Genomic DNA, 121896 nt, shown 5'->3' with positions numbered 1-121896 from the left:
GTCACTTGAGGACCTGCTGCCCCTTCAAACTATCCACTGGAGCGGACTGAGAATCTTCATCTTCTCTTGCACTCATTGCGAAGGCTTATCTTCTTCGACGCTGCAACTCATCCCTTCATCTGGGCTCCCAACTTGTCGCGGCATCGAACCACTTCCTCTTGTCCGCTCAGGTCTTCCTCCTCCATCAGACCTCCAACTTCCTCCTCTCGGACGTCCAATCACTTCCTCATTCAGAATCTTTCCTTCCCGCCTTCGTTTATAAGTTTTCAGCAATCTCTCGAGCGACCCTCCTGTACACCTCTCGACCTTCACCCTTTCTACAACTCTCCTAAATCCTACGTTTATCTTTCGCGTACCGCTCAGTCACACTCTTACACATGTTCAGAACAATCTATTCGCGTTTCTTCAGCCTTTGTCCTCAATCTACCTGTTACTGTCCACGGTTGTCTTTCCGAGAGACTGCCGTTCCATAGCCTTACTCCAGTCTGTCTTCATTAATCATCTACCGAAGCTTGGAAGTCCTCCGATTTTTCTGCAGACACATCACACACTCTCATCTTACTTACTTCTTGCACGAAGCTCCCAAGCCTTCTAAGTTATCAAGAATTGGAAGTCCTCATCTTCTACAGCACATATATCACACACTCTCAACTCGTTCACTTCTTGCACGAAGCTTCCAGGCGTTCTACGTCTACCAAGACTTGTAAGTACTCGAAACCTTCTTCCACCTAGATATCTCACTTCCACATTACGTCTCATCATCATTGCTGCACCTCCTGCCAACGCCTTCTCTGTTTTTCAGAACATTTCACGGGTGCACGCATTTCAAACTCACCTGAACCATCACCGGTTTTCGTGCCATCCGCTTGCTGCAACTTTGCTGCTGCTTCGACAATTGCTCGCTTCCCAGTTTCATCGCCTTTCTACTCTCACTTTGCTTTGCATACATCGACCTTACCCTTGTCAACTCTTCTAGGCACGACTTCATATTAAATCAATTCACGATTCGATCTTAGAGCATTGTACTGCTTTGCCTGAGCTCACTTGTCTTGGTATGTGTATCTCACTTCTGAGCACGACTACCACTCTATCACCCTATTCAATGTCTTCTCCGCTAACTCTGCTCTACAGTCGTCCAACCTTTGATCCACCATGGCCTCTGAAAATGGCGACCCATTTGATGGGGCTTCTCCAAACGTATTTCACCTGCAAGAAGCTGACAGTTACGATGATCTGCTCGGTGTCCAAGTTCACATTGAAGATCTCGATCTACCAATGCCGGAATCCCAGGAAGAACTCGTCCAATCTACACCAGGACTTGACAACGAAGCCATGTCAGATATTTTTATGGAAAATTCCAAGATAGAACCACTAGTCCAGAGCAAAGATACTGACGCGGACATTCTGCCTGGTTTAACGCCACAGCCATGCAAGGTCTTTGCCTCAGAGCCCCGTGACGTGGTGACTGTCAAGCCTGGAGTCAAAGAGAAGGATACGGCGGAGCCAGAGAAGTCGAAGCGCAGCAGTGTGCTAGTCAAGTGCGAGAAGGGCACACCAAACCCTATGCTCGCACAGCATGTATCTGCGAAGAAAATCCCCCCGAACGAACTTTCGTCGCCGAACGGCTTCATCTGCAATCGCGTCCTTGAGCTCTCTGATACGGGTGATGAAACCCTCATCAAAAAGGAGGACAACGAAGATCCTTTAACTTGGACCAGCATGCCAGATGATATCATCTCCATCTCCGATAGTGATGAGGATCACGACACTCTGATGCTGCATTCAGATGGAAGCTCAGTGCCCATCAAAAATGAGGACAACGAAGATCCTTTAACTTGGACCAGCATACCAGATGATATCATCTCCATCTCCGATAGTGATGAGGATCACGACACTCTGATGCTGCATTCAGATGGAAGTTCAGTCCCCATCAAGAAGGAGGACGATGAGGTCGAGTTTCTTTGGGCGAATATGGGTGATCGTGTGATTGAGCTTGATTCCGACAGTGAGCCAAGTGCTACTTCGAAGCTTAATCTAGGGAAGTCATTCCTGAAAGGAATAAACCCGAAAGGCAGGCGTCCACCCATCGACCTTTTAGGAGCCAGGCGAGCACAGGAAGCCTATCTCCGGGCTCATCGCCGTAACCATGATATCCCGGAACCCTCGGCGTATCAAGGAGTGCTTAATGGACTTGGGCTTCAAGGATTGAAGCGGTCAGATCTTTCTGTTGACGATAACGGGTCCGCCTGGATGAACACTGAATATATCTCGGACGAAGACACTGGCAGAAACTTTCGAGCTCTCAGAAAGAGCTACAATTCCAAAGTCCGAAAGAACATCAATACACTGGATGATGACATCGAATTTGTAAAAGCCGAAAAGGCGGAGAATCTCCGACTCGCGAGGCTCAAGGCTGAATATGAAGATGCTCGCGGCTACAGCGACGACGACAATTCTGACGACGGTCTCTTTGTATCCCCTTCATCAGCGAGAACTTCTCGTCCGAAGAGACGCGCAGCTGACGAGCCCAATGCGGAAAATGAGATCTCGGATTCTCGGACCCCAAAGCACCGCAAGCCAAACAACAGCCGTAAAGGAACTCAGCACGAACTAGATCAGGAGCAAGAATTCAACATGATGGCGGGAATTGAAGGCGTTATCCGTAAGATCGAAGAAGAAAAAGCTGAAAAGTCGGGAAAGAAAGGCAAGCACAAATCTGGTAGAAATGCCAAAGCTGGCAAGAAGGAAGGTTCGAAGAGAATGAAACGCACGCCCAACGATCGTGGATACCTGAATGATTCGAACAGTCTTCTGACCAGTAATGTCTACGAAGACGCAGATGCGAACCTCAATCGAGAAGCACTGCCTGTTTCTGGGCACACCCACAAGAAGAAAGCACTCGCCGCGCTTGTTGCCAGTGTCCCTCTTGGAACGACCAAAAAAGATGCCGTGGCCGAGAAGAACCATATTTTGAAATCGACTGTGACCCTTGGTAGAAATATTAAAGGGACTTGCAAGGCAGATGGCGCAAACGGCTGGAAACTTACGGGCATGAAGTCATCGCTCCGCCATCATCAAGTACAAGGAGCAGCTTTTATGAAGAATCGAGAGACCGGCGGCGAGAAGCCATTGGGTGGCATATTAGTAAGTCTACTGCCTCTTGATTATCTCAAGAAAGATACACTGACTCTGAGACTCCGAAGGCGGACGCCATGGGGATGGGTAAGACTATTATTACGATTGCCAGTTTAATAGGTAATAAATATCCCTCGTTGCTATCATTTGGATATTTCTCCTCGTCCCCTACTAGTTCCGCCTGCGGGGAGCGTTAACTAATACCTCTTCAACGATACTAGCCAACCCGCCACCTCGCGGCGAGAAACACAGAGCTACTTTGATAGCATGCCCTCCAGCGTTGTTGGTACAGTGTAAGTTCTAGTTCGAACTTTTTCCAGTTGATAGTTGTCTTACTTGAGGTAGGGGAGCGAGAGTTAGAGACGCACACTGAAGAAGGTCATTTGGACTTTGTGTTGAAGCATTACTCAGCGACCAGAGTTTGCGGCAAGGGTGCAGTTCGTGTCATGCAGGAACAAGAAGTCATGTAAGTGTCTGCCCGGGATGTATGAAATTGCTAACCTATCTAGTCTTACGACGTACCAAGAGGTAGAGCCGTGATTTCTGTTTATTCGATGAGCAAGCTGACTTTTTCAAAGGTCTTGAAATCATACCCAAAACTTGATGTACCTGAAGACATCCGCGACGAGGAAGAGTTGAAAGCCTGGTGGGAGAAGCAATGGAACAAAGAGAGAGATGTACTCCACCAAGTCCAGTTTCACAGAGTTGGTAAGCTTCTCCAATATCGCTCTTGCATCTCGGGTTGACGAAGCTGATTTCATCAATAGTACTCGATGGTCAGTATCGCGTTCCAAGATCAACTTCACATATTAATAAAAATGACTAGAATCTCAAGCTATCAAGAATCACGAGACCCAGACCTCAATTGCATGCAGAGCCTTGATGGCAAGGCATCGCTGGGCTCTAAGTGCGACCCCAATCATGAACAGAGTAGATGAGCTCTATCCGTACTTCAAGTTCTTGCGCGTCCCATACACCGGCTCTTTCGGCGACTTTCAGGAAAACTACTGTAAGCCGGGCAGCGATGATTGCAACTCGCGATTGCATTGTCTTCTGGATCAGATTATGTGCAGAAGGACACTCAAAGACACCATACTCGGAGCGCCAATTGTGAAGTTGCCAAAGCACAATCAGAGAACGATCAACATCGAGTTCAGCCCAGTGGAGAAAGCCATCTATCGACGCGTCTTCAAAAAATTCGTCCGTGTCTTGAACAAGTAAGCACTCCTTATCTCCTATTGATGATCCGCCATCTAACAACAATAGGGCCTCTTCAGACGGAAAGCTCGAGAAGCATCCAGGCCTTGGTTTGGTATGATTTCAAAACCTTGCTGTTGATTCTCTGATATTGATAACTTGCCAGGTTGCTTTCCTCCGATTACGACAACTGTGTGCTCACACGTTCCTCGTCCAGGAGGTTTTAGAAGAGATTTTGGACCTTGAAAGCATCGATAACATGGAACAAGCACTCATTTGCGGCGCGACTATAGAGAACAAGAACGATCGAAACTTGCTAGAAGCCCTGAGACGTATGATCAAGGCCAAGGCGGAAGTGGTAGAACAGCCCGAAGAGTCTGAACAAGAGCACCCTGGCAAGCTTGCAGCCAAGTTCGGCAGCTACCTCAAGACTTTGAGAGCGAACTCCAATTGGGTTGAACTTAGGATTCGTACTCAATGCCATTCGTGTGGGGAACCACCTGAGAGCGCCATTGTTACAAGCTGCCTGCACGTCTATTGCAAAGAATGTCTTCAGGGCATAGCCAACACAGCATCCACGAAAGACGAAGATGAGACGGCTTGTCTGGAGTGCGGTGTGGTCTTCACTGGAGCCGAACCTTGCGCCGGCCTGAAAGAATTGGAATGGGACGACCTTTGGCTGCTCAATGAAATGGCTGGCTGCAAGAGAAGACCTAAGAAAGTCAACATGGAGTGGGTTACCTATGAGAACAAGCTTGTGATGTCTGCTAAAATCACCGCCGTGCGAACGCAAGTCGAGAAGTGGTTGGAAGAAGAGCCGGATAAAAAGATTATAATCTTCAGTCAGTTCCACATGATCATGCAGATCCTGGAGAAAGTCTGTCAGAAAAAGAAGTGGAAATACTGCACCTACCATGGAAAGATGTCACACAAAGCCCGCGACAAGGTGATCACGGAATTCGCAAACGACGATGATATGAAGATCATGATTGCCTCTCTTAAGTGCGGTGGCATTGGCTTGAACTTGACGATGGCTTCGAAGGTTGTCTGCATTGATCTTTGGTTCAACAGCTGCATGGAGCAGCAAGCCTTCTGTCGCGTGTTCCGCATCGGCCAAGAGTCAGAGACCTTCATCTCGAGAATAGTCGTCGGCGGTTCAGCGGACGACAAGCTCATGGAGATGCAGTTGAAGAAGAGCGCACTGATAGGTCAGGCAATGGACGACAAGTCTGTCATGTCAAAGCTCACCACCTACGATATTCTGCGCTTGTTCGGGGAGGTCAAGCTCGATAAGAACCAGAGGCCGTTCATTCATCTGGATGATGACGAAAAGCTCGACAGCCTCTTTGAGAAACGTGGCGAGACTTGATGGCGTGCCCCTTATTCTTGGGACCTGGCGAGGATTTTGACGGCCGGCGAGATGGGCGAATCTGTTTTCTTTCGAGCTTCTTACCACAACATAGCATGCTTTTCCGGCGCCTTCTCCCCCAGCGTTCGCACTTTCTGCCGCGCTTTCGCGGCACCATCCCCCATTCCGTCGCGTTCGCCGCACCGACTCAACGACATTGCAAGCTTTGTTGCGGCCCTCGTGGCCAAACACTCAGCTTCATGGCGGTAGTCAACCGTGGCGACGCCTGCCTTGCTCCGCACTTTCATCTGCCGCTACGACACTTACGACCTTGAGCTTTCCATAACGTCGATAGAATTCATTCGGCGAAATCGGTCCAATGCATATGTGACTTGTTACGAGTGTGAATTAAATAGCTAACGTTGCGAAGATTCTCCGCTGACATGATCTTACGGCTCTTCAGGTCACCGAGCGATAGTACCAAGGGGGGCAGAGATCAGAGACTAATTTGGATGTTGGAAGCGCGCTGCTTGGACTGTTTCTGCACATCGAATGCCTGATTTTTACGAAAGGTCTTAGCTGAGAAAGCAGTATGTGAGGTCAACGTCCCCTCGGTCATCTCGAATACTAGAAGTGTAAATGCCATTCATCGTCGTATCATGCAAACATGCTCAGTTATACAAAAACTTATACACCCTCCCAATCTTCTTGCACACATGCGTCTTGTTCACCCAAGCACTGAAAGCATGCTCCAGATGACACCCCGTGTAGAGCGTTTCCGCCCAAACTTGCTTTTCCACGTCCCGTCCGAACTTCCCGATCATCCCTTTCGTTCCGCCCCACATCCTCTGGCTCCTGATTTCGCTATTGAATATCTCGTGCATTTCCGACGCATCCAGTCTGTATGTGTTGGCGTGCAAGAATGACGGCCTGACCTCTTTGATTTCCTTGTTGTGGAGGATGTTTTTGCTGTAGTCGTCTTCGGGATTATGCTGGACCATTCCGGCACCCTTGAATCGATTGTCGTGGACTTGCGTGTATCCCAGTGTTTCGATGTTTGTAGTGACAGTGTGGAAAGACGCATTTAGACTCATGGCTGCTGCTAGATATGTCTCCTTGTCTGTTTCTCTGTCTCGTTCGCCGGCTGGGCTTTGGGAGAGGAGCTTGTAGTAGTGATTGGGTCCGTAGTAGTTGTAGTAGAGTATCAGGAGTAAGAGCGATGCGTGCTTGCCTTTTGATAGGAGCAGCTGACCCGCTTCGGAAGCTGCCCGTTCCGAGGTTGGAGGTACGGGCTGCATGGAGATCTCGTAGAATTTGGGGGAGGCGGTGTTGGCCCACTTGAACATGGTCAGCTTGGGAAGAATATACTGGGTAGGCCACGTATACGTACGTAGTCAGGCCAGCTGACGAAGCCTTTCGACAAGTAGGGCTCGGAGTTCAGAAGATTCTCGGGCTGCTCAACGGGCAGGTTGTCGGCATCGAGCAAGAGCACGTCGTCAAATGAAGAAAAACCCAGCGCCAAAGCCTTCAATTGGTATCTCGACATCTTGAGCCTGTGGGGCACAGCTTCCAGAATCTCAGAAAAGATCATGCACGTTGCGTTCATGGGTGGTAGCACTATCTCGCAGATCTCCTTCTCATAATTGTTCTTCGACTCCATGAAGACCTCAACGGGCAAGGTTGATCCTGTACGCCGCAGCATTTTCAAAGATACCAGAAACACCGGCAGCAGAGCGCCGGACGCGGCAACGACAATACCTTGTGTGCCCGTTGCGTATGGTAGCTTTTGCGCAAGCTCCGGGATTTGAGCCACGAAGCGCGCATGGGCGTCTCGCATTTTGTCGACATCTTGTTGCGATATCTTCAGCAGGTCCGGGCGAAAGTCGAAACCTTTCTTGAGGCTGGCGAATTCGTTGAGAGGTGCTTCGATTGGGTCAGTTGGAAGGGAGCAGTCGGGCTTCGCTTCGACTAGGGCGCGGGAGGTGGTGTCCCAGAATTCGATGAGACCTGACTGGAAGGGCGAGGGAGGGACTTCATCAGCCGATGTGCCGTTGATAGCTGTCGTGAAAGGGTGGTGTAGCCATCTGAGATGGCCTCTGAAGACGAGCCATATCAGGCTAAAGAGTAGGATCGGGAGCACGATTGTCCTGCTCCTGCGAATGCTGATCATGCTGCCTTGGAGTTGAAATGTTCATGATGGTAGTCTAGAAGGTTGATAGCATGCCCTGAGAGTCCAATGCCGTGGAGGCATGGAGTTCTGTAGTAGTACTATAATCGGGCTCATTCCTTTCTCCAGAAGCGCCAAGACCAGATAAGTCTTTCAGCCTTATACAGGTAGAGGCTTATGATCTTGAGCACGCTAGTCCGAGAAAGGAGAACCACTTTAGATACGCGTGAGCGCGTTAGAATCGCGCCCTGTTCACTTTTCCCCTCCAAATTGTAAAAAACACCGTCAAACCCTACCATTTCCCAGCACTGCAACCCTCGCAAATATGTCTTCAATTGTCGACGGTCTTCTAACTTCTGACAATCCAGATCTCGACCTCGCAGCAGGCTCCCGTAAGAATGGTGCCCCAAAAGTGTCCAACGGTCGAAGCCGAAGCGCCCAGCGGTCGTCAATACCACCATCAGAGAGCAATGGAGCGCTCAGCGATGTCGAAGGTTTCCCAGACGATGAGATTGTCGGTGTGCGAGGCACGGATCGGAATAGGCCTCGAGATCCTATGGCACGAGCTGTGCCCAAGGTAGTGGACAGAGTGGGCGAGAAAGTCGCTGAGGAATTTGAGAGCTTCCTTGACCAGTACGCCTCGACAGCTAGATAGACATAGCACAGCTAATACTTCCAGGTTCATCGAGGATATCACATTATCCGGCGCTCCACCATCAAGCGCGGTCACAAGCGATAAATACTACGTTGCCCAAATTCACGGTCTCCGAATCTACAACCTTTCCACCCTCTACGTTGATTTCCAACACCTCCTGTCATTGCAGAATCAGACCCTGGCAAACGCCATCGCAAACGACTACTACCGATACCTTCCCTTTCTCACGCGGGCTTTGCACAATCTGATCGCGAAGTACGAGTCACGGTATTTCAAGGAACACAGACAGCCTACAAGCGCTTCGTCGCAGACTGGAACTTCCGTTGCCGGCAATGGGGTCAGTCAGGCCGAGACGCAAGGTTCAAGGACCACGAATCAGCAGACGGATAAGCTGTTTACATTGGCGTTCTACAATCTACCTCTGATCTCAAGGATACGGCAGCTACGAACTGCCTCCGTCGGCAAGCTGCTATCCATCTCGGGCACCGTGACAAGGACCTCAGAAGTACGGCCGGAGCTTTACCTTGCCACTTTCATCTGTGAGGGGTGCAGAACAGTGATCTCCAACGTCGAGCAGACTTTCAGATACACCGAGCCCACACAATGCCCCAACTTGACATGTGGCAACCGCCAAGGATGGCGTCTAGACATTCGACAAAGCACATTCGTGGATTGGCAGAAGGTCAGAATACAAGAAAACAGTTCGGAAATACCCACAGGAAGCATGCCTCGAACGATGGATGTCATTTTACGAGGAGAGATCGTGGACAGAGCGAAAGCGGGAGAAAAGTGCGTCTTTACTGGGACGCTGATCGTGGTGCCTGATGTGAGCCAGCTTGGACTTCCCGGTGTTCGGCCAGAGGCCACAAGAGACAACCGAAACGCACCGAGGGGAGGCGACGCAGGGGGGAGTGGAGTCACAGGTCTCAAAGCCCTGGGAGTCCGCGATCTAACGTATAGAATGGCATTCCTATCATGCATGGTAACACCAGATACTTCGACACCTGGACAGGCAGCCAACCAACAACTCAACGGGCAAGCTGGGAACATTCTAGCCTCCTTGAACCAAACCGCCAGCATCGACCCTCAGGACTCGGGCGATCACGCCCAGGATGCGTATCTCCAATCATTGACATCCTCCGAAATCGAGGATCTGAAGCAGATGGTGCATAGCGATCACATATACTCGAGGCTGGTAAACTCCCTGGCGCCGATGGTCTACGGTCATGAGATAGTCAAGAAAGGTCTGCTACTTCAGCTCATGGGCGGTGTCAGCAAAGTCACTCCTGAGGGCATGCAATTGAGAGGAGACTTGAACATCTGTATTGTTGGAGACCCTAGTACTAGCAAGAGTCAATTCCTCAAGTAAGTCCTGCGAACAATCCTGGATCCCTGAAGCTTGAGGCTAATAAGGGCCCTAGATACATCTGCTCTTTCCTGCCTCGCGCAGTTTACACCTCTGGTAAGGCCTCCTCCGCAGCTGGTCTCACAGCAGCGGTGGTCAAGGATGAGGAGACTGGCGAGTTCACCATTGAAGCTGGTGCTCTCATGCTTGCGGACAACGGCATTTGTGCTATCGATGAATTTGACAAGATGGACATCGGCGACCAAGTAGCTATCCACGAAGCTATGGAACAACAGACGATCTCGATTGCCAAAGCTGGCATCCAAGCGACCTTGAACGCGAGGACGAGTATTCTTGCTGCTGCAAATCCAGTGGGAGGACGGTACAATCGGAAGACCACGCTGAGGGCGAACATCAACATGAGCGCACCAATCATGAGTCGTTTCGACTTATTCTTCGTGATCCTAGACGAGTGCAACGAGAGCGTCGATCGGCATCTTGCAGAACACATCGTTAATATTCACATGCTGCGAGATGACGCCGTGCAGCCCGAATTCACTACCGAGCAACTGCAGCGCTACATCCGCTTCGCGAGGACGTTCAAGCCAGAGTTTACTCCTGAAGCCAAATCGCTGCTGGTGGAAAAGTATAAAGAGCTTCGAGCTGATGACGCCCAAGGCGGTATCGGAAGGAACAGCTACCGCATCACTGTGAGGCAATTAGAGAGTATGATTCGTCTGAGCGAAGCCATTGCAAAAGCCAATTGCGTGGATGATGTGTCGCCCAACTTTGTCAGAGAGGCTTTCAACCTCCTCCGCCAGAGCATCATCAGCGTTGAGAAGGATGATGTAGAGGTTGAGGATGACGAAGTCGAAGTTCTCAACAATGGCACCGCCAACGGGCATGCCGACGGCCCTGACCGAGACGGCGACTCTCCAATGGCAGACGGCGACGAGGACGACCAAGACGGTGACGACCGGCCGGACGGCGCAGCTGGGCGAGCATCACAGACGCCTGCCCCGCAAAGCCGAAGAACGAGAATCACCTATGACAAGTACATGGCCATACTCAACATGCTGGTGCGGAGGGTGAACGAGGATGAAATGACGACCGGCGAGGGTGTAGAGCACGAAGAGCTTGTGACCTGGTATCTCGAGCAGAAAGAAGAAGAGCTCAACAGCGTGGAGGAGGCAGAAGAGGAGAAAGAGTTGGCACGAAAAGTCATCAAGCGGATGGTGAAGGTATGTCCATCGACTTCTGATAATCCCAAGGAGTCCAATGCTGATCAACAAAACAGGACAACATCTTCATGCAGATACGGGGAGAGGGTCTCGACGGTGATGAAGGAAGCTCAAGGGATGCAGAGAAGATAGTCTATGTCCTGCATCCTAATTGCGCGGTCGAGGAAATGTAACGGACTTGTGGCATATGTTGGCGTTTGGAGGGTCAACGCTCGGTGTCCCCCGGGGATCAGGAGCATACAGGCATCTGAAATCCAGCATTTGAACGGGATAATGCGTCGATACCAGGCGAGACCATGGACTCTGTTCTTTCTAGTACTGTAAACTATGTTGCTTGGGCGATAAACCTCGGCCTCCGTGCTCATATCGTCCAGGCTTCAAAGGGATCTCCACCATTACAACTCGGCAGCGTGCCTACCCGACCGCGGTCTTTAGCGAACCAACCTCCCCCTCCCTTCTCTCTTCCGGGATGATTTCCCCCTCCCCTCTGCCCCGAGATCTGTGGCCCGGGTTGTGCCTTTCCGAACAAGAATCCTAGTGGCGCGACCACTCAGGACAACCAGCGACCGTGTTGATCCCCCAGGATCTGCGCCAATGTCGATACGATGGCGCAGCCATTCATTCCGATGATGCCATCCGACCCGAGGCTCATCGAGGACGGCCGGACTCACTTTTGCCCAAATCCCTTGTCCCCAGGATTGAGTTCGACGATGGACTGTTGTGCCCCTTGCAACGTGCCGTTCGTAGGATTGGGCGCGGTGTCCATCTCGGTCCCATCGCACTCTTCGTTGGGGTGAGTTTCCGGGCTCCGGATTGTGAACGCTGTAGATGTGTTTACTTTAGGTGGGCGGGCGCCGTGGTCGCGGAAGCTTTCGACGGAATCGACCCGGGTACAGGGGAATGCCTTCTCTCTGCTGCGCGTCTCAACGGTGGCGGGGGTGCATTGTTTCTCATCTTCTTGAGTTCCGTCCCAGCGTACGCTCTCAAAGGAGCAACCTTTAGTGTTGGAATATTGATGACGGCTTGTTGTTTTTCTATGGAGGAGTACTAGTACTGCTACTTATAGTCCATGCCAAGCATAACAGGGCTGAGTTGCTGAATTCCAACATTTAGGCTTGATGCAAGTTGCGCATTGAAGGTATCAGGCATTCCAGCGCTAGCCTGGTGGATGCGGTCCACAATCTCCCGCTGTGAGTTTTTTCCTGAAGGCGCGGCAAATGGCTGCATCGTTCCAACACAGATCCGTAACGACTTGTCTCGAAACGATTGATGAAGTCCTGTACGGATCCGTTGCTCCTCATTCGGATACGTTCCATCTTGAGACCTGCGTCGAGGCCAACGTTGCCTACAGGGTTAGTTTCGAGCAGCCAGGCTTGTAATCTGTCCCGATCCGCAAAGATGACCCGGCTCCCCTGGAGCCTCGTCGACTGCGCTCGAGTCTTGATCTTTGAACCTAGGTGAGTGCAGGCCGTAAATGCTTGCGTATCGGAGCCATCAATAGGTTGTAGGTTGAATAAGACGCACGTCCGTGGCGAAATACAAAGGGAGTTGGTCGATCTCTGTTGTTGCCTCTTGGGGCATCAACACTGTCAACTTCGCCTGCTCCCATCTGGCGCCAGGCACGAGCGAAGTTGTCGTTGGCTATCACATTAATCTGGGGGTATTCCGTGATGGAGCTGGTGCTACAGGTATCTGTTTCCAGATTATAGAGCTTTGAACGGCAGCTTCCTCGAGGCTCTCTTCTCTATCTTTTCTATTTTCTTCAAGAAAGACAGCAGAACTGAGAGCGTTAACATCAGCTTCATCCACAATACCCTGAGTGTCTTCGTCCAGCAGGCGGGGACCGATCTCTAACGAAGCCAAAAGATCGCGCATCTCCAGTTCCTTCACACACTCATATTTTTCTATGTTTTCATATACTATTTTTCTTCGAACTTGTAATAGCAGGACACGTATGCAGGGAAACAAATAGATGAGACATCACTGCGTCGACCATGACCTGCTCACGGCACAGATGAAGGCAAGTGATAAGGACAAATATCTTAAGAACCGATGTAAGTATTGAGAGCTTGAGCGGCTGATGAAATAATGGATTGATTAATTCTGGCTGCTCATGGATTAAATCCGGTGAACCAAGAATCCTGCTGACGTTAAGGCTGCTGAAAAAGAAACAAAACAAGGTGGTATCAAGTGCTGTCCGCTGTTCGTGTATCTCACATTCCAACCGCACGAACTGCTCAATAACCAACGAAAGGGTATCATGCTCAAATGAGCGTGCCAGTGTCAGGATCCTCGAAGCACAAAACAATCTTCAGTAGTAAACCTTCTCCTGATAGATGGGAGGTCTTGCAGTCTCATGATCCCACACCATCTTGCCCTTCTCGTCGAAGCCAGCGCCATCGTCAGTCATGGGAATGACCTTGCTTGAATGGCGACATTCCTGCCGACTAACGCCCATCTCATCTCTTGGAATCCATAGGACAGGTGTTGGGCTCGAGATAGCAGGATGATAGAAAGCATCGCGCTCGACCTCGGGAGCATATTCGATTTCCGCAAAACCTCGAGGTACAAGACGGCGTAGAGTATGATAGTCCGTGTATATGTGGGGGGAAAGGAACTTGGTGATGAGGTTGGGCTTCTTGTGGGGTGCAGCCGGGAGTTCTTTGTCGTCGGTATCGGTACTGTTACCAGCCTGTCTGTCGTTGGTAGTAGCTGAGAGGCCTTTCTTATCGGTCATAGCACCGCCGTTGGTGTTGCCGTTTTCGAGGGAGAGAAGAGACTCTTCCTCCACCTGGAGTGATTTTGGCAGATACATGAGTAGCGGGTCAATGGCCGAGTTTAGGGAGAAATGGAACAGGGCGATGAAAATAAGGTAAATGATCATCAAGATAAGGGGGCCGATGGCGGTTTTGATAGCGAACAGTCCGATCAGACAAACGATGGAGAGGTATACTCCAGTTGTTGTCTGTTGCAGAGCGCGTGGGTAGACGAGACCTTGAGTGTCGATGGTGGCATTAAAAACATACAACAGGTTGTAACGATAAGCCAAGTAGATCAGATAAAGACCGAGGGTAGCAAATCCCAAGACCAATGGTGCAATTATCGAGTAGGTGATTGCTGTCACGGCGTTAGCTGTGAACACGTGTGATGATGATGTCGTGACTCACCAATAACAGTCAGGAGCGTATAAAGCGGGAAGACAGTGCCCCAACCAAGTCCAGAGAGAGTAGAAAATCTCTTGTACATCTTCCTTGGCGTGCTATCGAGGAACATGCCCAAGACCTTGTACAAAATCACCCCAACCAACTGCAGCACAGCACCCGAACTGATGAACAGACCCTGGAGAATGAAGTAGGAGATGTAGAAGTTGGAGGCGGTGGGAAGGTCTTGACCGAGGAGACTGGTGGCCGAAGAAGGGTCTTCGATGATGGAGGTGACTGCGGCCGAAGCGGACGAGCTTATAGTTGTCACCAAAAACACTTGAATAACCTGGAACACGAAATAAGTGTTTTGCACACGGAGCTCGACGCTCGAAAGCGATGGTTTTCCCGCCAATTTCGCCATCTTTCTTAGGATGATGGGCAATAAAGCCATCAATACCGCAAGGAGGATAGAAGGAAGAAGACCCTGAACGACTCCAAGAATGACAGATGGAATCTTGTTAATGAAGCTGAGCCATGGAAGCAACGCCGGTTTGCCTGGCGTGCCTTGCGAGAGAGCTGAAATGTTGGAAAGAGCACCCACGAAAGCCACGGGGATTGCCCAAAATATGATGAGCGCGAATACGAAAGCGGAGGTAGCGATATTCCTGACCACTCTCGACGCCCAATTGATCGGTAGGCTGCTCCAGATGACTTCCTCCGGGTTGATGCCAATAAAGCGTGGTGACATGTGTAGAGGCTGGTGATGGGCAAGGCTCTGATACGCTGCTTGTGCCTCAGTCTGGGTATAAAATTCGACGAAAACAGCGCAGATGAATGTGCCTTCCCCTGCACGGTAAGACGCCTGCTTGGCATCAATCATGGGAATCAAGCGCTCGAGTTCGGATCTGCACCAGTTGATCGTGTCGACCTTTTTGCCGACCAGAAACTTGAGGCGGTGAGTAGGTCGCTTTTTCGGCTGGACCCACCGAGCCGCTACGGAGCCAGATTCACCATCAACCCCGTTGTTAGTGAGTTCAACCCCATCGTCATGGTGGCTACCCTTCTTGGCCTCCTCCAGACGAGCCTTGTTTGACATGGTGACAAGCTTGGTTTCAGCAGCTTCGAGCTTCATGGCGACTTTGTCGCGTTGGGTGACTAGATCTTCAATCTCTTCGCAGTCGTTGGCAATCCAGAGGTTCTTTACTTGCTTCCCAAACATACGGCGTAGCTTTCCCTCATCAAGGTAATCTTTAGGCACCGAGGTGAACAGGACCGTCCTGGCAGACATGCGGTTTGCGTATAGCGGCGAGAGAAGGTAGGCTTGACGCAGATTGATGTAATAAATGCTCTCGCGCATGACGACGTAGAATACGAAGGTGAAAAAGATCCAGGCGACGAAGGTGTGAGCGTAGAAACGATTCTTGGTGTTGGTGACATTGCTGAAACTGATGACATTCAACTGCTTCTGGCCTCCGCCGCCTGTCGCATTGACCGGGAAGAGGATTGGCCAAGTCATGAGACAGCCGACGAAGCAGATGGCCACAGAAATCTTGAGGTACCGCAGCAGGAGGAAACCATCGAGAGTGTGGTGATTGAGGACATAGCTGTCTGGGATCTTGTTGAAAGTGCTAATCCAGTTGAACATGCCGTTGGGAAGATCTGGAGACCGCTCCCTGTAAAAGTGAGTGTCAAGCTCATGCATTTCGGGGTGGGAGACAAGGATGGTTATGGCTTACTGTGGACGAAGTGAGCCAACATGGCTTCTGGGCGAGTAGTTGCGCTTGAGCCTGGGTCGCAGACAGAAGAATATCGAGGTGTAGATGACGGCGACAAGCAAGACCGGTACGAGGGTGGCAAGCAGTTGAGAGAGGGAGGCAGCGTTCTTCTTGCTATCAGATGAGGATCCTGCCTAGAATTGTGGGTCAGCAGTGAGTCAGGGATTGATTGTAGGATGCTGGTCATGTGTATTTGACTTACGCTCGCTCGTGGCAGGATGGCATGGTGAAGGGGACTGGCTTGGTCCATTGTTGACGGACTCTCTCCAGGAGAGAGAGGACAAAAGGTAGGTCGCAATTGGGGGTTGGAGGGGAAGAAGAAAAGGATTGGCAATGAGATCGGAGTGAAGTGTGCAAGAGGCAATGAATGGTAGACTGGTGAATGGGGTATATAATTGATGAAAGGGTGGAGAGGAAGATAGTTGTTGATTTTGCAGAGGAATTGAGTGACGAGATTGACGATCCGGTTGGCAAGGAAGATGGGCGGGAATGTTAAGTATTAGTGGGGTCTTTCCCTGTTTTGGATTGGCTATTCTTGGCGCATGCAGCAGCAAATGCCAGCAATCTCTTTTTTCAATTCTTTTTTCTTTCGTTATTGATTATCATCCAATGGAATTGATTCGAGTGGGGCGGAATGCTACTTTCAACCGGGGAAGGGAATAACAATAACAGATTTGAGATTGGGTTGATTCGATGCGAACTTTCTTTCCTTCCTTCTTTCTTTTATTCTCATCTCGCACACGAGCAGCGCTCCCCTTTTATTATCCTTTCACTAACTATCGGAAGGATTGAGGCCCCGCAATCGAGCACATGCACGATGATGATGTTGTTTGTTGTTCTTAAGACCCTTCAGCCACAGCTCGACGACTCCTTACGTCTTACATGTAGCTTGGCGGGAGAAACAGCCAAAGCATCCTTGGCCCCAAAGTCTGGATCGGACAAGTTCGCTTGTTCACGAGGTCTGAGAGACTGAGAGCGAGAAAAGAAGAGCGCGCGCGTCGGGAAGTTGCATGGCAGCATGGATAAAGCTAGGTGCTTAAAGCCTCATATGGTACTTTACTTGAGCAGGTTTCAACACTTCTAATTATGCCGACCCTTGCAAAGCTGATGAAAAAGCCGAATACCTCACATGAGCCTCTACTTTCATTTGACACCCTTAGTCTGGAACACTTCCATCCCCTTAACCTCAGCGGTCCAGACTCTTCCCGCTCGAGAGTAAAGTGGCACTGTGGCTGTACTGCTGTGGCTGTATTGCTTGGACCCTTGGACCCTTGGAACCCTTGGTCCCTTGGACCCTTGGACCCTTGGTCCCTTAGTCGGTCTCTTGTTCCGCTGCCCGCACTTGGCCTCTGTGGCACTCTGCGCAACATACCCTAATCTTTATTCTGCCCTTCTCCTTTTCTCTTTGTCTCCTTGTCTCTTGTTTCCTTTTTAATCCCATGAATACTTTATGAACTGTGATCCGATTTGATACCCGTGCCTCTCCAGTCTGGTCTATCTTTCTCTGGATACTGACTTGGTAGCTGCGCCGGCATTAGATGTGCAGAATACTCGCGCGCCACACGCATGAAGTAAACGGGCACACCGTTGCGCAGCTTGCGCTTCTTCTTTGATCCTTTGACCGAGGGAGCAAATGTTGGAAAAGTCAATTCCGAATGCTGACTGCCTTGCCACAACTACCTACGTCTCCGTACATGTACCTATATGTACATACATGATCATGCGAGCTGTCTCTGCAGCTCTTACAGTATCTCACTCTTCTGTAAATTTTAACTTTTCCCCTTTCTGCAAACACACCTTTCCACATTCACACTCGCCTTCTTCCAACTTTCCCTCAGCCGCGCTTTTGATTCTGATTGCACTCCCGCTGTAAGGTGTAACAACAGTAACATGCACGCACGCACCTACCCTCCGTTCGGGGAATTAGCCATGCCAGCGCTATGAGCCTATGACCTCCCCGGCCCGCCCACCGACCAAACTTCGTACAGAATTACGTCTCCGGGCATGCCTCCACTCGTAGAGACGGCATGTTGATGGCAGAGCATGCGCTGACTGTGAACTCTCTGATTTCCGACTCTCGCGAGATCTTGATGCTGATTTGCAGAAATGTGAGATATCGGCTCCTCGCTGCTTCCGATAGGGTCGTCCTTTTGCTCTATCACTTGCCTATAATTTCGAGGCCTCCCCTTCTGCCTTAGCTTGCTCTTTTAACGTTCGCCTCAATGAAAGTGTTTTGAAGACATTGTTTTCAGTGCAAACCTCCATGCCTCTGTCTTGAATGACTCCGCACTGAGTTCAGTGGTTGCAGTTGCCAGCTGAGAACGTCCTTAGACGACAAAAAATTCCCTCCTTCAATCGGAGATCCGATAACGATGTATGAGCTAGATGGATGACCTTTTCCTCCGTGGTCATCATCGAACCTGGCAGCGCCGCCGAAACTGCGACTCGAGAAGTCCCACCCAATCCTACGGAGCCACTCCCAGAGTGCGATGGAGAATGAAGGATTCATCCGTTGGCTGCTCGTTAGATTGGCCATTTCCGCCCGCGGTGGAGTTTCGTCTTCTTTTGGATTGACTTCTTTCATTCTCACTTCCTTTCTGCGAGGCGAGTACGATTCTCAGAAAGCATCCTGTCCCAATATCCGTACAACAATATCTTGTTGAGGCCCGAAATCTTCTCATGCGGAAATTTCAGTTAGGACCTGTGACATTGTGGAAGTAACCATTCATGAGCCTAGCGTGATGATTCGGCGCGGTCATCAAAACATTTCAGTCCAATAATGAGTTTTGCGTAGACGACAGATTGTTTCGCACTTCTCGATGCTGCTCTATTGCGAAACCGTTTATGTGATCCACGGTTCATGGCTCACGGAGTCGATGACATCATGAGCAATCGTCATGACTTGACACGTCTTCTCGACCGCTTACCTTGCGATCTTGCAATGCATCATTTGTTGAAGAGACAAATTTACACCACCGTTCAGCTCTCTCATCTCCACCTCTCATCAAATCAATCGAAAGACACAAAATGGCGCACCTAATCACCGGAAACAAATTCGAGCCTAACAAGGACATTCCAGACCTCAGTGGGAAAGTAAGTCAACTGGTTAAAGCGACGTTTCGTTACAATAGCCAAAGGACAGCGCTGACTGCCTTGACACTCAGGTCTACATCGTTACCGGTGGCACAGCAGGAATTGGGTTTGGTATTACCGCCCATTTACTCCAGCACAATGCCTCCAAGATCCTGCTGCTATCGCAAAAAGAGGAGCACGCCGATGAAGCAATAGAAGAGCTTAAGAAGTACGGTGATGCTAGCAAGGTGCATTGGGTCCAGTGTGATTTGAAGGACCTGAAGAAGACGGATGAAGTTGCAAAAAAGTTGACGAGCGAGAAGCAGATTGATGCTGTAAGGCAATCGCCCTGCACCTATCATCACAAAGCGTTGACACGCGACTTAGCTCATCTGCAATGCTGGCCAAGGTGTCGGAAAGTACAACGAAACAGTCGATGGAATAGGTGCGAGCTCCCCCCAGTGGTCCGGGCAACTTACCAGCCAATACTTACCTCTCGTCATCGAACGCAGACTCCCACTTCCAAGTCAATCACCTTTCGCAAATGCTTCTCGCTCTCACTCTCCTTCCCAATCTTCAGTCGACGCCAAACTCCCGCCTTGTCCTCCAATCCTCCGACCTTCACCGTTCTCCTCTCTCCTCCACCAAATTTGCAACCCTCGACGAGATCAACACCGATCTGGGACCAAACTCGCTGTACTCACGCACCAAACTCGCCCAGATACTGTTCGTACGCGCCCTCGTACGGCGCATGCTCAACAACGAGCCTGGGTTCCAGAGCCCGAAGTATAATGGGCCGTGGATAAATGCCACACATCCAGGTGGGGTCGCGACGGATCAGCTAGGGCAGGCCGTGGACGCGTACGGAACGATGGGGAAGATTGGGGTGAAGGCCATCAAACCGATCATGAAGGATCCCGTGGATGAAGGGTGCAGACCAGCGTTGTTTGCAGCAACGAGCGAGGACATCACGAAGGAGGGAATCCAAGGGCAATACGTAAGTCTCTCTACATGAGCTCCTTTCTCAGGACCGCCGGACTGACTTTTGAATCCCTCAAGATCGTACCCGACCGCAAAGTCACCGAGCCGTCGAAACAAGCACGAGATGAGGAATTGGGCGAGAATCTATGGCGTCTGAGCGAGCAGATTTTGCAGGAGAAGCTGGGGAGTATCCCATACAAGCAGGATCTATAAAGCCAAGAGGAAGGAAATCTAGCATGCAACAGCAATGTATGATAATAAGCATAAGTACTCTCACGAAAGATCTTTCGCGCTTCAGCCCCTTACAATCCAGTTGAAAGAGCGCCATGCGGGCCTTTTCGCCTCTCTCAAGTTCTGCACGCCAGACACCGCGCACATGCTCCGAGCACTGGCAAGAGTCGACGTCAAGAATGGACAGTCTGGCAAAAAGATCGGATTTTTCTCCATCGTTCCCTGCGTACTTTGCAATTTGAGGGGGGAAAAGACCTTTGGCGCTGCTAGAACTTACAACGGCAAGACCTAGGCTGGGACGCCCACAGGGTTGATGTCACATTGAAAATCGTATCCTTGTAGATTGTCACAACACGGTTTTTCTATATTGACCCAGTTCGAGCTATGCAAGCTAAATCCTGGAGCCTCCGTCAATCCACCGCCACACTCCCTGCCGACGGGTCAGTCCAAGGGGGAATCCCCTCGTCATCCCAGGTACCTTCATCGGATGCGTGCCAGAACAAGTCGTCAGGAAATGGGTATAGAACCCATGCGTCGTTGAACAACTCATGGCCTCGGTCCCCTTCTCGATCACTGAAATGTCTGTCTGGCGTGATCGGGCTTGCGAAGGCCCACGGCCTGAAAAGAAGGGTTTCCCGAAGCGAAGGTAGACCAGTTTTCATGTTGACAGAGGAGTGGTCTGACACTTCAGGAAGAACTATGCGGCGTCTGAACGATCGGGCAAGGTGCCATCTGCACGCTGATCTGTCGGTACGAATCCTTGTGGTGCCACCAGTGCCCATCATACCATCCGTGGCCGAGACTTGGTTGAACCAGTGGAAAAGCGACCACATCAGCTCGGCTATCTCGTCTAAAACTCGATGTTGCTGCGCCCACATGCTCTCGTTGGTAATGACCCAATACCTGAGATTCCCACTCTCAGAGGCAGTTTCCTGCAAAGATGGAAGGATCGCGGTAGATGGATCGTATTTGGAGGCGTCGTGGACGGGTATGAGTGGCTTGAAGTCGGTAAAATGTAGGGGAATATCCCCATACTGTTGTGGCAATGTCGAGAGGAGATAGTCTTCCAGTGCCCAAGGCACCATGACTGGAATCGTAATTTGCTTCTCCTGAACGGTTGCGAGATCGCGAGAGCAAACTTGACGCCGGATCCGCCGAGTAGAATAACCACGATCTGCTCGCTAACAGTAAGCATTGAAGACTATGGTTCTGGCTCCGAGCCGCATTGACTGAATGATCACAGGCTTGAAACCCGTTCTGATGCCTTGGGCCGCGCCCGGATCTTTCCAGCTACCACTGTGTGGGGGCTGTCCACCTTCAAACAAGGATGCAGCCAACCGTAACTCGTTATGAGTGTATTGGAGATTTCGCCCCAATGAATGCAGGAAATTCAAAAAACTACGATCACGTGTAGCGTGTACTCTACTGTGAAAAGCTCGGGTACTCTGCCGTGATATGACAGATCTGAAGAAAAATGAGACTCACATCCATTTCTTCTAGTGGGAATACCCAGCTTTCCGCAAATGGCCGTCTGGACATTAGCCCAAAGAGAGTCATTATAGGACTCAATCGTGTTCTCAAAGTCGTCAATCCTGAAAGTCTCATCCCACACATAAGAGGGAATATCATCGTACGTTTCCGGATCATATGCCATACTGGTTTGAGAATTTCGGGCATCTAGAGTAGCCTCCCCACGAACATGCAATCTCCAGGCCTCACAGTGTCTCATAAAGATCTCGAGGTTCCCAAGCCCTCTTCGGCCGTCCGGTAATCCTCGATGCATTTCCTGTGTGTCAAGATCGATTAGTCTTATAAGAGGCCCCTCCGACCGCTCGCCGAGTGCCTTTCGACGGTCATTGGCCTCTCTAACGACCCGATTATCAAGATCGGTCTGATTGAACGCCTCAAGCCACTCGTCTTCTCTGTCTTGGTTGATGACATGCTCAGCGCCTGCCTTGTTTGGATCACCTAAATCCCTCTGTCTATCATAGCGTTCCTGGGAGATGGCAAGAGGTGTTGCTCCAAAGTAGAACCGATGAACGAAATCTTGTCCCAAATATGCGATTCGCTTCAAGGTTTTCAATCCAGGTTCGGAACGTCCATGAGGTTTTCGATCCCGTTGAGACCAATGCCATGTCCCTTGAGTCCATGCTTCATCGTCTTCATCATCAATCTTTTTGTGGGCAGAGGCTGGCGCCCGACATTTCTTGAAGACGGCAGCCTCTAGATTGTCCTCCTCTATTGATCGAGCATAGGAAGGCAATATTCGCAGTCCAAATCCACGATCAGCGTACTTGAAGATACGACTGTCCTGTGACGCCCTGCGATGGCTAAGGTGGTGTCCCCAGACAAGGTCCATAGTGAACACCGAGTAGCCGGTTTCAATCGCTCGTGCACACCGTGGCAGCATCAAGACACGGGATCCATCGAACCCGACGGCGCAGGCATCCAAGTCAAAGTTTAGAAGGACATCTGTAAGAGAATGTAGTAGTTTCAAAACGATTTGGATACGGCGATGGGGATAGCTCGATAGGAGATTGATGGTTCTAGCGTTCTTCACGACGAGCCTCGCCTGCGCAGTTGCCGGAAGGCTGCGGACCCATGTGCCGTGGATCTCTCCAATCTTTCGATTGGCATCTTCAGGACCGAGCCCGTAGATATAAAGATCTATATCAGGATCTCTTACTGCTCTGTCATCATCCTTGGTTGGATCGGTGTGCAGCAAAGTTGTAAGGGCCATGCCACCTGCAACAAGAACATTGCTCCAATCAAGTCCACGTAAGATACCATGAGTAATTCGCTCAAACACCTTGCAGAAAGATGCGCTGCTGGGTTGAATGGTCAACTCTCTCTTACGCAGCTCGTCCAAGATTTCTAGGCCACCTTTGGGAGGATCTTTGCGTGCGAATGAAAGAGGACGACTGTTCTGAGAGTCTTTGGAGAGTATTTTACAAAGATCTTCCAGAGAGACAAGATACCTGCCATCTTCATTGTTGTCTCGAGACCTCATGTAATGCTCGTTTCGAAAGACAGCTTCATCAACATCCATAAATCGTCGATCTTTTGCTGCCAGTGTCTGAGCCAAAGTGAGAAAGGTTCTCAGTAACTGGTAGGGAGTCCTAGGGTCATTGAGCAGCTGGCGTAAAGTGGTTGAGCTCAAGCTCTCCGCAATGGTCTTCACATCGGTTGCAAGATCACCGGAGTTCTCGAGGGCCTCTAGTACCTTTGCCACGGCAATAGATGCCAGGGATGGAGCGGAGACGCTTCGATCTGGATTGGCAAAGCGCTTGTCAAGCTGGAAGGTCATGAAGGTCTCGGCCAGCGACGAGGTGGTGAATTCCTTGAGTTGTTCAGCGGCCTTGGCTCGTCCTTCTTCTCCATGTTGGAGACGCCAGCCATTGAGGATGAACGGAGGAAGAGATGCCATATGGTCTGCTGTATGTCGAGTAACGAAGCCGAAACAAGATTGAATGCATTAACGGCGCCAATTATAAGGTAATGTTGGGGAATGTTAAAGTACTCATTAGTCGCAAGCTAGACGCAATGGGAACAATATGAACGTTAACACGAAAGGGTCGGCTGTGAGCCTCACAAATGCTTAAGACAAACTGCTTCCAGGTAGAAAGAAAGTATTGGAAGCAAGAAAGATATCTGCCCATTCGTGAGAGTATATTACAAGAGTAGTGATGTTGCTTGAATCGGATCGTTGCGCAGGCAGTTGCTAGCGCGTTAAAAGGCAGGCAGCCGTGCCGCTAGCAAGACCTTTTGGCGTGGCTCATGCCTCAACCTTACCAGCAATCTTCATTTTTACGCGCACGACGAGCTGCAGCAATCTCAATGATTTGGCAATGCTTTGGCATGTCTGCTCCTTTGGTGGCAATCGGTTCTGGGGTTGAAGTCCCTTACTAGAGCCACGAACACGGTTTCATGGCCACAATTCCTCGGTCTTCCACTCGCCCTTCCCCTCTGCTCCTTGGCCCTTCTCCACCACGAATGTATACTTCCATCTCCTAGCCGTAGCCGGATCACTGATGTCCAATTGCTCCACCTCTTCCGGCTTGATTACCACCACCCTGAAGTTCTCCCTCGCGATGGGATCATGTAGATCCTCCACTTTCTGTCCAAGTTGATGGTCCTTGTCCGGCTCCTGCCCATTCGTAGGTCTGCCAGGTGGCGGGTTCTTCCAGGATCCTATATAATCAGTCAGCCCCTCAAGTCCTTTCGTGTGCCTTCCGTCCCTAGAACGTAGAGCATACCTCTCATCCCTGGCGAGCAATTTCCAAAGTGTGCCGTAAGCTCCTTCGCCCAGCTCCAATCTCCTTCAATGCCCTCTGCCTCGGTTCTCCTCATCCGCCTTCCAACCTCACTCTTTACAGTCCTCACTCCACTGCCCTCCCCTTCATCAATGTCTCCCCCCACGACGAATGCCTCGCCTTTCATCCTCCACTGCGTCCCCGTCTCCTTGACCCACCATACTGCCTCGACTGGTCCACCTCCCCCGCTCCCTTGCACCTGATCATCCGAGGATGCATGGCCGGATGAAGACGCGAAGAACTGCCCGACCTTCTGCATACGTACATCAGTGGTGAATGTCGGCATATCTGACGTATAGGTTGGAGCATTGCGAGGTGCGTCATTGTGCTTGTTCTCGGGCAACGAGCCCCACATGCCACGGTAGATGCAGTATCTCAGTCGGGGCAAGTATGGGACTGGAGAGCCTTTTGGGGCGGGTTGGAGAGAGGTGAGGACGAATTCGGGGGAGGGAAGCTTAGAGAGATGAGATTCAAATGTAGGGGTCCAGGGCGCCGCGGGCGTCGTGAGGTGCTGGGTTGTGGTAGACATCGTGCGGAGGAGGGTGCGAAGGCGAAGAACTGGTGGAGAAGCTATGATGAGTTTGTTGGCTATTCAACGCGGAGAATTGAGTAGACGAAGTTCGAGCAAGGTTTATGCGAGTATTGTAGTTTTCGTTGCAACGAAGAGAGTCAAAACTGGAGGTAGGAGTAAGTGACGAGACATCGTCGAGTAAAGAGTACTCCGAAGCAGCCACGAGCATGATGACGTTGAGACTCTCAAGGAAGCCAAGGCTCCAAAGTCATAAAAATGCCAATCTGACTTCTTGAATATCATCTGTCCACAAATGCAATCCTGACCAATCTAATTGTACAACTGGGCTGATATGTAGAGCTGATACTGCTGAAAGGGTAGCCACGCTCTCTCAAATCAAACCCATTCATCCCGTAATCTGAGATCGAACACCATTATTGTACGTACAACCACGAAATCCACGCAATTCAAGCGTATCGCTCGGGGAAGACAGAGTTGTCTAGCGAACGAGCATTCTATTACGTGCTTCTTTCATCGGAAGACATGGTTCTAACGGCTCTTCTATTGGACGCTCAGGAAACGCAATGTAATGCTTCTTGAGCCTCTACAACGGGGAGTGTCAAATTCCACATTCATCTCTTAGAAGACTTCTCAACTTCCAGTGCCTCCTTCTCATCTTTCGCTGCAGCAAGGATACCTAGCACCCAACGCTCGTTGATCTTTCAAGTCCCGCAACCCACAGAAGATCTTGTACGACGCAAAACTCGAGCACAATGCAGGACTGTTCGGGCGTTTGAGTCTGAGACTGAGACCAAAAATGAGCTACAAGCCTCGAAACTGACTGCAGTCTTGGGATTAAATCTTTCAGAACCCATTTGCCCCCGAGCTTGACCCCCCAAAATTGTGGGTCTATAGGAAGGCGGCTCTTTTCCAAGCTAGGCTCCTGATAGTTGGATGTGTACCATGAGCAAGTTGGGTGGGAAGATGAGATGCTTCGGCTAGGTGCGATGGCATAATTGGTTCAGGCAGTTTGGGGGGCGTCAGAAGGTTGTAAGGTTATGGCATAGCGTCGCAGGACATTAGAAGCAGGTCTAAAGTAAAACAATACATCACCAGACTCTGGACACGTTTTTTAGATAATCAACACGGTCACAAACAAGCCCACAGCCTCTCGGGAGCAACCGTCTATTCGACACACTCAACCACCAGCTCTACATCCGAGCAACCCGTCGGCGTGTTGATGACCTTCGGCTTGTAAAAGAGCTGCACCGCTGGTCCATATTCAAGCGTGTTGTTGCAAGCTAGAACGGTCAGCCTATACCCTCTACTTCCTACGCAGGGGGTGTCTACTTACCATAGAACCCCCCAGAGATGGGATTGTGGTACTTGATGATACCCTGATCGATGAAGATGCCTGTGGTCCCATTCCCGGCATTGATCAGGATAGGATTGTACGTAGCATTGACCGAATCAATAATGAATCCGTAGGGGGCAGGATTGCCATTGAACAATAAATCCGTGTTTTCGTCTGCAAAATCTGCGGCGGTGCCGTTCAGGTGGCCGATGACGCCAGGATCAGTAGCGCTTTTGGGCGAAAGGACAGCGTAATTGGCGCCTGGGTAGATGTGATAGGGTTCGAGGTAGAGGTTGTTGAAGGATGAATTGGGAGGGGAGAGGACAAGAGATTTGAGCTTGAAGGTCTTTGAAGTCTTGTCGGGCAAAATTGGGGAGGCGATAGCGCAGGTGAGGACAGCAAGAAGGCAGAGAAGGAGCTTCATCTTTGGTGGGTTTGAATTTGAAAGGAAGCGAAGACACTCTGTGTGGAGCTAGGAATTGTCCTTGTACGCGAAGATGAGGAATGGTGCTGAGAACATGATTGGGGATTTGGGAGACGTATTTATGACTTCAAAAATTCAAAAATGTACAGTATACTGCGCTATTCTGGGAATTCTGAAACCCATTTTTTATACGAGTGAAGCCAGGGGCATGATGGGTTTTAGGAAGAGATACGAGTCTTGGCATAAGACGACGATGGCGAATACATGTAAGGTAAAGAAATACATGTAAGGTAAAGACTGCATGAAATCGGTCAAACATCATTAGGGAGGAAATGGCGGCTGATTCAAAGTATCCTATGACCAGTATTTGCTACTTTAGCGTCCTTACCATGGCTTGGCTCGGGTCTGCCATTCTCGCCGCCCTCGCCTATCTGCTGCACCTTCCTACTATGTCATTTAGATCTTTCTTCCGCAGCGCCTACTTTATACAAAATGGAAATGAGCCTCTCACCTGAACGACGCCTCATCGCTTCCCCGTAAAGTAGGCATTGACGAAGCGATGTAGAGGAAATCGAAAAGAACAGGAAAGAGAAAGGAAATAAGCAACAACTCCTCATACTTGAGTCTCATCGCTGCTCTGATTTGAGCTCCAGCTCTATATTCTAATCGTAATCGCATGGTAGAGTGACGGTTGGATAATGGACGGATACAGTTAAAGAAAACAGGATTCGGTTAACGTGGCTGCTCATTAGGCACCAACCAATTCTCATGCCAGGTTTTGCACGTTGCCGTAATCCAATTTCAAAAGCAAGCGATCAACGTCGCCGCCAGTCCATGGGACAAATCCATCATGTTGCATAAGCCCCTGGTCGCCACGGTAGTTCCGTTCGGCACTTCTTGCGACATCGATGGCCCGCAACGCCTCTATCAAAGCCTGTACGCCGCTAGCGACCTTAGCACGAGAAGCCTTCAAGTCAAGCACTAGTCTCTCTTCTTCCGCGGCGAAGTAGTTCGTCGCAATCGAGACTTCGTTCTGCGTGTCTGAGTCCAAGTTCCGTTGGATGGTATCGAGACGCTGCATCAAGGCCGACATATGATCTATGGATGTCATGAATCTACGCAACGCCGTGGTAAAGGTTGGGTCATGGAGTAGGAGTGCCTTCTCAAGGGATGCTAGATAGCGTTTGTGTGCTTGCGTCAGAGTCTCGGGATCCTGGAAGGACCTCGCTGCTGGTTCTGGACCCGGTTGTGAGGAAGTTGGCCTCGGGCTACGGGACCGTCCACTCGTGCCAATTGAGAACATGAAACTGTCATTTACAGATCGCAGGTCGTAAGGCAAAGTTGGCATCAGCCATCGATGGAATGTTGACCAAGAACTCCTCACAACTTCTCCTTGAAAGAATTCTCCGAGTTCTGCAAGGAAAAGGGCTGCGGAGGCAATTGTGGCCCAGATAGGGCGCAGAATCCTCCCACGGTAACCTGCTCGGGTTCTCATCCGGGCCATTACGTCAAAAGCATGGTGGTGTTCCAGAGATTCTGGCGCCTTCGGACATGGATGGTCTCTCCGAAGGACCGACAGCAAGAATAGCTTACTGAGGCGAAGATGGGCTCTTCGGATCGATAAGAGATAGGCATGAATGTGAGAATAAGTATCGACATCAGATGCAGATAGGAAAAGGTCTAATGGAGACGGCACACGAAGGGTTAGTATTGTTGGTGCAGGCAGCAAAAGATCATTGAAAGAAGCCAACGAAGGCTTAGAAGTATGGTCTGCATCCACTGTTCTGATAGACAGGCGGATGAGTTCCCGAGCCTGATCAAGCTCCTCATCCACGTCTTCGTCGTCAAGACTCTGGTACGACGCTAAAGCGGTCCAAGTTCGAGCCAGCACAGCAGATACTTCTCCCTCCTTGATGGTCATGCTGGCCAGCTCATTGACTAGGTTCTGCTTAGATCTTACGGCTTGATTTCTAGATGTAAGACGCTCGTCGGCGGCAGTGAGGAGGGCCACGGCGAATTCCCCCCGTTCAAGAAGGAAGAATTCTTTCAGTATTTGTAGCATCTCCAAAACCTTAGTCAATGGTAGTAATTTTTGCAGTGCGTTTTGGGACAGTGAAAGCCGAATTGCTCCAATGGCGGTCGAAAAGCTGGAAGAACTGAGGGGAAATTCCAGTGACGAGAGATGCGCGAGGTGGTTGGAAAGCAGCGCGAGCTCTGGAGCAGCCGCCTTAGAGGAGCCATCTGAGAAGGATGACTGTCGTTCTCGAATATGATTCAGAGACCTGCCGATGAAGAGGATTGAGTGCGCTGTGTGTGGAGTGACGAAGCAAGGGACCAGGCTGTCTTGAACGCAATACTCCCATGGTAATTCAGTCTGGCTCATGCTAGCTGCATGACGAGTAATGAAGAAGTCCCCAGCCCCGTAGGCTGGATGTCGACCGTAGAGAACCCATGCAGAAGTTTGCTTGAGCCACGCAGTCTCTGCCACTCTCACTAGATCAAGAGAGATCGCCTCGATGTCAGGGTATCCGGTGTGTGTAGATTCTCTGAGATGGCCAATGAGCTCAGCCGCCGTGCGGCTTTCATGCTTCGATCGCGTATGCTGTGCTTCTCCTGGCGCAGGTGCCTGGATGTATTGTACGAGCTTCCAGAGCCATTCAAGCTTTCGACTCCATCCATCGAATGCCCCAACAATGGCGGACAGTGGTACAATATTGTGGGCACCGACGATGCGTGCATCTTCTCTCAGTATTTCTTGTTCCACCTCCAAGATTTTTTGTTGAAAATTCGCAAGGTATATGGAGACGATAGCTGTCGATACGGCGCGGCAGACTGTCGATGGGTGAATTGAGGATATGGCAGAGGCATTGTCCCGGATATTCCTATTCCTGTCACCAAGATTGTGAGCTAAGGACTGCAGCAAGGCCTGCTCTGCAGGAGAGAGGAAGCTCTGCAGGAGCCCGTGACCCGCGCCAGCCTTGTGAGACTGGGGATATAAAAGCGGTGATGGACTACCCGAACCCAACGCCAAGAGGATTTCGTGGAGCATTTCGTGGAGGCGTCATGCTGGTGTTGCAATGAGACCAAGACGTATCAGGAGCACAAACATCAAAGACGCGCCAAGAAATAACACGTGACATGTAGAGCAGCATGTACACCGGATGGTCGAAACTATGATGGACCAGGCTGAACGGCTATTGAAACATTGGGATATCGCGTTTCAGCAAGGTAAGGCTTCAGCGACGTTCAGAAGCCAATGACGAGCGTACTTCCATGCTATGAGGTTACGGAATACATACATTTCACTTGCATCGATAGGAAAGATTGAGTGCAGACTAGAATGTACCTATGTGGAGTCTGACACTACTAGTGACATTGTTTCGCAAGTCGACTGTCCTCATCCCCAACATACACCACGAGTACTGACGCCAAATGATTACGTTCTACCTGAAGACCATGGACTACAAGAGATGCTTGGATACTCATTTGATGAAAAGCGACCCATTCTGTCTGGTTGATGAGACTCCACAACCTTAGAAGAAAAGACCAGAATGACCGACGAAATCTTCAAACAATTCCATGCATCCTCAATCCCTCCATGACCAATCCCTGATCCAGACCTTCGTATTTGCCATGATCATCTGTACGTAGGACAACAGCGAACCCTCACCCCTCCGTAACCAATCTTTGATCAAGCCAAACCATATGTTTGCCAAGATCATCTATCGGTTTCGCCCAGATCATATGTACGTGGGACGGTAGCGATCTCCGTAAACGTGACCACTAAAGGGTTTTCGCTCCGCATGCGGCTTGTGGCGATGTCCGAACACACGACGTACAGACTGGCCAGCAGAGGCAGGATAGAGCTGATGAGGTAGATCTGAGCGTCTACGCTCGGCCAGGTTCGTATTTTGCTGGCGGTAGTCGGGTTTTCGTGATACCTGATGTTCCTGAATACGAGAAGTGATAGGTCTCGGCTTTGTATCTGAAGCTCGGCCTCTGGGGACAGGGTCGGAATTGCCCAATGGCGGAGCCACAGGTGGACGGGGACCTCGCATCTTAGCAGGCTCTTGGGGAACATTCTCCCAATTCTCATCGAAACGGCGCTTCTTGCCTCCAGACCCTTGCTCTGCTATTGCTATAGTCTCCTCAAGGGTAGCTCTCAACTCATCCAGCATCTTTCCTCCGGGTCGGGTCTGCTTCGCCGCGATGTATGCGAGGCAATTTTCCGTTGTGTCGCGCAAGAATTTGGCTGACTTTGTGCGCTCTAGGGTCTTCGCTGGCGTGGCATCGTAATCTTTCCTTGCTTTATGGTACACGATGAACAGCCTTTTGAGCTTCTCGTCCCCATAGTTCTCGTCTTGCTCGCCAGCGATATGAGGCATTTCAGAGATTCGGGACTCTTCGCTACCGTCGGAGATGAACCATGCCTCATTGACTGGCTTGTCGTCACTCAATGCTGAATGGCTACATGATGGCAGAGCGCAACTTCCTGCTTTAGGTAACTGATTAGGCTTGCTGCCGTAGGCTTCTATTGTTGATGAGCATTAGCGGCAGGGCTCACTGGTCAACCAGGTGGGGCCTATGAACATACGGCTCAGGATAGAGTGCCTTGTCTGAATCATTGTGTCCAAAGTTGTAGCTCTGTCGGATTCTGACACGAACTTGAGACCTAGGATCTCATCCACGTAGAGTTCGACTGCAGGGATGAGATCTTCTTTCTTCTCCATGAGGACACCGAAGGCTTTTTGGATAACCGTGATTTCACCATGGGCAAGTACTTGGGAGCGCTGGCAAATCACATGTAGGTCTTGGTTCAAGCTACTCAAAAAGAACTGCTTGAATTCAGAGGACCCGCACAACTCAGATACAACCGGGTGGAGTCTATTGACAGAGCGGCAATTGTTGACAATGGCGCGCATCTTTGTGTCAAGGTTCAAGTACGACGCAGACATAGCGAAGTTTTTCCCTGTAGTAGTCTTGATTGCGATTGAACGCGTTCGGCCTGGATTGTTGCAACGCTTTGGAAGTATCTGGGTATTCGTCGAAAGGTCAAGCAAAAGCTAGAGAGTTGAGCTGTAGCTGAGATGTTCGCAGCGAATTTAAGATTGCCAAGAGTCGAAAGATCGTGACGCTCAGCTTGGTCGAGCTCGCTAGCTGCTGTGTTGACGAAATATAGCGTGTCGCTAGGTCGCGACAGGTCTTCATCGCGCCGTGATAGCAAGCAACTCTGCCATGCTCCACTTCGGAGCTCACAACCCAGCCTCTTGATCCAACAGTTGACATCTGACGCAACTTTTGTGTGGAAAGCAGCTATTCTGAATAGCACCATGGTCGCTCCTGTGGCCAACCTCTATAACACTCAATGGAAGCACAGCAGGGCACTCAAATATGACGACCGATCTATTCCCACGTCATCCGGCTCAGGTTTGGACTCAAGTTGCCCACTTCTGGCCTCAAAGACTCTATGCTTGACTTCCATAGACATAAACCACGCACTCGTCTAGCCCAAAAACATCTACATCCATCACCCGCATACAACATGGCGTGGCTTCCTTGACTTGCGAGGCGCCAAGTCGCCTTATACTGGGGACTTTAGGATGACAGCAGGAGTGACGATGGCTGCGCTCACAGGAGATCTTAAACCAACGGCCATAAAGCCATACAGTAAACATATGGTGTAAGGACCAACGGCCAACCCAGGGATAAAAAGGGGCCATTTGGCTATGATTCTCAATGTTTGAAGAGCTTGGGATCAGGCAAAAGGGGAGAAAAGCTGGGTGAGAAGCCGAAGCCCATATGACGACGGGCTGCTAAACATCTAAGGGGTAATGACAATCAGACTTGCAAAGTCTCATTGCAACCATTCACGAATATCCAATCTTCTAAGTGGCTCAGGTCGTCATGGTCTAAATGACAGCGGGTGGGTACGTCAATATTGAGAAAGCGAGGAGAGCGCGCAGAAAACGATGCCCAGCCAGTCACTCTGATGATCACAGGGCAAACAGAGACATGGAGCGGCGAGACAGACTCAAATGCTGAGAGCATGGCTCTTCTCAATCTCCATTGAATGTTCTAGCCTTGTCCGAAGCGCCGAAAGAGCGATATTACTCAGCGCCGACGCTCACTGGTATTTGCAGGCAATATTCGAAGACTCTTCCAAATTGTTTCTCCACATTGGAGCATCCCAGGAAAAGGCGGTGGTCCAGTAAATGGAAGTTGAAGGATGACATGTAGTTCGCTCTTTAAAGGATATTAGGTAAGCGCGCTTGACTCTCTATCCGCAGATCCTTCGGTCCACCACTCTTTAACCATCATTGAGCAACAGACCCAGATACGACGATGGAGTGATTCATTGGCATACGCACTCATGCGACCCTTTCACTGTGGATGATGCACCCTTCTAGATTCTCACTCGTCCACACATTTGTTTCCTGACACGCCACCAACAAATGACCGATCATCAATCCACTGCCTTCATTTCGACAATTCAGTCGAAAGGCCAAGGAGCTCTGGGATATCTGACGTTTACCAGAGATGGATATATACAGGCCCGTTGTACACCAAAAAGGAGATTGACTGCCCGCTACAGGAGTGAGGCGTGTAGATGTCTTCTCCAGCAAGCTACACGGTTCGTGGGAGGCTTTATCGATGCAGGGAAGGGAATGAGGGACACAATCGGTCGAGTAAAGGAAGGACAGAAGTGCATCGAATTCTTGAATCAAGTGTTGCGGTCTTGTGGCATTGCTCTCTCATCACCGGGGTGACTCGTCTCTTCGGTAAGCTACGCCCAACATTGTGGCTCGAGTGGGGAGATCTATCTGTATAGACCGTCTTCTCAAGATCAATGCTGAGATACTAAAGTTGCACGATCTTAGTGTACGTGACGTAGACTTGGTTTGAGACTCTTACTGCATTCAGGGCGTCGCGAAAAAACATGAAATCGAATACCTGACGTTAAAAGTATTCGGTCCGAGTACGAGACTCAAAGTTGAAGTAGAAGGAGCATTCGCGTTGTTCATGGAGATATGCAAATTAGAGTTGTTGGCCGCCTGGTCAACGAAATATGGTCATGACGACTTCCGTTCAACACTTCCCATCCACCTTCTTCTTCACATCCAATCTACATCCCACCTCTCAAATCAATCATTTTTGAGAGCGTATACACTCTTTCACCGTCTGTTACCCCTTGGGCAATCACAAAAGTCTCTGCTACACATTCATCGCTGCCCGTCATGGTGAGGTTCACGTCGGCCGTGCTGGCTGTTTTCTTATACTTGATACCTGCAGCTCTTGGAGTCCATCTTCACGGAAGAGACATCAATGAGCCACTCCTTGAGTCTTATGATTACATCGTTGTTGGCTGTGGCATCAGCGGGCTTGTAGTCAGTAATCGACTCTCGGAAATTTCATCTCGGACTGTTCTTTGCATCGAAGCCGGTGACGCGTGAGTACTATCCTCCTTGAGTCAAGTGCTATTGCTTACATTAACAGGGATCATTATGAGGCCATTATTCAGGACCCAGTCTATGTAGGAGCAGACATTGGTGGTATCTACGACTGGGACCTTGAAACTGTACCACAGACTCAACTCGACGGCAACACTCGGCCAATGCCGCAGGGCAAAGTCCTCGGTGGCGGCAGCATCTTGAATGCTATGTGCTGGAATCGAGGTGGATCCGATGACTTTGATGCCTGGGAAGCCTTTGGCAATCCTGGATGGGGCTGGGCTAGCATCCTACCGTACTTCATGAAGGCAAGTTACTCCTATGGCTCACTGCATTGGTATCTGACATATACCCTAGAGTGAGACATATACCCCTGTATATTCCGACGAGATTGCAGACGAATATTCGATCCACTACAACCCTGCTGTTCATGGAACATCTGGTCCTGTGCAGGTCAGCTATCCCAAGTATTTCTATCCTCAATCCAGTACGTACTCCTTCCGGTCTGCCATGGGGTCACGTTACATCTAATTGCACTAGTCAATCTCTTCGCTGGGATGAATCTCCTTGGTCTACCGACGCAATTTGACCCCAACGATGGTACTTCTGCAGGACCTGCTTTCGTGCCCACAGACCTTGACCCAAACAACCAAACACGTTCCGATGCTCGTCGGACCTACTTCGATCCCTACGTCACCAGAAGCAATTTCCATGTCATCACTGGACAGCATGTGACACGAGTGCTGATCGAAGGTACTGGTGGCAATGGCGAAGTGGACAACCCAACCTCTGGTGGCAACGACAATGGCAACGGGCCTGCCTCAGGCAACAATGACGGCTTTGGATTTGGTCCAGGTGGAAGCACTCCTCCTCTATCAGGGCAAATGCCTCCTCGCTTTGTCCGTAGACAGGACCCTGGCAATTCTAACTTAAGAGTTTCAGGAGTTGAAGTAGGTGACCGTCCTTCCCTTTGATGCACTCAGCTAAATATTTCAAGTTCGCACCCAATGCTTCTGCTCCACGTCAAACAGTCTACGCTACTAGGGAAGTCATAGTTGCTGCTGGTGCATTGCACTCCGCCCAGCTTCTACAATTATCTGGCATTGGACCAGAGTTATTGCTCAATCAGTACAACATAACTGTAGCGCTCAGTCTGCCAGGTGTAGGCAATAACCTTCAAGATCACCCTCTCGTCGGAACTTTCTATCCTTGTATGTTTTTGCTGATCCATAAATCCCCGTTGCTGGACGCTGACCATAGGGGTAGATAATAACGCCAGCTATCCCTCGCCAACTGAGCTAACGACCAACGCTACCTATAATCTGGAAGCTGAACAAGAATATGACACAGACAAGACTGGTAAGCAAATGTCTATGCTTCTAACTTTGGATTGTGGCTGAAGGCTTAGGTCCTTGGACGGCTGGATCCCCAAATGCATTGGCGTTTAATCCTCTGCCATTGATCAGCAACAATTCAGCCAGCATTCTTAGCAACGCTAGCAGCCAGAACCCAACGGACTATCTGGTTGCTGGGCTAGATCCCACGATTATCGCTGGTTATACTGCTCAGAAACAATCTTTGGTGACACGATTGGCGCAAAACACCGTAGCTGCATATGAGATCATCAACAACAATGCTGGAAGCTTGACAGTATCTGTCATGCATCCTTTCTCTCGCGGTACCTGCTACATTCAGTCTGCTGACCCGTTCCAGCCACCTGCTATCGATCCTCGATGGCTCACCAACCCTGTGGATAGACAAGTCCTGATTGAGGCACTGTTATTCAACCGACAGATCCTTGCCACTCCTCCTATGGTCGAGTTGCAAGCGGCACAATTTGTACCGCCTGTTGACGCTGATGAAGACGCAATTAATCAAGTGATCAACAACGGAATACGCACCGAGTTCCACCCTAGTGGCACATTGGCAATGCTCCCACTTGAGCAGGGCGGTGTTGTGGATTCGCACTTACGGGTTTGGGGTATGTTTCGCAGTGTATTCTTCCTTGTTGTTACCGAACTGGGTTGGAAGACATATTTCAGGGAATACAATGCTCTTTTTTGTTCCCTTTAGCCATCTCAAGACTCCATCCCCTGCCTTATAGAAGCTCTGCTGACTCCGCAATTTGTGTAGGTACGCAGAACTTGAGAGTGGTCGACGCGGGGATCTTCCCGGTAATCCCAGCTGCACATTTGCAGGCCGTAGTATACGGAGTAGCAGAGAAGGTATGAAAACCTGATTCTACTTTCGATGAGTACGGATCTAATGTTCTTGCAAAGGCTGCCGACATCATCAAGGCGGACAATCTCTCTTCGAGCGCAGTGCCAGCACCGTCTTCAATGGCTACAGCCTTGTCGACAGCCCTAGCCACGTCTTCGGAGGTTGCTGTCCCAACGAGCGCTGTCCCGACATCATCCCCAACGATTGCAACCTTGTCAACAATGGCAGACTCTACAATTCTGGCCACCTCCTCAGTGCCAGTCATACCGTCCACGACCCCAACAGTGCAATCTGTGGCTACTTCAACCCCGGATTCTTCTACGACTTCTTCAGCAATCCCGACAATGCACTCTACTGCTTCCTCAACTATGAATACATCTGCAACCTATTTAGCTAACTCAGCTGTTTTCTCTGTCGCCACGTCAATGACTCTGTTCTCTGCAAGCGCTTCACCAACTTCAACATTACAACCTGTGTTGTCATCGACAACGACTTTGCCTGCAAGATTGTCTGCGTCTTCACTGGCAAGCATCCCACAAAGTTCAGCCGAATTGAGTAGTCACTCGTCCCAGTCGATCTTCTCATTTTCCTCGACGAGCATTTTGTCGGCAAGCTTCTCTGCATTTTCGTCGTCAACCGTGCAACATAGTCCAGCGGAATCAAGCAGTCTCAACTCGCAACCGAGCTCCTCGCAGACTTCTTCGGTAGTCGCGTTGACCGCGGAGATCAGCTCTATCCACATCACGACATCTTCTAGCGCAACCAGTGAGCCTTCATTCTCGAGCTTAGCCATGACATCTGCGACGCAAGTAAGCTCAAGTAGTGGTACTACTTCATCCGGGACTTTCATGAGTCTATCTCTTTCTAGTCCAGCACAGTTATCCACGTCCTCGACGCTGCCAAATTCTCACGAATCAGTCCAGGAGTTCACCACAACGCTAGTCTCGAGCCTAACAAACTCCATATCCTCGCCTTCTATCACCAGAACGATAACATCTCCATCTACGACAGATCATTCTACACCGGCCTTTTCACCTACTACCTTGCCAGGACCTGAGGAGCTTAGTTCATCCATCATTGGTGTGTTGACCTCTGCAGGCGTCCCGTCATCTGTTGCGTCTTCATTGGCACCCATCATCGTAGGAAGTCCTCCTGAGACCACAGGCGTTCCATCGGCTTCCTCGACAGCAACGGAGACGGAACAGCAGCAAGAAAAGGCAGCTCTTGTTGCATTCATCCAGTGGTTTCTCAGCTTTTTCCACTTGGACTGAGGAGGTCCGAGGGAGGTGTTGAGTGTTGGAGGAGTGTTTCTTCTTTCGATCTCCGCTCGATCTCGCGTAATGCCTTAGCTACAGCTCTGCTTTGGGTCGCGGAGAAATTGCTTGGGTCATTGTCAAACTTGCTTACTTTCTTGTAACGCTGTAGATTAGGTTGTTAGGTTGCTAGATTACGATAGGTGCTAATATAATAATATGATGTCATGCTATCGGCGATACCAACCGGGTGATGAAAGACTGTGCCTATTTACTGCAATTTCCGGGTATGCAATAGTGGTTTCAGTTCTACGGATGGTCGCGCTACAGATGAAGCACTATATATTGAAACCGTCATGACGAACAGGATCACAGAACCTCCATATGCCGGCATTCTCAGCAGCCCTGCGGACGCTCGAAATCTCCTGTCCTGTAACAGTCCGATTGATCTCGCTATACCGTGCAGACGTAATCGACGAAGGTCCACCACCAGGCTCACTTGTTGGAAGCTCTTCCGATGATCCGACACTCGAAGGAGCTGGCGAGGACCTCGAGGACTTACCAACATGAGCATCAGGATGATACTGTTCCATGATATTGACGAAAATGTCTCTTGAAACGTTATCACCAAGCCATCGCATGATCTCTTGTCCTTCCTCTTCTTTCCCTGGCATGACAAGATGTCTCAATAGGAGTCCCTTTTTGGCAATTCCGTCGGTGGTAAAGCATAGATCGCCGACTTGAGCGTGCATAGCTTTAATACTCTCCATCGCTGCACTTGCGTAATCTTCTGCCTTGAGCAACCGCTTCGACGAGGCTTTTGTCCAGACCTTGAAGTCCGGCAGGTATATATCTACCAAACCATCAAGCAATTCCAGTGACTCCGGCGAATCAAACGCAGATGTATTGTAGACTATCGGCAAGCGCAGCCCCAAGTCCTTGGCGCGCAGTATGGACAGCACGACTTGCGGAACCACATGCTCCGGCGTGATCAGGTTGATATTGTGCACCTTTCCCACATTTTGCAGTTTCATATACCATTCAGCCAGCTCTTCCGGTGTGGCGTCAAAGCCATTGCGTTGGTGCGCGATGTCGTGGTTCTGGCAGAAGACGCAGCGGAGGTTGCACCCGGAGAAGAAGACGGAGCCTGAGCCGTTGTGGCCTTGTATACATGGCTCTTCGCCGAAATGGGGAGCTATGACATTGACTTTGGCGGTCTCGGCGCCGATGAGGCAGACGCCTGTTTTTTCCCAGCGATTTATTCCGCAACGTCTCGGGCAGAGGTTGCAGTCCTTGAGGTGGGCATAGGCCCCCGACCTCTTCTTTGATGCTTCGACCGACGATAGAAGCTGATATCGGGGGATGTAGTCATCGAGGAGGAAAGGAGGTGCGAGGTGGAGACGTCTCCGCAATGGCGGTGTGCACCTGAACAACGGTCTGGATGTCGCCCAGGCTTTGTTCGCCAACCAAGGCATCGAAGGAGAAAACACACATCCTCTACCTATCTGCCTTTCCCTAGGAAGAAATAGCTCGAGGTTAACGCTGTGTGACAGAAAGTGATATCTCGCGTACACAACAACCTCGAGCTCTCAGCCCTACAGTATGACGCAGGTGGCAGAGAAAAACCTGTATGAAATTTAGTGCGCTTATTAAGTCAATTCTTTCTTTACTTATCCCAAGTGCCCCTGGTCTGTCCCCGCTTACAGCTGCTATTATTACGATCATTGAGGAAGTATGTTTGGAATAATGAGCCATCCAAGCCCAGAGCTTTCGCGGTCCACTCGATGCAAGGACTTCAATTCAAATTGATTTTTCAGCACGACTGTCTCGCCACGTCTGAGCTGAGGGAAGCGAGCTTTCACCATTATTATTATTATTATATGTTGAATTTCCCTTTTTTTCCTATTTTCTTTTCCCGTAGTTGCTCCTTCGCTCATTCCTATAAGTACGGGGGGTGCAAAGGCAGTTGTTGGTTGCATATGTATGCGACTCCTGAGGTGCAACCCAACCCCCTCACTCTGCAGGCGTTGGCACTGACTTGGCAATCCTTCGCTGAAGCGCACCGCTCTTTTGCCGTCATGCAACATAATCATATGCAAGGCGAAATCGATAGGGTCCTATCTGCGGTACGAGCAAGTGCGACAAGCGTAGCTAGCGCGCAACATTGTGATTGGTGTTATCAATTCATAGTTCCTAGCGAAGATGGACTGGAATCGAAAACCTACTTTACTTCATTCGCATATGATGGTACTACTTGAGAGCAAGTGAAGTCGCTTTGATAAGTGATGGCTACTTCAGTATGTTGTTCAATCGTTAGTATTCCATTTCCTTGACCTGGTCACCTCGTGGCAGGTCAAAGCGGCACAGGGAAAATCAGAAGCCTCAAGCCTTTCCCGTCCGCCTCGCGGGCCGGGTTGGTTTGGAGCGTGGCATGAATTTGATGAGTGATGACGCTGAGTCGGTGACGTTGCAACTTTTTGACTTTTGGAGCAAGTAAAGGAGTGATGAAGAAAAAGAATCGCTTTGCTACGTTGAGGTGCATGATAGTGAAAGATGAAAAGAAAAGTGAAGCATTCAATAACAACATGGCCAAGTACCTAGCAGCTACTCATAATCTTTGATCCTTGGTGAAGTGGCATCATTGCTTGTTATGCACGTATTAGCAATCACTATAAATTGGCTACGGCAAGAGAATTGGCAGTTTAGCACCGGCATTCCCTCACTCCTCACTCCCTGCAGTTGCTCCGCACAGCTGCTCCCACCCAGTTCCCAAGTCATCTCGTTTCGAGTATTTCTTTCATTGAAATCATCATAATCATGCATACATACATACATACATACATACATACATTTCCCTGTAGACAACGGTGAATGGGATGTAGTATCCTGTCTCATCTCTGCTCTGCTCTGCTCCGCTCCACCCTTTTCCACGTATTGGATGACATAGCATGCATGTGAATGTCTCTGTAGAGTCGGGAAGAAGGTTTTCCTTAGCTGATTCCGACTTCGGTATGATGATGGCAAGGGTAGAGGCAAGACACGTGGAAGATCAGCCGGCTAAGCTGTCACTAAGGTATATTCTACTCTAGGTACATTAGGCATTGGTGGCATTATAAAAAAGGGATCAAATATTTACTTTATTACTTTATTGTGATCGGCAGAAGGCCAGCGAACAAACGAGGAACAATGTAGGAAAAAGATGCCACTTAACTACTTCGGGAACGCCTCTGTCGATCCATCGATCCTGCCCGTCCACTGTCCACTCTCCTCTGTCCACCCACCTCCGCTTCCACAGTCTTGTCTGCAACACCCAGTCCCTAAAGTACTTTCTGCTCGGCCTCTCCTCTCCTATCTCCCTATCCTCATCATCCCTCTCTTCGCATACAACTGAATCCTTCATTCCATTCAATTGGCACAGAAGAACGCTGCAAACAAATACATTCCTTCCTCCTCTAACCCGTCCGCCTAAGACATCCACCTGCATCCTCTCGCTTCCCCCGCTTACCGACACTTGGCTTCCCTCCGAAAGAAACGATTTCCCACGACAGCAACGGTGATGATGAGAAACGAATTTGCAATCATGAAATAACGATATGTGACGACGAATGGCATGACAACATTTCCTCTCCTCTAGCGCAATCCTTTTGTACTCCAATCGTACCCAGATGGCTTCAACAATGGATGCGCTACAAAGCTTCGTCCTTCTCAACGACAATGTGCCCTCATGGCTCGCAAAGCTTGATGACCTCACTGTCAGTGTTGCGGCGCACAATGCTCGCTTCTTAGAAATGGCCCGTTACGGCAGCAGACTGCTGAAGAAAAAGAACCTTTCCACCGAATCCCTCCGCGAAGGTCCAGTCCATTGCTACACCATTGAAGGAGAGACTGCCGCCAAAGCTACAGACATCTACGTGCCGCCAAATCCTTCACACCAATGCCTCTCCCATGCATCTCGTGCCAGAAATGTCCCCAACAATAGCGTCCTCGTGCGAAAGCGGAAAGGTTCCAACGCATCAGTCCTTTCAGGCCAACCCCGATACCGCACGAAAAGCATGGTGGTCGTTTATTATGACTCTGCCGTTCAAGAATCCTTCGAATTCCTCTTCCGCAGCATTGCCGGCGCGCGCAACAACCTTCGCAAAGGCAAGACGTCTGCCAGCTTTAAAGCACGCATGGCGTCACTAGTCACGGAGAGTGCATACCCTGCCGCTGGAGAATTTTACAGGCCAAGTCCCAAGATGATGAAAGCCGGCCTCGGACGTAGGACCCTTGGCCCAGACTTCGGTGCCGACGACAAGCTGTCAACCTTTGACGAAGCAGACAAAGATCTCGAGATCACTCAAAGTTTGTGTGAAGTGGCTGCGCATCAGTTTCTACGGGACGGAGATTGTCGACTCGAGATTGAGGGCATGAGGAAGAAGTTCGAGAACTGTCGAGCAATAGCGGAAAAAGAAGTGGAGAGGTTGAAAGAGGAGGAAGCACGAGAACAAGAAGAGAAGGAGGGTGTGGCCGAGCTAATCCAGGAAGAGCAGCTGCCAGTGGTGAAATATGTCGAGGCCAAAGTGAACCCTCCACCACCGCTGAAGGGGATCACCTTCACAGGGACAGGTGTGATTGAAATCGATGATGGATCCGATGCGGAGTCTGTGCACATCGATTTATCCGCTTTCAGGACGCGGACAAGAAGGCTATAATATCTCCAGCTTTTCAGCTTCTGCGACTTGATGTTGCGTTCCAACTTTTGTGGCTCGGTATCTGGAATATCTGGACACTTTTAATTTGCTTCGTATTCTTTGAGCGATGACGACCATGGTATCTTCCGGCGAGCGTATCTGCAGCGGTCAATATGTATGGCTTGCCATTTAGCGTTGGCGTTTGCGCTGCTCCTCATGGGCAACCGTTTATTAATGACACAAGCACAGTCTCCATTATAGGCAGTACAGCATTGTGAACTTGAGCCTCGGTCCACCCGTGACGTGAAGTCTTTGTTGATGAATGAGCCTGCCACCATTTTTTCGTGACGGACCTCTAGATAGAGACTTTGTCCGGATCAACTGCCGCTTTCCAAAGTATCCAGGTCTTGCCAGCTCTAGCTCTACGATTCAGCACTACGTGAGATTTCGGTAGCTACGTGTCCCGTGGACGTGCATGTTTGATGTGAGGTCCTGAATCGCTAGCGAATCTTGGCAAAGGGAACTTCACTCTCGAGACGGCAAGATGGTCCCACGACCTCACAGTCTCTCCCTCCCTCTCATCCAATTTACATTTCTCCATCCCATCTCCGACCGAATGTTAATATGACACTCTCATGGTCCTCCATAATGTTCGTTATGCTCCTAGACATTCAATGGCTTTGACTTCAAGGTGACAAAAATCTCGGTCTGAGTTAAGATTACTTTGGCGTTTGAGGGGTTTACAACCTCAGAACGACGCAAAGGTTGGTGCAGGACGTCGTTCCCATGTTTAGAGGCATTGATCAACACCTCCCCGGCGCGGAGTGTCGATAGGTTTTAAAGTGTACTTGCTGACAGAAGATTGTTCACAGCTCCAGCAGTTTGCACAGCTTGAAGAAAACAGCAGCAGCCATCACGATGAGGCGTCCAGGAAATGTCAGAGGCCATGTAGCGAACTCCCGTACACCGTGCTGGAGATGTATACTAACTGCTGACTACTTGTGCTTTACAGAACAGACGCGTTGTCCTTTCAGAGTCGGAGTCTGAGTCTGATCTCGATAATGACTCCGATAAGTCCATTGATAACGCCAATGCCACTAAGCGGAGCTCAAGTTATTTATGCTTAAACACCAAGTCCAGCATTGATGATGCCTCTAAGAATTCCCTTGATGATGATCCAGATAATGCCACCAAGAACTTCAATAGCGACGACGTCAAGAAGGGACGTCTAAGAAATGTCAGTGGCTATATGATGAAGTCTCGTTAATTATGCATGATATATTTACTGGCCGCTGACTACTTGTGCTTTATAGAATAGATGCGTTGTTCTTTTAGAGTCTGAACCTGATCTCGATGATGACTCTGATAAGTTCACTGATAACGCCAATGTCACTAAGCGGAGCCCAAGTCATTTACGCTCAAATACTAAGCCTAACATTGATCATACCTCCAAGAAGTCCATTGATGACGACGCCTGTGATGCCTCTAAGAACTCCAGTGACGACGACCTCGGTGATGCCTCTGGCAAGTCTGATGATGCCACACCCAGCGCCACCTCCATCAAGAGAGACCCAAGCCATCGCAATACAACCATTTGGACAGACAATGATACATCAAGTCCGATAGGAGGGTCGAAGACGGTCAAACGAAAGGCAGACACGGTGGGCATTGACCTTTACAATATAATATCTTCTTCGCCTCGAGCGTCTAACGAGTCGGATGCGTTACAATATGACGATGAGCGCCCGGGAAAACGCCATCGACTCACGCGTGGACATGGACGAAGTACCGTGAGCTACGATATGAAGCACCATCCAATGGATGATGTCCTCCGACCCAAATATTCAGCAGAGAGGCGAGCGAAAGCGAGACAAGTTCCCGAAGAGTCCAGTGACAGTGGCTCTGAGATCGACGAAGCACCAAGCCGGAATACTACCTCTTTAGATCCTCATCGCCGCCGGTCCTCTCGCAATACTCATCGAGGTGAGAAACCAATGTACAGCGCAAAATGGCATCCCTTAGATCAAATGCTGAAAGGCAATGCTTCCGCAATGAGTGTCCCAAACCCCAATGGCCGTAGCGGAAAGAGTCCCCAAAAGTCCAACGACTCCTCTTCTACGCTTAAGGACGGAGAAGACCCTATAATCGTAAGTTCTGATCTTCATCCCTATCAACCTACCGGCAGAGCTTCCGAATTAGGGGGTGGGACCGCACCAATCAGTTCAGATCGACGTCGATCCGCACGAGTATTGTCTTCCAAAGATACACCGCCGAACTACGACATGAAGTATGGTGGCCTGACCCAATTCGTAAAAAGTCCGCATTAAGGCTAATTAGCCCTTCCAGATATCATGTAATGGATTCTACCCTTCGTCCAAACGCTGCTGCAAAGCGATTGAAGTCCAAATTACATTCAGCCACTCCAAGCGATTCCCTCCGCGAGTCAGCATCCTCTGCAAAGGCTCACACGGAACAGCCTGCAAAAGCTTCACCAAAGTCCTTCACAAGGCGTTCGGTGAGCTCCGAGTCCGAGCTGGACAGCCCCAACGTCTCACCTGCCTCGTCTGAATTGCAGAATCCATATCTGAATCGAACCTCACTAGAGTGGGCTGAAGTTCAAGATATGGATCGATGCGTTTATCTGCTTCAGAGAGGTGCGCCTCTTTGTGGTAACACTTTACCCCAGGACTGGACCCATGATGTCGTCAAGAAAGTGCTTTCTGATAAGGGCGTAATCACTTTTGATGAGCTCAGCAGCCAGGGAGCTACCGAACTATTGAAAAGTCGCTATGAGAGCGTTCGACTTGGTCTTCAAAATTTCTTTGGCAGCGGGCCCGAGCCGGTCAACAAGAAAGATTGGACGTTATCAAAAGCCGAAGGGTTCGATGTTTACGATATGAAGCGGGGCTTAAAATACTGGAAACATCTAAAGGACAGTGTTGTCGGTGGCACCAAGACCAGCAGCAGTTCCAACAGCCTGGGGTTTGCAGCCAAAAAGGCAAAATCTATGCCAGGAAATGATGACCAGGAAGCGACAGACAGTGTTTTGGAAGAACGAGATAGGAACGAAGCAATAATGGCTACAAGGATGCAACATATCAAGAATGAAGGAACAAATCCCAACAAGTCCTGTTTGAAATGGCCACCAATTTCGGAAGTCGACACCGAGCGAACTATGATCGTCGACCTCGAGGATGATGGCGAGCTAGGTGTGATTATCGAGACTGAGGACACTCTGGTAGAGAGCATGCGAGGTGGAAACATCCCTTCGTCGATCATGAGCGATGCAGCACTCGAGGAGCTGTTATTTCCCATCGAGCAGCACTTGAGGGAGGAATGTAACCAGGAAATCACGGCTGATCCAGTCTCGAGCAATTCGAGAAGTTCTGAACCTGCTGGACTAGTCCTCGACCATCCGGACAAGACTCTCGGTGAACTCAACTCCGTTGCTTCCGAAGCTGAGGCAGCGGATCTGAATACCTCATCTAATCGTGGACTGACCGGACCTGTCCCACTCGGCAAGGACGAAAGGACGTCGAGTGTTAATGTCGGCCCTCGCGATGGATCTGGTAAATCACAGACTGCTAAGGCGGAGGTCAAGACGAAAAAGCGCAAGTCGAAGGTAGACGTTGCCATCGCTGTACACGAAGATCTCCCCGGCAGGACTCCGCTAGTCAAGAAGATTGTCAGCATGAATCCTGCCTCTCCTGGCACAGACATACCAAAGGAGAACCTCGAAGACGATGGCTCGGTGGAACATTCAAGCCAGGTCGAGATACGAACGCCTCGGATTCGCCGACACCACGAAGCTATCGGCACGCCTAGCATTAGAAGAGTCAGTCGTCTCGGAAGTGCAACAACCACGACACCAGCTTTTCGCTCTCTCTTTGGTGGACCCCATGGCTCTTCATCTCCAGGCAGCTCGCCGACGACACGATAAATAAAATGGCCCACTTTGAGCTGTTGTTCACTGAGTGTCTGGTCAAAATGCACGCAGTGTGCTTTAGTTTTCAATTTTACGATTCCACATGTTTCTGCTTGCAGTGTCGATCACGCTCTGGAGGAAACAGGATTGGGGTGTGGAAGGAGTGCAAATGGCGAAGCACAGGAGGGGGACTAAAAGCGGAATTATGAGGCTACGTTTGCTCTGGAGAAGCTTTGCTTGCTTGGCACGAAACTGCTGGCTTTCCTTCCTGGTACTTGCTGCAGCCGAGACTTGACATGAGAGCATCTTGCATTCCGAAGCCGGCAATAGATCCAGACATCATGTCCAGCCGCCGTAGCTACGTCAGCTTTTAGAAACATAGAAGCATCACCATCAAAATATTCTAAAGAGACTGATTGCTTGTGAGTAAAGTGCTGCACGTGCAACAACAGGACAACGGCCAGCAAAAGCCATCGCGTTCCCCTAGGACTGCAAAGAGATCAACATTGAAGGCAAGACTTCTGGTACGCCTGTCTGGGTATCAAATAACGTTCTTTTAAACATTGGAGATGTCAGCTTTCACTAAAAGATCTTGGTGTGTTTGTCGATTCTCACCCATGCTGCTTACACGAACACACCGCGACTGATAGACCCACACAGTGAAACCACAGCCCAGTGGAAAGGAAGGAAAGGATACCATCGGCGGAATTGGTGCATGAGGAGCTGGACGCGGAGAAGGAGAAGTGGGAGAATATGCAGCGGGTTTTTGAGGCTTCTGGGTTGGAGCAATCCCTTGGGTCTGAGAATGAGCTTGATCAAGGTTCGGTTTAGAACGTTCCGACAGCAGGGGAGCAGGTCAAAGGATGTCCGCAGAGATAAGCTGTATGCCGTTTATTCTACCTAGTTCAAGCATCCTCCGCAGTGATCGGAGCATCCCAGATCGCTGCAGTTCCCACCAAATCCGCTTTCTCGTCCGCTATGTTGCAATAACAGCCAAAAGGAAGCGGGCCAGTATTCGGTGCACCATGGTACATGATATCGAAGAATCCTGTGCAGAGACAGTTCAACAACCAGATAGAAGGGCATAGGGAAAGCTCTCACCCTTTAGCGCATCGTTCATCATCCCGTAAGTAAGATGAGGTATCCCTTCCACCGGAGGCAGAGGCGAACTCTTCGCTATGAAGTAGAAACCTTCCACACACCGATAAGCCATGAGATTGTATTGAGCAGTCCAGAAGACGAACCGGGCCAATCTCGTCTATAAGGGTCGTCTTCGGGCAAAAGCCAGCCATCCCCTGATGCTCTGATATGCGCTTGAACCTGGTCTTGCATGATGAGGAGATAGCCCCCAAGAGACTTCCTGTGGAGCGGCCTATCCTGGCGGAAGCTAATATGGAGCGTCGTCTGCGTCCCAGGCACGTGGTACTCGACGTCTTCGATCTCTCCTACGGTTGTGTTTCTGCAGTAGACATCAGCATGACGGATGGGACTAAGATGATTTTGATGGTGACTGCGTGCCTTGGCGGACTGAGGACAGAGACATGGGGAGGAGGAATGCTGTGTGCACCTGCCAGGGATAGTGCCTGAGCTGATGCTTCCCTCAGAGCAGTGGAATTGAGAGGAGAAGCGCCAATATTGACACTGCTCGCGACCAAAGTAGGATTGATTGTTTCAAGCAAAGGAGGGGCAGCTAATGCTGCCAACATTTGGACTGGGAGGAGAAGAAGAGGTGTGGAAAACATGACGATAGAATGTTTGTCATATTCCTAGGGTTAAGAAGAGGAAGAAGAAAGACGTTTGATTCGCATATTTTCCATGGGACTAGGTACTTATGCTCTCTCACCTTAAGCGCATAGACGATAGTGTTCCAAGCTGGAAGCGACTCATGGAACACGGGAGCTTCTACGGAAACCCACTGATCAGTACTGGCTTCTTTTGAAGAAGAGACCCGACAGGTGGTTTGGATTTTGGTGAGAATCGCCGTTGCCATTCTCTCTTTCGCGACGCCACCACGCCTTGGTCCTTACCATCCATACATGCGCAGGGCGAGAAAGCGAAAAACATGCTGTCACAAGTGAATTGCAACATTAGCTAAGCTTGCTTCTCTTCAACTCAATGGACGATATAGCGGTGCGGCCAAGACCACTTTGACCTCAATGATACACACTGAACCATGGGTGGGCGAGAAAATTAGTAAGACACTAATCTCCTTAAATACCTACCGTAGGTAGGCAACCTGGCAACCACCACCACCACCACGACCAAGGCTATTATTAGCGTTCGTGGCCCCAGCTTTTCCCCGCAAACATATCCCTCGACCATCCTTCAGAATAGTATCAATGCTGAGCATCACCAGAATAGCAATTGTATGTCAGCTTCGAATTAACAAAGCTCCAGCTCCTTCGAAGCTTCTCAAGTACCCGGAAAGTGCCTTGGAATTCGCATTCGTCACCACTTGAATGAATCATTTCTCCTTCTTTCCCTGCGGCGAGCAAGGCATCATATCGTGTATATCTTCTCTTATCCCTCGACAGCCTCTGTGAAGTCGCAAATCTCCTTTCTCTTTTCTGTTCAAAGCCGAGCAGTGTCTCCCTCAGTGTCTCCCTAGCATCTCCTTTCCCTCAGCCCGTCCGCCTCGAAGACACCAAGAAGCTCCCAGCAGTGGGCAGAGTGCAACGAATCACAGCAGGTCTCATACCTACTACAGGAGTGGGCAAAGCAGCCGCAGTATTATCGACAATGGGCGATGTACCCCAACCCTCCAGCTTGCTCCAACCCGACTTCAAACGTGATGACTCCACATCCACCAAACCCAAGCCTCTGGCCCCAAACACCTTCACCGGCATGGTCGACACTAGCGACGCCGCCGTCGAACGCCGCTATAAAGGGACCTTCAACGCGCTCGGAGGCACAGCCTTATACAATCGCCGCCTCGAAGCCAACCTCGCGCTCAACAGAGAGAAAAGCGGTGGATACGCCGAGTGGAATCGCAGGCGTCAGGATGCTATTGATAGGGGCGAGGATCCGAATGCGGATTTGATTGCCAAAATGGACGCGAGACGGCCGGATAGCTATCTTGAAAGGGCGTGGAGAAAGCTGAGTGGGAAGAAGAAGACGAAGGCGGAAGAGAAAGAGGCCAAGGAGGCGAAGGAAAAGAAGGTGGTGGAGGCGAAGGCCAGGGCTGGGAACGAAGGAGACTTGGGGACAGTGGATGTATATCAGGGTTTGGCTGGTGGAAGGGAAGATGATGGGATCATCAGATGAGGAGATGAGGAAAGGACTGCTTGCACTCCAACGGGCGAAATACAATTACATATACGACGTGAAGACACAGGAGTCCTGAGAGCTTTGGGCAGCTTTATGGGTATTTGTAACGTTTGATGGCTTTATGACTCTATCGCACCACCGCTCCTTTCAAGCTCTTCACAGTACACCGCCCTCCACTCTTCGTCACCAACCGCTTTACTCCCTTCCCCTTATCCCCATCTGTATCCTTCAAGGCTTCCACTCCACTCGCCTCGAAACCCACTTCTAGGCCCTCAGTCGTAGTAAACCCGGGTTGCAAGCTCTCCCAGACTTTCTTTTTTGGATTCAGTACCCCTTCTGGCTCCCCTTCCCACCCGTCAAAGCACACCCTCTCGCCAGCAGCCGCTCCTTCCGGGGGGGTGACCAGTTCCACTGGACCTTTGTGATTGTCCTCTTCGCCTTCCTTTGACCTCGGTGACGCGGCTAGAACCATAGCAGCAGACTTCACACCTCTCATCGTCACAGGCTTGAGATTGCAAACAGCTATGATCTTCCTCCCCTGCATTTCCTCCAGCGGTACCAGCCCGTTGAGTCCAGAGCATACAGTACGTACGACCTTGCCTTCATGTTCCGAGGTGTTTTCAGTACCGGGAGGGTCTCCGCAGGCGATGGTAGAGACGTAGAGAGAATCGGCGTTGGGGTGCGGGATGGCTTTGAGAATGTGGCCGACGCGGAGATCAATGAGGTGTGGGGAGAGGGGCGTCTCTTTCGGCGGTTGCTTGGCTGGTTTAGGAGCTTTTTCTTTCTTTTCCTTCTTGCTGGGTTGGGGCGTGGCGCCATCAGCTATTGCTGTTTTGGATTGCGATTCTGGATCTTGTGCCTTGCCCTTGCCCTCCTTGCCTCTGCCAACCACTAATGGCGCCTGCCCGTCTGCAGCTGCGGCTAGAGCTTTCTCTTTCTTCTTGCGCTCTTTCTCCTCCTTGGGATCTAGAGGCTTGTGTACAAATTTGAGGTCGCTAGCATCGATGTTGACCTTGTCGTCTGCTGAGAGTGACAGCCCAAATAACGGGGCATTTTGCACAAAATCGATGTATCGTACGATGTGATGGTAGCCATGTTCGCCGGTCCGTTCCTCGGCACTCCATGATTTCACTGCTGGGGCTAATCTGTGAAACATGGCTGCGTCTGCTATTGAAGGCTTGCTGCCGAGTAGAGTTGTGCGAGTAGAGAGGTGGATGTTGAGTGAGCCCAGACGTTCGGCATGTTTTGCCTCGTCCTCATCAGAGGCAGCAAGATGAGATGATGCAGTCAGCCATTGTGATGTTTCGACCTTCTCGTTGTCCGTGTAGACAGTGTCAGGGTAAAGCTGGTGGGAGGTGTTGCTAGATAGATCTGCTACCGAGGTAGTGATTGGTACTGCAGAATGGAAGGAGGAATGTAGAAAGGTGACGAGGTCTTTTGGGGAGGATGTTGAGGTCGACATGGAGTAGGAAATGGATGAGAACGCTGGTTTCCGGGGGCGAATTGACCAGGACTGGAAGACTCGTGGAGTCCAGCATCGATTCTGGCGTGGGAAAAGCCTCAGCAGTGCCAGCTTCGTATTTTCTGGAAAATTACGTGCGGCTACTGCTCCTGCGGATTAATGGAAGAAAAGGTTGACGGAGATTGAGTCATGAAGCATTGAGAGTCAACATCATTCCTAAGCGATCCTTGGTGCATGTCATTGAATTCTATGATCTACGGACAGGTACATGCATGAATTCTACCAAGCGAACACATCTCAGCTGGAAATGACAGTGATTGTCCAGGTACCAATGTGTCCATCCATCCGTTCCTTCAAGATCTAGGTAGTACGTTGTACCGTTCTATTGCCACGGGACCCGCAATAGAAAGAGACCATCTAAGGCGCCTCGAACTTCACCAAAGAGAATAGTGTAGTTGCTCGATGCTGAAAGATGAATGTCCAACCGATACAATCCGCAATCCTTGATGATAGTGAGGGAGCTCTTCCCAAAATTTGCTCTGCCAGCCGAGGACGCGGACAGGTATTTTCTCCTAATCCATCAATCGCCAGAACAAATTTTCATACCTCTGTGTGATCTTTAAGCTCCGAAAACTGCATGACACATTCATGTAATTTGGACTCTCCATCTTCATCCGCTGAATTATCAGAAAAATGCTTTTCGCAATCATCGAATGGGTCGGCGGACGAGCTATGAGGACGGTCTGCTCCAATATCGGACGATACAGGGCCCCTGTTTCCCGTCACGATTGGACTGACACTACGCCATTGGAATTGGGCTTGAAGAATGCATAGAAGCCATGGGTAAACTCCTCGACCGCGAGGTCTGTCGGATGGAAGTTCTTCTTCTATGTATCCTAAGTGGTTAGGATTAGGTCCCAGAAGATGCTCATTGTCTGAATACGAACCGCATTCATAAAGTACTTGCAGCTTTGGTAGCCTGGACTGGACGGCATCTATGACGGCGCTCCAGGATCCATATTGATCGCTTGAGCTGTCTTTCGTTTGCAGCGTGGACATGAATTGGCGGGACCAGAGTCCAGGAACTATCCATTGTATGGGCTTGGTAAGAGATCTTTGCGTTTTTTCGATCAAGGAGGTCACTCGACGGAGGTCACCGGAAAAGAAGGAAGCAAATTCCAGCTCACACTCACTACGTAGCCTATGTCCTGGTCAAAAGGCGTGTAAAATCCTGGGTTTCTTGGCATTCACTTATGGGTTCTACACACGGCCAGGATATTGGATCTTCCCGGACCTCCAGAGCCCATTTCAAGTTGTTGTACCTAGGTCTAACATAGCTAGCATCGGACTTTGCAAGATCGAACCAATGTAAACGGTATCCTTGTCTTGGGTTCCGAGGTCTAACGTAGCAATGTACACAACCTGCGTTTGAGGCTGTATCACTTGCATGCAGACTGCAGTTCTTTTCATTGAAAGATTAAAATCTCTCCCGCAACGATCTAATCTGATCGCAAAGGAGACAAACAGGATATGGATATTTCCATCATCTTTTGTTCAACATCGCTAGCTGAGACCTGAACTAACAAGCTTTGGTGGGTATGTACGATGCATTTCGACGGATCTATATACTTCGCGACCAAGCCATTGTTTGTACCACCGTCTGGTGTCAACAGCAGACGAATTCGAAGGCAACAAGAGCGGCAAGACTAATACCCTGACTCTGTGGGCGTACTTTTGCCATGAGATATGGACATGTAAGGTTCCTGATCCATTTATTGTCAGCCAACCACATACGAGGCAAAAGCCGGTGGTAGTGCTACAGATTACTGACCAAAACCTTTTTGGCGTTGCAGACTCGCCACGACAGATTGCGGACGTTGCCGTCGGCTTGGACGACCTCAGGTGCAAATTCTATCCCGAACCTGTATGTTCATCAGTATTTGGCTTGCAGCATTTATCGAGGGCCAAGAGCGACTTACATCTGGTGCACCGCAAAGACCACTCTCTTTGCAAACTTCCCGTCCCTCTCTACCTGACCGCCGAAGGTCTCGTCCACAGTAGAAGGTGCAATATCTGGATCTCTATCAAGACAGTTTCTTATCAGCTGCAACAAAGCGTCCTCCACAGCACCGCGAATCGATCCATTTGCATCGACTTCGACGTCGTCCTCATCAAATTTGTTGATCCTAGTCTCGAATGGTAGTGAGATGGCCATAACGTTGTGCTTTCCGTTGTGATGATATCTGAACTCGAAGACCCCTGTTGTCCACCACAGCTTGTCCCCTGAAAATTCCATCTCGCCCGAAAGATAATCTTTGGTCTCCCCATCTTTACGTCCGGCCCCCGATACTCGGATATCGCTTACGAGGATGCCGCGATCTGAGATAATGGAACCGTACTGATCTTGATTGGTTGCCACCCATCGGCCTTGGGAAGAGACCCGAGTAGCATCCCGCGAAGCGTGATCTGCAACCATGTACAGGCCTACCCAGTCCTTCTTGCTGTGATTCAAGGGCGCCGTCCATCGCACTTTGATTGGTGCACCATATTCAAAGCTCAAAGTCTTGAACGACGAGCGCTGTTCGGGTCTTGCCTGATTTTGTTTCCCGCTTGTGTACGTCGCACAGGATGTTGAGGGCGTGCCTTCGACCTCCAATGAGTATTCATTTGGGTCATAACCAGCGAGATCTGGCGCTACTCTGGTGATGCTGATGCGTGTGGGATGTTTGAGTAAAGCTGTTGAGTCCTTCACGAAAAGGCTCACGCCTGCTGCAATCTTGGGACGAGCAGCATCGATAAAGTCTTCGAATGAATCGATTGTTCCTTCCAGGAGTTTGTCGACACTGCCTCGCCACTGAAACAGATGTGGGGGGAGCGATCGCTTCAGGCTCTTGACCAGACCAGATTCCCGCCGCAGGCTCTGACCGTACAGCTTTTGCATGTGTGGCCGCTCGACAAGCTGGATGAATGCAAGGGTTAAGACATGGCTGAGCAACGCGAGAAAGAAGATTGCGCTGCTCCTGGTAATTAGCGCTGCACCCCAGACACCGGCTAGTCCTATCACTCGTTCTGGATTGTTGAGGAAGCGGTATATGCCACTGTATGTCAACTTCGGAGAATGATCGAAAAAGAAATCTCCGAAGAACCAGCCGAACTCGCCCAGTGAATCGTAGATACTGACTGCCGTCCAAATTTGTAACGCCACCAAGCTAATACCCACCACATGCTTCAGAAGGACCAGCCCATGCTCCCAATCTTGCGGGAGTGAGTACATCTTCCACGATGCCGCTACGAAGCTTGCATAGGACAATGTCATGGAGAGATGATATATTCCCTTCCATTGGCGCCAGGCTTCTTCGGTACTCTCACCATATTTGAGGAAATGACGTGTCCATCGTTTCTTGGATGACTGTCGGTTGAGTAGATATCCCACACCCATCGAATACCACAGACGCCACAGTGCTGCATTGATGACAAATAATCCTTGGTAGAACGGAGTTGACGGTGTCAAGACCACCAAGACGAAGATGTATATCTGTAGGAGAATGACTGAGGTATCGGTCACTCGGTGTAGGTCAATGTTCTTGAGCCCGATGAGATTGTGCACCGGTGAGGGCTGGTTCGTAGAGGCTAGCCGTGGCGCATTATAGCCGCGATCAACGTCCGTAGATTGACTATCGTCATGCTCAACCTCCGACTGAGATTCAGATTGGAGTCTCCTGGAAGGGGGAGAATTGTACGTCTTCTCAATATGAGGGTTTTCTATCCATACTAGGAATGCGAACTGAGCAGCATGGGCAACGATGGATATGAAGAGGACCTTGTAGCTGGCCGCGATGAGTGAAATACCGTAGTAACCAGCGTATCCGACTGAGTACATGGGATGAGGAGCCATCTCGAAGACACCATCAAATGTCAATTCCTGATCAATCAGATAGAAAAAGTCTCCCCAGTACCAGGCATAGTCTTTGACGACTCGATGAGCATCAAGCTTAACCCAAAGATTGAAGCCAAATAACCCCCAGCCGGTAGCCCAGCGTAGGAAAGTAAGTGCCATACCTTCGTCAGCAGGTCGGCCACCACATGCAATGGCAAATAGGACATAAGATACGAAGTCGCACATTAGAATGAGGTCGACCACACGCCGAAAGACAAGCCAGGTATTATATTCGATGGGCGCATCCTCGAACTTGTAATCCTGGGGTATCTTGGTTTCCATCTCCCGCTTCAGAATACGGTACAGCATTGGATGTGGATTCCCCCCAGTCTTGGGATCGACAAATATCTTCGATCTCTTTGCCCAGGCCACCAGCCTCAAGTGGCGCGATTGAATATGTAGCAGATAGCCTATGCCGACATTGTAGCATGCTCGCCAAAAGAGGAAGACGACCGCAAAAACTGGTATTCGAAGAGAGTCCGGTAGGACAAAAAGAGTTGCAATGTGTACGCCTAAGACAGCAAGGACTATGAGGTCTGAGACGTTTTTCGGTTGGCTGGGCGAGAGGAGCTGGGATACCATATCATGAGTCTGAGGGACCGTGAATACTATTGCAATTTGATGTCAGCCATTGTGAAGCTTGTTCTCAAAGGAACACAAGTTCTGGACTCAGGCCAAGGGCCCCATGCTCTGGCTCGTCTTTCCTGTAACAAAGCGATGGACAAGCTTGACATGCCTGCGATTAAATGACTATATGATTGACTCACCCGTTCCATCTGGAGTTCTGCCACACGTTTTCTCACTCTTTCCTTCTTCCCAGTTTGGCTGTATGCTATCGTTGTGATCCTCCTTGGGCTCCTTTGGCCTTCGTTCTCGCAGGCCATTTCGGTCCATTTTCCTACCAACTCGACCCCACGCGCTCCTGAATACCCTTGAATATTATAGACAAGCGAGGTTGAGGTAGACCGTTGTGATTTTCTGGAAAGGTAGTATTTCGAATAATCTTCAGACGGGGCTTTCCATGCCCAAAGCTTGAAAGAAAGAAAAGAAAAGAAAAGGACTTGGTCAGGGGGACTAAGGATGATCACGAGAGCAATGCCCACATATGTTGAGATGTAAGCGAAGAGGGTGATGATTGGCATGCAATTGGCGTGTTGAAGCCATCTGCACGTTGAATAATTCGAAAATGCTGCAGGTTTTCGGCGGAAATGGCGGGGGGATTGTTAGAGGCATGACGTTCGCTTTCTTTCATTGGGCTACACGAACACGCAACAATATTGTGAGAGCCTACTCGTAGAGGATGTGGGGGCTCGAGCACAATCTCATAGAGGAGTAAGAGTAAAAAAGTTGGCACTGCTATGAGAGAGAGTAGTCACGAGAAGAGTCGACGTACTCGATTGCACATCGTTTCTTATCACATATCTTTTGCCATACCGTAAGAAGAGTGCCAGTTACTGTAATCCCGACAGCAGAATGAATTCTGATAAGGGAGTCCGCCGCCCGGCACCGTACTGATTGCATTTTCCGTCTCTGCAGCCTTACAAATCACTACTGGCCCTCCATCATAAATTTTTGAGACTTTTTTTTTTGTTGCTATGCATCTTGACACAATACTCCGCCGTCGAACCCTCGTTCATACACTCGGTGAATCATGTCTTCCACCAGGACAACCACATTGGAAGAGCCTATCCAGGTCGATCTCTCCGCCCCGCTGAAGAACCACCCCTCCCTCGTTGCCCCTGAACCAGAACATTGCCCAGGCCCAGAGTCCAAACTCGCAGGCAAAGGTGATGCCTGCGCCGGCTGTCCTAACCAAAGCATCTGCGCTTCTACTCCAAAAGGTCCTGACCCTGACATCCCTCTCATCACCTCCCGTCTCTCCGGCATCAAACACAAAATCTTGGTCCTCAGTGGCAAAGGCGGTGTGGGAAAATCCACATTCACGACAATGCTAGCACACGCTTTCGCTGCAGATGAAAGCAATATGGTCGGTATAATGGATACGGATATCTGTGGACCCAGTATACCGAAAATGATGGGGGTAGAAGCTGAGACGATTCATGTCAGTAATGCTGGGTGGAGTCCTGTGTGGGTCGCGGACAACTTGGGAGTGATGAGCATACAGTTCATGCTGCCATCCAGAGATGATGCCGTGATATGGCGAGGCCCAAAGAAGAATGGACTGATTAAGCAATTCTTGAAAGATGTCGAATGGGGCGAAATGGACTACCTGCTCGTGGACACTCCACCCGGAACGAGTGACGAGCATCTAAGTGTCAATTCTTATTTGAAAGAATCCGGAGTCGATGGCGCAGTTGTGGTGACAACGCCGCAAGAGGTTAGTCTGTTGGATGTACGAAAAGAGATCGACTTCTGTAGGAAGGCTGGTATTAAAGTACTAGGTATCGTTGAGAACATGTCGGGCTTCGTGTGTCCGAGCTGCAAACATCAGAATCAGATCTTCAAGGCTACGACTGGTGGGGCACGGAAGCTGGCTAAAGAGACAGGCATTCCCTTCCTTGGGGCAGTCCCTTTAGATCCAAGGATTGGTATGGCATGTGATTATGGGGAGAGCTTTTTTGACAACTTCCCCGTCAGTCCAGCTTGTGCGGCTCTACAAGGGGTGGTGAAAAGGGTCCAAGAGGAGGCCGGCATTAGTACAGTGCCATGAAAACAGAATTGGGATTTGACAGTTGCATACGACGGCCTCGGATTGTTTGGCATTTAAACGGAGCGGGCATTTGCATGTACGGCGTTCCCATCAGCTCAATAAGGATCTTAATTTGCTATATCAATAACTTGATAGTTCAGAAACCGCTTTTTACCAGAAGGAAGTCCACGTCTACCAGATCCTGTTACCTCCCTTACCTCTAAAAGGCATTGCTTTTACGAAGTAACATCTGGGTCCATTGCAAGAGGAAGAAGACTTGCAACAGCTCCTGTTTGATTGCTTATGAGGAGACTCCAGTTGCCGCTGTTGCTGTTTACGAGCGAGCCATGGTGGCCAATGCAACCATCAGTGCTGTTATCAGGTTTGGTAGATGCATCACATAGAGGTGCTGGTGGGAAGGATGGTGGGAGGGGACGGGCTTTGGATATCTCGATTTCGAATGTCGGTGGCAGGGGCGGCCCCACTCCGAGTTTCGTGATGTTTTGGTATTCAATAGCTGCATTCCGGGTTTTAGAATTATTAGTATATTTAGAGGCGATGCACTGACATTGTCTCCCGAGCAAGGTCGTAGGATCATTCGCGTCAAATGGTCGCGCTGAAGCTACCCCACCAAGGCCAATCGCTTGAGGGCCATCCAGACAGGTACCCAACAGTACATCGATCGTAGCTCGAAGAACGTCCAATGTGCATGCTGGATTGTAATTCCGGCGTCAGTATTGCTATTCGAGGGGTTGCATTGAGCCTTGGAACATGTCTACAGAGTAGAACCTCCCAAGACATGTCTCAAGACTCAAGGCTTGGTCCAAAGGGGGAAAGATGGACTCCGAAAACACCTACCATGGCGCTGCTTACTGCTGACTTCAATCTTACAGTTACCTGTTCAGATTAGATTTCGGCAGGAGCAGCAGTATGTCGTTGGTTTTCATACCAACTTGCTTGATGAGCGGTTCCTTAGGGCCTACTATTACATTTCCTTCTCCCATGAATGTGAAAGAGGCATCTTCACAGTCGCGGGGCCTCGGCGACCCTTCACTTCCATAACAGTTGTAATCTACCTGTTTGGAGATCAACTCTGCCCGTTCCCGCAATTTGAGAAGCGTGAAATTTCTAGATAGTACTCACGTTCTCAGGTATAGAGTTAGTGATGTTCCTACTATCCCACCAGGCTTGAGTTCCTCCGATCCTCATGCGCTTGTAAATTTCTTTGAGTGCGTTGACTATCACGAATATTTTGGCACGGTTCACCTTGAACACAATCGGTGGTATTGATTCAAGCAAGCCATTTTGTACCGCTTCGTTGACTCGAGGGTCTGTGTCGCCAGGTCTCCCTCTGCCTTGCCTCGGGGAAACCTGCACGGTCAAGAAAAGAGGGGTATTGTAGCCAGCAGGTACTTTCTTATACTTCGAAACCCCCTCGATGGTGTTTTCGAGTTTATATGTGATAAATCCACCCCGTCCAAAATTGTCGATGATGCAGCTCGCGTTCACTTGACCCACCAATTCCCTCAAGGTACTGTGGTTCTTTCAGTATCGAAGGACCAGGACATGCTTCGGAAAATAGTTTACCTCTTCCTAATATAGACATTATTGTCGGTGCTGGATCGACCTGCCAGGTCTACCGTAATCACGCATGAAGCCTCGAATGGGTGTGCTTCAGGATCGTGTCGTTAGTCTCTCGGGAACGACTTTTCGCTCAACGACGGTCACTGCCTGACGGAATCGAAGTCTGGACGGTCCAAAGACTTACTATTATTATCGTAGTAGTAGACCGGAGTTATGAGGGCCTCCTGGCCATGATATCTCTTACGCGACACGAATTGCGAAAATCGACGGCCATCTGGCATGGTCTGTAAAGCCTTATAGCAAGCGTGTTTGTCAAGATTCTCTCCATACTCTGGCGCACATTCTACAACATCAGGCAGCTTGGGATATGGACCGGCTGTGACCGATGCAATAGCTGTGATCTCTAATGTAGAGCCTGACATGCACGACAAACCAACGAAAAAGCCAGCAAGGCGCAAAGTGTATAACAGGAAACGCATTTTAGACTGTGATAGTAGCAAATCCTGAGGATTGATTGCCCCGGGATAGAGATCGTCTTTGTTTGCGGAGAGAAAAGAGAATCGCGCCAGATGCAATACGCCGTTGCTTCACGCTCCGAATCATAATTTGCGCCTAATGAGGGCGCTTTCTTTCTCTTCTCCAAGATTGGACATGGTAGAGACCAGAGCGCTTCAGTGTCGACCAGACCCGCTCATACGTCTGGCGGCTGCGGAAAGCCAGGCGCATAATCCGTACCAAGAACACTCTGCCATTATGTTGTAAGCGACTCTGTTCTTTGAGAGAAAGCACGCTTATTCCAAGGCTAGAAACATCTTCCAAGAATCTTACCCATGGATACACTGGGCCTGGAAAAACGCATCCAGTTTTCGCGGTCTCGCGACATCCTTCTTTCCTACTTCAGCGGCAGCCCGAAGAGTCCTCCAAACAGTCCGCCTCCCTTCCCTCCACTTTCTCCTCTTATGGCCTCATCCTCAATCCACAGACGCAGAAAGTCTTTGTCTTTCATTTCCTCGACATTGGTGAGCCTCGTTTGTAGCTGCGCTTCCTGTCTACTGAAGGCCAACAGGGTTGGAATACTCGTAATCTATATATACCCATTAACGCCTTTGTCCTCTGTCAAGTACCTTTGTTGAGGTCTCCAAGCGATTACGCACCGTGTATCTATTTCTCGATCAGTACATACAAAGACTGCGGCCTTGATCTGGAGAAAAGGGTTCAAGTCAGTACCGGCCTGCAACGTCTCCCAGAGTAGGGGAATCGAATTCAATCTCTGCATAGCCCACGCCTCCTCTTTCCTCGCCCGCTCCTTCTTCCTCTATCAGTTGCCGTATGAGAGGCGCCACCATACGGCATGAGGGGCACCAGGAAGCAGTCCAAAGAGTGATCAATGCAGTGCGATTTGATGCAGAGAGAAGAATCAAAGTGTCAAAGTCCGAGGGTGAGCGAATCCTATGATGTCGATATCAGCTTTGAGTAGTTGTCCGGAAGTCCATGAGGGGAGATAGCGACACATTGACGGGCGACATACTTACGGATCGTATATGCGATTCTTAGTCAGGTTTGGAGGTGTCGTACTTAATGGTCGAGCTCTGGTGGTGCTTTTTATCTGGGACCTCGATGTGAGGTATTGCCTGGCCAGGCTGCGGTATGTTGAGGACAGTGACTTCATACTAAGTGAATTACTCTGTGCGGTAGTCTCAGAATTCAGACTCTACATATTAGGGGGGGCCGGAACATTATATTGCCGAGCCGATTCCGTCATGCGGAGTAGAGTGAGAGCTGGTCGAAGCCGTCATTCAGCCCTATCTACCAATTGTGACTCAAATCAGGGCTAGCCTCAATTGCTAATATACCTTATTGGAAAGCTTGCTTTCTCATTACTTAAGACTGAAATCACAAAATGTTCGACAACTATAAATTTAAGGTTAGTTAATCAGATCCTCAGATATCGTAATTTTGACGCTAAAACTTATCTTATTTCTTTATTTTCAATCTAAACGCGGGTACGTCTAAAAGAGGAAGCACTATAAGGCTGAATCTCGAACATCAACTTTATCAATTTATTCTATTTAATTCTTTTAACGTTACGTAAGAAATGATAATAAAATAAATTTATAGAGTTATAGAGTTAATTATACGCTTTCAAATAAAGTAGCGAAGACGAAATTTGATAAAGTATTCGTAAAGATATACTAAAAACTAAGATTTTTATTCAGATTATCGAGCTTGCGAGAAGAGCCCCTCCGGTAAAAGCCCTCGGAGAGCTCTCGGAGGGTTAAGGGGGTTTCAGAGGGTCTCCCTCTGAGTATATCTATCTCTCTCGATTCTTAAAGTTAGATCTTTTAAAAACCCTTAAACCCTTCGGAGCTGTCATGAGATGCCTCAGGGACACTCATAGGGCCACTAGCGTAGGCTTGGCACCGCACACATATGTGCCTGCAGACCACATAGATTAATCAACATCCTTTACACCACACACATATATGATTCAAACCATAATGATTCCTTAACAATTGGTAGCAACACCTTAAGATCTAATTCCACTTGATCCTACGATGTAGTAGACGTCTCTACGAGTTACGTCTACACCACACGTTTACGCAAAGCCCACATCAACACCTAATAGTGTGACGCTCCAAGCCGGCCCTCCAATACACTCGCGTCATCGAGTACCTTTTGACAAAAACCCGTCTAAATCGATCCTTTTGATAGGCCTGTCGATATCACAATGCAAGAATTCCTGCAGATCCTACATGAGCAGTACCGCACCGAGTACTACGGTCCCTGGCATACAAGAGAATGCTACCCATGGGAGTACGACGTCAAGGCTCAAGAGTGTATCCAATTGGCTAGCAAATCAGACCCTCAATTCTTCCTACCGCAAGCCAAAATCCTTCAAGACCGAGCGGCCTACATACGTCAAGAATGGGCTAGACTTGAGGCCTTACAAGCCATTCAGCCAGTCACTCAGCCAGTCACTCAGCCAGCCACTCAGCCAGCCACTCAGCCAGTCACTCAGCCAGTCACTCAGCCAGCCACTCAGCAAGTCACTCAGCCAATCACTCAGCAAGAGGAGGAACCACTACAGGCAATTGCGGAGAACACTGCGGAGAACACTGCGGAGAACACTGCGGAGAAACCAAGCGACAACAAGGCCACCACCATCAAGAACACGGCTCAGCTCTCCAAGATCCCACGCGCAGGCCTACTCTCCACGATCCCACGTCAGATCGCCACTCAGCAAGCGGAGAATGACACTACAATTTGGCCTGCTATCTCTGCGTGCCTCGGCGATATCGTATGGATGTGGTATATCATTGAGTTGACGATACAAGAGAAGGATCTACTGCGACGGTCACAACCAAGTCACTATGGCCCACTATCATTGAGGAGGAAGATCGGACGATGCATATTTGGACGAATTGAAACCGTCCGATGTCTTGCTCCGTCAGTCATTTCATTATTCAAAAGTTTTCATTCCAGCAGGAGATTTCGTGGGATGCACACCACTAATTAGCCCGGTGTCTCCATTCCTTTCCGGTGTTCGAAAAACACACATGCATGCGTACTTCTTGCCATGAGGACATGGCATTTCTCTGTTTTTTGTGGGCAATTGTCATGAGATGCCTCAGGGACACTCATAGGGCCACTAGCGTAGGCTTGGCACCGCACACATATGTGCCTGCAGACCACATAGATTAATCAACATCTTTTACACCACACACATATATGATTCAAACCATAATGATTCCTTAACAGGAGCTCTTTAAGGGCTCTCCGAGAGTTTATATCGGAGGGGCTATTAAAGCAAGCTCGAAATTAATCAAATATTACTAAAATAATCAAATTTCGAGCTTGCTTTGACAGCCCCTCCGATATAAACTCTCGAAGAGCCCTTAAAGAGCCCCCGAAGGGTCCGAAGGGTTTTAGGGGGTCTCCCTGAGAATTAAATATAGTCAAAAACCAGTTGTCAAGGAAATGGATGACTGGGTCATGAATTCATGTGTGGTGTAAAAGATGTTCATTATTCTATGTGCCTGCAGGGCAGATATGTGCGGTGCCAAGCCACGCTAGGCCCAATTGGGTGGTGGCTCTGGAGGAGGCCTTGGCGTACCGTGACACCAGTACTCGGCAAGCTTTTCACCACTGGGAAGCCCGCGCCCCAGCACATATTTTCTGGTGTTCTCCCGCCAAGAATCTAGGTATTTTAGACAATGCTCAGAGGCATGGAGACTTCAAAGATCCAAATGAAACGAGACTTGTGACATTTTGAATACAAGGACTACTCTACAACAAGAAGCTGATCCTTTTGGTGACCATTTCAAAGCTTGGAACCCCAAGCACCCTACGCACGACTTCTTTCGTCTTTTCCCATTACGGCACCAGGCGCCTCTGATACTAATTCCTTCCTGTTACCGAGTTTTTAATACAACGTTAGCTTTTGCATCACCAGCGTAGATTCCATCCACGCGTCTCTCCCTCTTGGTCCATGCATCCTCGATCTTGTCTTTCCTACACGGAGAAAAAGTTCCGTGTGTTTCGATCATCTGGAATGCACGAAAACTCTGGCAAATCCTTGTACCGGCTAAGGATCTGAACATGTGACGATTTCTTCCAGCCAGCAGCGACTGATAGATGGAGGACACTTATGGCTGTCGAGGATATTGCGTGACAGGGAGATTTGAGAGCTTGGGGATGCCTGAACTTGGACAGAGCAAGAAGGCAGCAGACCGCCGGACAAGCATCTGGGGTTTACTCAGCGTAGATGTGGAAGACTGCGGCCACACCATTGGCTTCGAGAAGCTCCATAGGTTCTGAGGCTTTGGTCCCAATAACACTCCGTTTTCGAAAGCTGTCTATGAGAAAGGGTTGCAACCGTGGAGTGGTTGAGGATCGACTCTTGATTATTTAAGAGACTTGCTCGGCAGCGACGTAACGTGCTACCGATATAATTTGCATTATTTCTTTCGCAAAACAGGAATGTAGCGTTCAGCTAGCAGCGTTCTTCGGATGGCCAAACTGGCTTGTTTGGACCTTGACTTCCGTAGACTCTTTGATGGCCTCTATTAGCACCAAGCGAGCAGCCACAGCTGCCTCCACGGCTTGGTCTACAAGAGGCTCAAATTCCATAGTATTGGCCCTGTTGTCATCTGTTGATGCCATGATGCTTCTTTTGGTCCATAACTCTGTTATTTCATCCCGAGTCTGTAGATAGCCTATCACGCAAGCTGCAAAGATTTCCTCATGGTCCGAAGGGCAAGGATCCAGGAACACTTGTGGAGGAGCAGTAGGTTGGCGAACAACGGCAGCCACACCGCCAGTGACAAGGTCAATACAATCGATTCCTGCATCAATGATGGCAGCAGAGGCCACAGTGATGCAGCCAGACAGAATAGACATCATCCCCCAGCCGCCTGTTCGCCCACTTTCACCCGATTGACCTTTGTTCCACGAATTATCTTCTTCGCCTTCCAAGACTGTGATAACGACGTCAATCCCGCTCTTTGGCCATCTCTCGCCGATTAGGACTCCTCGAAGCGCAGTCTCAAGGTGAGCGGCAAGATCTCGTTCGCCAACGTTAGGAATGTAACCTCTCCGTTGTCGGGCCGCGAAAGGTGCAAACTTGATACGTGTGGAGAGTAGGAGTTGGGGCGAAAAGGGTGCAGATCGGGGAAGAGGTCGAGGGCCGTGCACAGTGCATGTGAGTTTGAGGGCAGGTGCTTTACTTGCGAGGCATTCGCTCGCTGCAGTCGGTGTGGATGGTTCGAGTTCGAAATATGCGGAACCGGACGCTGATGGTGTCAAGCCGGTCTTAAGAACTGAATTCCACGCAAGCGTCAGTACAAGATATTGACCAAATCACAGCTCGTTGTGAATAGGAATCGTCGTGCAGAACCCACAGATTTTCCTGAGCTCATCGGGTGCCCTTGTACGCTTCGCAGGAGAAGTAGTCTTGCTAGTCAGAGAGGAAACAAAGACTGGGGGCGCGGTACCACCTAGGGGACCATTGATGCGACGTCTGTCCGTCATGCTACCAGCACTCTTGGCTTCACGTCAAAACCTGGGTATCCAAATATCCGCGACTCGTGCCTGGATTTATACGCTAGCCGCGGGCTTATCCCCGCATATTTATCTCCATGCAAAAGGCAGAAAGCTGAAACTTGTTGGAAGGTTTTAGTAGTGCTTACGACCCCGTCTTCGTTATGTATTTCGAACATTTCTATACTTCTATTGTCAGGGCTTTTTTCATCACCCCAACTCTGACGGAAAGCTCTGCGTTGCATTGCCGTCTTGATCTCTTTCTGCACTGTATCTCGGTCGTGTGACTATGAACAGCAGCAAATCCTGCATCTCTACGAGTCCAAGAGTGGCTTGCAATGTCATATGCCATGCTGCACCATGACAACCGATCCCGACATGCCGTCGGTAAATTTGAAGGAACCTACTCACCTCCAATGGGTTCCAATTCGGGTTTGGAGGTCGGTCCAGCCATAAATACGAATAAGCAAGGAGATCTAGAAGGAAATTTCGAACTGAAAGACTTGACTGGCAGTCATAACGGTTCCAGATGTTCGAGTTCGACGTTTGATCCTGAGTTTGAAGAAGCTCACAGCGATGAGGAAGAGAAAAGCCCAAGCTTTCTGAGGTCTCGTAGAGCCAGCGCCTCGACACTGCAGAGCTCCATGCTTTACACCCCAGATGAAGAGAAATCCGTCATCAGGAAGTTCGACCGTCGATTGGTCTTGTTTGTGGCTTTTTTGTACATGCTCTCCTTCCTCGACCGATCCAGTACGTTCTTACGACCCATTGACTGTTCTGTGCTCACCAGCGGTCAGATATTGGAAATGCGAGGATTGCCGGTTTGTCAGAGGATTTACATCTAAGCTCATTGCAATATGAATGGCTACTACGTGCTTTCTATATTACTTACATTCTTTTCGAATGGATGACTCTGTTGTGGAAAGTGTTTCCCCCCCATATCTACCGTGCGTATGTTCATTCCCTATGCTACCGTTTAATTACGCTTCTTAGTTGGAGTTGACAATTCGCACAGTCTCTGTATGTGTAGCATCATGGGGTCTCATTGCCTCAATGCAATCTGTGGCTTTCTCGTTCATATCCTTATTCATTCTACGGGCAGCCCTTGGGATAGGAGAGGCAGCATTTGTTGGTATTCCATTCTTCATGTCGTTCTTCTACCAATCAGATGAATTGGCCTTCAGGACTGGCCTGTTCATCTCCGCGGCACCACTGGCCACATCATTCGCCAGCAGCTTGGCCTGGGTGATCACCAAAATAGGGAACCATGTTCCTATCGCCGACTGGCGCTTATTATTTCTAGTGGAAGGCTTTCCTAGTGTTTTCGTCGCAGTTTTCGTGTTCCTGTACATACCGGACAACCCTGAGACAGCTAGATACTTGACTCGAAGGGAGCAGAAGGTGGCTAAATTACGACTTCGTAAGGAGACCGCAGGGAGAGAAGCTGGGAAAGGGGGTCTGAAGTGGAGCGAAATCCGGGAGACCCTCATTGATCCCAAGAGTTTTCTTACAGCTGTATGGTCTCAAAATTTAAACATCTGGCGTGTGCTGATTGATGACGGCAGGCAATGTTTTTCTGCTCCAACGTAGCTTTCAGTTCCTTGCCGGTCTTTCTGCCAACCATCATCAAGGAGTATGTCAAACCCTTCCTCTCCTAACGCTACGTTCTAATAGATTAGGATGGGCTACTCGGCTCTCACCTCACAAGCTCTTTCCGCGCCACCCTACCTCGCTGCTTTCTTCACCGTCCTATCGACAGCATACTACTCTGACCGCTACCGCACACGCAGCGCCTTCGTCATCTTCCACGCTCTTCTCGCTTCCTTCGGCTACGCAATGATGGCAATCGCGGGTTCCGTAGAGGCCAGCGCCAAATGGCGCTATATAGGCGTCTACCCCGCAGCTATGGGTTTCTTCTCGGTTGTTACGATCGTTATCACCTGGACCATAAATAACCAAGATTCGGATTCCAAGAAAGCCACCGGTGTCGCCATGCTAAATTACATCGGGCAACTAGGACCTTTGGTTGGAGTGCATTTGTATCCAGATAGCGATCAGCCGTATTATGTGAAGGGCATGGCCATCTGTGCGTGCTTCATGGCGACTGTTGCGGTTCTAGCATTAGCGCTCAGGAGGATACTAGACATTAAGAATCGGAGGATGGCCGCTAAAGACTCAAAGGCCGATGGAGAAGACGAGGGTCTTGTTGTACAAAATCGGACAGATCGAGGGAGACGACAATTCATGTTCATGTTGTGAGCACAAGGCTCGCAGCTAGCAGTTAAAGAGGCGCCTGCACGAAGCCTAACATCATCAACAACAGGAGTTCCTTTACTCATCAATGCGAAGTAAACGACACAAAGCTGAAGAGATCACAGCGAAAACTCATACTCGATTTTTGCAAGAATCGTATTTTTCAGGTTAAAATCATGCACAAAGCCATGCCTGTCTTGTCCTCTAGCCCCGTCTTGTCGCTAGCAACGCGAAGTGCTTCCAGGAAACCTGGTAGAATGCTCCGGATTTCGTACCCAATGCTTGCAGAGTAAATGTTGCCCCGGTGGTTTCTGGCACAGATTTCCAGGCGGACTTCCCTGACAAAGGCTGCAATCGCTGGCTCGTTGCCTCCGGATACGCCTTCGGAAATAGCTTGCTTCCTTTTCAGGTCCAGCTGGGACCACGTTCTTGCCGTGCTGATGTGCAAAGTATTGTGGAATGATGTGGGAGCCTTTGGAGCTTGCGTGGGGTCCGGAAGGCCAGTCTGGGAATTGAAAGTGCTACCGATTCCGTATACCTCGCTGAAGTGGTTCGCACGACGCGCACGGATCGCAAGGGCATTAATGGGCTCTGATTGAAGGTCTGCCTCAGTGTAAAACTTGGCAGGGCAGCCCAGCTACCCACAGTGTAGGACGCTAGGACCGAAAGGACTGACGAAGGGAGGCATCACTGTTCCGTCACCAAGGTGGGCCTCGTACCCAGCCTGCGGGTTGGCAAAAACTTGAAGTCAGTCTATCGAAGATAGGTCCTTCTGCAATGAATTCTTCTGGGTTCAGCACTGCTGGTGCCAGCGACTCTCTTAACTTCACGTTTACAAAGAAAGTTTTTGGTGTGGTATGACACTTCTGTGTAAACAGTGCCCAGAACGTGATGGCTTGTAGACGAGGTGCGACGTCTCGACGACTGGCATGGTAGAACCCTGCTAGGAAACGCTTCACCTCCTGCCAGTGACCCAATGCGTCTTCCAGTTTCGGCCAGAACCTGTCTGCCGAAACAATGGATGTTGGACCACCCAAATCTCGTGGGACCTGCACATTCCGGAGTCAGTAAAGCACGAATTTTTTTGACGCAGAAAATTTAATAAAACAAGGTTGGGGAGCGTCATGAATATTTAAGTCCCAAATCAGTGCCTGGGACTCAAACATGGTGTCGAATTTGGGGCGGGGGGGGGGGTTTGCTGCAAAAAGTGCACTCACGTTTGGTGCGTTGAAGCCTTGGTATACAAGTTGCAAGAATGGGTGCGTCCATGATTTATCTCCGTCCTTCTCGCGAAAGAGCCCGTTCATGATGTTGGTGATGACAAGGTTAATGATCTTCGCCTTCTGCATTGCCTCCATCCTCCCGGGGACAATAGGCAAATTGAGCAACTCGTACCATCTCAACATTTGATTGAAGCCAGCTAGAGGGTATTGGATGATCCAGCTGTCAAGATGTGCTTGATTGTAATCCGAGACGGCCCATAAAAGAGCCTGAGAATAGGCAACCCATTGTCCAGTCTCACTGAAATTTTCTCGTGATTCGCACCTCTGGAGAAGGTTTCGAAGAGTCCAGTCCAAAAGCTGTCGACGAGAGTAGATCTCTGCATCTTCACTATCTTTAGCGCACCAGTTCTTGGTCTCCAGAGTCCGTTCGATTATCGTCATGAAAAGCTGTAATACCCCGGATGCGCTGGTAGCAAGTCCAGCTGTGATAGCAAGAGTGAGCTGGTGGTTGATGTACTTCTTGTTTGGGCCTCGGTAGCAGACCGTAGGAATGGTAGCCACGATGTTCTCTTGGTAGATGGACCTTGGGCAGGGAAGAGCACACTGGAAACATATACTTTGACTGCATATCATGTTCGCGTTCCGCTTCGCTTGCCCGGCAGCCTGTCACCCCAAGAGAAGTTAGCGAAGAAGTTCTCCGTCTTCGCATGGAGGGGAATGTAGTCAGACTCACTAGGGGAAAGTTCAGAGCGAATTCTGTAGTGTTCTCTTCAACGGTATCAAGTTTCTTGAGGACCACGGACATGATCTGCTCTTCACCGCAGCAGATTGGACATATGCCGCGAAAAGCTTCGATATCATCGGCCAGATCCAGCGCTTGTAGATGAATCTCAGAGTCCTCAGCTGACGATACCTCTGAACGCATGGCCCTGTTACTTTTGCGGTTGAGGATATCGGCTGTATAAGAGGACTTCTCGAAACCTGAAATTATGGAAAGTCCTCGGTTGATGAGCCTGTTGATTTCGGTAGCAAACCGATTTTCCTCGCTCGGAGAATTCTGCAAGTCCAGATAAGTCGCCCGATTGGCGGCATGAGCACCACGAAGCTGATCCATGAGCAAAAGTCTATCCTCATGTCCCGATACTGTCTGGATTCTCTCCATTATCATTCTTGCCCCATGGCGATCCTCTAACCGTACGATGACTTGCTGTTGCTTGTGGCGAAGGAGTAGATCCCGTAGCTGCCCAAGCTGGCCGCGAGTCTTGCATATGAGTCCCAGTTGATAGATGGCTTCTTCCCCAAGTAACTTGCGTAGGTCTTGAAACCTGATTTGTTGCTGGACGAGCAATGCAGGAACATTGACTAGGGCATTGGTAGCTGCATCCCACTCAGGTCCCAGTGAAGCTGCTCTAGTGGGAGACCTTCGCCCTTCATGTTGTGTCAGATTAATGGCCAATTTCCCACAACGCTTGACAAAAGTAGCTTCGTTTGGGTATTCTGGAAGTGATTCCCAGCTTGATAGATCGAATGAACCTTGGAAACCTTCGTTCGTGAGTGGAGAAAACCCTCCTTTAGCCCCATCAAGTATAGACGCCCCGTCGAATAGTTCTTAAACAGGATCAATGCCGCTCGAGCGGCCGCGAAGAACGGTATTCCAACGGAGATATTGGTGTTGCCGGGAAATGCGTACTTTCCGCCAAAAATTAGTAGAACCGCGGGAACATGGATTACTTCCATGACGTCGGCCAACCGAGCGAGCTCTGCGACATTTTGTTCGGCTATTTCCCCGTCCGTAATCAAAACCCAGAGGTCGGAATCCCGTATGGACTCTATTGCAGCCGGTTGTCGGAGTATAGTATCTGGCGAAGTACTACCTGAGCCGGAGCAATAATTGGCAGGTACTAGTACAGTGTCTAGAATCTGTGGCATTTCACATTCATGGTCCCACTTTGTCACGTTATCGCCGCGATTTCCGTGGAAAGCTGCCACAGCTTTGGCTTGTGCTCGCATATAGCTCCCATGGTACTGCCAAACGAATCCACAGCGAAGAACTTTTTGGCATCAAAGAAGGAGGTTTGGGTGGGAGGATTCACATCGATACTGAGGGGCTCTGCCACACTCTCTTGCCAGACAGGTAGAGCCATTGTCCAGTGACAGTCGAGCACAAGGGCGTATGTCCTCGCTACTGGCTAAATACGCTGAGGTATCAATAGGGTGTATCAGTACTGTTGCTGGAAGTGAACCGGAAAAAGAGTCAAACCAAATGGCTCGAGAATCATAGAAGACGAGAACATCTGAAATGAGTGGACCTATATATACAGCATAAATTCCGAAACATGAGTCAGAGTAGTCGAAAATAGTGAGTCAATACGGCAGAAAGAAAAGGGCGGGGTTGAGTCATGAATCAGCGTCATGGTCTATGGACTAGTTATGCCTGTCTGTATCAATGTGAAAGGAATCGGATCTTGCGGAAGGAGAAAATCTACATAGACCAGACGTCTGAGATAGAGCCTAAAACACATGATTGGCATCTAAAAATCACCCACATCTTTCGTGTGAGGGAAGGGTGCTGGCTTTGCTTCGCGGTGACCTGAACCAATTGCGCTGAGTGGAACAGTCCCCTCCATCCCTCTCCTTTATTTCATTCAGACACCGCTTATTGTCATTACCTTATAGACAAGAAAGCTGCATACTAAGGCGATCGACCTTAGGGTTTCCCGTCGTGCAAATTCGCATTTTCCCCAAAATGAAGGATACACTTCAAGAGTATACACATCGAAAACACCCCCGATCGGGGCATATACCGCCAGAGGCCTTAATCCGCAATTAGATTGAGAATAAGGTAACAATACTTGAAGCTCTATTGCCTTGGACTCCGCATACGTTTTAGTTTAGATAAGCATCGGGCGCATTGTGGGAGAGGCTTTACAACTGAAGCGCCAGGGTGCTTGCCGGTCGCTACCCTAATGAACTCATTAGCGATATGAGACTTGAATGGCGCTCACGAGGCTAAAAGAAGATCATGGGTGCTCAGTCAAAAGCCGGTTTAGTCAGGCGTCGCCTACCGGCTCCAGAAATATGAAGATTAAGACAATCAACATAGGTCTGGGACTCTGAAACGTAGGCCTCCACAACCGATCATCCCAGATCGTAAGACCTGGTCCGGTATGGGAGGTTGGCTTGGCGGGAGACGCACTCATAGAATGGATTGACTTTTCTCATCGTTGCACTTAAAGACCATGCTGGGGTAGACTCACATCAACGTTGATACAGGGCCGCGGTACATCTCAAGCAGGCGAATCCTGATTTATACGTCAGCCGTAGAAATGTACAAGCTTCGGCATTTGCGGGCAAAAATAGTAATGTGCAACAGCATCAGAGAATATGGTAAGTTTGGTGATTTTTTGTCATCAAGATCAATCAGAAGCAGAACTGATGTATTTGTTTCTCATCATTTGTAGGGTTTATGTTGGATAAAGCTTAGGCAAGTGCACTGAGCAAACACGTACCTATCACTTGATTTCTTCTTCGACCCCACTATCATAACCGAACTATGCATAGTCAGCAGAGATCATAACGAGCTGTGGCCGAGATATCAAGAAATTCAGGGATAAAGATATTCAGATGGTAGTGCATGTAGTTCAATGGCTCACGGAAGAATGGCCGGAACTTGTGTGATGGGTTTCCTCATAATGCAGGCCTCCGGCACAAATACAACGACAAGGGCAACTTACCTTGTTGGTCGGAGATCAAAGATGCGTCAAAGCTCGGTTGGCTTGAGATCAGAAAGCGGGGAGACCAGGATATGATTGATAGGCCAGATGTCTGCGTAGTGGTCAATTAACCCTTGGGGCCAATACTTGGATGTGAGCTCCCCATCCCTCGTACTTGCACGAGTTGCTGTGACGTCCGGCTTCGTCTTTTCCAAGGGTCCATACGTTAGGACTTTCAAGGTATAAAGAAGCAGTTAGGAGAACGTTTTGTGTCTTTGGTTGGGAGTGTGAAAACGAGAAGATTGTTCTAGGTGAAATTTCCACACGAGTGCGGGAACCGCCAAGCCTCGGCGAATCGAAAGCCAAGGGTACAGGACAGGGGTTCTTGACAAGCCAGATATATTGCAATTCTCTCCGTGTTCGAACACCAGCACCTCAATCATTACTTCTCCAGTGTTTGGTGACTCCTATGCTCGGCAGATACTGTGTGAGCTACACTTGTTGAATCTGCGGACCGTATGGCACAGTACCTTCGGAAAGCTCTCACTGTTGTCAAACGTGGTCAGAGCGGTTCGCTAGAAGATACGGCCACCGTGCTACGCATCTTCTGTCCTTGGTGGCTTGCGACTCAGAATTAAACATCACAATCGCTCTTTATTAATCCTCTCAAGGCCTGCTGAGATACAGCGGTACGGTCGATACGATGAACAGGCATAATGCCTATGTCAATGGGCAGAAAGGATACTCGTCTAGAGAGAGTGGTAATCTGTCGATATCCCCTCACAGGTAAGAGAGAGCTATTTTCTCGGCCACGTCCCGGCGGCGCGCATGGAATATCTGAACCTGATGCTGACATAGGCTTCTTTACTCCTAGATTTCAGCCGCGGTCCCAGCCAGCTCTACGACGAAGGAGGCAGCTTCTAATACGGTTGGGCATTGCTGGATGCTCTTCCCTGCTTCTCATGCTGATATTCTTCCCTTCAATACGATCCACTTTCTTGACGGTTCTGACTCTTGGCCTTATGTCAAGCTCCGACGTAGAGCAGCTACAGTTGGAGACTGTTCGGTACTACGACCTATCAGAATCTGGGGGTACCGCCAGGGGATGGGAGCACGAGGAAAGAGTCCTCATGTGCGCACCTCTACGAGACGCCGAATCTCATCTTCCAATGTTCTTCTCGCATCTACATAATTTCACTTATCCACATCATCTCGTCGATTTGGCATTCCTGGTGTCCGATTCGAAAGACAATACCCTACAACTCCTGTCTCAAATGCTAACCGATTTACAAAATGACCCTGATCCGAAACAACCTTTTGGAGAGATATCGGTAATAGAAAAGGATTTTGGGCAGAAAGTCAATCAGGATGTTGAGAGCCGACATGGTTTCGCAGCCCAAGCTAGCAGAAGGAAGTTGATGGCTCAGGCAAGGAATTGGCTGCTGAGTGCCGCACTCCGGCCAACCCACAGCTGGGTCTACTGGAGGGACGCAGATGTGGAGACTGCTCCATTCACGATCTTGGAAGACCTCATGCGGCACAACAAGGACGTCATCGTACCAAGTGAGTGATCGTCTTCATCTTCGCCAATGGTTCTTCGACTGATGACTATAGATGTGTGGCGGCCACTGCCTGATTGGCTCGGTGGTGAGCAGCCGTACGACTTGAATTCTTGGCAGGAGTCGGAAACAGCTCTAGCGTTGGCCGATACACTTGACGAGGATGCTGTCATTGTCGAAGGTTATGCAGAGTATGCGACCTGGAGGCCACATTTGGCATATCTAAGAGACCCATACGGCGACCCGGACATGGAGATGGAGATTGATGGTGTTGGAGGCGTTAGCATTTTGGCAAAGGCGAAGGTCTTCAGATCTGGGGTTCATTTCCCAGCCTTCAGCTTTGAGAAGCATGCAGAAACAGAAGGGTTTGGCAAGGTAGGCTCCGACTGTGTTGATCTCATGACATTGCTGACAACGAGTCTAGATGGCAAAGAGAATGCAGTTTTCAGTTGTCGGATTGCCCCACTACACTGTTTGGCATCTTTACGAACCAAGCGTCGACGATATCCGGCACATGGAAGAAATGGAACAAGAGCGGCGAAACCGTGAGAATGAGGAGAAGGAGCGAGTGGAGCGTATGAAGAAGATTAAAGAGGAGTTCAACGACCAAGGCAGCCAATGGGAGAAAGACAAGAACGCAATTGATGGTATCTCGCAGAAGGAGGAACAGATCAGGAAAGAGCATGATGCCGCCATGGCTGCTCAAGAAGAGAAGGGCCCTGCCGCACAGGCAGGTAAGGAAACCGCAGAAGGCGCTGCTTCGAAAGACTCGAAAGACTCCAAGGTTGCAAAGGATACCAAAGATGCAATTGATGCTAAGGAAGGGAAAGGTACAAAGAACGCCAAAAACGTCAAGGACACCGAGGACACAGCGAATGAAAAGGAAGTCGAGGAAGCTGAAGTGGTCAAGGATACATGAAAAGACAACTGATACCCAATCTCCCCTAGATTTCAAAGGTCGGAAGCGCATTATTCGATTTTACAGCTACACATTCCTGAGAGGAATCCGCGAACCGTTTCTGCCTTGCGGTCGTCAGGAAATCGTTAGCATCGCCAATGAACGATAGCTTCCATTTCTGGCAATAGATCAATATATCGGTAGTACGGACCTTAATATTGGACACGCCGCGGGAATGAACTGTCGGCGTAACGAACTTGATGAGATTTTCTCTACGTCTATCTAGTTTCAATTTGTGGCATAGAGGGAAGGACGTGAACGGGGCGTCCATCTGAAGGCTTTCTCTCGGTTATTTTTGGGGATCTCGCAGAGGCAAGGCGTCCGCATAGATAGAACTGTATGACAATAATAAGGTGTAGACAATTTCAAGGACAAATATACCAACTTTTACGAAGAGGACAACGAAGCAACTTGCTGTGCTCTCCGTATCATCCAAGCTGCAGGCAGAGGACTCTTTTGCGGACTCTACGACAAATGCTTGGCGCTTGTCGACCGAAAATAAAGCTCGGCATTTCATTTGATAGATACATTGCAGCGCCTTACTCATCGTGTCTCTGAGCTTTCTCATGATGCCCTTTGGAGGCGTATGACTGGAACAGAGATGTTTTTCATCGAAGGTGCTGCGGAAGCCTCTTAATCTTACCAGCAACTGGATGAGCCGCACCAACTTATAGACTAGGAAGAAGTGCTAGAGAGCAGCGTCTAGGACGCGAGCATGACCGGTGGTACGGAGAGACATGGGGGAGCCATCAGATCTTGGCATGAAGAGGCTCCCGCAAGTACTCGACCCAACACAGGCAAATCCAGTCAAACCATCAGGGCCACACCGGCTCGAAGTATGGCACAAGAGCGTTTCCCCCAGACGCACACGCCCGCTGCCGGCAACACAAAAATATCTATAGCTGTGGATCCTGTGGCTCTAATCACTACAGAGTGTATAACGGTCACCTCGGCAATGAGAAAGCATGCTCGATGGGCGCATTCATCTGTTTCTACTATTCTGGGAGGCGGCCCCTCAATGGCCACTGGAAGTGATATCAGTCGGCTTCCAAGGCAGAACGAAAGGAGCTTGGGAACTGCACAGACTCAATTGGGACAGGCTGGAAGGACGCCTAATGGCGCCGTTGGGGAAGATGACAGTCTGGCCAGTCGTTGGGGTCTTAGGGGAAAGAAAGGGAAGAGCATGCAAGACAATCCTTTGCTTTCTGCTTTCGCCCGCCTAAGGAATGATCTCAGAGATTGCACAGGTAGGGATAGCAGCATACGATGGCCTACGTAAAGAGCTAACCTTTTGCATAGATATCAGGAGCTTCGATATTCCTTCCTTGCTTCACCCTTTCCTCCAAGTCATACGCTCTTCCTCGACTTCAGCTCCGATCACTTCTCTTGCAATCGTTGCCATAACAAAGTTTTTCGCCTATAACCTCATAGACAGAGATTCGCCCCGCCTTTCGTTGGCGATGCAACTACTCTCCGCGGCTATTACCCACTGCCGTTTTGAAGCGAGTGATTCCGCAGCTGACGAGATAGTACTCCTGGGAATCTTGGAACTCATGGAAAGCATGCTTTCTGGCCCTGGAGGTGACCTGCTCGGGGATGAAAGCGTTTGCGAGATGATGGAGACAGGTCTAAGCATGTGCTGCCAGACACGTTTGTCCGATTTGCTGCGGCGGAAAGCGGAAATGTCAATGATCAGTATGTGCCAAACGATCTTCGAGCGCCTAAAATCTCTAGAAATCGAGGCTGGCGAAGACCTCGGAGTGTTGGAAGCAGATGGTGAAGAGAGCGCGAATGTTGTTATGAACGATCCTGCTGTGAATGGCACCACTGTTGGTCTACCGGCCCCTGGAGTCAATGGCTCGGCTTCGACGGGCGTTGTCCGAGGCCCGAGGCAAACTACGGAAAGCCACAACAACGTCGAGCAGCTATCTGAAGACCTGGAATGTTCCTCTGCTCAGATAAATGCAGGTGCTTTAAATCCAACGCTACCTAGCAGTGCTGAAAACTCGAACGCCACCCAGATGAGCGCAAGCGCGTTAGACCTCACCCAGCACTCCGAGCAGAATGCAGACGAATCAGCTATCATCAAACCCTACTCTTTGCCATCGATCCGAGAACTTTTCCGGGTCCTTGTCGATCTCTTGCAACCCCACAATCGCCAACACGGTGATACTCTGAGAGTGATGGCGCTCCGAATAATTGATGTAGCTCTCGAAGTGGCTGGACCATCTATAGCTAAGCACCCTAGCCTGGCGACATTAGCAAAAGACGACCTCTGCCGTTACTTGTTCCAATTAGTGCGTTCCGAGAACATGGCACTTCTAAACGAGTCACTGCGAATCGCAGGAACACTGCTCGCAACATGTAGAGAAGTGCTGAAATTGCAGCAAGAGCTGTTCTTGTCCTATCTAGTCGCTTGTCTTCATCCGAGAGTCGAGATCGAGGACGAGCTTGGCATCGATCCTGCTTTGTACGAAGGCGTTCCAAAGACCCCCAAGCTCGTGAGACCGGCAGCTTCTCCTCAGGCGGGCAGCGGTCGGTCGACGCCAGTGCCAATCAAAGAGCGTCAAAAGCTCGGACTAGAGGGTGGTTCAAGGAAGCCCGACGCCAGAGAGGCCATGGTGGAAAGTATAGGCGCACTATCCCGAATGCCCAGTTATCTCGTCGAGCTTTACATCAACTACGATTGCGAGGTCGATCGCAGCGACCTGTGCGAAGACCTTATAGGCCTACTTTCACGAAACGCATTCCCGGATTCGGCACGATGGAGCACCACCAACGTACCGCCTTTATGTCTCGACTCTCTGCTAGGATATGTTCAATTTGTTGCAGATCGTCTAGATGACAATCCAGTATACCAGGATTATCCTGACATCAAGAGATTGCAAGAGCAGCGAGCTCGCAAGAGAATTATCATTCGTGGTGCTACAAAGTTCAATGAGAACCCCCGGGCCGGAATTGCGTTCCTAGCTTCGCATGGCATCGTGGACAATCCTGATGACGCTCAGTCAGTTGTCGCATTTCTCAGAGGCACGACGAGAATATCGAAGACTGTCCTTGGTGAGTATCTTTCAAAGAAGTCTAATGGGCACCTCCTAGGAGCATTTCTGGACATGTTCGACTTTACCGGCAAAAGGGTGGACGAAGCATTGAGAGACCTGTTGAACTCATTCCGTTTGCCGGGCGAATCGGCACTCATCGAGCGGATCGTGGCGGTCTTCTCTGAGAAGTACTGTGGCAATGCTACGCCTGAAGGTATCGCTAACGTAGACGCTGTACTCGTCCTTACCTATGCGATCATCATGTTGAATACAGATCAGCATAATCCCAATGTCAAGAAGGACAAACGGATGACATACAACGACTTTGCTAGAAACCTACGAGGAGTCAACGGGGACAAAGACTTCGCTCCTGAATACCTCCACGAGATATACGACTCCATCAAGAGTAACGAGATTATCCTTCCTGATGAACATAATAATAAGCAAGCTTTCGATTATGCTTGGGAAGAGCTTCTTGTCAAGGCGCGAACCTCCGGACCTTTGACTATGTGCAATACGAACATTTATGACGCTGACATGTTCAGCGCAACGTGGAAACCCATCGTTGCAACGCTGTCTTATGTTTTTATGTCTGCCTCGGACGACGCCGTCTTCTCTAGAGTCGTTCTCGGTTTCGATCAGTGCGCTCAAATTGCAGCTAAATATGACCTTACAGATGCCCTTGATCACATAATATTTTGTCTCAGCTCGATGTCTTCCTTGGCTTCAGATGTTCCTACGAATACCTCACTCAATACAGAGGTTCAGGCCGAAAAGAAGAGCGTCATGGTTAGTGAGCTTGCTGTCAAATTTGGACGGGACTACAAAGCTCAGTTGGCTTGTGCCGTATTGTTCCGGCTAATACCAAGGAAGGAGTCTAAGATCAGAAACGGATGGGATCACGTGAGTTGAATAGATGTTCATCCTTTTTTTGGACTCTAACATTCGGACAGATTGTTCGCATCTGGCTCAACTTATTCGCTAATTCGCTCTTGGCGCCTTCCTTCTCCAAGTCCGAGGACTTGCTCGATATTTCCCCAATACCGCTGCAACCGCCATCTCAAGTCATTGACCGTGAACAACGCAGTAGTGAAGGCGGGCTTATCCAGACTTTTAGTTCTTTCCTCTCGAGCTATGCAGCGGACGACCCTCCTGAGCCATCCGAAGAGGAGCTTGAGAGCACTCTTTGCAGTGTTGATTGCATTGACTCGTGTCCGATGACCAAAATATTCTCAAACATTCTGTAAGTGCCATGCTCATAGGCGGACATAAAGTCTGCTCACCTATCTATAGGGCAATGCCACCTCAAAGTCGCCAAAGCCTCGTTCGCGCTCTTCTCAAACAATTGCCGGAGCCATCTTCGCCCGCTGTTATCGTTGTAAGGCCGGACAGAAGTGGCCCTGCTCCTACCAGGACGAACGGTCATCGGGCAAATTCATTGAAACCAGAATATGATCCGTCGGTGGTGTTCGTACTTGAATTGGCAACAATAGTGGCGACGCGAGACCATGTGTCCGTTACGCTGATGGGTCAGGCTGTGGCAGACGCTCTTCAAATTGTTGTGAGAGACGCCGCTAACGTAGACCCTCTGATACTGGCACGAGCAGTCTTCTACCTCCTCTACCTTTTGAACGCAAGCCAGGTAAGCCCCCACTTGAGTTTGTAGAGGGTCTCACTAAAGGTTTCGAAGGATCACTCGTTTGTTCGCGCACCCGTCATACTTCATACTATTGCAGGCTACGACCAAGCAATCCTGGAGAAGGCCTCAATCCCCATTCTGAATGGCTTGACACTCTGCATCCGAGATCCCAGCCCGCTCAGAAATGAGGTCACCAATACCCCCGATTTTTGGTCTATAATACGAAGCCTCCATACGTTGCCAGACGCTGCAGGTAAGGCTTTCGATCTAGTGTCAAGGGTGGTGGTCGGACAGCAGGCTGCAGTGACCGCAGATAACTATAAAGATACTGTCTCATTGTTGAATGGTTTCGCCGCTGTGGGAAGTGTTGGAGCAGTAGTCGAACAGAAGCGCGACAAGACCGCCCGACGAAAGGAAAAGCCCACGAAGTCAGCCAAGCCTCGGTAACTGACTCTACAATCGTGGATCATGTTTTATGCTGATGAGGTGCAGCGAAAATGAAGTCGTTGACCGTGGGTATCAAGCTGTTGTCATGATCTATCAGTTGACCAACAGAGTTCCCGCTCTCATCAAGCAGTCTCATCTAGAGAGAAAAGAAGGTACACTTTTCCGACATTCAAAGCTGTCTTCAATGCAGCTGATTCGTTCTTAGCATGGTTGACGTATTGGTCGCCCATATTCGAAGCCCTTCGTTCTCAATGTCTCAACCCATGTCGAGAAATCAGACACCAAGCGTTTTCATGCCTGCAAAACTCATTACTCTCGCCGGAGTTGGCATCTGCGGACCATCAGGAATGGACGGCAATCTTTGGGGAAGTCCTCTTCCCACTGATATCTCGGCTTCTCAGACCGGAGATCTACCAGACAGACCCTGTTGGGATGAGCGATACCAGGGTACAAGCTGCCAATCTGCTCTGCAAGATCTTCTTGCACTATCTTGTTCTGTTGTCGGAGTGGGACGGCATGCTAGACCTGTGGCTCCGAATTTTGGACATAATGGATCGCTTAATGAATAGCGGCCAAGGGGACAACCTCGAAGAGGCTGTTCCCGAAAGTCTGAAGAATATACTACTGGTTATGGCCGACGGTGGCTTCATCCAACCACCATCAGATGGCTCACCACCTACCGAGCTCTGGGATGAGACGTGTAAACGAGTGGACAGATTTTTGCCGGACCTGATTGCCGAGATTTTTCCTCAAGTCAATGCTCCCCCGCCAGAGACCAAGCCTCCTGAAAGCGAGGACAAAGCGCCAGCTGAGCTAGCAGCAGCGCAAAAGCAAGCTTTGAAGGCACAGCCTCCTCCAGCAGTCGAGCAGCCAAAGGAAGAATTAGACTGAGCTGCGTAAAGGTCAACATTCTTTAGTGGGAGTTTTAGAAAGGGTGCGCCGAGGCGAAAAACCCATCCAGCTTGTGTAAGATCTTGTTATGCATCAACACCCGTGTGCCTTTCAAGCATTGCTAGTCAATCACGCATGGACTTTAATACTCCATGTTTTCCCATAGATGAGATTGTAATCTTCATTTCTGCATACAACTAGGAAGTACAGGTGTAAGGACTCTACCTCATGGTCCAAGGCGAGACGTATATGTGGTGTCATATCGAAGATCTGTTTCAGCCTGGCCTGGAGCTTCCAATGCCGAAAGATTCATAGTTAAGCAGTTTCTGCCGCAATATCAGGCCCTACCACCACACTATCTATCCCTCAGCACAAACCGTAAGAGTGGTGTCTTCGATACTCTTAGGTCAAAGCACAAACTGCGAATTTCCCGTCCCAGCAACATACTCCCAGAGCTTGCACTGACCGGAAGCGCCATGCCAGCTTATGAGATTGCAAGCCTACTTTTGCCGATTGAGGACTTCGCAATAGTCTTGCGAGCGATCAATGGACCATTTAACCAGCTGGAGCTGCCTGACGTGGTCTCTGTTCCTTTCATTGACTCCATTCCAGGGGCTGGCCGCGTGCGATGCTTACGACGTGCATTTGGTCGCGGCGTTCTTGGAGCTGCTTCCTTCTCTAATCCAATCCTTCACTCATCCTCCCTCAAGGTCGACATCCAGCGCATCAGGGTTGGCAGCCATCGCTGGTTCCTTTGGTGGAGGAATATTTCCGCCTTGGGGGCCAGTGCTCGCGGCAACAAAGCCCACCGGTGCACGAGCTTGGCGTGCCAGCGTAGCCATCGCATCCGCTTGCTCATTTGATTCACCTTCGCCATTCTCGTTATCTCTGTCTTCGGGTCTTTGCTGACTTCTCGCGAGTGCTTGTGACGCAATGAAGTTGACATCAGTGTTGTACTGAGCTTGCACACTCCGCTTGATGCGAAGCATTTCCTTGAATGTATCTTCGTTGCCATGCTGCACCTCGAATTCCTCCCACTTGTGCCAGAATGTTGGGGTAGTTCTTGGATCGCAGAACTGCGAAGCATGCCCATATATGGCTCGAGCTCTGTCGATTTCACCCAGTCGTCGTTCCATCTCGGCGAATTTGAGACACATTTCACGGGCTTCTTTGTCGGGCAACGCGGCAATGGCTCTCTCGTAGATGGGACGTGTTGAAGTGAGTCCGAAATTCGAGGCAGATTTCGTGATATAGAAGTTGAACATCTCAAACTTATCGTCATCCGACACGGCGCGAGTGGCCCTCTCGTAGATTCGCATGGCGTGCCGAGCGAGACCGCGCTCCTCTTCTAAACTTCCATACATAAGGTATAGAACCTTCGCAAATTTGGGCGGGCAGCCTTCGACAGCTTGCTCGAACAGATCCCTCAATCTCTCAATCCCAATTTTGCGGTCCACCGCCTTTGTCAGGTATAGATTCCACAACTCAAAGGCGACTGGGTAGTTGAAGAGATCCAAGCCGCGCTCATAGATTTTGAAAGTTTCCTCGAAGTACTTGTTTTCCTCCATTAGGTTAGCAAAGTTGACCACAGTCTGTGGAGTGGCTATTCGAAGTTCAAAGATCCTTTCGTAGACTTTCTTCGTCTCTTCTAAGGTGCTTACGCTTTCCACCAGATCCACATAGAAGCTCCATAACTTCCAGCTCTTGTGGACTCGCTGCTGCGGCGAAAGCGTCTCGTCGAAGTAATCGATTGTGGACCTTTTCGGCGCCTGGGTGGCCTTCGCCATGATGTCCACAGCTCGATCAAAGTTCTCGTTCCTAAGCTCCATCTCGGCCCAACCGCACCACATCTCTGCAAGCTCAGCCACCGACTTGAATGGCACATTAACAGCTTTCTCGGTGATGATGCGTGCGGTGCGAAGGTCTCCACCCTCATCGTAGAACTTCGCATAATTCAGCCATAATCCATAAAACTTGCCAACGGCTTTCCTTGGTTGCACTGCCGCAATCGCATCCGTGTAAGTTTGGACCACTTCCTTCTTGTTGTCTCCCCAGAGGACCACCCTTTTCTCCCACTCATTAACGTTGTTTGGATTTTGGCGCAAAAGTACATCGTTCACTAAGAACGGTCGTCGATCCATAAGTTGCTCGAAGCGCATCATTCGGATGTCCAGGTCAAAGTCGGCATTCTCGTTGACCTTGCCCTTGTCGGACCGCACGGCCGCAGCATCCATCAGGGTACTAATGATAGATTCCTCGAACTCCGCGTAGGAATCAAAGACAATGGTGAAATCTCGGACAGTCATAACGGTTGTGATGCCTTCTTCAAAAACATCCCGCGCTCTTTCAAAGTTGCCCCTTGTGATCCAGTACGTTGCAAGCCCTGCCCAAAGCTTCCCGCGTTGGTCTGCAAATCTCTCTATGCCACTGCGTATAATTTTCTCAGTATCCATGCCAACATTGCCTCCTGTCTCAATTTCCTTTGCTCGTGTGACCAAAAGATCCACCATTTCACTCCACAACTGGAAGTTGCTTTTCGTGTGCTTGCTTCGAAATTTGGGTTTATTCAGTATATCCACGTATTTCTTGACAGCTTCGGTGTATCGGCCGTTCTCTATCAAGAGTTCTATGAAATCCTCGCTATCCTCTGGGTGAATTTGCATGTATCGCCTCCAGATCTTGATCGCTGTATCTCCAGACGCAGAGTTGGCGAAAGGTCTATAGAGGGCCCATAGTCTGTTATGTTGCGTAATTGGCAGTGCTCGTAAAGCTCTGTCGAAAGTGCGCCGCGTGGGAGTGACAAGAGGCTGCTTCATCAAGAAAGAGAGGTACATTTCCCATATCTTCGGCATTTTGTTCAGCAAAATCAGTGCTCGCTCGAAAAGTGCGTTAACCTTTGCGTACTCTGCCGAGTATATCGCAGAATTTTTGTTGCGAAGATGCTTGATCCGCAATTCCAGGTACTATGTATGATACATCAGCCTCACAGACCCTCATTCGTTGCAATTGCGACATACCATTTTCCAAAGTTTGTAAGAACGCGGCAGCTGTCTGCAAGCTCTCTCGAGTATCTTTGTGATCAATCAGCTCAGTGCACGTGACTTTAGAAAGACGCTCCAACGTACGAAGGCTTGTTCGAGAAGTGTGCCATGCTGGTGCTTGTAGTCAACGTAGATCAACCAGGGTTTGATAGATCCAGGATCACGCAGGATGTCTTGCTCGTAAACGACGTCGTCTGAGGACTGTAAATCCCAGTCAGCGGCACCATTCACGGTACAGTGGAGGTCGTACTCACGATGAGATACAAAGACGGGTCTGAACTCCGTGTGGAGCTTTTTGGCGGGGCAGCGAGGTTTGCCATGATTGGCAGTTTCACGCCTGGCATGCCCAACTCACAAAGCTGAAGAGCTTCGGTGGCTGACGCGATGAAGGAATTTTGTGCTCATTGAAACTCGAATAATTTGTACGTGGTACCTAACTTACATTGCGCTTAGAAAAAGTCGGCCTCTATTTCGCCGAGGTCGAGCTGTGGTGAAGTTACCGAAATGATTGGCGAGTGCTGCCCGACCTCACTTGCGTCTTGTTGCCTCTTTATCTATTTTGTTCGCACAATCATCCAGTTCATTCCTGAGTCTGCACCTGAAGTCTTTGTCCCACGTTACGCGAATTACCTGACTGCTTCAGCGACTGGGTGCCACGACGTCACATTCCACCATCATCCAAGATGTCTGGAGCTGGGGTAGGCAATTGGGGCTATCGGACCTGCGTACAAGAGTACTCACTAATCATACGGATTGCATCAGGATCGGGAAGCTGTCTTCCCAACGCGACAGTCCCTGGGTGCTATGAAGAACAAGCTTAAGGGCGCCGAGACCGGGCATAGTCTACTCAAAAGAAAAAGTGAAGCCTTGACAAAGTACGTCTTGCCCATTCATTTCACGAGTTGAGCGTTAACGCTCTATCAGGCGCTTTCGAGGTATGCTACGTCCAGACTTAGACTCTACACTTGATGGCTAAAGCGAGCAGAGATCACAAGACGAATTGACGAGGCAAAGAGGAAGATGGGCCGTGTGATGCAGATTGCGGCTTTCTCGCTAGCCGAGGTCACATATGCAGTTGGCGGAGACATTGGGTATCAGATCCAGGAATCAGCGAAGCAAGCTCGCTTCAGAGTCCGCACGAAACAGGAAAACGTTTCTGGAGTTTTCCTACCTCAATTCGAGAGCTACACGACAGAAGGGAACAACGATTTCGGGTTGACAGGTTTAGGGAAAGGAGGGCAGCAGGTTCAACGGTGCAGAGAGACATACACCAGAGCTGTGGAAACTCTGGTAGAGCTCGCTAGTTTGCAAGTAAGTCATCAGTGTCCAGACCCGAGAATCGTCGACGATATCTCTAACATTTCGCCCAGACAGCTTTTGTCACCCTAGACGAAGTCATCAAGGTCGTCAACAGGAGAGTCAATGCAATCGAACACGTCATCATACCACGCACGGAGAACACCATCAAGTATATCAATTCTGAGCTGGATGAACTTGACAGAGAGGAATTTTACCGCCTGAAGAAGGTCAAGAGCAACAAGCAGCGAGACAACAATGCCGCAGAACAGGAAGAGAAGGCATCCAAGAGGCGCGGAAGCGACAAGGAGAATGCCGATGATCCTGGAGCTACCGACATCCTAGGGGAACAAGAAGATCAAGATGTGATATTCTAGGTCGCATGACACTTGCTATGGTCCAGGTGAGTTGCGGTTTACGCTTCCCGATTATGGCTTGCGCTTGTAGAAATAGGGTATCTAGACATCGCATCAACCGTCTAGTCTGTCTGATGCGTTTCTCCCTAGTCGGACATTGGTCACTCACGTTTGCACTGCACGTGCTTTTCAAGAGGAGGGCAAAACTTCTGCTCCACAGTTGATCGAGACTTTTTCGATTTTGCATCACTGGCGTTGATACACAACCTTTACCACTTTGCCTTCCTCGCCCAGAGCCATCCCGGCAGTATTCTCCTTCGCACTAATAGCACCTGCTTCAGCTTCGTATTCAACGAAAGCTATGCCTCTCCTCCCAGGCACCAGTCGCACTTCCCTAAATCCTTCGAACCTGCCAAATATTGCAGTGAGTCCGTCCACGCCATAGTCCTCTGGTAGATTCTGCACGAACAGAATCTTGTTGGGTGGTAGGTACTCTTCTGGTATGACTGCGCCTGCTGCTGGATTCGAAGATTTGAGACCAGCTCCGCGAGAAGCTTTGACCGGCCGAGCAGTGCCAGCTTCTGGAGGAGCACCAGCTGCTGGACGCTTCAATTTCTTCTGGGCTTCCGCAGACTCGTACGCTTGCTTTCTCTCTGTAGTCGCGGTGGTCAGCTGGTTCATAATCTATCAAGGGCCGGTGCACGTGTTCGTACCTTTTTCAGCCAGCCTCCGGCGCCTATGTGCCTCGAAGGCTTCTGGGGGTCCCTCTCTTTGCACCGTAGCATCGCTCTTTGTTCTCGCATAGTCCAGCAACATAGGCTTATCAAACAACTCGAACCCTTGGACCTCCTTGATCGCCCGCTCGGCAGCTTCGGTCTCGTCAAAGACTACGAAAGCCTGGCCTTTGGCTTTGAGGTTCGTCTTGGCGACGAGTTCGATGACATTGCCGTATTCAGAAAAGATTTCGGTGAGAGCTTCTTTCAGCTGGTCCAATTTGATACGTTCTTCCAAATTCTTGACCTGTATCATACATCAGTGCATGTCATCTCAAGCTGAAGCAACGCGACTGTGCTGGGCTAGGCATGCTAACGTAAACCCTATAACTTCGTCAGCCATGTGCTCAAGAAGGGTAGAGGACGGATGCTACGCACGTAGGATTCGATGGATTGGTGACACCAGCGTGGGCTGCTACCGCAGCCATGGTTAATATTGGATGGACAGAGTGACGTTGTGCCAGGGCTGGATTCTACAAAGTTACAGCCAAGATTGAATTAGCGTGTTCAAAAAGAATGCGAAAGCTTCAAAGCCTCAAAGATCTTTTCTCAACACGTGTTCGATACTCTCTTAGCTAATTTTTCCAAGTTTCTATTATATTATAAAACAACAATTTTCAAGGATTAAATTTAAGAGATCGTAAATTCTAGTAGATTATAAGTTCTTATAAATATAGATAAGTATTACGCGTATATCTTCTATTAATTAAATATATACTCTTAAGTTTACTAGACGTAAGTTCTCTCTAATTAGATTAGTCTTCGCGTAAAGATTAATATAAAGAATATATACGTCTATTAATTAGAGGCTATACTCGTAGTAACTATTAATTTTAATAAAATTCGAAATTATTTTACTTTATTCTCGATTCGAATCTATTAACTTCTCTAATTAAAAAATCGTAAAAATCGTAAAAATCGTAAAAACTCAATAAATAATATAGAAATATATAATTATTATTAATATATACTTCTTATTATTTAAATTTAAATTAATTTCTTTAATTTAATTTACTTAGAAATTATTTTTAATATAACTTTTTTTCTTTCTATTAAAATTTAATTTTATAATTTTAAATAAATCTTAAGTTAAAATATTTTTACTCTTCGAGAGTTAAATTTAATTTTAAAATTAGATTTAAAACTTAATTACTTTCTATAAATTTAATTTATAGTTTTAAAATTATTTATTATATTTAAATATCTATTACGAGTTTAGATCTATAAGTTAAATTTATAATCTATTTTTTTAATTAGAGCTATCGAGTAAATTTAATAAGCGAACTTTAATAAGCGATATTTAAACGAGTTCTTTTTAAATAATTATAAGATTAAATCTTATAATTCTTTCAGCGTTAAAAAGCGTAAACTATACTTTATAATTTAAAAAAAAAATCTTAAAATTTTAATAGAAAAAAAAAGGTATCTTATTTATAAATAACGTATATCTATTTTTTTAAATAAGAGAGCTTAAGAGAGCTAGCGAGCTAACTTAGATAGTTTAGTTAGAAGACGTAATAACCTCGAATTTATAATTAATTATATATACTAATTTAAGATTTTTTAACTTAGCTCTATCTTATTCTTTATATATACTAATTTATTAATTAGCTAATTTTTCTATAGCTATATAAATTCTTAAATAGAGAATAAAATAAGCTTTTAAAGTATTATAAACAAGTTTAATCTTTTTTTAAAGATCTTTATAATAAAGTTATATTATTAGATTTTAAAATAAAAAATAAAATCTTTTACTTTTAATAAAAGATAATAAATTAAAATAAATTTTATTTAAACGCTTTTAAAGAGAATTTTAATAGATATAATAAAGATTTTACTTAAATAATATTTTAGTTTATTAATTTTATAGAATCGTAATATAATTATTTTTAAAACTTAAATATTTATTTAAATATATTTTATAATAAGAATAATTTAAAAAAAAATTTTAAACTGGATTCGGATAAAAAGGTAGTCCTTTTCGATATACTTGAACGCTATTTTAAGCGTCTTTTATACTAGAGGCCCTTATTTACACTATACCGCCTAAACGACTAATACGTTCCCCTTACGCCCTCTCTTACTCTATTTACGACTATATATAGACTTACGCGCTAATCTATAGTATTAAATTAAACTATTTCTATATCTTATAAATTATCTTTATTACTTTATTAGAGGTTATTTATTAAATTCTTAATATATAGTTAGATAGCGTAGAGATAAGAAGAAAAAAGATAAGAGGAGAGAGAGAGAGAGAGAAGGATTAAGCGTATATATTAAGACTCTTAAGCTACTTTAGACGCCTATAAAGATAACCCTTCTCTCTCTCTTTATCTTTCTATCTTCTTAACTTACTTTTTAACTTACTTTTCTCTTCTTATTACTATTTTTAAGAACTTATTTTACTTATTTTATATATAGATAATCGTTTTAATTATTATCTACGATAACTTATTATAAAATACTATTATATACTTAAAAGTAAAATGTGAGCTTATTTTACGCCTCTCGATATAAGAGAAGCTAGCTTTTAACTCGAGAATACTATAATATATAATATAAGAAGATTAATAAAAACTATTAATTAATAACTCTTTACGCCGACGTTATTAATTTATACATCGATTATTTTAAAGGTTTATAGAGAGAATAAGTTATCTTTAATATAAATTCTATAATCGTTATACTTTTATTATTAATCCTCGATCTCTAGATATTATAATATCGTTAATATTAATCTCTATTATACTCTTAAAAAATCGATAAAGAATTAAATTAAGAACTTTTTTTATTAAATATATAATAACTACTTCGTTAAGAAAATTAGTTTAATCGAGATCTATTAATATTAACTAAGTTAGCTCTATATTAAATAAAAAGATAGATAAATTAATTCGTTAATCTTAAAGAAAATCTATAATATAAGTAAAGACGTATATATTAATACTTCTATATATACGAGTAACTATTAAAATAGTTTATTAATAATTTATTAATCGAAGAATATAGACTAAATAATAGCGAAATTAATAAATCTCTCTTAAATGCGATAGATTTTATAAAGCTACTACGTTATTACTAAGTAATAAATACTAATATCTTTTCTTATAAACGATAATGAATTTAATTAACAACGATTCTACTAGTCGTAATATTCACTAGATTTCAATGTAAAGTCCTTCTCGAAATTATCTATTATAATTTAAATTTATTTATTTAACGCGATAAAACTATCGAGAAAGTAGCGCTTATCTTATAATTAAAGCTTACTTAAATTAAGTCTTATAAAAAGTGGTAAAAATCGTAAGTAATTGCTAAGTAATTGAGTCTATCACTCTAACGAATATATAAAAAAACTTATATATTCTTTATCGATAGTAATCTTATCTTTTATATAATATCTTATATTATTAACCTCGTCTATAACGATAATATCTATCTTTTCTCGAATATTAACTCTAGAATAATTCTAACTTTAAGCGTTCTAAAGAAATTAAATTGCTAATAAATTTTACAAAAAGAGAATATACTAAATATTCTCTTATTTCGTGCGTCTATATAAATCTCGATAAATATAATACTCTTCTATAAGAAGTATTACGAGTAAATTAAACGATTAAAAAAAGAGATTAGCTTTATATAAGTCTTTATAACCTATTATCTTCGATAAGCGATAAGAAATATTATTAATAATAAGCTCTAAGGCTTCTAGTTTTAAAGAGTTTAAGCTAATATAATTATTTACTAGATAATCTTAATTTTAATAAAATTATTTATAATTTAATTATAGATTATATTAACTTAGCTATCTTTTAATATAATTATTTATTCTATATAATTTAATATAATATCTAAGTCGTATATAGAGATATAATATTTTAAATCTAATTAATTTAAGCGATTAATTAAATAAATCGATAAATTAACTCTCGATAATTTAAAGAGCTAATTGAAATATAGAATACGAGTATTCGCTAGAAGAAAGAAATTTAGAAGCTTTATAATTGTCGAGATAAATTATTTCAGCGTATTAATAGTAATTTATATTTATTTATTATATAAAGAAATAAGCTATTTATAATTAATATAAGAAGATTAAATAAGTTATAAATGAAAAGATTAAAGCGTGAGAGCGAAAGCTTATAAATTAGATTCAGAAAGAATATAACGCTATCGCTTTTATATAAGATATATAAACGTAGTTTAAAAGAGATACGGAGTCGCTTAATCTTATTCTCTTCATCTTAAAGTGTATTTAATATATCTTTATAAAGCGATCACGCATCGTTAAGACTTTCTTTAATCTATTATTAACTTATAATATTAAAAGCGATATAAATTAATAAGTCTTTATTATCGATAATATAATATTATTCTATATTCGATAGAAGAGAGTATTTTAGAAAGTCTATTAAATATAAAGAATTTAGGCGAGAGGAAACGATCTTAATAATAACGTAGAACGTCTTTTAAACACCGTTAAATTCGATTCTCAGTTAAACTTCTCGATTCTCTATCTCTTTTCTATAAGATATAAATTATATTAATATCTTTACTATCTTAATAATATCGATTTACCTTTAAAGAAGCGACTTTATAATCTTAATAATAAATATTTATTATAACGATACTTCGATCGTTATTATTCTTTTCGACCTCGCGAATTCTATTTTTTTCTTTATCTTAAATATATAGCAATTACGTTTAATAGTATAATATATTTTAAAAATTATATAACGACTATTTACGAAGTTTATATATCTAATAGAATTTAGTCTATCTCGATAAGTTTTAGATTAATTATTAATTTTCTTAATTTTACGAATTGCTTATATATATAAGAATAACTATTCTATAACTTATTTATCTTTATATTTTAATAACTTAAAAAGTTCTAGTATTAAGAGAGTAGAGATATTTTATACTTCTCTAAATTTATCTTTATAAAGTTATATTCTAAAATAATATATTAACTCGAAGAATATATAGTATTCGAGAATATATTTTTTATTATATATTATTATATTATTTAGAGTAATAAGATAATACTAAGCTTCTAAGTATTAAATTTTCTAATTTTATATATTCTAATTCTATAATAGTATTAAAATTTATATATCTTTAAATTATATAGTTTTCGAGTTTATAGATATTTTAAATTTACTTATTTTTAAATTTTATATAATTTTTAAATTAATAAATTATCTTAAAGTATATAGTCTTTTAAAGATAAATTTAAGAAATTAGAGAATATCTTACTCTTTTAATATTAGAATCGAAGTTTAAAAAAGAGGATTAAAATTAAAGCTTTACGAGTTTTTTAAAAATAGAGTTAAAGAAAGAGTTTAAAAATAAAATATAAAAGTATAAGAAAGATAAGATAAAGGGGATTTAGAAGTGAAATAGAAAGTTTAGAAATATACTAATATTTATCTTTTATATATTTCTTTATTTATTCTTAATTAAGAATATTATTATTAAATTAATAAAAAAGATAAAAAATATTTTATATAGTAAAAGTAAAAGCGTAGTAGTTTATTAGAAGAAAATTAAATTTAATAAAAAAGGTAGATTAGCTAGCGCGATTATATTATATAGATATTATATTAATTATTTATAGAAATAAAAGATATTATATTTATTAATCGATTAATTATAAATAATAATCTTTTAATATAATAGAAATTATATATATAAATCTTATATATTAATATATAAGCTAACCTAAGCTTAGAAAGTCTTATATTCGTTATATATTAATCTACTATTTAAAGACTTTAATTATATTATTTATTAAATTCTATATAACTTAAAGATAGAGAAATTATTAAATAAGAGATCTAATTTAGTTTAGACTTCGAAAGATATATAAATATTAAGAGATTTAATATTATATTATATATATTTAATAATATAAATAATATTATAGAATAGCGATATTAAGTATAAAGATTAGCGATAAATATAGAAGCTAATAAATATATTAAGTAAGAAATATTTATAGTAGATTATATATTTAAAGAATAAAAAAGTAGACTAATAAATGGCGATGTTGAAACTTTTAGAAATTAAATAATTATTAAGACTTTATATAGTCTTTCGTTAAATAATACTCGCGATTAGATTTAGAATATTACTATATAAAAATATATAATTAACAAATATAGATAGATGATTATTACGAAATAAATTAGAGTATTTATATATAAATTTATAATCGTAAAAAATGATTACGTTTTAGCGTTTTATAAGTCTTTATAGATTATATATTTATAAATAATTACCTTTATATCGAGTCTCTTATTTTAGATCTTATAACTTCTTTTATCTTACACTTAATAAATTTTATTTTCTTTTCTAAATTTAAAGCTTTAGATAATATAATTTATTGATATCTCTTTTAATAGTTAAATAAGAGACTAGATTATATATCTTATTACGCTCGTTTAATATTATATCTAATCTCGATATTATATAGAAAGAAATAGAGTTACTTATATATAATTCGAATAATAATTATACTCTATATTTATTAAGCTATATTAGCGAAGTAAGTTTTTAATATAAAATTATAAAGCTAAAGAGATAATCTTTACTCTAAAACGATAGTTTTATTATTAATATAAAATATCTATTAAAAGTAAAAAGACTATTAGCGTTAAACTAATATAAATACTAATTAATAATAAATAAGTAGAGAAGTTATTATATCTACTTCTCGAATACTAAACGTCTTTAGAAGAACGTCTTCTTTCTTCTTCGAATTTGATATTAATCGAGATCGCCAGATAGATAATAACGCCTTTTTTGATCTAATATTATATTTAATATTAAGTCTAAGAACTATAACGATATTTTCGTTAAAATTAAATATATATTTATTAATTAGTCTTATTAACTCTTTCTATTACTATAAATATAATATCTTAATTATAACGAAGAAATATTAAGAATAGATATACGTAAAAGAGATATCTAGTAAATAATTAAAATAACGTTTATCGATAACTTTATATTTATAGAGATAGATATTTAAGATAGACTCTAATCTAATTAGATTAAGAATAGTTATAATATTTATATCTCTATAAATAACGCTTTTTAATTAAGATATAATCTTCTAAATAATAAGCTCTATATATATATCGTATTTAGATATTAATATTTTAACGATAAATCGAAAAGTATATAAAGACTAGTCGAATCTAATACTTATAATTATTTTTATTAATATTATACTTTTATAACGCTAGAGAGAATTTATTTATTTATCGAAGTTTATTTAATATATAATTATAAAGCGATTTATATCTCTCTAATATCGATTATATTATCTAAATCTCTTTAATATAATATTAAATACTATTTATAATTTTATCTCTTTTTCTTTATAATATAGAATTAGAAAATTAAAAAGACTATTAATTATCTTTAATAATATAATTCTCTAAGTCGATAAATTTAATAGAAGATTCTAATTTAAAATATAAATTACTTAAGCTTCTTCTCCGCGATATTTAAAAAATATAGTAAATCTCTTATATTTAAGTATAATAAAAGCGATTAAGCTATTATATTCGCTTATAATATAATACGATATAGATAGCTATTAATATAAGAAGTTAAAGAAGCGTATTCGAGTAATTATCTAAATATTATAAAGAAGCTAGCCTAAAAACGAGCTAAGAATTTCTTCGATATATCTAATTCTCTTTCTATTTAGATAAATAAGTATTAACGATAGTTTAAAGATATTCTAAAAGATCTATAAATATATAATAATATTATTATCTCTATAAAATTATTAATCTCCTTTATAAATAAAATCTAATTTAATTATATTTAATAACTGATTAATAAAGAACGTCTAGATATATAAGCTAATAAATTCTTAACCTTACTAAAACTTTAATATAGAAATTCTTAGAAAGGCTAATAATATAAGATCTTACTCTCTTACTATTAGCTATTTTTAATTTAGAGACTTCTAATAGAGTAATACTTAGCTTCGTAATTAGTCTTAAGAGCTTTTACTTAAATACGTCTTTATATAAAAATCGTATAATCTAATATAAACTTAGAATCTATAGAAAACTTTAATATATATAAATTCTAAATATATAAACTTTTTATTTAATATTTTACAATTAAATTATATTAAAAAGAGCGTTAAATATAAATATACGCGTTTTCTTTATTATATCTTATATAAAAAATTCTCGATATCGAGCGATATTAACGTAAATTAAGAATCTCTATCTTTAAACGTATTATTATAAAGAACTATTATATCGTTAAACTCGATATTATAAATCTTAGTAATAATTAATTAGTCTTTATAATTATACTTAATAGACTTAATTATATCGATATAATAGTTAGTAATATAGAGATAATAAATATAAATAAAAATTAATTTCTTTAACTTAATTAATATTACGAGAATAACTAAGAAGACTATAAGAGATTAAAAGCTTAAAGAGCGATAGATCTTATAGATCGTCTTTATTGAAAATAAGATTTAATAAACTTACTTCTATATAGAGACGCTAACCCTCTAATTATTAATAAAAAAGATTTTAATATTCTTAATCTTTATATTAACGCCATTAATCTCGACTTTATTAAATTTATTTTTAAATATTATAAAGCGTAATATAAGTTTTATTAAGATAACTCGTTTATTATTAATAAAATAAAGTAAATTAACGCGTTATAACTCGCCGTAATTATATCGCTCTCTTACGCTTATACTATAAAACTTAAAATTATTAATATCTTTTTTATTATTCTTAATAACTTTAAAAAAGAGTCTTAATAACTTAATTTTCGCTTTAACGATATTCTATTTAATATAAGTATACTCGATATAATAGCTTTAATAGATAACGTATATACGATAAAGAGCTTAATTAAAAAGAGAGTATATTTAAAATCTAATAAGAGTTATATTTCTACTTTATATATAATTTAAGCTAAACTAGAAAATATTAAGAGATATATAAAGAGAAAGAATCTAGAACGCTATACTTCTATTATTAAGTATTAGAATAATAAAGATAATTAAGCGCGAAGGTTAGCGAATAATTAGACGAATATAAAGATAATTAATAAGAGTTATATTAATTTAAACTAAGAGATTATAGATATCTAATAATTTTAAAAAAATTCTAATCTTTGAAAGGTAGAGTAACTATAAGTAATACTCTTCTCGATTTTAATCGATTATAATACTAAATCGTAAATAATATCTAAGTTCTCTAAGATTAATAGAAGATAAATATTTAAGCCTCTCTTATATAAGTAGTAATTAAATTCAACGATAATAGCTATTAAAATACTACTATCGAATAAAATTAAAATATTACTTAAGCTTATATTTACTTATATATTATTAAAGCTTATATTTAGATTAGCGTAGTAAATCTCCTCTTTAATATTAAAAAAACCAATTATAATTATAAGTTATTCTCGAAGAAATTTATAATCTAGATATATAATTATAAATCTATTAGAGTATATATAAGAAATCTAAGACTAGAACGATTTAGTATTTATCTACTTAATATCGAAGTATTAATTATTCTTAATTCTCTATAGAAGTTATTCTAATAAATATAACTTTCATAAATTATATAAATACTTATCTTCACTTAAAGAGTAAACTTATTAAAGCTATTTAGTAATATTACTTAACGCAATAAGTCTATTACTTAGCTCTCTAAAATCTTTTTTAAAATAATTATAAAAGACTAAATATTATATTCTATATAAAGTTCTAATTATATCTTTATCTAAATTTAATAAAAGCTACTTAAGCTTTAGAATAAAATTATTAATAAAATTATAGAGATAGTTAATACTTAATAAAAACGTTATAAAAGTATATAGTAAATAATATTCTTAATATAGTTACTTTTTAAAACCGTCGTAAGTAATTAAATATAATAAAGAAGTTTAGTTGATTATATATCGCTATTAAGAGTATCTATATTATTCGAAAAGTCGTTAATAGCTTTTCTTAATTACTTAAAGAAATCTAAATAGCAATTATCAAATCTAAGCTCTTATATTAACTCTTAATTTTTTAATATTAATTAATAGAACTAACTAATAATAAGTTTATAAAAATTATTTTAAAAGATTTAACTATAGAAAATATAGATATTTCGAAAATATAAATTCTTCTAGCGAATATCTAGATACGAAGCCTATATAGCGAATAGCTAGCGAAGCTTATTATCCGCTATATATAATCGCTAAATCTATCTAAAGATAATTAATTTATATCGTTATATAAGATACGTAGATAGAGGGTTTTATTTTATATTATCGCATTTTATAGTCATAATTATATATAACGTATTAATCTTTATCTCTCTCTAGAGTCTAGAAATCTTTAAAAGCGCGTTAAAAGTAGCGGTTAACTTATTATATCTAAAGAGCTACTTAAGATATCGATTTTTATATTAGCTTAATTAACTCTATTATTATTATTTAAAACGTAAATTTTATTAGAAATAATATTAACGAATCTTGCGATAGATCTTATTATCGCTTAACTTTTTTTCGTTAATATATTTCTTAGCTAGATATATTCTTAAACTAAAATAAAGATCTATTTAAAGTATTTATTAGAAGATTTATAATAGAGAGTAATAATAGCTATATCTATAAGATATAGATTTATAATCTATTACTTTAATCTTAACTTCTTTATTATCTAAATTTTATCTTATCTATAAAGATAAATAATCGATTAAAAAAACTAGCTTCGTACTTCGAATAGTTATCTAAAAAATATTTAATTAATTATCTCGCTATAATTTCCGAAAGTCGAATAATAGTAAGAAGAGTCTATTATTTAATTATAATAAGAATATAATTACTAGCATTAAGTCGTAAATACTCTTTTTAAAAGATAAATTTCAATCTCTTAATATTCTCGCGATTATATTTATATAATCTATTTAATTAAACATAGAGCGACTTTAATCTAACTCGAGCGATTTTCTTATATTTAATATATTTATCTATCTTAACTCTTAACTCGATCTCTAAAATCTAAACTCTTCTTATCTTAATAAACTTTAATAGATATTCTAAATAATATAGATAGATCGTAGATTTTTAAAATTTTATAGAGTATTAATAATATCTCGTAGAAGACGAGCTAGATTTACTAAAATACTCAAGCGTAGTTCTTACTATATACACTCTTCGCATATTAAACTTAAAGCGTATACTCTTTAACGATTTAAGTTTTAACTATATTTTTAATTAATTAGTAAACTTTTCGATAGCTTTTAAGAAATATATATCTTCTCGAATAAAGAGATAAGATAATTAGTTATTATCGAAGTAATTAAATTATATTTAAAGATTTTATAATTAACTTAAGCTCTTTATAAGATTACGCGAATAATTAAAGACTTTATAATTAATCTAATAAAGGCTTTAAGAAATATATATTAATAGCTTAAAGATTAAATCTTAATTTTAAGATATATATAATATAGATATAGATAATAATATAGATGACGAAGAGAAATTCTCTTAACTTACTTTTTACTCGTTTAATTTCAAATTTTTATATATAATTAGAAAGGTATTTCGTTTTTATTACTATCTTATTAAAACTAGATAACTCTTTATAATCTATTTTCTTTATAATTATTATAATTTAAGATCTAACATTTACTATAATCGAATATATATTATAAAAAATTATAATTATATTCTTTATATTAATATAATTTAGAGAAATAGCGCTATCTTCTATACTGGTAATTATAATATCCTCGATATATAATAGCCTAATCGACTTATTACTTTCTAACGACTCTTAACGCGAGATAGATTATAAGCGATAACTTTATTAATAAGAAAAAAACGTATAAATTCCCCTACTTAAACTTTAATATTTCTTCTTAAGATCTTCTTAAAATTATAGATTCGAAACTTACTTCTTTATTTTAATACTAATCTTTATTATAGATAATAATAACTTATAATCGATATTAATTTCTAATTTTCGTATTAAGAGTATTATATAGATACTATTAACGATTACGATATTATAATATTATTATAAAGTTAGTATACGAAGCTCGATATTAAATAGTCTTTATTTTTCTTATATCTAGTTTATCGCTATCTTCTTAATTTCGAAGAAGTTAAAGCGTTTAATAATATAAGCTAATATAGATTTCTAGATATCTTTCAATTATAAAGAGAATTTATTAATTGTAGAAAAATATTATAGAGCTAGTCGAGTTATATCTTATCGTTAAAAAGAAGAATAATAAGACTATACTTACTTAGTTAGCGTAGCGATTAATATATAAAATAACTCGATAAGAGAAGTAATAGTTTAAATAATAAGACGAAGTATTAGCTTAAGACGTATTAGTAGTTAGATAAATAAGAGTTAAAAAATAATCTCTTTTAAATAGATAGCTAGATTATATAAGATAATATAAAATTATTTTATTTTATATTTAATTTTATTATTAGTTTATAGCGATAATATCTTAAGAATTATTTTTAATTTTAATAGATTGTTTTTTTATCTAATAAAGCTACGAGGGGAAGATTTCTTAATCTTAAAATTTATCTTAATCTTAATTAATATTAATTATCTAATTATTTATCTATTTATTAATTTAATATAACTACTTTTTCTTAAATTCTCTTATTTAATACTAAAAGTAATATTATTATAATTATCTTTATTTTTTATATAACTCTATTAAGTCTTTTAAGCTTTAACTCTTACGCTCGAAAAAGAGCTTTTAATTATTATTTCTAGAAAGATAATTCTTAATAGAGTTTAAAGTTTACTTCGATTTTATAGCGATCTATATAATTATATTTTATTTCTTTTATATATTAGCTTTATTAATATCGCCGAACTAGTTAATCTTATTATTATCGTTCTTTAATTTACTCTTATTAATATCATCGATCTAAGTAATAATATTATAGTCTCTTTCGATATTTACTATATTTAAGCTAAGTGTAATTATCTATTTTTTTTTAAATATCTTTAGCTAATTATAATAACTTTATTAATTATATCGATTATATTACTCTCTATCTATTTATAAATAAAATCTTTCTTACTTATAAACTTATAGATATCGCTATAATTAATATCGAGGCCTAGTTACTTCTTACGCTTTAATATAAATATAAATATTATAGATTTTTACTTAATAACTAATTAAGACTTTAATTAATTAATCTTTAAGAATATAAAAAAAATACTTATAACGCGAAAAGATTTAAAATTCTAGATCTCGAAAAAGTTAATAAAATAGAAGTTTTCTAAATATCTTTAAAAATTATTAATAATAGCGTTTAAGTAATTTAATTAGCGCTAAAGTACTTTTATAAAGCTATTATTTAGATAGCCGAGTACTTTATAAATAATTATTATCGCTATATCTTTAATACTAACTTTATTATCTTTATAATATAATATTATAAAGAATATAATATTAAAAGTTAAGATCGATATCTTTTTATATATTTTATTACTCTTTATATAGATTATAGTCTAAAAATATTAAAACTCTATTTATAGAGAAGCTCGCTTTATAATAATTTACTCGCTTTATAACTAAATCGCCGAGGCTATAGTAGATAAATAATAATAGATAATTAAATTTACCCTAATCTATAGTAAGCTTCTAGACTATTTTTAAGCTATTAGATATATAATTATAATATACTTAACCGCTAATTAATTAAGTAGATTCTTTATATATTCTCTTATATTAGCCTTTATAATATCGAATATTATATTAAAGTTATATCTAAATAATAGTATTTATCTCCATAATACTCGATATTTAAAAAATTTTTATAATTAGAGCTTATCGCTAGCTATCTAGATAAATTTAATATAAAATATCTAATTAAGCGAATTAAGGCTATAAATAATTATAATATTAAAGTCTTTTTAATAAAATATATTAAAGCGATAGAAATAGCGTATAATCTCTATATACTCGATATTTATATTTAATAAAATAACGAGAATTTTAAAAAAGTTCTATATAAATAATATCGCGTTTTATTTAATCTATTAATATTATCTAATAGAATTAAAACTTCTAAAATATGAAAAATAGATTATAGCGTAATTATTCAATTAACTAAAAAAGAGTAGAAGTAAAGAAAGAATTCTTAGAAATATAATATTACTTTATTTAAATATGTTATTAATTCCCTTAGATACGATAGCGCTAACTATAAGCTTTATTCGCTAAAAATACTTATTATACTTCTCTTAGAGTTTATTATTATAATATTAAATTAAAATCTTAGCTATAACTTCGCTAGCGATTATCTAAAAATAAAAGTTTATTAAGACGCTTAAATAAAGTTAAATATATAAATTTTAGAGTCTAAAGATTGAATAATATTATAAATCAGAGCTACGGAATAGCTTTAAAGAATTATTCAATATTCGTTAATCGACTACCCACTTTTTTCATTAGCCTTTATCAAATAAGTTTTACTTACTTCATAATCTTTATAAAATAACTTATAATCTATATTCTTTTTCTTTTATTTAATCTTAAAGGCTTAAAGCTTATCTCGATTATAATTATAATATTTAATAGATTAATTTCTTCGAATCTAAAATATATATCTAGCTATATATATATAAAAAGCTAATCGATATTTATTGGCTATAATAAAGATTAATAAAATTATAATAAGAGCTAGTATAGCTTCATTAATTAAAGTCTATTTCTAAATAAATATTATATTTATTTTCTAAGTCTAAAAATAAAGAGAGAGATAAATCTTAATATATTCTTTATTTACTAGTATTATTAACGAGTTTACTATATAAATAATCGCTAACTATTAGCAGATAATTATAATATTAGATTCTTACTTAAATTAACTTCGAATTAATAGCAAATAATTCTTTATATTCTAAAATTCGAATACTCGAAGCTACGTAAAATACTAATTTAATATCTAAAAATATATATACTAGATAATCTTCTAATAAGAATTTTATTAGTAAATTACTACTTAAGCTAACTTTAAACTAATAATAAATAATTCTTATATTACTAAATTTAAACTTCTTAAAGCTATATAGTTAATCTACTCGATATTTAAAAAAGATATATTAATATCTAAAAAAGATATATACGTTAGATAATCTTACGGCGAAAGCTTCGTTAATAAATAATTTATACTATTTTAATAATTTCTTAATAAAACTATTTAAAGAACGCTAAATCTCTTATATTTATATATTACTACTCTTATTTCGATAATAGAGATTTAGATAGAGATAATAAGAATCTAGATAAGCTATAAATCCCCCTTAAATAATAATATTATAAATTAAGAAAAGCGAAATAAAGTCTTATAAAGGGGTCGCGGAAATTATAATTTAAATAAAGGCGATAAGAATTAGATTAATTAAGACTTAAATAATTATAAATAGAGAAATATATTAGTATTATTTTATTTTCTTTCTATTTATCTTATTATTATTACTATTATAATATATCTAATATAAAAATAAATATCTTCGCTATCTTTATAAATTAGATATATAGCTATAATTAGATTATAGAAAAATACTTTATCTTATAACTATTTTCTTATTACTTACTTTTATCTAATTAAATATTATAAAATATCTTAATATCTTAACTAAAGCGTCTATATATCTTTAATCTATACTTTTAAAGATTATAGAAGCTCTCTTATATAGACTTCTTTTTTCTATAAATTCTTCTTATATTACATTCTTCGTAATATTAAATATATTTCTAAATTAGATCTTTTTAAGTATAATACGTTAGAGACTATAAGACTTTATATTTCTTACTAATTATATAGCTATAAAGATAGAGACTATAAGTAAAGATAATAAATTTAAAGTTTACTTTTATTCTTTTTACTAGAGATATATAGCGTATAATTATCTCTTATATAAAGCTCTATAAGCGTTACTTACTAAGTATTATTAATTAACTACTCTTTTTAATCTAGTTTTTAAATTACTCTTAATTAAAATATAAAGAATACTCGCCTTTAATATTTTTACTCTTATCTTTATATATATTCGATATCTTATTAAAGTCGAATTAAGCGATTTATATATTACTCGCTATTATCGAATACTAATAGTTATAGCTATATTAATATATTAAGTTTTTATTATTAATAATAGAGCTATAATACCTCTATTTAAATTATTTAACTTAATTTTATTCTCTCTAAAAGATATATAATATTAAATCTATCGCTTTAATTTATCTAATTTAATTTTATACTTAATAAAGAATATATACTAGATCTATATCTCGCTACTCTATACGATTATAGCTATTATAATTTATTAAAATATTATTAAAGCTATTATATAATCTTTAATTACTTATTTTATAGTAATCTAAAATTATACTTTATTTCTACGAATATATAAATCGCTATTACTACGAAAGTAATTAAGAGATTTTCTTTATAATTCGAAATTCTTAATCGTCGTTCTATAAGCGTCGATTTATATTTAAAAGTCTAATATTTTTATTTTTCTTATAGAAGATAGCTAAGCGCTTAAAGATAGTTTAATATAAATTTATTATAGCGTAATTAAAATTAATAACGCTCGAATCTAGAATCTAGTATAAACTATAAAAGTTATATTAAAGTAAATATTACGTAAAATCGAGCTTTCTACTCTTACGATTAATTATTCTCTTCTCTCTTTAAGTTTTATTATAGCTTAATCTAATTAAATATTAGCGAGTAAGAATTAGAATTTCTAGCCTTAATAATAATTTATAAATTCTTAAAACTATTATCTTTAACTAGCTTTAAATTATTTTATTATTAATACTCTTTCACGTTCTTAGCAAATACGCTTTTTACGAATTTTATACTATATAAGAAGATAAAATAAAATATTAAAACTTAACTTCGCGATTAAGTAATACTTATAAAATAAGTAAAAATAAAAATAATATATAATAGGATAATTGACTTAATCTATCCTTTTCTTAAGATATATTTATTCTAGAAAAATACTACTTAGTATATTAAATAAATATTAATATACTATTATTATAAGAAGTAATCTTATCGTAATATTAGTAATCTATTATTCTAAGCTTAATATTTAATTAACCTCTTAATAGAAGAAAATAAAGTTTATATTAAAGCACTTAAGAGTATAGAGTTTATCGATAAAATAAAAGTTCTTATTAAGAGAGGATTTATTATCGATAATACTTATAAATAATTTAAGAACCTCTCTAAATATCGTAAATGGATTAAATCTAAATCTTCGAATCGCTTTCTTTAAATATACGAATCGCCGAGAATAGATAAGACTTTTCTTTCTATCTATCTCGCTAATAAGTTAGATAAGCTAAAAAAGAAACGCTAGTAGAAAGTATAGATTCTATAATACTTCTATAATAAATAGAATAATTATTATAATATCGTATACGCCGTTTTTATAGATTTTATATATAAGCTTCTAGATAATATTAATAAGTATTTATATAACTCTCTCGAATATACCTAATGAAATAACTTATATAAATTTATTTTGAGTTATCTTAACGCTATTATAAAGGGAAATAAGATATCTTATAAAACTTTATAATTAGTATTTAAGCGTATAATCTATATAATTCAAATCGATATATATATTATTTTAGACGATTTTAATAAATATAATAAAGATTTAATCGATTTCTTAATAAAAAAATTTAAAATAATATACTTTAATAACTTTAAGAAGAGTTAAAAGCTATAGATATTAATTATTAGCTACTATCTAAATATTAAATTTACTATTAAAATTAATCTAAATAAGTATATTTAAAATATAGAATATAATCTTTTATAATATATCTATTAATAATTTACGCGATTTTCTATATATAGAGAAAAGTATAAGAAATTAAATAAATCGAAAAATTATTAGCTATATAACTAATATAAAAAGAGAGAATTAAAATATCTTCATCTACGAGATAAATTATATAGTATTTTACTCGACTAAATAAATAAGATATATCTCTAAATTACTTTCATTATAAATATATTAAATAATTATAAAGTAAAGAAGATTCTTAAATTTAAAGACGTAGTTAATAAATATTTATTAAATAAACTTAATATAATAATTAATTATAGACTTCTCGAAGCTCTAAAAAGCGAAGATAAACTTAAAAGAGAAATTAATCTAGAAGATATAGTCAAAATTATTCGCTAGATATTTCTTATCTTTTAACTCTTAATAATAATAAAAATACGCGCTACTATTAATATTATAAATAATAATATTTATAAATTTAAATATATTCTAATACTTTTAAAGAAGATAAATAAAGGCGAGAAAATTAATAATAAGATTAAGCTATAACTTATTTATTTATTACTTAAGAAATATCTTCTATAATCATCTTTTATATTTAAGTTCTTATCTTCTATAGAGATACTACTAAAGTTATACTTACTTTATTTTATCGATTATTTAATAAGACTAATTAAAAACTTTTTATTTCTAAAATATTATCTTATTATAACTCTTTCTCTAGCGATTTAAAGTTATCTTTTCTATATCTTTATTATTCTCATAGTTATAGACTATATCTATATACTATAAAAGAAGAAATTTAAAAAGTTCTACTCTATCTATTTCTTTCTAAAAAACTATATTAGTCTTTAAAGCTTTATATATTTAACGTTAATAAAAAAGAGATATATAAGAATCTATCTATATAGTGTTTTAATTTAATAAAGAGTTATCTACTAACAAATCCCAATCTAGAGAGTATTAGAAAAAATCGTTATTATAAGAATCTTAATTATATATATTAATATTAAGTCTAATATCTTAAAAATAGCGAGAAATATTTTAATATTAATAAAGAGCTAAAATTCTTATAATTGCGTTTACTTTATTAATTTAAAAACCTTAGCTTAATAAGAAGAATATTCTAATTCTAGCGTTTTTATCGAAATTAACTAATTAATAACTATAGTAAAATTTATTAATTCTTATTTAAGCGCTTACTTTATTAAATTAAAGCCCTTAGATAAATAAAAAAGATCTTAAATAAAATTTATATTATTTTCTCATTACAATTAATAGCTATTAGTAAACTTCTAAAATAATATAAATACTTAGCTAATAAGTAGTATAGATATTAAATTATTCTATACTATTCGAGTTTTTATATAATATTATATAATTTATTCTATATAATAGAGCGTATATTAAAGAGAATCTACTTTAAATATACTCTAGCGTATTTATATTTATATCGATAAATAGTTTTATTAGAAAGTAGTTTTTAGCTAATAAGTATCTCTAGTTACGCTAATTATCGAAGATTAAAAAAAATTAGATAATCTTATAATTAATACTTAAAGACTATTAAAGTAATATAAGAGCTATTACTTTCTTTACGAATAATTTATAACTAATATTATACTCGATTAATAGTATTATAAAGCTTTAGAATAGCGAGTTAGATATAGCGATAGCGATATTTATAGACTATAATAGACGAGTAAATATTATTACTTTCTTACTAGATAATATATAATTAATATTATACTTAGATAATAGAATTATTAAGCTCTAAGATATTAATAGAACTAACGAGTTAGATATAGCGATAGCGATATTTATAAACTATAATAGAGGAGTAATTATTATTATCTTTTTACTAGATAATATATAATTAGTATTATACTTATATAATAAGACTATTAAACTTTAAGATATTAATAGAATTAGCGAATTAAATAAGACGATAGCGATATTTATAAACTATAATAGATAGATAAATATTATCGCCTTTTTACTAGATAATATATAATTAGTATTATACTTAAATAATAAAATTATTAAGCTCTAGAATATTAATAGAATTAGCGAATTAGATGAGATAATAGCGATATTTATAGACTATAATAAATAGATAAATATTATTATTTTCTTATTAGATAATATATAATTAGTATTATACTTAGATAATAGAATTATTAAACTCTAGAATATTAATAGAATTAATAAATTAGATAAGATAATAGTAATATTTATAGATTATAATAAGTAGATAAATATTATTACTTTCTTATTAAATAATATATAATTAATATTATACTTATATAATAAGATCGTTAAGCTCTAGAATATTAATAGAATTAACGAATTAGATAAGATAATAGCGATATTTATAGACTATAATAAGTAGATAATTATCGTTATCTTCTTATTAGATAATATATAATTAGTATTATACTTAGATAATAGAATTATTAAACTCTAGAATATTAATAGAATTAATAAATTAGATAAGATAATAGTAATATTTATAGACGATAATTAAAGAGTAAATATCGTTATCTTCTTACTAGATAATATACGATTAGTATTATACTTAGATAAAGAAATCGTTAAACTTTAAGATATTAATAGAATTAATAAATTAGATAAGATAATAGTAATATTTATAGATGATAATTAAAGAATAATTATCGTTATCTTCTTATTAAATAATATATAATTAGTATTATACTTAGATAATAAGATTATTAAGCTCTAAAATATTAATAGAATTAATAAATTAGATAAAACGATAGCGATATTTATAGACTATAATTAAGAGGTAAATATTATCGCCTTTTTATTAAATAATATATAATTAATATTATACTTAAGTAATAAGATTGTTTAGCTTTAAGATATTAATAAAATTAGCGAATTAAATAAGATAATAACGATATTTATAAATTATAATAAGCGGATAAATATCGTTATTTTCTTATTAGATAATATATAATTAGTATTATACTTAGATAATAAAACTATTAAACTTTAAGATATTAATAGAATCGACAAATTAGATAAAGCGATAGCGATATTTATAAATAATAATTAGAGAGTAAATATCGTTATCTTCTTATTAGATAATATATAATTAGTATTATATTTAAATAATAAAATCGTTAAACTCTAGAACGTTAATAGAATTAATAAATTAGATAAGATAATAGCGATATTTATAGACTATAATAAGTAGATAATTATCGTTATCTTCTTATTAGATAATATATAATTAATATTATACTTAAGTAATAAGATTATTAAACTCTAAAATATTAATAGAATTAATAAATTAGATAAGGCGATAGAGATATTTAAATTAAAAGTAAGAATTACTTAACTCGCCTTCTCTACTAATAACTTATACTTATATATAAATAAAAATCTTATTAAATTTAATTCTAAGATGAAAATAATATAGAAATTATTTAAACTATTTATATCTAGTAATTAGATTATATAAGACTTATATAAACTACTTCGATTATCTATAAAGTATCATTTAACTCTTATTATAATAAGACGATAAATAATTACTTTCGATTATCAATCTAATCACTTAAGCTATATTTACTTTAACTTTTTAAGAATAAACTTATAGTAAGATAATATACTTTAAAATAAACTACTTTCTTAAATCGCCTTAAATACTATAATATATTTACTTATATAGTATATATTATAAAAAATATTAATATATAATTATATCTTCTAGATAATATTTATCTTCTCGATATTATAATAATTAAGATTCTATTAATAAAAGAAGCTAATATAGAGATTAGAGAAGAATATAGATTAATATCTCTAAATATAGTAATTAGATAGAGTTATATAAAAATAATAAGAATTTTAATATTCTATAAATCTAAAATAGATTATCTAGTAAAGAGTTATTTAAGCGTTATTTAGCGTTTTAAAAAGAAAGCTATAAAAGAGAAATTATTAAGAAATAAGATATAATATAAAATAATCTAATAAAAGTATAATCGAGATAAGCTAAGAAAGAGATTTATAGATAAATAGAAGATAATAATAATAAAAACCTAATCTAAAGAGAAGATAAGAGCGATAATTATATAGAGAGAGTGTATAAAATAGTAAGATAATCTAAATCTCTATAGCCTTCTAACGAAGAGATATCAAATTAAATATTAGTTATTAAATAATCTCTCTTCTAAAAAATATTATTAATTTAGATATAGATATATAACGAAATTTTAAAATTCTTAGATATTAATAGCTAAGACTAATACTAAAAAGTAATATAAATAAAGTATTTTATTCTCGTAATCTCTATAAAGATATAAATATTATATTTAATATAATTTATCTTCTTTAAACTAATAGCGCGTTTATTAATTTCTAAAATCTTTAATATAGATTAAGAATTATAATTAATATAATAGTTTACGTTATTAAATAAATCCTTTAACTAATAAATTTATAAATATAAATAGTTTAAATACTTATCTTTCGCTTAATTTCTCTTAATATTAAATTAACTTTAATCTCGAAATTATTAGAATAATAACACTTTCGAGATTTTAAGACTTTAATAATAAGATTTAATTCGAGATCGAGCTTAAAGTCGAAGACGTAATAACTCTTAGTAAGATCGAGATATAATTAGTTATAGAAATGTGACAGAGAGAAAGCTTAATTTAGAAGTTATATATTCTACTAAGATAAATTACTAAAATATATACTCTAATTTATTATACTTAAAATAAGTTTCATAGTATTTTCTTATAAGATCTACGAAAATAATTATAAAGATAGCTTCGATATTACGCTAAAAGATTATTTTAGCGTTAAGAGTTAATCTAAACCCTTCTCATCTTAATAGACTTTAATAAACGAAGGATTAAAAGAAGTAGAAAATAGATCGTATTAAGACGTAGGGAGTACTCTAATTTAGTAAATTATTATTAGAAATTAGTTTTAACTATATAAATTTTTTTAGATATATACAAAGTCGATATATTTTAAGAATAAAAGGCGAAGGTTATTTACTAGCTTAAGGTTATTATAAAGTATCTATCTCAACTTCGTTTTAATTAAACTAAATCACTCTTTAAGAAAAAGAGAGAATATTATATTAAGATCTATTTGTTCTATAGCCTACTTCTAAATAAACGAAATACTCTTAAAGATATATCTTATAAATCTTTTAAGTCTAAGAGAAAATATTATATAGTATAAATTTCGATAATTATTAAATATATCAAATATCTTTATCTAGATTATTATTACTTTTTTATTAGATTCTAAAAAGCGTTAAATTAATAAAGTAACTTTATTATCGTATAGTTTAAAATAGATAACTCGAATAATAAAGTCGATTATATTATTACTAAAGAGGTTCTTTTAAATATAATTACGAAGTAAATCGATAATCTATTAGACGATTTTCGAGATAACTATAAATATCGTTTCGTAATTTATTATATCGACCTTAGCGTTAATAATATCTACGTTAATAAAGACTTTAATATTATATATATAATTAACTAGATATTCTATTTCGCTATACTTTTATCTATACTTCTTAAAAAAAAAGTATAATATATCTCTTATACGTAATTATTACTTAATTATCTATATTATTAGCTAGATATATTATTATAATATTTAATTTCCATCTAAAACCTTAATAAGAGCAGTATATAGAGATATGAAATATTATTTTTTAAGATTTAACGTGAATGTTTATGGTAAGCAATATCGACTTTAAGCTTATTTTAATAGATAAAGATCTAAATTATTATAGCTAAAGTAATAGCTCTTAATTAAAAAATATCTATCTTATTTTACTAGCTAAACTATTCGAATTATTCTCTTTAAAAGATTATTAGATTTAGAAAGATAATTAAGAACTCGAATTTACTTCGAAAGTAATTCTAAATATAGTATATCTATATAAATCTTATAATAAACTATTCGCGAGGATTATAAAGCTACTCAATCGATATAAGAGAGTTTAAATAATAATTCTATTCTAGTAACATAGCTCTATCGACTTTATAAATCTTAAAATAATCGCTAATACTAAAGGATTAGATTCTATACTTAAGTCTTTTATAGACTATTATCTTACTCTAAAATATTTCGATAAAGTCTAAAAGTAATATCGATTCGAGTTATAGATTTTACGAATATAGAGATATAACTAGTATAGTTTCTTAATAAAAAAGAAGCTTATTTTATTAGACTTTTCTAAAAGTATATAGTTATAACTTAAATCTATTTTAACGCCGATAATATAATTAGAGTACTATAAAATATTATTAATATTACTATCTTTTTAGCCGCTAGTCGTATATACTTTAAGCGCTAGCGTTCTAAATTCTAATTTTACTTACTTCTTAGCGATATAATAGAAGATATAATTATATTTTAGCTAGTCTTCGATATAATAAGCGCTATAAAAATAAATAACTTTAAGTAATTTTAAAGAGATATTTAAAATAGAAATGGATGCTATTAAGTATTAGTCTAAAAAAAAAATCTCATCTAAAGACTTCTTATCTAATAAAGTTACTCGCTTAATATTATATAGATTACTATAAGAAATTTCTTAAATTTATTAAACTTATATTAATCTCTATAAACTTTAATATTATATATCTTAAAAAATATAACCGCATTAATATATAGTCGTAGATTCTTCGAAATATCTTTAGAGAGTTATTAATACTCGTTTATCTAAATAGGGAAATCGTAGAATAGAAAAATTTCTATAATAAGAGAAATTACTTAGAATTAACCTTCTTAAAGTCTTTTATATTTAATTTTAATCGAAATTAGTTATTATTTAATAGAGTTATAATCTAGCTATTAAGAATTCTTCGTAATAAAAATATTAATTATAATACTCTTTAGCTAATTATAATCTCTTCTATTCCCTAGTAATTAACTTTCTTCTATTAATTCTAGTACTCTCTTATATTTTAATTTTAAACACTATTTAAAATAGAAATAAGAGAAATAAAATTTTACTCTTTAGAAACTATAAGCTAGTAGATATTTTTAGAAAATAGATTCTTTAAGAGAGTAGAGATTTTAAGAAAATAGGCATTTTTAGAAAATAGACTCTTTAAGAAAGTAGAAAACTTTATATAGAGACTTTTATATAGAAACTTTTATATATAATATCAATTTAACTACAATATTATCTTTTCTAGTACTAGCTTTTATAGTATTACTTTTTAATCTTTTTCTATATAGCGCCTAATTAGATTTAATCTATCGTTTTAATAAATACGTAATAGCGTCTTAAAAGTCCGTAATAGCGCTAGAGTGTTTAATCTTTATAAAATTATTACTTACTAAGTCGGCTATAAACTATATTTAGATTATCTTAATCGACGAAGCTAGCTAAGTTAAATAGATATAAACTATATTAAGTTTTATCTATATACTATAATCCTCGTTAATAATTACTTAATTGAATTTAATACGAAATTTAGTCTAATACTCTATACGTTTTATATAAGCTTTATCGAGATCTTCATAAATCTACCGTGAAGTCTATTCTATAATCTTTTATCTTTTTATCTCTTAATAAGCCTTTTAGAAAGCTACTATCTATCTTTATAAATTTAGAAAGATCGAGTTTAATACTTAAATAGATAGCGTTTAAGATATATCATTTAATAATTAAAAAGTAATAAGAATCTTATTAAAATATAATTTCGAAAAGCTAAAGTAGAGTTTTTTGGCTATATAGTGTCTTTATAACTTACTTCTAATAGAATTCTTAATTATATAAGAATTATATTAGCAAGTTTTCTTTAGAGAACTATCAATCCTAAAAGATAAGTAATTACTTAAAAAATTCTAGTTAATTATAATCTTAAAATCTTAATTTTCTCTAATAATCGCTTCTCGATTATCTTTATAATTCTAATATATACTCTTTCGAATTTATCTAATAGCTAATAAAGCTATAACTTAACTCTTTATCTAATTATAAATAATATTTAAACTTATTAAGTATATTAGAGTTAATATTATAATCGATATATTTCTCGAGTAAATTACATCTAAGTTTACATATACTAAGAGTCTTAGCTACGCTACGGCTTCGCCTAATAATTAAGTTCCCTTTAGAAATTTCAACTAATATTTTTTATTTTTAACTGTTTATTCTTTATAATATTATTAAAATAATTATACTTATATTATACTTATACTTATATTTATACTTATACTAATACTTATATCGAAATCTATATTTATATAATCTAACGTTAAACTTTTAATTTAATTAAATAACTTTAGATATAATATCTATTTAATTAATATATAATATTTATCTATAATTTACTATTATAGATTAGAATATATCTATAAAATATAGAATACTCTCTAAATATATATATATAATATTAAGATAAACGTAGATTAATTAAATATAGTAGAGTAATTTCGATAATTTTCGCTAAGAAGAGATATCGTCTTTAGCAACTATTAGAGATATCTACTAAAGAGAAATCTTTATCTTAATAATAATTATCTACTTACTTAACTAGAGAAATCTACTTATTATTACTTCGTTTTATACTTCTTATAATCGCTATTTTATTATAAATATAATTAACGATAAAGCGAGAGAATAATCTAATTAATATACTATTACTTTATAATACTCGTAGTATAATATAAGTTATAACGAATTTCACAAATTTAATAAATTAGATTAATAAGATATTAACGTAAAGGAAGAAGCTAAACGCTAAAGGTTTATCTACGAAAGAGAGTACTAAGTAACGAGGCTAATTGAATCTTTCTCAGATTAATAGCTCTTTAAATTTCGATCTAGTGTATAATTTGATTAGAAATATTAACTTTCTTATTATATTAATATAAATAAGCTTATATACTCTTTATTCTAAAGTTATACTCTAGCTCGCTTAAAGAATTTAACGTAAACTCTCTTCTATATATTAAAACGCGTCTAATCTTTTTATTATCTTCGACTCTTATTATTAAGCTTTAGAGAGAGAAATTTCTAAAAATATTTAATATTAAGATATCTGAGTTAAATAACGCGAAGAGACTTTCTAAATTATATATTAGATTATTAGATTTAAGTTAGCCTAGTATTTTTAACTTATAATATCTTATTATCTTATTAATAAGACTAGAGAATAATCCTTCGCTAATATAATAAACTTTATATTTACTATATATAAAAGTATACTAAATATTAAGATATACGTCTATAACTTAATAAATTTTCTATATATTTCTCTTCTAGTATATCGTATACTTATAATAACTATACTCATTATTCATATAGTTATAAACTCTATATATATCGTCTTTATTAGAGCTTATACTTATATTCTTCTTATATATAATAGAAAAAAGCTTAAAATTAGATAATAATCTTAAATATATTTTAATAAATCGAGTAATCTAGAATAAGAGCTTCTTAGTATATATAGCTATCGTAAAATTAAAGGGCTTAAGTATTAGTACTCAACGTATTAAGAGAGAACTATCTCTTAGCGAAATACGTTATTATTAATTTAGCGACTTACTAGTTTATAAAACTCATCGAAATAAATTATTCAATTATAGTATAATTATATTAATAATCTACTAAGATATATACTATTACTATTAAAAATACTCTTTAATCTTATAAAGATTTTATCTATAACTTTATATTTAAATAGACTAGAGAATTAGATAAGCTAAGGTCTCTATAGTTTCGTATTAGAGTAATCGATATTTATTAAAACTTTTAACAGCCTTTATTATCTAGCTCTATCGAAATTACTATATTATATTATCGCGTTAATAAATATTAAAGCTATAAAGCATATTTAGCTTTAAATAAACTCGAGAGCGAGTTTAATTTTAGAGGTTTCGAGCCTCGCAATATACTCGGCTAAGTATTATCTCTATCTAATTATATTTAATATAATCTATTAAAACTATTACTTCTATTAATAAAATAGTATATAATTAAATTTAAAAATTATAACGTCGTTAAAAAATCTCTATAAATATCTTTAATTCCTCTACGATTATAAATTAACTCTTTAATTATTATAGCTTTAAGTAATAATAGCTTTTTTAAATAAATTAAATAAAAAGAGGATAGTTAATTAAGCTTTCTAATAGTATTAGCTTTAATCTAGTTATATATATTATTTACTCATCTAATAAAATTATAAGATAGTAATATATTAATATTTATATATATAAAAACTATCACTCCCATTTATTAAGGCGATAAAGATTTATCGAGTATTTCTATAAATATTAAATACGTCGACTTAAAAATAATATAATAATTTATAATTATTCTAGCTCTAGATATTAACTTTTAAATTACTCTTAATTAAAAATAAATTTATAGCTATTACGACTCTTAAGCATATTCGCTTACGATATATATATCTCATTTTAGCATTAAGTGTAATAAAGATTATAAAGATTTAAAAATTAGCGATAATATATCTCTAATCTCTTATTAAGTACTATAGAGTTTAATTAATTTTAATAATCGATATAATATAAATAGCTATTAACTTTATATAGCTCTTATAATAACATTATTATTTCTTATACTTAATTATCTTAAAATTAATCTAGCTCTTCTCTATCTTACTATAAATAATTTAAAAGATTCTCTAATTAAGCTTAGTAATAGAGCTTTAAATTAATTATTCGATAATCTTCTCTATTATATTACTCTAAGTTATAAGAGAAATATAATTATATTAAATCTATATAGAATATTCTAGAATTCTTATATATTTAATAATCTTATTAATTCGTAATTATAGTCTCTTCTAAATCTTAAGAAAACGAAGAATTATTAAAGTGCTTTTAGATAATATAATAAGATTCTTATTATAATAAGTACTCGACGCGCTTTAAATATTATCTATCTATCGATAAATACTATAATCAGCGATTTAACGTTAAAAATTCTAAAGTAGATTCTTACTAATTAGTTTTCTCTAAAACGATATATTTTTATATAAATTAAGGTTTCGTAATTATTTATAGATCTTATTAAAGAAGACGAGTATTGCGAGACGTATTTCTTTAAAGTATATATTCGAAGAACTAACTACTAGCGACTTCGAAAGCTTCCTCTAACTATTAAGAATAATTTACATTATAAAGTTAGTCTATTTATATCTTAGACGCCTCTTAGCTATACACTCTAGAAAAATTATTTATTAAGAATATAAATTTATAGAAACTGCGAAAGATATACTCTAATATATAAAGATTCGACGTAATACTTTAGTAATAATCTTATACTGAAGAACGATCTAGAAAGAAACTCAGTGATTTCATATATCTTCAAGAACCGTCTATCGAAAGACTTCAATATCTCCCACGACCTTTAATTTCTTAAGAGTAAAAATATATCTATTAAGGCTACGAGGGCTTCGTTTAGATAGATTCTAAATAATAATAAAGAAAGGCCTTTAAAAGAGGTATATAAAAACGCGTAACTACTTAATATTAAGGATAAGGACTTAGGAAGTAATAAGATATTTTTATATAATAATAGCTTCGCTAATAAAAAATCGTAACGCAATAAGAATAGCGTTAATAGTTTCGTAGAATCGAATTTCTAATTTGATTAAATTTCTATAATTATATAATAAGATAGATATTATTAAATAAATAGCTTATATTTTACTTTAATATCTCTTATATTATATATAATCGTCTTTAAACCTAATTTCTATTATTCTCGACGACGACTAAATTAGTTAATTTAATTTTACTATATAGTTATTAATAAGAATCTTAATAGTATCTCTATAAAAGATAAGAATCTAAATATAAAAGATAATTATAGAAGATATTTCTTAAGTGAAAGATAAATAAGTCGTAGCTTAATCATACCTTTAATTTTCTCGCTCTTATTTACCTCCTTTAAAAATAATAGAATATATTTAAATTTATAAATATTATTATTTATAACTTTAATAGCAATATATAATTTTATCGTTATTAAGAGATAAAAGATAAGAAATACCTAGTAAATAATTTTAGCTATATTTTCTAAATTAATTTCTCTTCTAAATTTATCTTCGCCTTTAAAAGCTTTAAAAAGCTCTTAATTAATTATCGCGTAAAGTTCTTTCGATAAAAACTTATTAACTATATCTTTAGATTTAAGAATTTCTTTTATTATATTACTATTTATTATATTTATAATTAAAATAATTTAGAGATATATCTTATTCGCTTAATCGAGTAGAATATTATATAATTTATCTTATAAATAATAAAGTTATTTTAATTCTTCTAATTTATACTATTTATATAGCTTATATCTTTTTAATCTATTTAATTTCTTATATTTATTCTCAAATAGATTAAAGCTCGTAGCTCGTTAATAGATATATTATAGAATATCTTATTCTATAGCTTTAAAGTACTTACGTAGATTTATTAACTTAATAATATTAATATTTAGATTATAACTAATAATTAGTATTTAAAGCTTTTATATTTTTTTAAAGTTAAATAAAAATATTCTTTCGAATTTTTATATTAAGAAATTAATTGATATTTTATTATATTTATTAAGGTCGTCTAAAATAATATATATATATATATCTTTCTAGATTATATAGATTATCCCCTTAAATACTAATTATAAAACTTTATAAAATATCTTATTTCTCTTTATAATAGCGCTAAGATAATCTTAAATAATCTTATATAAGCTATTTCGTTAAATATATTTAAAGAAATCGTATAAACACTTATTAATATCATCTAGAAGCTTATATATAAAACTTATAAGAATAATATATATCGTATTATAATTATTATCTTAATTATTATAGAAGTATTATAGAACTTACTTTTTTAATTAATATAGCTTATTAGCGAGATAGATAGAGAGAAAGATCTTATCTATTTCCGTCGATCTATATATCTATAGAAGACAACTCAAATTAAAAGATTTAATCTATAAGCGATATTTAGAGTATTTATTAAATTATTTATAAGTATTCTTAATAATATTTTCTCTTCTAATAGACATTTTCGTTTTACTAATAAACTCTATACTTTTAAATACTTTAATTTAATTTTTATTCTCTTCTATTAAAAGGTTAGTTAATATTAAACTTAGAATAATAGATTATTAATATTAAGATAAAATTACTTCCCGCGATAGTAATATATTAGTATATTAATATTTATTTAATATACGTAATAGTATCTTTCTAAAATAGATATATCTTAAGAAATAAATAGATTAAATAATTCTTTCTATAATACGATATTATTATTCTTAATTATTCTAGACTTAATCGCGAAGTTAAGTTTAAGACCTGTAATTTATCTTATATAGTTTTATAATATAATATCCGCGAAAAGCGTCTTTATCGAGAATACGAAAAGATAATAATAATAAAGTAATTTAAAGCTAGTTAAAAGTAATAATCTTAAAAACTTATAAATTATCATTAAGACTAAGGATTCTAATTCTCGCTTATTAATATTTAATTAGATTTAGATTATAATAAAACTTAAAGAGAAAAGAGAATAGTTAATCATAGAGATAGAAAGCCTAATAATTTTATAAGATTTTTACTCTAATACGACTTTTATAGTCTATATCGTTTTCTAGATATAAGCGTAATTATTTTCAATTAAGTAATAGCTATACTATTTTATAATAAATTTAAATTAAACTAATTTCGACTCTCTCTATAAGATAGAATTTATTAGAAATAATACTATAATATCTTATATTAGTCTTATATTAGCTAATTACGAAGTTATCTTAGATCTTCTTTAATCTCTATCTTATTCTAATATAGATATCGCTATAGTAGATATATATATAATCTAGAGAGCCTCTAAAAAAGAATAATTCTTTTATTTTTCGTCAAATTTCAATAGAATTAATATTAGATCTTAAGAATAAAACGATACTTATAGAATAATGATTTAAAATTTTAAATAGTAATAAGATTTCTCGATCGCTTCCGCGCTTTTAGTAGTCTATATATTTTCGAAAATAAGATATAATCTCTTCTTAAAATTTCGATAAAAGCTATTATAAAATAAGCTATAGAGATTTATCTCACGATTTTTATAATTTTATAATATATAACGATAATAATAATTAACTAATTTAGCTAGATAGAGATCTATAAAGTACCTCTAACGATTCGCTAAATAGAGTCGTATAATTTAAAAAGAATTATAATAATAAAATTAAAGGGGATAAGAACTTAATACTTTAATATAATTTTAAATATCTATATAGAACGATAGCGAGCTTTATAAAGATCTCTTAATTCGACTATAATAAGGGAAAGATAGTAGTTAATAATTGCAATTAAGACGTTTAAAATAAACATCTTTCGTAATTTCTTAGCTAAGAAGGGTTTTAAAATATATAATTAATTTAATTTAATTAGACGTTCTAGTAAAATTCGTTTAAGCGATAGATAAGTTTAAGATATCTATTTTTAGAAAGTTCGTTATAGTACTTAATATAGTTTATAAATAGATTTCGCTAATAATAATTAATATACGTATAAACTCGAAATTTAAGTAATAGTAGAAATGAATTAGAAGAGATAATTATATTATATATTCTTAGAAAGTAGTAAGACGAGTAAATCTTAAATTTATTAAATTTATTTCTTATTTCTATCTTATAGTTATAGTTTAATCTAAAATATAGAAATCTTATAATCTTTAAAGCGTCTATATATTAAAAATTTAGGCTTAAAAATTTATTTAAGACTATATTTAATATTATAAAGAAATCTATACTAGAGAGTTTCTATAATTCTTAAGAGCTAATAGATTAGAGACGTATATATCCTTTTATTAATATGCTAGTTTATATTATAATATTTAATAAGATAAAAGAGAATAATAAGAGATTAATTATAAAGTAAATCGTTTTTCTATATTTTAATTAAAATAGTACTTCTAATAAGAATAGCGAAGATATTTATATCTTATATAAATATTAGATAATATTTTAAGTAATAATATTAATAATAAGAATAGATATCGCTAATATAAATATATAGTTATAATCTCTTAAGTCTTATTTAATCTAGTTCTTATCGCCATAATTTCGATTATAATTTTTATAGCTACTTTATAAGATATTATTCTTATCTTTACTATTTAATATATTATTTTTCTAGACGACTTCGTCTTTTATTAAGATCGCTATTATCGAATTAAGAGTAATAAAGCTCGAATACTATTAGAAGTATAATTTTTTCATATTAACGAAGTAATTATAAGAGTTTTATTTAAATCTTAATTTCTTAAGTTTAAAGCTGAAATTCGATTTAATTATCTACTTTCGTCTCTAAGTAATATTAAAAATCAGATTTATTAATTCGAAATTAGTTCGAGTAATTATTTATAAACGAAATTCTTACTATTATTATCCTCGATTTTTTTATCTTTAATTATTATAGAAGTTTACGATATAGATTCTAGAAATTAAATTTTTAAATATAAAGGATTATTTTTATTAGTCTAAAGTTAGTTTAAGTAGATAATCTAATACTATAGTTATCTAGATTTAAAGAGAAGTTCTAATAAGTAGAAGATGTTAATTATTCTATAAAATAGAAAAGCTACTATAGATATATACTCTTACTACGTTAGATCGCTATACTACTCTATATATAAACTAGCTATAAAAGTCTATAAAGAAAGTTATATCTAATAACTTATCTAGCAATATCTTAAAGAAATTATTTATACTACGAACTCGTTAATAATATTAATAAAATAAGTAAGAATATATTAAATTTACCTACGTTTTTATTTTTAGACTTAAAAAATAAACGCCCTCGATTATATTTATTTAGAAATAAATTTTAACTAATAAGACTATATTAGCGTCTATTATAATCTTATTAAACTTTATTATAATTAATAAATATCGATTAATATATATAACTAAGTATATATTTTAATTCGAAAAAAATAATTAATTAAATATTACTATAATCGAAATAAGCTCTAACGCCTCGAGGTTATAGACTGCGAGCTATTTTAAAAAAATTATAAGATAAATTATACTTATTCGATAAAGTCTAATAAAAAAACTAAGTAATTAATTAATAGTTAATAAAGGCTTATAACGTTTAGCTCTTACTTATATATAAGATAATAAGTAGCGTATATATACATTTAATCGATTTCTTAGAGCTACTTTATAGCTCTAATTCGAAATATTATTAGATTATTAAACTCTAATAAACTTATATTCTTAGAGAACCTTTAGCGAAGTTACGACTAAGACTTTAATCTAATATTAAAATATTAAGCTTAGTAAGAAGTATAGCGAGAGTATTAATATATATAGCGAGCTACGTATAGAGATAATATAATATATATATTATTTTTCTCTAATCACTAAAGCTAATAACTAATACTATTATATTTAAGAAGATTAATAGTATATTTTAATACTTAGTAAAGAAAATACTTTTAGAATAGAGATATTAATAGATACGTTAAATAAAGTAATATTATCTTTTTATTAATCCTCTTAATACTTCTACGCTTTTTTAGTTAATCGAATAATTATACTATAATTTATTTTTAATATTCTAGAAATTTTAATTTTATTAGATAGTACTAATAAATAGATAGAAAGCGACGTTAATTATATAAAACTTTCTTAAGGTTTTTATTATTTTATCAAATATAAATATCGAGTATATAGAGACTATACGCTATTTCTATCGCTTTAATATATTTTATTAAGAAGACTTTAATATTATAGTTATTTATAACCTTAATTTATTTAATTAGATATTCTATATTAAGTCTATTTAAATAGTTAATAATAAGCTTTAATTACGAGATTTTTTTAAATATTAGATATTATAAGAATAAGTACTATTATTTAAATATAACTCTAATATAGTATTTAATATTATAAAGATTAATATAAAAAAATAAGTAGAGAATCTACTTAATTAACTAGCGGCCGAGCATATTATAATTATATATTTAATAATTTAAGAATAATCTTAGAAGCTTACTATAGATTAGAGTAATTCTAATTATCTATTACTATTTATCTATTATAGTCTTAACGATTTAGTTATAAAGTAAATAAGTTATTATAGAGAAGCGAGCTCCTCTATAAATAGAGTTTTAATATCTTTAGATAATAATTTATATAAAGAATAATAAGATATATAAGAAGATTAAGATCTTAACTTTTAATATTATATTCTTTATAATACTATATTATAAAAATAATGAAGCTAATATTAGAAGTATAATAGCGATAATTATTTATAAAGTACTAAGTTACTTAAATAATAGCTTTATAAAAGCGCTTTAATATTAATTAGATTACTTAAACGCTATTATTAACGATTTTCGAAGATATCTAGAAGATTTTAAATTTATTAACTTCTTTAAGATCTAAAATTTTAGATCTTC

General features: G+C 41.0%; 30 protein-coding genes across 30 annotated transcripts; 12 read left to right on the top strand and 18 right to left on the bottom strand.

Moving 5' to 3' along the window:
* Positions 1-1152: 1152 nt before the first annotated feature.
* HO133_007522 (uncharacterized protein) lies at positions 1153-5701 on the top strand (the record flags this gene model as incomplete). The annotated part of the gene is made up of 6 exons (XM_037298413.1): positions 1153-3144; positions 3714-3843; positions 3903-3911; positions 3962-4352; positions 4402-4447; positions 4499-5701. 6 exons carry the CDS (start codon positions 1153-1155, stop codon positions 5699-5701), a joined length of 3771 nt encoding a protein of 1256 aa, XP_037157048.1.
* A 650-nt stretch (positions 5702-6351) lies between these two features.
* On the bottom strand, positions 6352-7850 carry HO133_007521 (uncharacterized protein; the record flags this gene model as incomplete). Its single annotated transcript, XM_037298412.1, has 2 exons — positions 6352-7017; positions 7071-7850. The coding sequence occupies 2 exons, from the start codon at positions 7848-7850 to the stop codon at positions 6352-6354; spliced, it is 1446 nt and encodes a 481-aa protein (XP_037157047.1).
* Positions 7851-8172: 322 nt separating this feature from the next.
* HO133_007520 (uncharacterized protein) lies at positions 8173-11261 on the top strand (the record flags this gene model as incomplete). Its single annotated transcript, XM_037298411.1, has 4 exons — positions 8173-8480; positions 8527-9867; positions 9924-11088; positions 11145-11261. The coding sequence occupies 4 exons, from the start codon at positions 8173-8175 to the stop codon at positions 11259-11261; spliced, it is 2931 nt and encodes a 976-aa protein (XP_037157046.1).
* A 494-nt stretch (positions 11262-11755) lies between these two features.
* On the bottom strand, positions 11756-12315 carry HO133_007519 (uncharacterized protein; the record flags this gene model as incomplete). Its single annotated transcript, XM_037298410.1, has 2 exons — positions 11756-12068; positions 12149-12315. The coding sequence occupies 2 exons, from the start codon at positions 12313-12315 to the stop codon at positions 11756-11758; spliced, it is 480 nt and encodes a 159-aa protein (XP_037157045.1).
* A 1084-nt stretch (positions 12316-13399) lies between these two features.
* Positions 13400-16256, bottom strand: HO133_007518 (uncharacterized protein; the record flags this gene model as incomplete). Its single annotated transcript, XM_037298409.1, has 4 exons — positions 13400-14205; positions 14256-15904; positions 15968-16140; positions 16209-16256. The coding sequence occupies 4 exons, from the start codon at positions 16254-16256 to the stop codon at positions 13400-13402; spliced, it is 2676 nt and encodes an 891-aa protein (XP_037157044.1).
* Positions 16257-19033: 2777 nt separating this feature from the next.
* HO133_007517 (uncharacterized protein) lies at positions 19034-20272 on the top strand (the record flags this gene model as incomplete). Its single annotated transcript, XM_037298408.1, has 5 exons — positions 19034-19099; positions 19171-19413; positions 19466-19523; positions 19591-20075; positions 20138-20272. The coding sequence occupies 5 exons, from the start codon at positions 19034-19036 to the stop codon at positions 20270-20272; spliced, it is 987 nt and encodes a 328-aa protein (XP_037157043.1).
* A 428-nt stretch (positions 20273-20700) lies between these two features.
* On the bottom strand, positions 20701-23717 carry HO133_007516 (uncharacterized protein; the record flags this gene model as incomplete). The annotated part of the gene is made up of 2 exons (XM_037298407.1): positions 20701-21467; positions 21776-23717. The coding sequence occupies 2 exons, from the start codon at positions 23715-23717 to the stop codon at positions 20701-20703; spliced, it is 2709 nt and encodes a 902-aa protein (XP_037157042.1).
* Positions 23718-24215: 498 nt separating this feature from the next.
* Positions 24216-25343, bottom strand: HO133_007515 (uncharacterized protein; the record flags this gene model as incomplete). Its single annotated transcript, XM_037298406.1, has 3 exons — positions 24216-24481; positions 24547-25191; positions 25280-25343. The coding sequence occupies 3 exons, from the start codon at positions 25341-25343 to the stop codon at positions 24216-24218; spliced, it is 975 nt and encodes a 324-aa protein (XP_037157041.1).
* A 956-nt stretch (positions 25344-26299) lies between these two features.
* On the bottom strand, positions 26300-26892 carry HO133_007514 (uncharacterized protein; the record flags this gene model as incomplete). The annotated part of the gene is made up of 2 exons (XM_037298405.1): positions 26300-26415; positions 26469-26892. 2 exons carry the CDS (start codon positions 26890-26892, stop codon positions 26300-26302), a joined length of 540 nt encoding a protein of 179 aa, XP_037157040.1.
* A 766-nt stretch (positions 26893-27658) lies between these two features.
* On the bottom strand, positions 27659-31847 carry HO133_007513 (uncharacterized protein; the record flags this gene model as incomplete). The annotated part of the gene is made up of 3 exons (XM_037298404.1): positions 27659-29878; positions 30732-31423; positions 31457-31847. The coding sequence occupies 3 exons, from the start codon at positions 31845-31847 to the stop codon at positions 27659-27661; spliced, it is 3303 nt and encodes a 1100-aa protein (XP_037157039.1).
* A 2280-nt stretch (positions 31848-34127) lies between these two features.
* HO133_007512 (uncharacterized protein) lies at positions 34128-36957 on the top strand (the record flags this gene model as incomplete). Its single annotated transcript, XM_037298403.1, has 10 exons — positions 34128-34339; positions 34387-34635; positions 34700-34827; positions 34881-35290; positions 35338-35551; positions 35607-35699; positions 35749-36321; positions 36474-36565; positions 36620-36828; positions 36894-36957. The coding sequence occupies 10 exons, from the start codon at positions 34128-34130 to the stop codon at positions 36955-36957; spliced, it is 2244 nt and encodes a 747-aa protein (XP_037157038.1).
* A 162-nt stretch (positions 36958-37119) lies between these two features.
* On the bottom strand, positions 37120-37695 carry HO133_007511 (uncharacterized protein; the record flags this gene model as incomplete). Its single annotated transcript, XM_037298402.1, has 2 exons — positions 37120-37449; positions 37600-37695. 2 exons carry the CDS (start codon positions 37693-37695, stop codon positions 37120-37122), a joined length of 426 nt encoding a protein of 141 aa, XP_037157037.1.
* A 456-nt stretch (positions 37696-38151) lies between these two features.
* HO133_007510 (uncharacterized protein) lies at positions 38152-39185 on the bottom strand (the record flags this gene model as incomplete). The annotated part of the gene is made up of 2 exons (XM_037298401.1): positions 38152-39053; positions 39155-39185. 2 exons carry the CDS (start codon positions 39183-39185, stop codon positions 38152-38154), a joined length of 933 nt encoding a protein of 310 aa, XP_037157036.1.
* Positions 39186-41490: 2305 nt separating this feature from the next.
* On the top strand, positions 41491-46426 carry HO133_007509 (uncharacterized protein; the record flags this gene model as incomplete). Its single annotated transcript, XM_037298400.1, has 4 exons — positions 41491-42455; positions 43504-43723; positions 43800-44773; positions 44833-46426. 4 exons carry the CDS (start codon positions 41491-41493, stop codon positions 46424-46426), a joined length of 3753 nt encoding a protein of 1250 aa, XP_037157035.1.
* An 890-nt stretch (positions 46427-47316) lies between these two features.
* Positions 47317-48117, bottom strand: HO133_007508 (uncharacterized protein; the record flags this gene model as incomplete). The annotated part of the gene is made up of 4 exons (XM_037298399.1): positions 47317-47459; positions 47513-47602; positions 47656-47870; positions 47930-48117. The coding sequence occupies 4 exons, from the start codon at positions 48115-48117 to the stop codon at positions 47317-47319; spliced, it is 636 nt and encodes a 211-aa protein (XP_037157034.1).
* A 633-nt stretch (positions 48118-48750) lies between these two features.
* HO133_007507 (uncharacterized protein) lies at positions 48751-49675 on the top strand (the record flags this gene model as incomplete). The annotated part of the gene is made up of 2 exons (XM_037298398.1): positions 48751-48777; positions 48989-49675. The coding sequence occupies 2 exons, from the start codon at positions 48751-48753 to the stop codon at positions 49673-49675; spliced, it is 714 nt and encodes a 237-aa protein (XP_037157033.1).
* Positions 49676-49805: 130 nt separating this feature from the next.
* Positions 49806-51140, bottom strand: HO133_007506 (uncharacterized protein; the record flags this gene model as incomplete). The annotated part of the gene is made up of 1 exon (XM_037298397.1): positions 49806-51140. The coding sequence occupies one exon, from the start codon at positions 51138-51140 to the stop codon at positions 49806-49808; it is 1335 nt and encodes a 444-aa protein (XP_037157032.1).
* A 1706-nt stretch (positions 51141-52846) lies between these two features.
* HO133_007505 (uncharacterized protein) lies at positions 52847-55971 on the bottom strand (the record flags this gene model as incomplete). The annotated part of the gene is made up of 4 exons (XM_037298396.1): positions 52847-52903; positions 52972-53062; positions 53120-55685; positions 55845-55971. The coding sequence occupies 4 exons, from the start codon at positions 55969-55971 to the stop codon at positions 52847-52849; spliced, it is 2841 nt and encodes a 946-aa protein (XP_037157031.1).
* Positions 55972-56728: 757 nt separating this feature from the next.
* HO133_007504 (uncharacterized protein) lies at positions 56729-57748 on the top strand (the record flags this gene model as incomplete). The annotated part of the gene is made up of 1 exon (XM_037298395.1): positions 56729-57748. One exon carries the CDS (start codon positions 56729-56731, stop codon positions 57746-57748), a length of 1020 nt encoding a protein of 339 aa, XP_037157030.1.
* Positions 57749-58620: 872 nt separating this feature from the next.
* On the bottom strand, positions 58621-59733 carry HO133_007503 (uncharacterized protein; the record flags this gene model as incomplete). Its single annotated transcript, XM_037298394.1, has 3 exons — positions 58621-58803; positions 58871-59235; positions 59496-59733. 3 exons carry the CDS (start codon positions 59731-59733, stop codon positions 58621-58623), a joined length of 786 nt encoding a protein of 261 aa, XP_037157029.1.
* A 470-nt stretch (positions 59734-60203) lies between these two features.
* HO133_007502 (uncharacterized protein) lies at positions 60204-60657 on the bottom strand (the record flags this gene model as incomplete). Its single annotated transcript, XM_037298393.1, has 2 exons — positions 60204-60363; positions 60539-60657. 2 exons carry the CDS (start codon positions 60655-60657, stop codon positions 60204-60206), a joined length of 279 nt encoding a protein of 92 aa, XP_037157028.1.
* A 1382-nt stretch (positions 60658-62039) lies between these two features.
* On the top strand, positions 62040-62828 carry HO133_007501 (uncharacterized protein; the record flags this gene model as incomplete). Its single annotated transcript, XM_037298392.1, has 2 exons — positions 62040-62758; positions 62798-62828. 2 exons carry the CDS (start codon positions 62040-62042, stop codon positions 62826-62828), a joined length of 750 nt encoding a protein of 249 aa, XP_037157027.1.
* Positions 62829-64300: 1472 nt separating this feature from the next.
* On the bottom strand, positions 64301-65341 carry HO133_007500 (uncharacterized protein; the record flags this gene model as incomplete). Its single annotated transcript, XM_037298391.1, has 2 exons — positions 64301-65130; positions 65212-65341. 2 exons carry the CDS (start codon positions 65339-65341, stop codon positions 64301-64303), a joined length of 960 nt encoding a protein of 319 aa, XP_037157026.1.
* A 425-nt stretch (positions 65342-65766) lies between these two features.
* HO133_007499 (uncharacterized protein) lies at positions 65767-67609 on the top strand (the record flags this gene model as incomplete). The annotated part of the gene is made up of 5 exons (XM_037298390.1): positions 65767-66100; positions 66148-66297; positions 66366-66865; positions 66916-66983; positions 67030-67609. 5 exons carry the CDS (start codon positions 65767-65769, stop codon positions 67607-67609), a joined length of 1632 nt encoding a protein of 543 aa, XP_037157025.1.
* Positions 67610-67766: 157 nt separating this feature from the next.
* HO133_007498 (uncharacterized protein) lies at positions 67767-70970 on the bottom strand (the record flags this gene model as incomplete). Its single annotated transcript, XM_037298389.1, has 6 exons — positions 67767-68240; positions 68323-68652; positions 68821-69429; positions 69560-70368; positions 70392-70696; positions 70783-70970. 6 exons carry the CDS (start codon positions 70968-70970, stop codon positions 67767-67769), a joined length of 2715 nt encoding a protein of 904 aa, XP_037157024.1.
* Positions 70971-73242: 2272 nt separating this feature from the next.
* On the top strand, positions 73243-75017 carry HO133_007497 (uncharacterized protein; the record flags this gene model as incomplete). Its single annotated transcript, XM_037298388.1, has 4 exons — positions 73243-73325; positions 73414-74102; positions 74154-74473; positions 74523-75017. The coding sequence occupies 4 exons, from the start codon at positions 73243-73245 to the stop codon at positions 75015-75017; spliced, it is 1587 nt and encodes a 528-aa protein (XP_037157023.1).
* Positions 75018-75894: 877 nt separating this feature from the next.
* HO133_007496 (uncharacterized protein) lies at positions 75895-81074 on the top strand (the record flags this gene model as incomplete). Its single annotated transcript, XM_037298387.1, has 7 exons — positions 75895-76303; positions 76356-79000; positions 79051-79340; positions 79391-79739; positions 79788-80179; positions 80229-80335; positions 80389-81074. The coding sequence occupies 7 exons, from the start codon at positions 75895-75897 to the stop codon at positions 81072-81074; spliced, it is 4878 nt and encodes a 1625-aa protein (XP_037157022.1).
* Positions 81075-81769: 695 nt separating this feature from the next.
* HO133_007495 (uncharacterized protein) lies at positions 81770-84435 on the bottom strand (the record flags this gene model as incomplete). Its single annotated transcript, XM_037298386.1, has 4 exons — positions 81770-84037; positions 84092-84145; positions 84200-84316; positions 84370-84435. The coding sequence occupies 4 exons, from the start codon at positions 84433-84435 to the stop codon at positions 81770-81772; spliced, it is 2505 nt and encodes an 834-aa protein (XP_037157021.1).
* Positions 84436-84798: 363 nt separating this feature from the next.
* HO133_007494 (uncharacterized protein) lies at positions 84799-85788 on the top strand (the record flags this gene model as incomplete). The annotated part of the gene is made up of 4 exons (XM_037298385.1): positions 84799-84813; positions 84878-84994; positions 85094-85426; positions 85486-85788. 4 exons carry the CDS (start codon positions 84799-84801, stop codon positions 85786-85788), a joined length of 768 nt encoding a protein of 255 aa, XP_037157020.1.
* Positions 85789-86013: 225 nt separating this feature from the next.
* HO133_007493 (uncharacterized protein) lies at positions 86014-86968 on the bottom strand (the record flags this gene model as incomplete). The annotated part of the gene is made up of 3 exons (XM_037298384.1): positions 86014-86420; positions 86481-86787; positions 86915-86968. 3 exons carry the CDS (start codon positions 86966-86968, stop codon positions 86014-86016), a joined length of 768 nt encoding a protein of 255 aa, XP_037157019.1.
* Between the last annotated feature and the right edge of the window lie 34928 nt (positions 86969-121896).

This window comes from Letharia lupina (genome assembly GCF_014066315.1).
Source record: "Letharia lupina isolate WasteWater1 chromosome Unknown contig_3, whole genome shotgun sequence".
Taxonomy (NCBI): Eukaryota; Fungi; Ascomycota; class Lecanoromycetes; order Lecanorales; family Parmeliaceae; genus Letharia; species Letharia lupina.
The sequence above is the reverse complement of the archived record's forward strand: the minus strand, read 5'-3'. Positions and strand labels throughout refer to the sequence as shown.